The sequence below is a fragment of the Archocentrus centrarchus genome, chromosome 4, assembly GCF_007364275.1.
Source record: "Archocentrus centrarchus isolate MPI-CPG fArcCen1 chromosome 4, fArcCen1, whole genome shotgun sequence".
Lineage (NCBI taxonomy): Eukaryota > Metazoa > Chordata > Actinopteri > Cichliformes > Cichlidae > Archocentrus > Archocentrus centrarchus.
Genome location: NC_044349.1, coordinates 8012263 through 8135384, shown reverse-complemented (window position 1 = coordinate 8135384; position 123122 = coordinate 8012263). Strand labels below are relative to the sequence as shown.

Below are 123122 nucleotides of genomic sequence, written 5' to 3'. Positions count from 1 at the left end.
CTACCACGAGTGCTACCACTTACCCCTCCTTTCTTTAGAGTTTTGCTCACATTCACAAAGTAAGACTGCTGATCCTTATTTTTTTTTAAGCCTTTTTCTTTATACTGAATATCTAATTATATAATTTGGCCATACCCATTTCATTGTGGCTAGTTTTCAGCCCTACTTGGAATAATTTGTTAAATGATGCAAAATGGAAAGTGTTAAAGTGCCAATCTCACATTTGAATAATGGGACCTATATTCAGCCTCTGGCTGTCTTTTTTTTTTTTTTTTTTGGCAAGTGGAGGCCGGGGGGAATGTCACGTCTTCCTCTTGATTAAATGCCTTGGCATCACAGCACAACACTGCACACTGTTAAGCCCTATAGACTCTGCCTAAGCAAACCCTGACAGCACTATTAAGTCAAAAATCATGGCAGTTTCAGAGTGATTTGATCGCCTTAGTGCATCGTTTCCTTCTGACCGTGTTAGATTGGTGGGGTTCGGCATGTCTCCTGTTAGAATGTCATTAAAATGGAAAAGTACATTTGAAATTGTTTTATTTTAATTTCTTTTTCATTCAGATGACATTTGCTAAACCTATAACCCTGGTAGACTTTGATCCTTACTGTCTTTTGCCAAGTAGCTTTATAATTTTTTTCATTTATTTTTTTGAACATTTGAAAATCACAGTGAAATGGCAGTATCAGCATCTTGGGGAGGTTCAGTTATGAGATGAACTCCATGAAGTCCTTTAGAAATTCAGTTGGAAGGCTCCAAAGTGGGTGTGGTTTAGCAGATATCGCAGGAGGCAAAAAACTGTAATGAAAGGAATAAGTAAACTTGAAGCTATATTAGTTGAAAATTTTGTTTGCACACTGGGGCAGGGTGGGGTTATGTGATGGGCACAATCAAAATTCATATTAATGGTTGTTTTGTGCGTACAACCAGAGTCAAGAAAAGATTGATATAATTTTTTTTGTTTTTTTGGCAAATCCTGTGAGATAACAGAAGAGTTAACAGTTTTACATGAAGCAGCTTGAAAACTGTTTCATGGTGTCCTTAAGGCCGACCGCAGCTGGCCATAAACGGCTTCATCGCTCTCTCGTGCTGCGCTCTGCTGAGGAGAGAACATAGTGTTTTTACAAGAAATGGGGCCTCTCACGGTGCATGCAGAAAGACATTTGGACAGTGTAGTATGAAACCTGGCATGTCAGTGGGAAACAGTCTGCACTTTGCCGCTTCAGCTGCTGATTGTATAGAAAAGCCAAATTTGTGTTCTGTTCTGATGTGGCGCGCACACACGTGTGTCATATTATTGCAGCATTGATGGCTAGAATGTATTCAGTGGTTAACATTGACTTCCCATCTTTTTTCATCATGTTTTCTATTTCTCTAAAGTGGGATGCAGTGCCACTAAACACACAGCAGGTTATCAGCACAGAACGCATCCCTTTGTTTTCCCCACGTGCCAAATCAGACATCGCTGATGTCTGCAATAGCTAATGCTTGAACAGCATCATGCAGTGAGGCATATTATACACTTTTAAAATTTCCAAAAAAAAAAAAAAAAAAAGGAGGGAAAAAAGCTGGGGTATGCACTTAAAGAAAAACTCTAGTTCTCAATGCCTTTTTGTCCAGAAGGACTGTGTAAGAAGAAAGTTAGCCTAGTATGCATGTTTCTCGAGCAGCATAACCAGTATGTATGTAAGATGTACATTTTGAAGCAGCATTAAGTAGTATGTATGTACAGTTACAGTCTAACCTCTTTTTCTATGGTAGGCTTCATGTGTAGTGTTATCTTTAATACCCATGTACCCTCCAAACAAAGTGTGTCTGTGTGCGCCCTTTTCTGTACAGGTTGCAGAGCTTCATTGGCAGGCTCCAATGAAAACCCCACACTATGTATGTATGAACATGTTCCATGTGTCTGTGTGTTATGACACTAGCGGTGATGGTGTCTTTAAATGTTTTATAAATCATTTTCTCTTTCTGTCTCTACTGGCTGGTTTGTGCCAGAGAAGAAAAACAAATATAAAAAATGCTGAAGTTTTTTTTTTGCATCTTTTGCAAGGAAGCATAAACGAGGGTAAACTTGGGAACTTTTTTTTTTTTTTTCTTTTCCCATATATTGGTTGTTTTACTTGAAATGTCCTGAATCGAAACCACAGGTGTATTTTGTTGTTTGGTTTAGAGCTGAGGTGTAGGGGTGCCGTGCGAGTGCGTGTCTGTGTGTTGTACTGTATGTAAGCACCGATGGCTGAAGCATTGTGTACAGGCTGCAGTGAATGTTATTGATGCCGCAGAAATGCATTTCCGACTTCTTCTTGAACTAATGAAGGATTGAAGTTGTGCTTGCATTCAAATATCTAAGATCAGGTGCCAGCTTTGATGTCACAGAATTTAACGTCCATCTCCTGCTGTAAGCGAAAATTTGCGCGTTGTGTTTGAGTATGCTCGTTTGAAACTCCTCCGAGTTGTGCAGTATCTCTGCAGTAACTGTTGCACTAGTATTTCCTCCCTGAAGCGAAGGCTTTAATGGCACCTAAGCTTCATTTTCTCCCTTTTTAACTTTCACACGGCTCAACACAGGCTCAGATTTACAAATCCTGTTATCACAGCATCACCGATTTGTCTCATTTTGTTACAGTTTGTATGGATGGGCGATCCGCAGGAGACTGTCACAGAGATGCATTACTGTTGCAAACTGTGGACATAATAAAACAAACACCAAGCAAATGTAGTTCAAGTCAGTGCAATATCCATACAACAAATGGTATCTTTGTGAAGATTTTAGTGTTCTGCTTATGATCTAAGGGTTTCTCTGTTCCTGCTCCTATTTGTTCACCTGGTGGTCAGGTGTTCATGTTATCGTGTCCACCTTTTCTAGATGTATGGGCCCTGATATTTAGAGGTAAAGCAACAGATCTTCAGCGGTCTTTCTCTCTCACAGTGAACGGAACAGATATGGAGGGTTTTGAACTCTTAGAGTTGCAGGAAAATAAAAGATGTGACAAATTAATTCAATTATTGATCATTTGTATTCAACTTGGAGGTTTGGAAGTGTCTCAGATTCACACATATTGACTAAATGCTCTGTGGTTTCATGTAATGTTTTTTGTATGCAGTACTAATATATTTCCATAACATACCATGTTGTCAGAACTCTAGCCTATACTATGAATGAATGTACACCGGGCCAATGTATTGTTTCTCACAGCCTACCTGCATGAGATTGGGTGAAGCTGAATACTCTTCTTGCTGCATTTTGTTTTGTTTTGTTTTGTTTTTTTTAAATAATGTATTCTATAGGCAGCCATACAGACATTTATAAATGAATGCCTTAAGTTTGCTAGTTTCTAGGACAGGTTTGCCCTCACAGTAACCTGCGTTTTTATTTATAAATGTATGTTGGTTTTTTTTGGCTCACTGGTCACAGAGTAAAGGTTTGTACCCTGACTGACTGACTGGTCATCTGAGTGTTCTGTGAAGATGTACAAATAAATTTGTTAAAGATTGACCCGGCTGTGTTTGCTCTGGCGCTGCCCTACCTTTTGCAAATTTTCCACCAAATTTCTTTATTTTAAGCTTGAATGTGTAAGCATTTATATTCACACATGAAACAGCACACAACAGACTTTTTTTTTCCCCCCTTTTATGAAATTCCTCTTTTTTTTTTAAATTTTAACTCTTTCACATTGATTCCAAACAAACATCCCTTTCTTTAGCCATTAAAAGTTTTTTCTTAACTCAGTTTTCTGACGTCTTTTGACACCCAAACAAACTGCTTTCCCTTCCATTTATTTTTTGTGTTATTTTAACTTATACTGAGATTTTATTAACCAAACCCATCTGTTAATATTTAAAATTTATTTATTTAAAATCTGGATAATCCTAGAAGATGATGATCATCCCAGAATTGACACTGAGTATGACTAGTGGGGTTTTTTTTGTTATGAATCTGGCTCCCTTGAGAAAACATTTATGACAGCAGGTCTGTATCGCTGAAGGCTCCATCTGCTGGGGGCTGAGGGGAGGCTGCCTCTACAGTTGCTTTGGTAGGAGCTGTAGGAGGTTTGAAAGGTTTCCAGGGCTTGGATGGGCAGTGGAAGGGGTGGTCGTGTGAAACTGACGGTGTGGCAGTCGTGGTGTCCTCCTCGGATGACGCTTCTTTGGCCGTGACTGCGGGAGGGTTTTCCAAGGGTGGAGATGAAGTTACCGGGCTGGTTTTGACTTCATACAGGAAGTTCCTGAGAGGAGACCAGCCAGGAGGACGGCGCCTGGCGAATCCCTGAAGGAAAAAACAAGCGATTTATAAGATGTTCTCATGAATGAGTGGATCTTCCTCACAGGTGAACTTTTAATGCTTTGGAGTTGACCTCTAACTTCTATATATAAACACACAATGATGTGCAAAAGTCCCTCATTTCTTTTTATTTTGCTTCCAAGGAGCCAGACTTTGTCATTTTTAGAGTCTTGAGCAACAGTTCTCCAGGCTTTCTGAAGATCTTTCAAAGTTTTTCTTTGGACATTGGCTGCTTTTTCACTCAGTTTCAGTCCAGTCCATGTACCTGACCCTTTTTTGTTTTGTTTTTGTTAACACTGACCTACGACCCATTCAAGCATTTAAAAAAAGGCTCCTAACTCAAGGGGTGAACCACTGTTGTGTCTACACGACAGCAATTAACTAATTAAAATGCCAACGATAACAGTTTGACAGACATAAAATAATGTTTTTACACCACTGAGGTTATTCCTAAAGAGCTATTGGCCCAAAACTTGCCATATTTTGGCAGGGTGTGCAGTCTGTCCTTAAAGACATTTGAGAAAATTGGATAAGCGGACAAACAAACAAAGTGGTAGGCCTAAAATAATTATCTTCAGCAGGTGAACTGAAGAAAGGCATGCCTTAAAAAAAAATAGGGAAAAAAACACCAAAGGCTGGAGAGATACATGTGGCCTTTCAGTTGATCCATCTGCTGTTCATTGAAGCCTTATCAGAAACGGTCTCAGTGGCTGGCAAGAAGCCATTCTTAAGGAAGGGAAATGGGCTGAGGTATGCCAAATTACAACTGGACTGAAAATCAGTGGCAGGTCTGATGGAGTGATGGATTCAAATTTGAAATTTTTGGTTCAAATTATCAACAGAGGAGATCGGGAGAGAGGAACAGCAATGAGTGTCTACAGCCATCTGTAAAAAGGCTCTGTTGTAATTTGGGGCTGCATTTCAGCCAGTGGTGTTGCAGATCTTGTCAAAATTGATGGAATTACGGATGCAGAAAAGATTTTGATCCACCATGCAATACCATCTGAAAAGCATCTGACTGGCAAAAGCTTCATTTCTCAGCATGACAATGATCCTAAACACACTGCCAACGCAGTCAAAGAATAGATAGAAAAACACACAGTGGAACACTATCAGTCATGGATTGGCCTCCACACAGCCTGGACCTCAGCATTATTAAAACAATGTGGGATCAACTTAAAAGAGTACAAAACAAAAGGCAGCCAACATCCAAAGAAGAGCTTTCAATATCCTTCAAGAAGCCTGGAGAACTATTCCTGAAGACTACTTAACAAAATGACAAGAAGGCTGCCTCAGAGAGTTCAGGTTGTGCTGAAGAATAAAGGTGGTCGTACTAAATATTAAGTTTCGAGTTTGTTAGACTCATACTAACTCTGTTTTTGTCTTATACACTGTATTTTCATGTATGTTTGCACATGTTTTAATAAATCACTGCACCTATTTGCCAAATGATGGTGGCTCAAGACATTTGCACGGTACTGTAACCAACTGGGGGTAAAGTTGCAACAAAATACATTTCTGTCAAATGGTATTTTGCATATGACTAATAATATGTGGTAATATTTTGGCTTTTGTTTGGTACAGGCTGAAACCATTCATTTAATATATAGGCTGTATTTATTTAAAAATATAAAGTCAAAATGTTTTATGGTGAAATTTCTCTGTCTTTCCAATACAATATTTATGAGCTTTAAAGGCTGAGTTCTCAAACTATGAGCCATAACATGTAACTGTGAGCATTAGTCCATTATTATGTAGGGATTAGGGTGATGTTAAAAGCAAAGCATGAGTTTGGTATTGATTTAATTTCTGTTCTGCTCGTGTTTGGTTATTATGTGAGAAGAGGGTCTTACAGTGGGCGGCATTGGACCTGCTGCACACTCTATGTGGGCCTGTGGCGGCTCATGTCTCCAAGGTGCTACATCCACTGTTGAGTTACAGTTAGCAAACTCCTGCAAATGCATAAAACGCACAATGAGAACCACGGTGTTGTTTCTGACGTGATTTGGGTGTCGGCTTCACGTTTACCAGATTCTCTTCATCGGGGACGCACAGCTCGTTGAGGTCTGTGTGGTCAGCCTTGGAGCAGATGGTCTTCTTCATGTCAAAGGTCAGCTTGTATCTGAAACCTGCAACCACCTACAGAAATATACATGTCATGTAAAGAAATTTAAAAAAAAAAAGAAAGAGAGATGAGATGAGATTTTTTTTTCAACTTATCCTCCCCATTTTCTCTCACTTCATGCCACCTGTTGTACCTGTCTGGTGGCATGGCCAATTTCATGCAGACTGAACAGGTGAGTAGAGTCAGACATGGAGTTATACTTGGAGATGGAGGCAAAGAGGGGGGACTTAAGGTCCTCTGAGTTCTCACTGATGGTCTCTGGGCAGCCCAAACAGGATGCTTTCTCCGAAAAGACGTGACTTTCTACAGAGGAGAAATGTCATTATAAAGTAAAGCCACAGCAAAGCATCAGCTCATATTCCAATAACTGCTCAAGATGTGCTAAGGATAGATGCATGAACCAATCTTACGTAAATATATAACTAAAGGTCGGTTAAAGCTTTCAAAAATTGCAGCTGCCTTTGAGTGTTTTTTTTAATCTAGTAAATTATTTAAAGAAAGCCACAGCTCCAATCTCCCTGTGGATGTGTTTAGAGCAACACAAGATGGTCTCAATGTACATGATGGAACAGAAAAATAGTCCCAAATAGTCTGTAATACAAATAGACCTGTGTGAGAAAATATACTATAATATTGCTTTTGTAATCTGATGGTCATGGTGCACTGGGAGTAAAATGAAAATGTTGTATTTCGGTAGATAAGTTTATCATGTGGAAATCTTTCTTTTTCTTTTTTCTTTTTTTTTAGAAATAATAATAGAAGTTCTGACAGATTTATAAAACCTGAGCTGCTAAAATGAGCTCACACACACACACAGTTTCCTGCACTCGGTCAGGTGGGATGAAGTTTCTCAGTTGTAAGATCTTTGATCTCACAAAGCCTCTAAAAGGCGTCTCAGGGGCCTGATGGTTAAGACGCCAGAGTGGAAACTGCCAACCAGGTGGGCACCGCCTATAATGCAGTTTTGAGATCCCTTTCCAGGTGATTCATCCACTACTCACACCTTGACACGACACGAGACCTTAATAGCTCACATTATGGCGGGATGGGGTAATGTCTCATAAAGTATTCACACCTTGGCCACTGTGACAGTAATGACCTATGCCTTGATTCACACCTTGGTTTATGTGATCCTCACTGACTCACATCATCATCATCACCATCACCATCAACTTACTTAAGTTCTGATCCAGACAACCAATTTGTCTAGTTTACAGAAGGACTAGTAGGTACATTTAAAGTGCTTGTATTAGCATGTTTGTCTGTGTGTCAGTCCCATGACAGGACCTGTCCAGGTTGCACCCTGTTTCTTGCCCAGCGTCAGCTCGGATATGCTCCAGCGCTCCCACGTCCCATGTGGTCGGATAATCGAGTAACAAATTGTATGGACAGATTACTGACGCTGATGTTGTCTTGCCTGATTGTATCATATTAATGTTCTATTAATTTAATCGTTATTCAATTGTATCATTAAAGAAAGAAAAAGCTGCTGATGCTGCCTGCTTACTTAACCTAGCTTAAGTTTTAATTCTTTACAGCCACATCCCGCATGAAGCAAGCAAACTCAGCTTTAATGTACAAATACATTTTACAACCCGAGCCTTAAAAAGTTGCTAAACATTCTGCAGTAAAACACAGAATCTGTTTACTGAATGCCTACATCTGAATGATTAGGCAAACAGATTAAAGTCTAGACTGTGTCACTGCCTTTTATAAGTTAATATTGTGCTTGCAGATAGTGTTGATATGTTGCCCAATCAGCCTCCCCTCTGTTTCCCCAGCACCTGCCAATGCACATTTTCCTTGGTAACTCACTGTTAGGTCACTGTACTCTGATAAACAGAGTAATGCTTGAAGAATTTTGGACATTATTGATTTCAGTATTGATTTCAGTTCATTACTGTAAGGACAGTGTTTATGGCCAAGTCCTTACATGACAAGAGACATCAATAAGTATTTAAAAAGCCACCCGTATTCACAGAGGTCCCAGGCTGGAAAGGTTTTTGAAATAATCCTTCTCAGTGGGAGCACTGTGAGAGAATCTTCACTTTTTTTTTTACTGCAAATTAAATTTTGGACTATTTTCTTTAGCAAGATGAAAAATAGCTTTTTAAAAAGGCTTTTGAAAATTTTTATCTGCTTGTTTAGCCACCCATCCCCTCACTCACCAATCTGGCAGTCCACCTGTTTAGTATCGGCCTCTGTCTCTGACATTTGGACTGTGGCGTTGCATGAAATCGGATTCTGGAGAAACACAACAGACCGGGCAAGAGCTTTGTGTTTATCAAAACAATTGACAGAGAGTTTATTTAAATATTTTTTTTTACCATGAGTGCCTGGACAGTAGTTGAATGGGTGGAGGACCTGCATGAACAACTTGCTTTATTTTCATTATTCTTACCTTGCTTTCAACAAGCAAATAGTCACAGTCTGTCCAGGGTTTACTGCTCCCTGCTGGACAGTCACTCCTCCTGGTGGTGAACTCCAGTGAATACACCGAGTCTGAGCCGTTCTCTGACTGGACACACACACACACACACACACACACACACACACACACACACACACACACACACACACAATGTGCACCAGAAGTCAAAGTGTCACAGCATGTTTTGCTTGAATTTCTTGGTAATCATCCCAGAGCTTTGGTTACTCTCATTTCATCACCTTTCCAGCTCTGAATGTGGAGACTTTTAAGGTTCAGTTTTAGCTTAATTCAATAAACTATCTCATCCACACTTATTCGTGCATTCATCTGACAAGTAGCAGCTTGTATAAAGATAGAGAATAAGCCTATAAAAATCTCACATTAAGAGGAGCACTGATGAACTGTTTCAGTATATTATTCCTCGTGGTAACAGATCGGTCTGCACTCACTGTACCTTGCTGGCTTTCAGTGTCTGAAAGAGGGCCAGATTATATCCAGTGGTCAGCCTCTCATTGAACTTGTGCACAGCACTGTGGACAGCTTTCTCCACAGATGGGTCGTCACAGAAGATCAGGACGCCAGACTGGACCTCCCCTGCCTCCTGGATGAAAGGAAGGAAGAAAGGATCTGCTAGGGTTGGAATAATGACCCACAGAGTGATTTGTTGGATTTTTTGGGGGGTGGTGGGGCTATAAATACCAATAGTTTTATCTCTACAAGTACTTTTAAAAGGAATTTAGCTGAGAGCATTTATGTTTCTGCCATTTTATGCTTCTTTTTTTTCTGCAAACCACCCAGTAAAAAATGCTAACATGTACTGTACTTTACTTTACTCGTGTATTTGCAGACAAAAGTTATCCTTTAACTAAAACTCCGCGTGCAGGACTTTTCAGGTTAATACTTTTACTACAAAAATCTCTATGTTTACTGTCTTCTGTATGTATGCAGCAATTTAAAAAAAAATAAAAATAAAAATCTTACAGGAAAAAAAATCAGCTGTTTCCTTCGTTTATCTCCAAGCAGTGTCTGAAAGTATTCATATCAGACTTTCTTTCAGCAGAAACAACCTTCACCAATAAGCCACAGTGGTGAAAGGACAAAAACAGGAGTCACAGCTGCTCTGAGTCTGTGATAACTGAAGGTGAACCAGTCTGAGCACAGATTTCTGCCCTGGACAATAACTGCTGGGCAGCAAAAGCAAAGAAAAGAAACCGTCTTCTAGACCGGTAAGAAAATCAATCAGAAACTTTAAAGGTGTAGAGCACTTATCCTCGAAGGAAATGACACTCATGCTTTGATGTGAGCCCCACTGCAAACTTAGCAGTTCTATTTTAATAGTTTTAGCTTATAATAATTAAAAGTACTTAAAGTTTTAAATGCAAGATCATTGTTCATTTTGCTGTGCAAAATAATCTTTTATTGAGTAAATGATCTGATCACCCCTGAGCAGCCTTATTCATCTCTTCTAGGTTTAACCAGCTTTTAGTTACGGTTTCTGATAGCCTCTCCTTACCTGTCCAGACACTGAGCTGTAGAGGCACAGCAGGCCCACCACACACAGCCCCACTCCGCTCCTCATCTTCTGATTCTGCTGGATGTTTGGCTCTGTTCTGCTATGAGACATAAAAGAGACAAATCTCACACACCACCAAACACTTTCAGTCTCAGTGAACCAAACTGGGGCTGAAATGACCTCCCAACCCTGATAACTTTTGGAGCAATCTAAAGATGCCTGTTACTGCATAAAAAATGTACATGCTCACAGTCTGCATGCTACAAATTCTTTTCTATAAAAAAACAGCTGCTTACAGTTTCTGAAGGTTGAGGCCTGCTGTCGATCCTGCTGAGCTCGAAAAGGGAATGCTCGACTCTTCTCCACACTGGGATGGACGACTGTGTGAAGTTCTCCTGAAACTGTGGGTGGGAATCCTCAGAAAGACGATGACACACACATGGATACATGCACAGGGGACAGGAGGGCACACACACACACACACACACACACACACACACAAAATAATGCTCAGAAAGCTCAGTCGGGTAAAGGAAAGTAAATGTTTGCTTGATTGTTTGCCCTCCTCCTGTTGAGTCAATACAACAGTCAGTGTCTGAGAGATAAAGAGAGGAAGAAAACTGTTGATGATATGTAACTCCTCACATTAAGCTTAGAGACAGTGACACAGACTAACACATTAACACACATTAAGCCTGTCTGTAGGGTAGTAGAAATATCTCCACTCTAAGAGTTTAGGGGCCTGTTTGCACGTGTGTGTGTGTGTGTGTGTGTGTGTGTGTGTGTTGTGTCTGTGTTTGACTGGTACTTTGCCCCTGTCGACCTTTATCCTGAGCCGCACTGATTTCCCCACAGCTCATCTGTGAAACAGGGTGAAATGTGCTCAGATGTTGCACTCTGTGGACATCACAGTCAGAGTGTTTTATTTCTCTTTAGGCAGCTTACAGGGATACAATAAGTTCACCAAGTGCATCGAGGCCAACATAGCTGATGACAGATGACAGCGTCAGAGTTTTCATGTCCTGTCTCTGGCTGCTCGTCTGCTCTGTTACACTGACTTACGAACCATTCATGTTACATTCATGATACAAAGTAACATATTACAGTGCTGTAGATTTTAAAGACTGCTTAAAAATATGGAAATCAGTTGATAATGTAAAAATACACAGCAGATTTACAAGAGCGCACTCCCGCCCTCTTGTGGTTATGAATCAAAATTACAGCTGCACTCATCCTGGAGACAGAATATTAAAGTCCTCTTAGAGCGGGGACATCAGACTCATTTTACATGGTGGGACACATGCAGCCCACTTTGAGCTTAAGGGGGCCAGACCAGTGAAACTCCCCTTTTTGTCAGTATAAAGAAGTTTAACTACACATTGAATCACTGAGATGTCTTAATATAAGAAAAAGATGTTCATGCACTGGCTCCAGTTTGAATAGGAAATAGTTTAGAGAATATGCCCTTTTTTTAGTCTATATTTTTGCTGTAGCAGGAAAAGCAAAGGTGTAACTGATACCATTAAAATCTGTTCTTGTATTGTGCAGTCTGCTTCATTGGGACACTTGCTGAAACTGAAATATCATTAATAAAACTGGCTTTGTGTGTGCTTCCGATGCCACAAGAGGTCAGAATATCTGCTGCGCAGCAGGTCCTCTTCCTCTCTGTTTTTGTCTAAGAATCAATGTTAAGAATCTGTGCCCAAGTTTAAACCTTATTGACAGTCAAGTGACCGAGTGGGATTATTTATGAGCCCAGCTGGATATTTACGTGTGCTGCTCGGGTATTCTTAATCATAAAAATGTGTCGTCTATATAAATAAGAATTATTCTTGTACTAAAGGGTAAAAATCACACATTATTCAAACATGTCAGTGTTTACTTTAAGTGTGATAGCTGCTGCATTATGTTGTCCTTCATATGATTATTTCATATGATCACCTCTTCATTTGGTGTTTCTCTCTCAGATGAACCACCAAAGAGGCTTATAAACCACAAACGCAGCAGCAGGAGTTCCAGCCCTGCAGGCCCAGTTAGACTCCTGTGGGTTAGAAAGGCAAACTGTTGTTTATGAGGAACATTGATGACTCCTGGATGGAAACGGGATTTTCCTGGACAGGAAACAGGAAGTCAGCGAGTGTGAAGAAGCTTAACGCCCAGTATCTACCTGTAGCCTGTTGCTGCTGCTGGAAGGAAAATAAAATATGCAGTTCATGGGTTAGAAGCTTTACCTGCAGTTTTAGCAGCTGCATTCTTCCTCTGAGCTCAAAGGTTACAGTGACAGCGACTGCACAGAGCATTTTTGTCTCATCACTCCAAAACATTACAGCCGTAAACACACCTAAAACTCCTGCAGAGGAATTCATCAGGTTGGGAAATTCTTTTTCAATATTCAGCTACGGGTCGGGAAGCTTAGAGTGATTAGCTCAGTCAATTTGGTTAATCAGTAGAAATATAAAGCACAGAAACACATCTCTTTGTCAATATTATTGTATTTTTGAACTGGTAATTTGATACAAGAGGACTTCTGAAAATGTGGGTACAGGTTCTATTTTCTGACCACACAGTTTATCCATTAACTGAAGGAATAACCGGTGGATTTATTGACAGTGAAAACAATAATAAGCTTCAAATTATAACTAGTGAGAACATATACACTGTGGGCTGTGGTTGAATAAAAATAAAAAGGCAGTTAAATTACTGCCCTTTGTGTCCTGTAAGTGTGGATTATTAAATAACCAAAATCAAGAAATCTTGAAGCAAAGTGCATTTCTTGAAATAACCAAAGGGAATCTTTTGCCAGGTCCTGCTGTTTGAGTATCTGATGACTGGGGAGGATAGAATTAGTAGGAAGAACATTTGGCCCCATGTGAGATATTTTCTGGTGTCAGTCTGGTGAGGCAGTTCCAGCAGAAAATCAGCCTACACCGAGTGCACGTCATCTGGTCACATCCTCCGTCCTTCTGCAGCATAAAACACAACAAATATATCAGCAAATTCAGTCAGAAACTCTCTGAACTGCTCTGCGCTCATGAGTTTGTGTGATGAATGCGCACCTCTATTTTGCTGAAGCAGTCAGGACAACACTTGCTATTGTTCGCAATCCAGTCATCACTCAGATTTTTTTCCACAATGGCCACCAGCAAATTGCAGCCATATCTGTTCTCCAGCAGGCGCTTCCTCTCCTTGCTGCCACTGACGTAGTCATCCCAGAGAGCCTTCATCCCCTCTAAGTGACACGTACACAATGCAGAGCATTAACTTAGACCAAACGCATATCTGAAACAGTGCAAAACAAACATCCAGTTAACTCCAGTAGTCTCAAACTATCAATGCCATTTGCTAAAATACTTACATTTTTTGTCTGCTGTTTATTAATTTCATTGTTATAACTCTAGAACACTGTAACATTCATCATAGTCATCTGCTAAAAAGTGACCTTACTCCTCCACAAAGGCTGATGCATTTGACACTGACAAGAGACTTAATAGTAGGACATCTCCATGTTGCTTCTTGTTTATTTTGTATTTGTTTATGTGTACAAATACATAATACCATCCATCCATCCACTTATCCGGGACGGGGTCGCAGGGGCAGAAGCCTAAGGAAAGATGCCCAGGACCCACAAGAAACAAGTCCGACTTATTGCCAGCAATACGGACCAAGCTCTCGCTGTAGCTGTACAGGGACTGACTGGCCCACAGCAATGGGCCAGACACCCCATACTCCTGCAGCACCTCCCACAGGATACCCCAAGGGAGGTGGTTGAATGCCTTCTCCAAGTCCACAAAATGCATGTAGACTGGATGGGCAAACTCCTGTGCACACTTGAATATCCTCGAGAGGATAAAGAGCTGGTCCAACGTTCTGCGACCAGGACGAAAACCACACTGTTCCTCTTGAATCTGAGGTTCGACTAACGGATGGACCCTCTTTTCCAGCACCCTGGCATAGACCTTACCGGAGAGGTTGAGGAGTGTGATCCCTCAATAGTTGGAGCACACCCTCCAGTCTCCCCTCTCAAAGATGGGGACTACCACCCCGGTCTGCCAATCCAGTGGCACCGCCCCAGATCTCCATGCGATGTTGCAGAGGTGTGTCAACCAAGACAGCCCTACAACATCCAGAGCCTTCAGGAACTCAGGGCGAATCTCATCCGCCCCAGGGACCCTGCCACCAAGGAGTTGTTTAACCACCTCAGTTACCTCACCCTCGGTGATGGTCAAGTCATCTCCCTCGTCCCCATACTCTGCTTCCGCTACAGAAAGCATCTCAGTGGGATTAAGGAGGTCCTTGATGTATTCATTCCAGTGCCTGACTACAGCCTCAGCTGAAGTTAGCAGCACCCCACCCACACTATAAACCGTGTGAGTAGAACACCGCTTTCCCATCCTGAGTCGCCTGACAGTTTGCCACAATCGCTTCAAGGCCTTCCGAAAGTCTTTTCCATGGCCTTAACAAACTCCTCCCACACCCGAGTTTTTGCTTTGGACACCACCTGAGCCGCGTTCTACTCGGCCTGCCGTTACCCTTCACCTGCCTCACAGGCTAACGAAGCCTGTTAGGACTCTTGATGGCTCCCTTCACCTCTGGTGACCACCATCTGGTTCGGGTGTTACCACCACGACAGGCACCAACCACCTTGCAGCCACAGCTCTGAGCAGCAGCCTCAACAATGGAGGTGCTGAACATGGTCCATTTGGACTCTATGTCCTCAGCCTCCCTCGAAATGCTGGCGAAGCTCTGCCGAAGGTGGAAGCTGAACATCTCGCAGACTGGAGCCTCTGCCAAGTGTTCCCTCACAATACGTTAAAGTGAGCCAGATCAATCCAGCATCCTCCCCCGCCACCTGATCCAACTCACCACTGGACAACATAGCTCCTGGGATCACTGGGACACACAAGTCCCTCCACCACGATAAGGTGGCGATTCACAGAGGAGTATGTGATGTCATTTTTTTAAAAAAGCATAGAATTTACCAGTTTTAAAAACATCTTTGGATTCTGAATAAATACAAAAATACTCATTTAGTAACAAACAAACAAACAGAGTATATCTGTGTACCTTGTGACTGTGGCAGGTCTATTATAAATCTTTCAGCGTATTTTTTCTTGGTCTCACACTTTCCGGTTCCATGGTAGGTCTTTCTGCAGGAGACACAGAAGGCAAAGCTGCACACAGAGCAAAGTGCTGCCTTGCTGGACTTTTCCAAAATCACAGCAGAACCGCAGGAACTCCGAGGACAGTACACCACATCTGAGAGACACGAGCAGAAACTCTTTCATGAACCCGAAGTGAAAAGCAATTACATTTTTATGAAGCTAAAGATGTTCTTTCTGCCTGGTCTGTCACAGAAATGCAATATATTCATTCCAATCAATGTATGAAAGCTTAACTACACACTCGGTTTAACAGCAACAGAAAGGGTAACGCACCAGACATGCAGTCCAGAGTGGCCTGTAGAAGGAGACGGTCATAGCGGCTGAACAGCTCCTCCCCTACCAGACTCTGCACCTACCAAACAGAACAGTATGGTATTAATGTTTATACATCCATACAATAAATTGCACATCAGAAAATAAAAATATGTCTTTTATTTTTTGAATCAAGTATTTCCCATTCAGTACATATTACACCACATCTGCAGTGGTGAAAACTAACTTGATTCTTTTTTTATTTCTCTCCTCGTCTCCTCTGTCCTCAATCCTCCTGCCTATGAGTCATAAATCAATCTCAGTATGCATGTTGAAGGATGTGTCAGTTCTTAAAATGCATGCAGAAGACAGATGAGAGAGGACAGTTGTGAAAGGAGCTATAGTTGAGGATGCACAAATGTATCCTTTTTGTTTTTACTTTCAGTGTGTAAAAGAGATGGGGAGCACAGCTGGAATATATAAACCATGGCACAAGGAGGGCTCTAAAGTGATATCACTCCATTCAACCACAGGTCTTTTTAACAGCTTATAAAATGTGTTGCAGCATTAGGTAAAAGTATGAGACACTACAGTTATTGAAATGATTCTGCAGATTAAACCACCTGCTGCATAAAATACCTAAAAAGACAGGTGACAACTGTACCTGTGCAGGTGTAGGGGCCCCAGTGCAATCTGCCTGAGGACATGTGACACCCCGGACGTTCCCCTCTGTGATCTGAACCTTACAGAACTCACTGAGACAGGCCCGGCAGAAGATGTGGCCACACCCAGACAGCTGCACGCACTCCGACCCGAGCCAGCCCATAAAACAAACCCCACAGTCAAAGACGGTGGTGGCAAACACTTTCTTTTTCTGACCCGCATCATAGATCAAAATCTGTGACAGGAGAGTCTGTGAGGGAGTTAAAAAGAGACCAGAGAGGGTTTGTTCTTCATTCTGAGGTGAATCTCTGGGGTGGACCGGCAGAGAAGCAGCTCCCTGTTCACTTGGATCTTGCAGGCCTGAGGAAGTAGAGGGAAGCAACAATGAGCGTGAAACATCTCCTTCATTTAAGGCATCTTCCTGACCACTTTGATCCAACTGAGAAAATGGGAGAGGCTCAAATTTCTCTGCAGCTGAAGAGAGATCATCCTGGGAATCAGCCTCAAACTCTGAGGTTTGGAGGGCTGTCACATCTGGAGTGTGTGCAGTTTGATCTGGGAGTGTAGCCTCTGGAGAAGGAGGTTTTTGATAATCTGAGGTTAGATCACTCTGGTTCTGCTGACAGTTCAGATTATTTTGGTCCTCTGTGTCGGAGTCTAAAGCCAAAGCTCCCTGAGAGTCTGTGCTGCTCCCATCAGAAGGATTCTCCTGAACTTCCAAGGATGGTACAGAGAGGTCTGCTTCTGAATTTGGAGTGAGCTGATCATTCTTTGGTTCTGAGGGTTCAGCATCTTGTTTGTCCTGGTTATAATGCAGGGTGCTGCGTTCATCAGGAGGAAGCTCCAGCTTACTGTGGATGTTTAGGAAGTTCAGAGCGTCTTCTCTGAGAAACTGGACCCAGGAGAACAGCACCACAGCGCCCCCAGTGGCTTCATAGAGATCAGTGAGGTGCGCACCCAGCGCAGCCAACTGTGGAACAAAAAAAGGGAAAAATACATTGATGTCGTCTTTGCTGAGGCTCTGCAGTGTCCTGTGAATCTCTCACACACTGACAGGCTGCACATGTGACCAACAATGATTTAACTGAGTCACTTTCTTCTGCTGAGTACCTGTGTGTGAGTCAGCCAGCTGCAAGTGAGGGTGAAGGAGGGAGGGGAGGAGGATGGGTAGTCCTCAGGAAGTTCAAAGGTCAGAAGCAGAGGTGGAAGGAAAGAAATATCATACTGCCTCAGACTTTCACCTTAGGAAGAAAAACAAGAGATGACAAGCTGACCAATATATATATTATATATATATTAATGCACCAATGATTTACCCTCGCTGAGAACCACACTGAAGTCGACAGGAAGCTCAACGGACACTCGGATTTCTCCGGCAGACTCGGACACATCCCGAACAAACTCGTCCGCATCAAAGATACTCTGGAGGGCGAGCAGCTCGTCTTCCTGCTCCTCCGAGTCCGCAGTCATACCTCCACCTCCTCCTCGCTGAGGTCTCGCCGTTCGGTGGCTCGGAGTTACGCCAGCCTGTTCCTGGTCCCTGTTTGTCCCTCCCTCTCCTGACTCACCTGTGCACCAACCTCACCCTACTGTAGACCTACTGCTAATGCAAAACAGGTCAAACAGGTCATTCACCAAGTGCCATTATAGCCTTGACGCGCCTTTCTTTGCGCAAAAATTCCATATTATGTTGTTGTGTATTCATGAATGATATATGCAAACAGCAATAAGAATTTTGACATTTATTGAACTTATTTACTGTGTCAAGTACAAAATGACTGGTAAAAGTAAAATACCTATGAAGTTAATATAACATATCAGACCATTTAACACCACTATCCAAATTACTTCTTTTGCTACATTTAAGAGGGAAATAATTATTAAACAGGAAAAATGATTTTCTGATTAAAGATCTGACACTGAAAAACAAAAAAAAAATCTTAAGAATTACAACAGATGAGAATAATCTTTGTTGGTTTGTGAACTTGTAATTTACTGGTTTTGTATAAACTTTTTGAGGCACAAAGAGGTACATTTATTTAATATTTCACATACATACATTAGAGAAAAAAAAATTATTCAAAACATGTGGATAGGCAGAGGTTAGCGGTGAAGGTCCTGGCAGTCCCCAGTTATCAAAACCTCCTTTAGGGCCGTGGAATGTGACTCCCTGGTGAAGAAGGAAGTGAAGGGATACAGGCTAGATATAGTCAGGCTGACCTCATTGCACAAGCACAGGGTCTCCTGGAGAGGAGCCACACCTAGTTCCACTCTTGAGTTGCCATCACTGGACGAGAGGGCTGCTTCCCTGTGCCTTTGTGTCAGGGAATGGCTCTTGGCTGTTGTTTGTGCCTATGCACCAAATATTATTTCAGTGTAACAAGGCCTTGCTTTAGGTGGGTGGGCAGCTGGAAGTCTTGCATTTGGGGACTCCATTGGCCTGCTGGGGGACTTCAGCACTCACATGCGCAATAACACTGAGGGGTGTTTGGGAGGAAAGGCCTGCCTGATCTGAACTCAAGTAGTGTGCTGTTATTGGATTCCAGTGCTAATCACAGTTTGTCCATAATAAACAGTATGTTTGAGCATAATTGCGTCCAAATGTGCACTTGATATAAGGAGACCATAGGTCACAGGTCAGTCATCAATTTTATAATTGCATCATCCAGTCTGCAGCTGCATGTCTTTGATGCCCAGGTAAAAAGAGGAGCTGAGCTGTTGACTGATCACCACCTGGTGGTGAGTTGGATTGGGTGGTGGTGGAGGGTGCTAAATGGTCTGGCCTATAGTAGAATGTATAGTGAGGTTGCACTGGGAGATCTAGCAGAGGAGATCTTTAACCTCCAGCAAAACTCCAACAGCATTCCAAGGAAGACTAGGGTCACTGAGTCAAAGTGGAACAATGTTCTGCACCTTCATTACTGAGACAGCTGTATGGAGCTGCAGCCATGAGCTGCAACCCCTGAACAAGATGATGGGAAGGGAGCCATCAAGCTGAAGAAAGATCCCTACTGAGTTTGGTTAGCTTGTGGTACTCATGAAGCAGCTGACAGCTACTGGAAGGCCAAGCAGAGTGTGGTTCTTGCAGTGACTGAAGCAAAAACTCAAGTGTAAGAAATACTTTGAGGTTCTCCTCAGTCCTACTGACACACCTTCTGTAAAGGAGTCTGGGGTACAGGTCTACAGTGGGAGGGCCTTTAGGGCAGATTTAGGAGTAACAAGTCAGTTTCTGTCCTGGCTGTGAAACTCTGGATGGGTAAAAAAGATGCTCCGGATTCCCCCCACCCCGTTTGTCCTGAGGATGGTGCTAAAGGAAAGATGATTAGCTAAGCAATTACAGTAAAATGTTAAAGGTAATTTTTTTTTTTTTTCTTATAGAAAGTGGCTCCATAGTGAAATGGTTTACACATCTGCCTAACATGTGAAAGTTCCCCAGTTTGAGGCTGGGAGAAGACACAAATCCTTGAGAGTACTGCATCAGGAAGGGAATCTGGTGTAAAAATCTGCCAACTCACATTCAGTATACGAACCCATCTGCTGCAGTAAACCCTCGTGATGCTAGCTTCAGTGACAGTGAGGTGATCTTTTTAATACTTAAAGAAAGCATAACTAGAACTGGTAAAAACCTTTGATAAAATATAGCACTTGTTTCCAATGGATTCAGCCATTTAGTGTCTGCATTATTTCTATGGCAATAGCACAAGTCAGTTATAACATTAATGTTATACTGTATTATAGTTATACTGCCATGTTATACTGCAATCTGACAGCTATAAATATGAAAAATATTATGGCACAAATGGTATTAGCACTAGTCAACCACATCCAGTGAGGTGATCTAAGATAAGAACTTTGTTAAATTAGGTGGACAATGTTAAATATTACAAAATATGAATTTTAGTATCCATCAGTTGTAGCTGTAGTTTTCTTTCAGCTTGACGTTGCTCTCCAAGTCTTTCTCTGTCGTGCTCAAGAGCTTTAGTTCTCTTTCGGATTTGAACTTGACGGTCGAGGGTCTGGGGGTTGTCTTGGATTTCAAGATAGCAGACAAGGGCCTGGTGCTTCTTTGTGGTTTCAACGCAGCACTCTTCTGGCTGCAGCCAGCGGATGCTAGAAGGCGAGAAACAAAGTATTTACACGATCTACTGATCCAAATTGAAATCAGTATTTCACAAACTCTCTATGACATCAGTTGTTCTCTAAACATTATTTTATCATTTAGATAACTGATTCACATAATCAGAGCACAATATGGCACTCTGTAATCAAATATTTTAGATCTGGTGTTGTTCCAACTGTTGGGAGAAGAGGCTCTGATTCCCACCTGACACCCTGACACACTCTTTCTTGTGTCTTTCTTCCCAAGAGTTGAGTTTGCAGGTCCTGGAGCAGTAGAAGACCTTGTGGCAGCGCCCACACGGGGTCAGACTGACGGACGCAGAGCGACTGCAGTGATAGCAGAACTTTAACACGGCTTTCCTAAGAACAGATTTGCACAAAAAGAGGCAAAAATAAGTTCCCACAAGCTGTCTTTAGATGAAGTAAAAATTTAAATAACAGAATAGAAAAAAGAAAATAGTGAGGTACCTTACTGTAGATGAATGTGAGTGTATGTGTACCTGAGGTCTCCTGTTTCCTCTTGTAGGCTTTTGCTACTGGGAAGGGGTTTGTTAGAGGAAATGCCTCCTGTCATTCATACAGTACACACACACACACACACACACTATAATTTAGAGCCATATTCAATAGTGAAAACACAAGTGTTTTACACAGAGTATCCAATGGTAGCTGTTCTTTCTAAATTACCAGTTCCCCTCTGAACAGCAGCCTGCCTCAGCAGATCTTCCATTGTGCTCAGCAGTTTTCGCCGTGCTTTGAATATTTCTCTCTCCCGAATGCTCAGAGCATGGAAAGGCGTGTTAGCAATATATGAATCCTAAACAGGAACGTACACACAAACAGAAGTAATAATAATAAAAAATACATGAATAAAAAAAGCATTCTGATTCAGCCCGTGTACCCCAGCATGGCCCTCCATGATAAATGTAAAATACTGGATGAACTAGTCACGTGCAGCACTATCAATACCTACAGCTGACAGTTTAAATTTACTAAAACGTTAGTTTTCCAGTAATTCACATCAAATGCATACAAAGTATGTATGGCTGGCGTGTTACCTGTTTGAAGGAGTAGTGTGCATAATCGACTGCAGTTCCCACAACGTCGCACACTGTCACTGGCATCAAGATGTCAGCACCAGCTTTAGCTAATGTGTCCAACTAAACCAAACACACAAACAGCACTGCGGTTAGGAGATTTAATTTCTTTGAAAACTGTTATGTTGAAACATATTAAGTGAGTTTCATAAAAACAACTCATTTGAAGTGATTAAGAACAGTTATTGCTGAGCTTTGATTTCCACACAAAAAGATGCAAACAGAAAATTGAGAAAGTAGTTTAAAAAAAACAGCATACTAAAAGTCAGCTGCTAAACAAACTGACTGCATGCGCTCTTTAGCGGGATGAAATGCCTTTCATAAGGATGAATAGCCCCAATTTGACAAAGCGTTTCATCTTCATTACGCTTATGTGTGTTTGTGTGGGTACCAGCTTAATTTTGTCGCCAACTAAATGGTAGTTGATGTTGGCGAGGGCACAAAGCGCGCTGCCCACCCTCCAGCCCAGGGGTATGTTGGGATCCGCACCTCCATTTAACAGCTGCTCCACCGCCTAAACAAAGAAAAGGAACATGATGGGACAAAAAGGCGTCTGGCTCTTGTGTGCATGTGTAAATCTGTGCGTACAGAGAGGTCGTACCATATCATTGCCACTTGCTATAGCTAAGGAGAGAGGTGAGTGGCCACTCCAGAGGAGGTCTGTGCTGGCTCTGTGGGAGAGCAAGATGGTGACCACTTTACTGGCATTCTGGGAGAAAAAATAATAAAGTTTTGCTTTTTTTTTTTTTTTTTTTTAGATGGATTGTAATTTTTTTCTATCAGGTCTCTGTATTTTGCTTTGATGTAGCAGCAAACTAATCATTAAACAAATTTATTCTGCATGTTTCTGAAAAAAAGAGTCGTGCTGCTCAGAGTCAAAAACAATCAGATCCTTAAAACCACAAACTCTGCATTTTCTTTGGAACACAAAAGAGTCAGTAAATGAGTCAGTTCTCATGTCATGTAGCATCATGTTTCATATGAGTGATGCTGTGTTTGTCTGTGACTGTAAGCACGCTGACCCTGTAGTCACTTTCTCTTTGGCAGGCCACATGCAGGGCGGTTCGGCCTCCTTCTTTGAGATGTTGGCTGGTGTTCAGCATTTCAGCTGCCTTCATGAAAATCTGTAACAGACACAGGTTTTTCTATCAGATCAACTAACACAGATGCATTTACTACTAAGGACTCTGAAACACACACACACACACACCCTGTCTGGTTCATAGATCTCGTCCTGGTCGCACGCCTGTACGTCTGGGTCGGTGATGGCGTGCAGCAGCAGCTCTGTGATTCTGGGACCTGCTGGACCTGGCAGTGCTGCAGCTACATGCAGGGGATACAGGCCTTTCTTCTATAAAAAGGAACAGATGTTCAGGTGAGTTTAACGTAGGTGCTCTCATTTTATTTTTATTTTTTTGCTTTCTGTTTACGGATTTTTGCTCTTTTGTGTCTGTACATATGTGAATTGCTACCTCTGGTGGAAGGTGGATATCAGTGCGAGCTCCACACAGCAGCAGTTTCCGCACAGCCTCGGTGTCAGCTGCCATAATGGCTAAAAACAGGACAGGCATGGGGACCCTGGCTGCATTGGGATCAGCTCCACGGTCCAATAACAGTTTGAGGGTGTCCAAACGAGCTCGGTGCCTGCTCAGATGGGAAACAAATGAAGCTTACTTATATGGACGGTGAAATATAACATCAGAGCGATCACACTAGAAGCAGCTTGAAAAAAAAGAAAAAGAAAGGCCAGAGAGAAAAGGACTGACTCTATTTTCATGGCAGCCATTTTGCGTACGGTCTCCTGCGTGTCACAGTGCCGAGAGATCCCCGTGCGACTCAGAGCTTCAGCTGAGCGCTGCATCACTTCGTCTGTGACTTGGATGTTGTAGCTGCTGAGTGAACAGGCAGACTCAAAGGGCTGTTTCAGGGTCATATCTCTGTCTTTGCCCTGATGCCGACAAACACATTAACAAATGTGAGTAAACTCATCAAACCACTTACAGTAAAAACATCACACATGGATTCCTTCTGCTACCTTAGCTCGAGCTTCCTTCCACTGCACAGTGCCCAGTTCAATGTGGCCATCCAGCACTTGAACCGAGCGCTCTACATCAGACACGTCCTCACTTCCTCTCTCCTCTTCCCCCTCTGTATCTTCCACATTTTCCTCATCCTCCTCCCTCTCCTCTTCCAGGTAATCTTTTCTTAACTCTTCGCTCTTGACTAGCTCACCATGTTCGTCTTTCCTTTTCCCCCCTTTAAATTCTCTTTCTGTACCTTCCACCTCACTTTCTCCACATTCCCCTCTCTGATCACATCTGCTCTCTGTCTGCCTTTGACTCCCATTGCTCCTCACTCTTCCCATCTCCTCAGAGTGTCTGTCGTCTCCTTTCTCTTTTCTCTCCTCCTCCTGTAGGTGTTCAGTGTTTGCAGGAATATCGGGTTCATCCAGGCCGAGGCACTGCTCGGAGATTAGTTCACTGTCACTGGATGATTCACTGCTGTGAAGTGAAATGTATTCTGCTAGTTTTTCTACTCTCCTGAAAACAGTAGAAATAAATACACCAGGATTTAACCAATAAATTCATAATCAGTTTTTTGCTTTGGCTTCACTGTGGAATGCGTGTGAATATAAGAGAGAAGTGACATTAGCTACAATCCTACTGGTCAGAGAGGTTGTTAATTAACGATGTGTCCACACTGAGGTCGACTTCGCTAATCGGGGAACCGTTTCCACTTGGAGACCTCAAAACCTGCTGAGTCAGTGGAGAACAAGAAATTTGTGGGTAAAAAGTCAGAAGATCTGTGAGAGAACCATAGATATCTGAAACAAATTGAATTTTTGATAAAAACCCAAAGTCTCGTGGTGACTCATGCTGGATCTTACTTGAGTTTTGACAGGTGGTTCAGCCTGAGTCATGTGCAGAGACCGAAAAGGATAGTAGAGGACGTGACACACAGCCAGGGGAGACACGCCTTCACAGTTCAGCTTGTCAATATCAGCACCCATATCCAACAACAGATGGATCACATCATTATGGCAGTTTACCTGGCAGAACCAGAACATGAAGCACTCAGAGAAACTACATGAGACTTTAACCAAAGTTTAAGTGCTAAAATCTTTTATTTTGCTGCATCTGTTAACTGTCACTGTTCAGAGTTTGTCTAGTTATGCAAAATGAATTGTGTTACTGTAGCAGCAATCAGAGCAGTGTGTCCATGGGAATCTGCTACATCAGGGTGGACCAAACCAGTCTGGAGGATCTGTGATACAGTGCGCAGGTCTCCTTTGGAGGAGTGATGGATCAGCAGTTCTGAACTGACTTCTAAAGGCCCTTTAGGACCAAAACCCTCCCTATTCATAGAGAGAATGGCCTCCACGTCCCAGCTCACATTTTCAGCCTGCAGCCTGAGAGACAAACACATACAATAACACAAATATATGCATACAATACTGGACACTTGCAGTCCTGACTGCCTGTGTTTGGAGCCTATGCTTAAGCCTGACCTGTGTTTCTGTATGTGAGCCTGCATGCGGGCCTGTAATGGCAGTGTGGACAGAGGGTCCCTCTCATAGCCTTGGTGTGGATGCGTGTCTGGCTCCCACAGCTCGCCATAAAAATGTCGGTCCAACTCTCTTCTTCGGCCAGGGGGGAGCGGCAAGTGGTCGCCATCTGTCGAGTAACTCTCCATGCCGGGCGGAAGGATGAAAGTTTCATCTGGCAGCAGATCTCTGTCTGCGTCCACCTGAAGGGGATGAAGTGTTAACCGGTCTGTATCACATTAACTCAGAGCTCATGCAGTTATTCATTAAAGATGTACTTTACCTCAGAGTCTGTCCTCGTTTGTTTCTGTAGACCACTAGAGAGAAACTGAGGCTAGGCAGGGAAAGGTACATTTATGGTAAGTTTAGACATATGCAGTGAAATATTAATCATACATTTTTCTTCTGTAAACACCACCTGTGTTACAGGTGTGAAAGTAAGTGACATACCATTAAGTATTGCTCCCATTTCTGGGCTGTTCACCTGTTGATAACACAGCAGTCAGCATTTACCTGAGTCAAGGAATTTTCAGTGACTGATGGATCCACACAGGCAGCATATTCAGGAAAGTTCTTCAGGCTAAATCCCTCTTCCAAAGGGGTACAGAGCCTTAGCAGGCGCTCCCTGAGCCACAGGCCCACATCCTGTCGCCCATCTGGATGTTTGAGCACACCTGGACCAAACCTCTGGTCAGCATGGTACAAGCCCTGAAAGGAGGGGAGAGATTAATTGTTTCCTGATGCATCTATGATCTAAATAACTGATCTGCTTACCTGAAAGGTGGCTCCATCAGGAAACACTTGCTGACCATATCCTTCCTTTCTGTTGAGGTAGAACTTGCCACTGAACTTGTGGCCTGTGGGCCAGCAGTACAGTCCATCTCCATGCCTGTAGTCTTTGTAGAAAGAGCCCTCATAGTACTACACAAAACAAAACAACCGACCTGTTTATTTAAGCGATTTCAGTCATTTACATCTTGAAAGCTAAGCCGGAATAAATGCTCTTGTGAAATATTTTACCTAACTCTTAAACCTTTACCTCTCCGTTTGCCCAGCTGTACCGTCCTTTGCCGTGTTTGAAGCCGTTCACAAACTCTCCCTCATACCTGGAGCCGTCGGGCCACTCCTGAACACCGAGCCCTTCACATATCTCCTTCCCGAACCGAGCACCTCCGCGGCCGTTGCCTTGTGTGTCTGACTCCGGTGTGGTAACCGGCTGCGCACCTCCTCGACCCGCCGCTGCACCTGTGCAGGTAGTCGACAGCATTTTAACCGGGGCGTTTTCTGTCTGAATATAACTCGAGCCCACCTGAGTGCAGCAGCAACTCATGTACTGTTAGCAGTACTCTGAATACTGTTTGTTTGTTTGGAGGAGAGAACTTCCGCTCTCACGGGTCAGATTTGTGTTTTAACTTTCCCCGTACGCAGCTGGTTGACATGACAACAGCAGAACCCCTGCAGGTGGAGGAGCGGTTCTCTCAATTTCACGCATGCGCAAGTGAAGAAGAAGACGTAAAAAGACTATAGTGTGTTGTTATATTATTTAGTTGCATTTTTGTAAAAAATAAATAAATAAATAAGTGAAAATTTTAAAAAAGCAAATAAGTGATTGAGTAATATTACGCAATTTTATAAATCAATACAATTTTAACTTTTAGTTTTTATGGAACATCATTGTTGCTGTCTTGTTCGCTAAGGGTTGTGGGGTTGACTGCTGTAAGGAAGAAAGATTGCCTCATACCGACCTGGACTTAAGTAAAAAAAAAAAAAAAAAAAAAAATTAAAGGCCTGTGATTTCTTTTATTATGTCAGTGTCAAATGTATTTATATAGCAACCAGAGTGGACCAAAGTGCTTCACAGGCAACCAAAAAATACCATACATAGAAGACAAAACAAAAAACAAACAAACAATTATATTTAACTTTTATTATTTCACGATTAGGACTCAGATTGTCCTGCATTGATTTGCACACACCCAAATCAAATGGCTGAATTACCTCCTCAGTATGCAGTCAAGTTCTCCAGAGTCTTAATTTAGAACAGGCCTGTACATGCTAATTTATATATTTTTGTCCATTTCACAAGTGTTCCCTTTTGCTACCAATAAAAACAATAAAGAGTATTTTAGCTATGTTACTTGTTCAAATTTAGTTATGTTATTTGGTTCCTTGTGTTTTGCTTATTATTTTACCTTCCCTATGACTTTTGTGTATGTTTAGTCTGTCATTTAAGTTTTGTATTATTGCCTATCTTTTAGTATTTTCTGACTGGGTTTATCATGTGCTTATTTTTACTTTTACTACTTTTACTGTAACTTTAAGCCTTTTAGCTCTTATTATTTTTGAGTCTTATAGTTTAGTATTTATTAAGAGTTTGTTATTTGATGTCACTGAGTTGTTCTTCCTTGGTTTTTGGTTCATTGTTTTAGCCTCCCCAGCATCTTTTCTTCTGTGAGCTTTTTGGTCTGTGTTTATTTAGTTCCTCTGTGTTTTCAGAGGCTTTTATTGTTCATTTCAGTTTTACCTGTGTGAGTTTTAATTGTGTATTTTCTTGTATTATGTTTTTGAGTCAGTTTAAATTCAATTAAATTCATTCATGTTCCTGCATTACAGTTTCAGCAATGATGTTGCTCATTTCCTGTTTTATTTTGATGGTTATTTGTCAGGTGTGTCTTATGATTAGTCTCACTTCCTCCCGTAACTTTCCTTGACTGTCATCACCTGTTTCTTGTTACCCTGCTGTTTCTACTCCTTCTAGTTCAGTGATTCTCAAATCCAGGCCTCGTGGCCCAGTGTCCTGCAGGTTTTAGATGTGTCCCTGATCCAACACACCCAAATCAAATGGCTGAATTACCTCCTCAGTATGCAGTCAAGTTCTCCAGAGTCCTGCTAATGACTTCTATATTTGATTCAGGTGTGTTGGATACGGGACATCTAAAACCTGCAGGACACTGGGCCATGAGGCCTGGATTTGAGAATCACTGCTCTAGTTAGTCCTCAGTGTGTTTCTCTTTCATTTTTTCCTCATGGTGTCATAATGTGTACTGTGTCTGTCTTGGTTTAATTGTTGGTTATTGTCTAATGTCTTATTTAGATTCCAATTTAGTCACTATGCAGCTTGCTCAACAATAGTTTTTAATAATAAAGGTTGCCAAGCTTGTCTTAGACTGAAGGCAGTATGGGATTATCATGACAGAATGAAACAAAATACAGAACTTTCTTCAAGAAGCCTGGAGAACTATTTCTTAAGACTGAAGAAATTACAAGAAAGCTGCCAAGTTCAGGCAGTGTAATCTACTCTCCTCTGAATTTGCTTTCTCCAGTTCAGGGCCAGGATTCTGCTCTGTAGCAGTAATCCTCATGGAATTCACTGGACTCAATGAGGAGTTTGGCCTTTTAAAGCCTGTCTTTTATTCCTAAATGGAGGATCTGTCCATTATTTATAAGGGGGGGCTAATTAACTACAGCTGCTTCCTATTGCCACCTATTGGCCTTAAGGCAGACTGGCCAATAAAGCAGAAAACCTGACTACATAAATATTAATGGGAATCATTGTTAGAGAAAAGTTATCCATGTTCAGTGTAAGTGATTCAGGGAAGCAGCTCCACCCTGTGAGTGTGCTGACCCTTTTCCTATGCCTAGGCTGTATATTGCATATACATGCATATGTGTGCAGCAATTGTTGGTCTTCATTTGACTCATCACACATGTAGTACATATCAGACACAGCACAACATGCGGAGCAGGGACTAGAAAGCACATGGGGAGCGACTGGGGGGGTTAAGGGCCTTGCTCAAAGGCACAGTGGTGCTAATGAGAGTGGGAACAGGCAGTGGCACTTCATCCTCCCCACCTCAATTTTCCATGCCAGTCCGAGGGTTCTCTGAAGCCTTCCCAGATTGTTTCAGACCAGATGGTATCACAGACACAATAATTCTCATATTAAAAGAATCTCTGCTCTGTTGATCCATTTCTCTCTTAATCTGTGCCTGGGATTAGTTGTTTCTTTTGATTTAAACTAGACCAACAATATTTCCCCCCAAACTTGTTGAATAAAAACAGAATGTAAAGATTTGTATATCATTTAAACCCCTTACTTCATTGAACTAAGTACAAATATTACATTTAGTGACAGCAGCATGCTTACCATACTAATGTCTTCCTTTAAAATCACTCATGTTTAGAAACCGAGCACCTGCTGCAGTTTTGAGAGTGAAACGTTCATGTAGGAGTTTAATTGTTCACAGCTGCTGAGTGATCTTTGTCATCCATTTTCAGTGGGTTTCAAGTTTGCATGAGTGTTTTTTTTTTCTGCATCTTCATTAGTCAGCTAACAATTCAAAAACATTTACTGAAAATACTACTTAACCAAATGATGAAGAAGAGGGAACCTTAATTATGGCTTGTCTACGACACTGTACACTCTATCTGCAGAGTTTTGTTTCAGGTGCACAAAGCGTGCTTTGCATTAAATTATGCACAGAGACTACATCGACTCTTCTTTGGCTTTGAAGGTGTTTTTAATATTATTTTTGTTATGTGGTATGTTGTATATCTGCTGGCTTGTAAGTACAATAAGCTCATTAAAAATGCAAATTATCATTCACAATGTGAACTGCATTTGTTTAACTATGCCCATTGTTTGCAATAACTCTACATGAAACTTTACATGAAAACCTGTGTCTTTAATGGGTGCCAGGTGCCACAGTTTCTGTTATAAAGATTAATGTGTCAGAGGTGTCAGTGCTAAGTGTCACTTCATTTCCCTTGCATGCTTTACTTAGGTGTTAGGAGGTGTTCAACAATTTCACAAGTAGCTGTCAAAGCGCAGCTGCTGCACTTCTGATCTGGTGGTGCTACGCTGCTCTTCTGTTTTGTAATTATGATGCTAAGAGGCCAAAGTGGTGGATGGTGTCTTTTCTTCCTGGCTGCTGTCTTTAAAGGTAAGTTTGATAATATTTGAATGAGGTCCTACCTTCCACAAATAGCTGACCTTAAACTCATTTGACCTTTTTTTTTTTTTTTGTAGTACCTCAACAACCAATGTGCTTCAGTATTTTCACCTTGCAGCATCGACTGTTATGCTCTCACTCTAATTTCACTTCTGTTTAAACAATAATATTTCTTTATAAGAGTGCTATAGTGTATAATGTGGTTAAATGTCATATGAGCCTGCATTGGTTTCCTCTCCACACAGTGGTCTTTAGTTGTCCCAAGGATGTCATGCTTCTCACTCTGTGGTTTCAGCAAAAAAGAGTGTTATGAATGTAAGCAAAAAGCACTTCACATGCTGCATGCATTGAAACCACCAGCAAGGAAAATTTACCTTGTAAAATTAAGCTGTGTAAGAAAAAGAACTTATGTCACAGAGCGGAGAAAACGTTCAATAATTCAACAGCTTTCAAGTTGCTGTTTTATTGTCTGCCATTGTGAGATGACTTTACTTTTTTACTGTGGACAAACTCATTAAAACAGGCCCCCCACTAACATGTCTTCACAATGAATGAAGACCCAAAATGTTAGAGTATTTATTCTGAAACATAATTTATTTCTCATTTCACATTTAGCTTGATTAGCAAAGTGCCAGCTACTTCACAGTGGCTCCAAAGCCCCTAGCTGCACTGTCTCATTTAGTGAGGCTACACATTTTCTTTTTAATAAGAATTTGCAGCACTCGGTTGGAAAACAAGACTTATTTACAGCCTTTCACACCACAGGTTGTGACATTCTGACAGATTATTGAGGTCTCTGGTTTTCATTTTAAGTGTTTTCAGTCCGATTGCCACAGTTGTGTAAAAAATTAAACACCTCACCAGTCTGCTCTAACAAACATTTGTGAAAGAGTGGGCTGTTCTCAAGAGGCACTCTGAATTTGAGTGTGGTAGTACAATAGGATGCCAGCGTTGCAAGAAGTCAGTTTATGAAATTTCTTCTCTCGTAGATAATCCATGATCAACTGTAAGTATTATTGCAAAGTGGAAACATTTAGCAGCAGCATCAAGTCAGTCATTGAATGGCTGACCACAGGCTCACTGAGTGCTGAGACGTGCAGTGGGTAAAAGTTTCCAACACTGACTCAATAACTGCAGAGCTCTAAACCACCTCTTGCATTAAGATCAGCAGAAAAGCTATGCATATGCATGTGGATATTTATGGTATGGGTTTACTTTTGTCCATTTAGTGCACATGCCACCCTCTGCTGCTCTTGTATGTGGAGTCCCTGAAGGCTCAATCCATTGGACCAAAGGTTCTAACACGTGTCCACCACCAGAACAATTCCAGTGAAATTCAATATTTCATTAAATTAATATAAAGCCCTACATAAACAGGCTCCTGCATATATAGCAGACCTGCTGAGCAGTCGGCAGTTAATTTGATTGCTGAGTTATTAATCTCTGGCTTTCTTCCACAGCATGTCTTTTGTCCTGTCTCCCTCCTCTCACCCCCGACCAGTGATGGCAGATGGCTGCCCCTCCCTGAGCCTGGTTCTGCCAGAGTTTTTTTTCTTCCCACTGTTGCCAAGTCCTTCCTCATCATCTGAGTGTTGGTGTTTTCTCTGTATTATTGTAGGGCAGGGGTAACCAACTCCAGGCCTCGAGAGCTGGTGACCTCCAGGTTTTAGATGTCTCTGCTTCAACACACCTGAGTCAAATATAGAAGTCATTAGCAGGACTCTGGAGAACTTTTTTTTTTTTTTTATTAGCCTGTCATGTCTGGCATCTTTCACAATCGGAATGATGATCCGAATGCACTGATGTACCAAACATATTTGCTTTGACAAGAACAGCTCTATATGTTTCCTATAGGCTCTTCTTGTTAATGTTTGCAATTTTATTTTTATTTATTTATCTTTTTATTTAGTTATTCATGCCAAGTCTGACAGGCAACAAGGAAGGGGCAAGAACAAGAGGTGGGGGGGGAGAGGAAGAAAGGAGATAGAGAGAAAAAAAATAAATAAAAGGGGTTGATATACTCACACACACACACACATCCATACACACACCCATATGCACCCACATATACACACATACACACACACAAGTTTATTGTTTGTAGTAATGTGTGTGTATGCGCCTTTGTCATGCAATGTATTCGATAATGAGGGCGAGAAACTGCAACCATGCCCCCCGCGATCCAGAGGCAGATAGGGAAGGACCCAGGGGACCCAGGCCATCCACAGCACAGGAGCTCAGAAGACTTGGGGCCACACATCCCGATGGCAACCGCGTACACTCCCCAGAAGAGGAAGGAGGGAGGCTACAGACGGAACCCCCACAATCCAGGGGCTAGAGTCCAGAGAGCCAGAGGCGACGGGCAGCCCACCCCCCCCGGCAGGCCGGCACCCCCAGCACGAGCCAGGCATGCGGCCCCCGAGGCCCCAAGCGCCCGAGAGCAGCCCGACACCCGGCAGAGCCCCCCCACGCGCCAAAGAGGCCCAAGCCACCCCCAGGCCACGGCCGCCAAGGGAGCAGGCCAAAGACCATGCCGAGACATCCGGCCACACACCCCGGGACCCACGGGCACCCACACCCCAGGGGCGGCAGTGACGACCAGTGGGGAGCAGCGTGGAGCGGTAGGGAGGGGTAACTCCCACCCTCCGTGTCCCACAGGTGCCAAGGCTTGGCAAGCCACCAACCCAGGCCCAGCTGTCCACACACACACACTCTCACAAGCACGCACGTACACACACACACACACACACGTACCAGTCATTCCCTCATGTACACACACGGACTCTGGAGAACTTGACTGCATACTGAGGAGGTAATTCAGCCATTTGATTCAGGTGTGTTGGATCAGGAACACATCTAAAACCTGTAGGACACTCGATGCCTGGAGTTGAATACCCCTGTTGTAGGGTCTTTACCTTTAAATATAAAGCACCTTGTTGCTATTTGGTGCTATATAAATAAAATTTAATTGAATCAGGGTATTTCAGCTGTTCTAGACTCTTATTTTTTTTTTTAATTTTTTTTTTTTTAAATACAGAGGCAACCATGCTTTTGCTGTTGTAGGCTCCGGAAGCCTTTCTGAACCTCAGAGGTCGTCTCAGTTTTAAATAGCTGCTGAAAAATAATTTTTTCATAGGTTAGCCTTTCCTCAATATTTGCTCTCACCGTGTGTGTGTGCGTGCGTGTGCGTGCACGTAAGTATATATGTACAGTATGAGTGAATTGCTGCTTGCGTGTTTCATGTACGGCATATCCACTTCTCTAATGTAAGTTTTATCTAAACAGTGAAGGACTTTGTAACTGTGTGTAAAATGTGCCATACAAATAGTTTTTTTTTTTTTTTTTTTTTTTTTTTATGACAAAGGATATCAACTGAGGCTCATCCAGCAATATTACTTAATTTTATATCCATGACTTTTAGAAGGGTCTTGTATTAAAATCCATGCTACATTGTGCTCTAATAGGTCCTGTTAAAGATTGAAGTTATGTTTAATCAAAAGAGTGCAGCCACTGACAGATGAGCTGGCTGGGACCATTACAAATAACACGAGTGCTGGACTGTCTCTGGTTCTCTGGGCATATAAATAAGTAGCAGCGTGGACTCGAGTTGATGGGAGTTTGTAAGGCATTTAGTATAGTGGACCCATTGCATTTTTCCCCAACAGATTAATTTGGCCATAGTTTAATCTGAGTATGCACTTACAAAGCAGAACCCTTTTCCATGATTTTACTACAAAGCAGAGGTAATTTTGTTTTTTGTTTTTTTTTGTTTTGTTTTTTTTCTTCCAAACAATAGACCACTTTATGTAATTTATATGGATAAGAAGGAAGTGACAGGTCTCATCCTCTACCAGGTGTCCACCTCCACATCAGTGACGGCTCCAGCCAGCCTGCTTTGGACTCTGAGCTGCCCTCTAACACTCAGCTCTACCAGCCGATCCTGCAGCCTTCAGAGGCCACTCCTCAAACAGGTACACACAAACTTGACACCAGATTTAATCCATATGTACATATTATCAAAAGCACCAGTTTTTACAGCAGAAAGATAGATGTTGAGGTAATGGCACCAGCAGTAGTGGGATAAAGAAGCTGCAGTAACATAATGTATTAAAAACAGGCTGAAATGATTGCTCACTGCTGTCATGCTCATTGATTTCATAATTGGAAGGTTATGAAGTGAAGGCAAGTTTAATATTTTATTGTCCATGCTGGGATCATTTAAAAAGTCTGAGTGGTGTTTGTGATGCAATAAATGGAAGCACTAAAGTTTAGTTGTCATTTTAGTATTTCTTATAATTTTTATTGTGATTTCTTAACTATTTCATGATGATTAATGATGTCTTCAAAAACAGAAGGAATGCCATCATGTTATTTGTGCCTATATTTCATGAGTGTATAAAACAGATGACATGCATTATGTTAATTTTGCAGACTACTGCTCACAGAGAATAACTGCAGATGTGACGGCTGATAAAGAATAAAGTTTTTTTTTTTTTTTTTTTTTTATTTATTATGGGTGTAGGAAACTACATGTACAAAGACCATGCAGGGAAACCCTGCATCAGAATTACCATGGGAGCAGAATACATTGTCATCGAAAAGGTGTGTTTGCATCATTGTTGTTAATGGTATCCTCCTCTTCTTTCTGCTTTTCAGCATTTTTTTTTTGCAAAAAGCGTTTGTATCAGCATGTCAGATTTTACATGGAGTGATCCAGATGTGACCCAGCCCAGAAGGAAACATTTGTCTGTCTTTGTGTAGATTTAGTGCAGATCAAATGTGGACTTGAGCCTTTATTTTTCTCCTGCTGAAATCAGAAAACCTGGTATTTCAGCCTGGACCCATCCAGAGTGACGATCAGTGGTCACTGTGGAAATGAAGAAGCTCTAATCTCTCTCACACTGCCGGACAATGCTGCCAGTCTGCAGTTCAAATTCAAAAAGGTACAACATGCATTCACTTCTGGGTGAGTTCAACATGTTATCCTGGTGTCTGCTGTGGCTACTCTCCTTTACATTATAGTAAGCTTTACTCAGTCCGGGTCTGACTTGTCTATATGCGATGTGTTAGCCTTGTAATAATCTGAACTTTCTAGGCCATAATCTGTCGCTTGTTCATGTCTCACATTTGTGTTATTTATAGATATTTATACATATGTGCAGAGGCAGAATAAAAAAATACTCAGATACCACATGATGGGAATTTTAGATGGAAATTTTTTCTTTATTTTTTATGCTGTCTTTTCCTCTTTATGGGGGGAAATAAATCAGGAAATATAAATTAAGAATTCCAGGTTCACATCAAGTCATGCTGTAATGTTTCTTTGTTTCTGAATCGGCTCCAATTTCAGTATTTTTGCCCCCAGGAAAAAAACTTTTTCTACGTCACCGAGATGACTGCTTATTTGTCTCCTGTGCCTGTCTGCAAAGATTGTTCCAGTAAGAGCAGAAGAAGATGATGCAGCATACAGTTGATGTCTGATCTAGAGGGATGCCCTGCAAACATTGAAACTCTTGCCTTACGTCCTCTTCCCAACAGATAAGAATTACTCGGGTTTGTTGGCCGATGAAAAGCTTTTCAAAACGGCTAACGGCCAAAGCTTCACGTGCAAGTCTGAGAATCTGCTTCTGATGTCATCTGAGCTGAGGATCAAGCTGGTTCCTGTGCAGATGCAGGCCTTCAGCCTGCCCCAAGGGCAGTACGGGACAGGTGAGTAGCTGTCACAACAAGAAATGAGAGTGGGAAAACAAACTCATATTTGCAACCCAAAATTAGGTTTTAGATTTTGCTCACACAGTTAAAATAGATTGCACTTCTTAAATGCAGTGGCCACAAAGGACAAACCACCCTCAGGTCAAAGGAGTCAGCTTCCTTCAAGTAACACATTCATGTTAGTTCAAACATTCGAGTTAGATTAAGTTTCATATTTTTGAGAATGAGAGTTCTGGTATGATTTTTGACTTTGTGATAATGCATCCCATTAGATGGTTTAATCTGAGTGAGAATCTACTGCAGAGCAGTGAGTCTCCCTGACATTGTGCACACAGATATAAGCAGTGGACCTGCTGAAAAACAGAAAAGCATACTAAACTGTATACGTTCTAGGAAAGCATGCATTTTAGCAAGTTGTCCATATGTCAGAGGTAAATTCTGCTCTGCTTCTTTCCATTGTTCAGAGGTGGAGTGTTGGGCTGATTATAACATGAAAATAATTCCCATCATCAGCGTTGCCGCCGTGGTGTGTCTCACCCTGATCATCGCGCTCAGCTTCCTGGTGATCCGAGATCGCCGCAGAGTGGGATATGAACGGCTGTGAGCTCGATGTGAAACTGGAAGGGGATTTAATCCATCTCACTATTTCTCATGGTCCTTCTCATAACTTGCATGTCTTTTTGTCACACATACCTCTGTTAATAACACAAGCTGTTTGTCTGAGATTCACACTGTTGATAAAGAAAATATTTTAAAATGAAATTTTAAAAAAATCTTTCTTTACTTTCACTGATGTCTTGTGGTGTTAATTGCTGCATATTTTTGCTGCATATTCAAGAGTTTTGTTAAATAAAATAAGATTGCTAGTGTAATGAGTATTGAAGAGTATCTATAAACGTGATAAACTATACAAACGGCAGGGCTAGTGCAGAATAAGGTGTCATTAGTAACTATTTGTCATGCTTTTTAACCTTAAGACTAACAACTGTGATAATGATTTCATTATATTGAATTGTAGTGTACGAAAGTCGAATAAAACTGAAATGAAAAATCAAGATGAAAATTAAAGGATTAACCAGCTGTCAGAGAAACGCTGCCATCTGCTGACTACGTTTGTCAACTGCAGCTTCTTCACCGCCTCTACATCCTTCGGTCTTATTGGCTGTCGCCTCTACGAGTCCTTGGAGAGGTCAAAAATGATAAAGAAATTCACTGGCGCGTGGCTATGCTTTTGAGGCAGAGATATACAGTTTAACAGTCCACATTTCGCTTGTTGGTTTATCCAGGTCAGCACCAAGTCCTTTTCCAGGAACTCACTCAGCCTGTCAGCTACCCTTTGCAGCAGGTAGCTATGGCTGCAGTTATTTTAAGTTTCCCAACTCTGCAGGGCCTGAGGATATTCACACAGTGAGTACATGAAAACACTAAATGGCTGTTATGTTTAAAGATAGGCTTCGACTTCTAACTCGTTCGGCCACATATAAACATTTTGTGCGAGCTAGAAGATAAAAGTGGAGCAAGGTTAAACATGTAGCAGACTGACAGCTAGCGTAGCTAATGGTGCTAGCACAATATGCATTGCCATTTGCGGGCGTAGCCTCGGGTACTGTTCAATTAAACTAAGCTAGGTCTTTGCTTTATTGTTACCGTGATGTGCTTTTTCATAATAAAGGCCTGGTGCCACAGCAGTGTGTTGATTTAGCATCCGCCTTTAACATCGGTTTAGTAATGAGTGGTACTAAAGCAGCTGTTTCCTGCTCTCCACAGGAAACTGTCATGGACCACAAGAGGCGTGAGGCTTGCTTCGGGAGGTGAGTAAATGTATAAAACTTCCAAAAGACTGAATACCCATGAAGAGTGATGTGGAAAGTCCAAAAATCACAGCCACTCCAGAGAAAAGCAACAAGCAGGACATTTCAGGAGCAGGGAGCTGAGGCTGTTCAGCATGTTTGTTCCAGCTCTATACACTGTGCATCCCTCACCTTTACCCAGTTGTGGTTGGTTGGAGCAATGCTAGCTGTCTTTTCCAGGGACGAGGAGGATAGAAAAGGTGCTGATTGCTAATCGAGGAGAGATTGCCTGCCGTGTGATGCGTACAGCCAAAAAGATGGGCGTGCACTCTGTGGCGGTGTACAGTGATGCAGACAGACACTCCATGCACGTAGCCATGGTGAGACACTGGATCCTTTTACCTCATAAGAAGTTGTTGACAGTTCCCTGAAGAGGACTTGATTACTAAAATAAGACATCTTGTGTGTTCTTTGTTATTTTTGTAGGCAGATGAAGCCTACCACATTGGCCCTGCACCCTCCCAGCAGAGTTACCTCTCAATGGAGAAAGTTTTGGAAGTGGCCAAGAAATCTGGATCACATGTGAGGAATTTTTTTTAAATTATAGTCTTCAGCCTTTAGCCACTTATGTCTATTTTCAGTGTTGCAACAGTTTTTTAAAATTCTGCTTATGTTCTAATTACATTTTTTTATGTATTGGTTGTGCAGGCGGTCCATCCTGGCTATGGCTTTTTGTCAGAAAACACAGAGTTTGCTGAGGCATGTAAACAGGAAGGAATCATCTTCATTGGGCCTCCCTCCTCTGCCATCAGAGACATGGGCATTAAAAGGTCTCTTAGTCATTAAAGTATTTGTCTCATATTTTTAGTTCTATTCTTGTGAAGACTTGGTCTTTTTTCTGTGACCCAAATTTATATGAAAGAGAAATAAACTGTTGTCTTTCATTTTTTTTTCCCAGCACATCCAAGCATATCATGTCAGCTGCTGGCGTGCCAATTATAGGCGGCTACCATGGCGAGGACCAATCAAATGAGAACCTGCAGGCAGAGGCTGCCCGGATTGGATACCCTGTGATGATCAAAGCAGTTCGTGGAGGAGGAGGAAAGGTGAGAGGACATGTGAAAAGCCCCCAAAATTGTGCGTAGCATCAGTTCAGGCAGGCTGTGAAGTCCAGCACAAGTCCAATCCTGGCAGATCAGCTGATGGCTCAGCTGATATGCAGCTACATACAGATTGATATTAAGCTATGCCGCTCACAACTGCTCAAGCTGCAAGCTGCTTTGCAACCCATCACCACCCCAACTCCTCCTTAATCAGTGTCTCATCAGTTATCGTTGCCTCAGGCTTTCCACTGATGCACAGGGAAGTGAGGGGACCATCCAGAACAGAGTTATGCTGCTAAATATAAATTGCTGTAGATAAAAATATCCTGACTGAAATATCTTTAAAATTTTGCAGGGCATGCGTATCGCACGCTCAGACTCTGACTTCTTGGAGCAGTTGGAGTCAGCGCGCCGAGAAGCTAGAAAATCCTTCAATGATGATGTCATGCTGATTGAGAAATTTGTAGAGGACCCCAGGTAACACATTAACTATTAACCAGGTGGCATTCAGCAACAAAGTGTGGCCACAATGTTGAGTTCTTTTTGCAACAGAGAGATTAGTTTATCATATTTCTATCTATATTCTATCTGTCTTCTGCAGGCACGTGGAGGTTCAGGTGTTTGGGGACATGCATGGCAATGCTGTGTATCTGTTTGAGAGGGACTGCAGTGTCCAAAGGAGACATCAGAAGATCATAGAGGAAGCACCAGGGGTGAGTGAGCAATGATGCTTTAACAAATTTTCTTTTGCAAATTTGGATCAACACATCAAACTAATATGATCCTGAGGTCAAACCTCATGGTATGTTGAGCAATTTCTGGAAAAATCCTTTTTTCTTATTTAGAGTTAAATTAATAGCTTGTGTGGCACTGAAAATGTCTTAAATTACCTTTTCAGTCGCACATACTCTGTAGTACCAGCAGCCGTAGTTATCAAACTATTGTCATAGTGAATAAGGCCATCTTAAAAGCACAAATGTACATTAAATAAATTTTCACAGCTCTTTGTATTGGAAAAGGTCATTGTTTCAATGCCAGAGTAAGAATGCATGAGGAGGATTTGGAGCAATAGTGTGAAACTGGATGCGAGTGCTATGATCAGTTGAACATGTTTCTGGCTTGTGTTGCATCTTTCGACTGGATTTTTTTTTTTTTTTAGCCTGGAATAAGCCCCGAGGTCCGGAGAAAACTTGGAGAAGCAGCAGTTAGAGCAGCCAAGGCTGTCAACTATGTTGGTGCAGGTAAGATACTCACCTGCACTCGTCTCACCAGAGTAATGTAGACTCAAAATACAGTAGTTTCTGCACAAACAAAAACCTGATTCTCACAGCAGGAAGGAAAAGGGATATTACTTTGTTTGTCTTACTGTGCAGGTACAGTGGAGTTCATTATGGATGCCGAGCACAACTTCTACTTCATGGAGATGAACACCAGGCTGCAGGTGGAGCATCCTGTCTCTGAGATGATAACCGGAACTGACCTGGTGGAGTGGCAGCTCAGGGTGAGGAGAGAGGGAGGGAAAGCTGTTCGTACAAGAATATGTTTTTGAGGTTTACTGACAAAAAATAGATTAAATTTTTTGTGAAACTCTCTTCCAGGTGGCAGCAGGGGAGCGCCTGCCTCTCCTTCAGGATGACATAATTTTAAGGGGGCACTCTTTTGAGGCTCGTATCTATGCTGAGGACCCAAATAATGACTTCCTTCCAGGGGCGGGACCTCTGCTGCATCTCTCCACTCCCCCACCAGACCAACACACACGTATAGAGACTGGAGTCAGAGAAGGTAGGGAATGGACAGTTTTTTTTGTGTATCAATGCTCAGTGGTTAAGGGGCAGATTTACTGTTTGCACCAGTGCAAAACTCTTTTGATGTAACCCCCCCCCCCCCCCAAAAAAAAAAAAAACCCCAAAAACTGCTGTTGGAATTTACTAAAAGAGGTGGCAAGTTTGAAATATGCCATCGTTTAACTCTGAAAGAAAATATACCTTGTTCTATACCTGATATAGCTGTGGTAGTTGCTGTTAGAGATATTAGTTTTTATTCTAAGGGTAGATGTTATCGTACTGATGGTGGATGGCTCAGTTCTCTAATTGTGGTGCCAAAGCTTTGGCTCTGTCCCGTAGGGAATCGCTGCTGAGCCCCACATATTTTTAATCCACAACACTTTTGTAGCAGAGCAAAATTTACGGTGAAGCATTGGAGTTTGTTTTTTTTGTTTTTTTTACTTACTTACAGGGAGCTGAGAGGTTTGAAGTGTTTCAGAGAGATCCGTCCCTAATTAAAACTGCAGAGAGCACAAATTAGGAACAGATTTGTTCCTTTAAATTTCTGTTAGTCATTGGCAATATTTTCCAGCAAGCAGTGTTTCCAGATCATGCAATAGTGTTAAAAATATTTTGATTTTATTTTGTGTCCCTCCACATATCTCACAGAGGTCAGGTTTATACGGCAGGCTTGTTTATAATAAAGCACCTCCTTTCTAATTTCATAAATCCTGTGCTCCACCTGAGCTGTTGGATTTTCGATGCCACTGCTGAAGAGAAACGCATGCAGGAAAACTGCTTAGAGCGTACTATTATTTTTGTTTTTGTTTTTATACCACTAATCAGTACTGCTCTTGGTAGATTCGTTGGTCATTATTGAAGCAAACTGGCTGCGTCTGTGAACTTGCATATTATCAGGTCACCCACAGGACTTTCCACTCGCGGCCTTACACTAATTTGCCCCTTTTAGTAAATCTGTCCCTACAGGATGTGTCCCATTTGCACATTCCTGTCATTGTGCAAGTCTCAGGATGGCTGATGATGCGTGAATGTTCTGTGGTAGACACATAGCAAGCAAGCACAGGAACAAGTGTGTTGGGAGCAAGATACAAAGTTAAATTTTGGGAGCGTTCTGTCTGTGTTTGGTTGCAGGCGATGAGGTCTCAGCACATTATGACCCAATGATTGCCAAGCTGGTGGTGTGGGGAGAGGACCGATCTGCTGCCTTAAAAAAACTGCGGTATTCTTTACGACAGTACAATGTAAGATATAAATACACACTCAGATGAGGCTTATAAACACAGGATTCACTGAACCTAAAGCCACTGTGTGTGTATGACCTGATGTAAATGATGAACACTTGAAACTGTTTGTTGGTTCTAATGTTGTTTGCCTCCTGTCTGTCCTGTGTTCTGTTGTGTCCTCAGATAGTAGGACTAAACACCAACATAGATTTTTTGCTCAGTCTTTCGGGCCACCCGGAGTTTGAGGCTGGAAATGTGAGCACCAGCTTCATCCCTCAGCACTACGCTGACCTCTTCCCCACTCCCAAAGCACCTTCGGGGGCAACAATCTGCCAAGCAGCCCTAGGACTGGTGCTGCAGGAGAGGATCCACACACGGGGATTCACCCAGAGCTCCACTGGTGAGGGGACAGAGATAATATTTTTTTGGATCAGGACAAATTGAAGCTGATAAACAAAGTCTTATGTGTCTGTTTTTCCAGATCCTTTCTCCCCATTTGGCTCTAGCAGTGGCTGGAGAAACAACATCCTGTTCAACAGAAATGTGACACTACAGCTGGGAGACAAAAGTAAGTGACAGCCGTACTGTGACCAGATAGCTAGTGTCCAGGAAGGAAGGACACTAATGGGCAATAACTGGCAATTTCAAACCAATTTCTGATGAGATAAAATTATGAATTTCTGAGATTTTATATGTTAAAGGTCAAAGGTAAACCTTACTATGTGCCTGTTCTGCAGACATCCTTTTCTAAGTCAGGAACAGAAAAAAAGATTGACCAGATTTTACTTTTGCTTCAATATGAAACTGGTGACATTAATCTGTGATAGCCCAACTGATGAATTCCTTCAAAGATCTGTACATATATTATGAGTCTAGACAGAAATGCAGTGTGACTAGCTAGCAGCCTCTACAAGGCTTTCCTGGATCTCTGGTTACTTCGGTTTATTAGAAACATGACTTGACTGGCATTAAATGTCATTTTTCTCATGTCAGCATTAGTTTAAGGTTGAAATATGGAGTTAGATGCCTCAATAAATATTTGATTTCACCTTAGCTATAATTGCTAACTGGAGACAGTTGTGGATTAACAGAAAAGCCTGCACATGCAGTAGTGGTATATGAATACATGGGGAGTAAAGAAGAAAGGCTCAGTTAATCATGGGAATCCCCCAGCAGGCTAAGCCTATAACAGCACAACTAAGGGGGGGTTTAGGGTCACCTGATCCAGCCCTAACTATAAGCTTTATCAAAACAGGAACGTTTTGAGTCTAATTTTAAAAGTAGAGGGTGTCGGTCTCCCGAATCCAGACTGGTTCCACAGCAGAAGGGCCTGACAGTTGAAGGCTCTGCCTCCCATTCTACTTTTAGAAACCAGGAACCACAAGTAATAGAAATATAATTTCTTCTGTTCTTCTTCTTCTTCTTCAAAAAAGCCATGTAATAAGGAACCACAATTGTCCAGCCTAGAAGTACGAAATGAAGTGTTATGAATTAGTCTTTCAGGATCACTGTCAGCAAATGAAAGAAAGCAGTCCTACATATTTGTTTAATGTGTGCATTGAGATCAAAATGACTCCCAAGATTGATGACAGTGTTACTGGATACCAGGGTAATACCATCTGGTATTATCTGGTTAGACACCATATTTTGTAGGGCTGAGTACTCAGTTTTGTCTAAATTTAGGAGAAGAAAATTAGAGGTCCTCCAGGCCTTTATGTCTTTAAGACATTCCTACAGTTTAATTGTTTTATTATATGGTTTCTCATATAAATATAGCTGGGTGTCATCTGCGCACATTTTCATCGGCAATGAAAATGTGTGCAGTGTTTCCTGACTGACATTTACGTGTAAGGAAGACTGCTTGTGTACATGGAAAAAAAGTTGAATTTATCAGATAGATGCAATTTAAACCAGTGCAGTATTTCCTTTAATACCAACAGCGTGTTCTAGTCTCTGTAGCAAAATGTTGTGCTCAGACGCAGAGGTCTAACAGCACAAGCACAGAAACCAGTCCACTGTCAGAGGTGATGAGATCATTCATAACCTTCACTAGTGCTGTTTCTGTACTGTGATGAACTCTAAGTTCTGACTGAAACTCTTCAAATAAACAGTTCTTCTGCAAATGATCACACAGGTGGATCACATATTTGTATACATACACACCCTCTACACCTCATGTTAATGTGCAGTCGATAGAGCAGTACATGGATAACCTTGGTGGTGTCTTCAGGTTATGTATTTTATTAGTGGACTGGTTTTGAATGCTTTAAATGTGGAGAATGAGAGGAAGGGATTAAATTAGCTGAAGAAATGGTAAAATGTGTTCATTTTAATTTGCAGTCGAGTACAGTTGGAGCCGAGTCATAATCTGATTTAATGATTATTTAAATAATTAAATTAAAACTAGTCTGGTCTGTGACACGTTATTAAAGAACTTGTATTCATTATTCAGTGTTTCTATTAAAAATGCCACTGAAAAACTAAAAATAAGTCCCTGAGCTGCTGCTCTGTCTGTACAACAGCCGTGCTTTATTTAAACTCGAGACTTTGTTTTAGGTTCTTTTTTTTGCCCCCAGTCTTTCCTGTCTCTAACCCAAACTGTTTTTGAAAGCATTTCCTCTTGTTTTTAATCTCTAGAAGTTGATGTGGTCATCTTGTATAACCAGGATGGAAGCTACAGTATGCAGGTGAGCTGAGATAGTTAACCTTTTTGTACAAATTCTCTGTTTTGTTTTGTTCCAGTAAAAGCAAGGATCTCCAAATTCTTAAATACAGTAGGGGGCGCCAGTGCTTGAACTAATGTAGGTGTACAGGAGTCTGGAAATGTTAGTAGAAGCAGCAGGATGACGGCTGCTCATATCTGCTTGGGTAGTATAACTGGAGGAGAAGCTGTGTTGTTCGAGCTTCCCACAAATGTTTCACATCTGCTTTCTTTTAGATTGGTGAGGAGGCTTATCGTGTCACAGGGGAGGTGGAGACGGAAGGCGGAGCTTCGTTCCTGCACTGCACTGTCAATGGAGTCAAGTCCCGCCCCAAACTTGTGATCCTGGACAACACAGTGCACCTGTTCTCCACTGTATGCATCTGTCCTCGACCTAATTATTAAATGACGTGCACAGTACGCAGATTTGCATTTTGCATATTCCTCAAAACCAGCGAACCCAAAGTTCTCATCTCCTGTTGTTTGCACAGTATTTTATATGCAAAGATCTTTGTTTGGTAATTGATGGCTATTTTTTATGTTGATGGAACTGAAAACCTGGAATCAGAAAATAAGTGTCAAAAATGGCAAAGAAATGTTCCCTTCACCTGTCACTGCACTGAACTGTCTCTGTTTCCTCTCCCAAGCTTTTGTCATCTGTTACATCTGCTGACTGGAGACGAAAACTCAACGTCTGACATCAGGGGAAATTAAAAACCTGTTTCAATCCTCTCACCTCAGCTGTCTGCAATCTGTCACTTCACTCTCTGATGTCTTTACCTATTTTCTGCAGGAGGGAAGCTCTGAGGTGTCTGTTCCTGTGCCGAAGTATCGGGCTGGTGTTAGCGGCTCTGGAGCTCAGGGTGGAGCCGTGGCCCCCATGACTGGAACTATAGAGAAGGTGACTTTGACCATCTTTCATTTCTGTCACGCGTAAAGAATATACCTGTTTTTCCAGTTTAAATGCAGTCACGGTCAGTCTCAGCTAAAGTGCTTTTGTAGGTAATTTTAGACTTTACAAACAGATATTACACTATGAATGTCTCGATGCTAAACTGGTATGGCAGAAGATGTCCTAAAAGGTTAAAATTACACACAAAGTGCAGATGAAAAACACCGTAACACGCGGCACAACTCTTTTGTTTTTCAGCTTTATTTTCTGTATCTGAACATATAAAAACACATAAATTACAGGCCTCTTTTTTTTGTTTGTTTATATTAGTAACTCGGGGTCCACGTAATGGAGCCTGAGGCCACAAGCTCAGTTTGACATTTTAGATAAGATCGATGGCGCTGGCATGGCTGTGAGGATAAATGTTAAGCTACAGGCAGCAGGTGGTTAGACGAGTCTGTCAAAGAGCCTGGCACCTTCTAATACTGAAAATCTCACCTGCATCCACTGTACGAGTGCTTTTCAGGCGGCCAGTGCGATGTGCCTGAGTCAACCATACGTGGCATATCCCATTATGACGACATGCAGAGCAAAATGTAAAAAAAAATAAAATGAAACGGGGTTTTAAGAGCGTTTTCTTAAATATGAGCATCCACATTGTAACAGTGTGTAAACATATAAAAGAGGAAATGAGAATTATAATTAGTCCCTTATGTCTGAAACACTGAAACTACTGATATTAAAAATAACTGGGAAAAAAAATGCAATTTTTTGCCTCCACTTTGTCTATTTATGTAAACGGAGGCAAGTTTGAGTGTATTGTTTACCTCAAACCTTCTTGCAGCCAGAGTAATGAGACCAGAGGAGATGCAATATGAGCTGAAAAGGATTTCAGAAAGAAAATCTCAGCAATCCAAGCAAGAAGTAATAAAGACATGCATTTCTCCTGCTTTCTTTTTGAGTGGCATTATTGGGTTGGTTTTATCATTTTTGAGATGAACAGAGGCTGAACAAGCTGCTGTTTTGTGTTCAGGTGCTGGTGAAGGCCGGAGATAAGGTGACTGTGGGAGACCCGCTGATGGTCATGATTGCCATGAAGATGGAGGTGAGGGATTGATGCTGCCACTGCTCCTCAGATTAACACACACACACTGCTCGGTTTCTGATGACATTGCCCCTCGTTTCATCTCCACAGCACACGATCCGGGCTCCCAAGTCAGGTGTGATCAAAAAGGTTTTCTTCAGCGAGGGCTCTCAGGCCAACCGCCACGCTGCTCTGGTGGAACTGGTGGAGGAGGAGGAAGAAGTGGGAGAGGGGAGCAGCCAGTAAAACACATCAAACCCACAGTCACACTGAGAGGTAGGAGAGGGCTAGCATGCGTTAGGCTAGAGGGAAAGTGAGTCAGTCTGAGTGAGTTTTGGCCTCCTGCATGTAAGAGAGTCAGGATTTAAATCATCTGTTTGGAAATGAGTTTAGGGTCAGTCTGAGACAGACGTGGCAGTCATGTGTACTTGGATGCTTTTACACAACAGCCAAAAGACACAACCAGCAACTGAACACTAGCACTTCTGTCACGTACAGCTACCCTTTTACTCAGCAGTTTTTGCCTTTATGTCAGCATTTCTCAAACTTTCGGGGGGTGCAGAGCCACCACAGTCGGGTGTGGATGACGATCGGGGGAAAAGTGCAGTGAGTTTGATTTACGTAGTCGCTTCTCCCTTCTCTGTTTTGTGTTCATTTCAGAACTGTAGTCTCTCCTTTCTGTGTTGGTTAAACAGTGAGGGAATCCTATCCTTTAAATCAAGTACTGTCTGAATTATGTTGTTATAGAAAGAACAGTTACTGAAGAAAGTAGCACAAAGTAATCAATTATAAATGATTATTAAACAATATCTGTTCATTTACCTCAAATGTCTTTGCTGGGAATTTTTCCTGTTCTTGAAATGTAATTAAAAAGAAAACTAATGCATGAGGGTGGGGAGGTTTGAGGCACGGACTAGGGGTTGTTGACTAAAGTCACCACTGCAGAGCCGGGGGTAAGATGCTGCAGCACAGAAGGGAAAAACTTGCAGGTGGACCGGCTGAGAGCCCCTCTGTAATATGGAGACAAAGGCAGCGGCAGGCAACTGTTAGTGAAGCTTTAACACGTTTGCCTCAGAGTACAGCTTGTGGGCCAGTAGCTTACCTGTTTTGCTTCTCCTGATTGTGATAAGAAAAGAATGCCCTACTGCAGCGATGAGTGAGACTGAGGGAGCGTTTCTCTTTCATTTCTGCTCTTGTATTCTGGCCTTCACAGCAGATTAAACCCTCCCAACTTTGACGAGTTCAGCTCATGTCAAGACATATTAAGAGCTTTCTCAAACTCCTCTGAGGAGACTCGTTCCAAGCAACAACTTAAAAAGGTGCTGCGTTTTTCCTGCACTGTCATCAAGCACTGGCACTCAGTCACCAAAAATGTGAAAAGCTGCTGCTCCTCAAGTTAGACTTCATTGATCAAAGGCTCTTTAGGTGAGTTTGGGCTTTTAAGGGAGGGGTGAAAGAGCATCACTGTGCAGGAAAGGAGTGCACTGGGTTTATAACTCAAGACAAAGCAAGTGCATTCGTGTTACAACAAATGCAACCCCCCCCCCCCCCCCCCTTTTTATTTTTTTATTTTGATGTTTTCATGATCATTGGAAGCTAAATTGTAATTGATAATAAAAATAAAATTACATTAATTGCCCAGCCCCCCCACACACACACAAAAAAAAGGTCAATCACACAACCTTGATTGATTGCCACAGAATTATAATTACTTTGTCTGTCTGGCTTACATAAAACCCAAGAGCTTTCTTAAAATGTTTAGCTTTTTTTTTTTTTTTTTTTTAATAAATCTGCCCATTCTATTCTTCTAGACTGACTCCAAACTCTCCATTATTCACAATTAAAATACCTCTCCACAATACATCCTGTGATAACAAGAAGCAGCCTCATCTGCAGCGTTTCTGCGACCAGATGTGGCTCTGAGTTCAAAATAACCCTTAAAGGATGAAATGTCGGTCAGAGAGATTTCAGTGGAGTGATCTGCCGCACAGTATGAAGTGGACTCTTTTCTGTGGATCACTGTCTTCTTACCAACCAGTGTGCTTTGAGGCCTTGTAGACTAAAACTGTCAGTGTAAACACTTGTTTTATTTCCTGGATTGTTTGTAGGTGTAAAATAATAAACTAGTTAAATACTGTAATAAATGTGTTTTGAAGTATAAACAGTCCTGCGCCTGTGTTTGAAAATGGGTTGGGAATTTTGAGTATTTATGTCTGTCATGTCCTGGCACACCCACACCACCCCAGAGCTCAGAGGTGGTCTGATCAGTGTGACTAATGGAAACAGTTGCGTGTCTGTGCCGAGCTCTAAATGCTGTGTGGCAGGATGGGGGAAAATGCCCACTACACTGAGGATCTTAACTTTGTCCACCCTGAATGTGACTCGAGGTTCATGCTCAGTGAACATCGTTCCCCTGGCACTGAAAGCATCTGAGAGGGTCTGCATGCACCTGTTTTTACAGGTGCAGGTGCTGCAGCACTCCTCTCTCACTGTCCCCATTTAAAATGTTTAACAGACTTCTGGTAAGTGTGTTAAACACAGAGCAGCCGGAAACTTGAAGGCATTTGTATTCATGTGTAACCACTAAAGGAAATGGCACAAAGTAGTCATGAACCTATTTCCTGGCTTCATACAGTAGAAACCATTTTAGCCACTGTGACGTCACACATTGATTTTTGGAGCAATGCCGGTGCTTGTTTTTGAAGCGAGAAATTACCTTATATGGACGATAGGGTAGAGTACTACATTGTCAAGTAACCTAGTTAGCTTGATTAGAGAACAAAATTTATAAATTGTACAATGCAACCGAGACACACGCACACACACGCAGGCTAATTAGTGCCCCAGACTAGAATTTCACTCACCAAAGCTGAAGCAGACTTCTGAGATGGTCTGTACCACACAGCAAGACGTATTAGTCAGATAACAGCACAAACACCAAAGAGTGCCAGTTTAATGACTCATAGCAGCTCAGGCTTAGCAGACACTAAACTGGGACACCTGTCAATCAATAGGACCACCACACTCCTGTTATCCATGTGGGGAAAAAAAAAAAATTGAGCCGGTTGTAAAAAATGTCATGAGGAGGGGGAAACTCTCCATAGAGGCCAAAAGTCTCCATGCTCCTGTTTAACTGTTAATACTTCTTTCAAGCTCTCCTAGCTCCCCAAGAGGCTTTAACTTGTCCCAGACTGCCACTGTAAATAAGGATGTGCTCTTAATGACTTGCCTGGTTAAATGTTTACGTCGACTCACTGTGCCATCTTGTGGTACAGACTGGTATTACACACCACTATAACTCAGCCCTAGTTCAGCTTCAGTTGATATCTCTGCACACCTTACATAATGCATTTAAAAATAGCTAACTTGAACTTACAATAAGTCCCTTCGAAACACTTTCCTTTTAGTCTGAATCAAAAATGAAAATCATACTGTAAAGATCAGTGAAGCTAGAGGTAGTGTAGCTTACTAGGATGTGACATGGGGAACCGAATAGAGTAAATGGGAAGTTGCACTTAACCATCTGATTTTCAGCCCTGACAAATAATTTTTAGGGCTGGAGCACTTTACATTATTACTGAAACCAATAAAAACTGCTGCCACATTTTCCTTTTCATGGATCTTCAGGTTTGTAAGTGTCCACAGCTATCTGCTGCATGCAGATTCTTAACTGTTTTCTCTCCCTCACTAATTACATAGAGCTTTCCCCATTGTTTATCAGTGGTAAGCTGCTCCACTGGTCTTTGGTCAGTTTAGTGTCCAACTTCCCACCACTGTTTGTGAATGAATGGACTCCACAGACCTGGTTCTTAAAAATGTATTTATTTTTCGTAAATAGAACAGCATCTTCAGCTATAAGACAGATTTACAGACAGGAGGACAGACATACAGCATCAGATATTGGTCAACAGAATGAGTGATGTTTAGTAGTGCTCCGGTGCAGAATGATTGCTGAGAGGAGGGAAGAAACATGACTTCAGCAAACTGAGCTTAGACATGAGTCCTGGTATCCTTCTGATGGACGCCGAGTCAGAGCACAATCTGCATCACCACGCTGATGGCTGACATTTCAATCTGAACTTGCTCTCTTAGCTGATTTGATCAAAGGAATCGTAATTTGATTCAAATTTGCAAACTCTTACTTTGAAAAGGACCTTGGCACTGATGTCATTTGCCTCCAGCTCAAAACTTACTTTTCTACTTAAAAGATTTAATTTGATCTTTACTACCAATTTCCACTGAGGATGGACACAGATGATGTAACCGGTGGTTTAATAATGACCAGTATTTCTGAAAGCACTTGTGGACTCTTAATAAGGTCTCCAATTAAAACGTGCCTCTGATGGACATTGTGAAGATCACTGGGGCTCGAGGCGTGATGAAATATTAAATCACTGTTCTGAATTATGTGACTGAGTAATCTTTCTGCTTCTAGAAATACCCCGGAGGCCTCGTATCTGAACTCTGCTGCTCGCTCGCTCGTAACGGAGCTCTGGTGACGTCAGTGCTGCAGCGCTGTATGGGATCTGGTCCGTGTGTTCACACAAGCTCTTTTCACGGCTGTTTGAAACCCGGGGGGGGGGGGGGGGGGGGGGGGGGGGGAGAACAGCTGTGATAAAGATCACTTTGGTCCCACACGTCAGAGTGAATTACATTAGCTGAAAAGTGATTTTCCTGGGTGATGGTTGTTTGAGTATGGAGTGTAACTTTCTAGCCATTATATATATATTTTTTGTTTTAGTCAAATGGAGCCAGTTATGTAATTACCTTTCTTAGTTTGAAAAGAGGCTATTTTTGCATCAGGTAACTGCTACCTATAACATGTGACAGGGTGTTTGTATTATTTTGTCTTTTTGGGATACGATTGGTCTCCACATTGAACACAAGGGGGCATCAGAACTGCACTAACACTGCAGGTGTTTTGGGCCCTGTATCACTTGCCTTTGGTCAGGAAGGACTCCTCTTTCTTCGTCTGCCATCTGCTCTGAAATATCTCACAAACTCAGCAGTGCCGGTGCCCCCAAAACGCTAACAAACACCGAGCTCAGTGGTCGCTCTGTTATCTGGGTCGATGTGGTGTCAGAGGAAAACACGATGTCAATGATGACATCACCTGACCTTTTAGCAGAGTCACATCGTGACAATGACTATTATTGCTTCACAGGAATGTGCAGGTGCAACTTGAACAAAATGAACCACATGGCCGGCTCAGCTCGCTGTATGCAAAGCAGCTTCAATGGTTTTCCCGACATTAGAGGCGGCAGCAGGTTCACACTCTGTTCATGTCTGTCTTAAAACAGTCATGTGCCAGTATGTGCACTGAAAGATTTTGCAAGTTCTGATACACACTGACTGAGATCCCCCCACTGAGGTATTGTATTGACATGAGATTTGGGGGAGGGGGAATGTGAGCCTTCAGCTTGAACTGAACACATGTCATAAAGGAAGTGCTGTGGAGCTGGAAAGATGTGGAGGGTCCAAGAAAAGATGCCGCTGAGCTGCACTGTGCTGGGCTGCAGCCTCTTTAAAAATCAGGTTCAGGATCTTTCAGTTTCTTTTTAAAAAGGTGTTAAAGGGGTAGTGCTGGATTCAACAGCCACATAAATTTGAGTCTAAAAACTAGCCACAGATGAGTCACAGTTAAACACCACAGAGGCAGGGATATCCTGACTTCAAGTGGCTCCTACATTTCCCATAATGCAACGTACTTGCATCTTGTCCTCCCTGTTACAATCATCTTTCTAGCTCCACGCTCAGAGATCATGACAAGTTTTCTGTTATATCAAAATCAAGATTAACACAACACACGCAATGGAATACTACAACTGTGTTGACAGACCTCTGACAGATAAACTTCATAGTCTAATGAATACTAATATAAAACTGCAAGAAGTTATAGTTTCCTTTATCCATGTAGAACTCAGGGGTGCATCAAGGTAGATATTTTATTAGCAGATATGAGGTCATTTCCTGTGTAAATATGGAGGAGTGCGCAGTGTGATGGCAATCTAACTGAAACATCCTTTTGGCCCTTTTAAGTATCTGATATCACACCAACATCCGGCTTGCACAGACACTGATATGTTAGAAACGTTTAACAGAGTAAAAGTGCGGCGATAACAACAGACAGACACTCCCACTGTCAGTCGCATCTGTGTGAACAGAAAGAAACAAAGCGTGCCGTACCCAAATAGCACATCTCTGTCAGAGACCACCCGGACTTGATTTTCCTGAAAAAACAAAAACTCGAAACATTCTCCTCATTGCAGCTTTTTGTTTTCCTTTTTGGGTGAACCGAACATCAAACAGATCTGACCTGCAGCCAGCAAGTGGCTGCTGAGACTGTTCAAGTGTGTACAACAGCTATATGACGTACTGTACCTCCTTCAACCCACAGAGAAAAACAAACACACACACACACACACACACACACACTTCCAACAGCAGGTGGAAGCAAAAAAAAAAACCCCAATGTAACAGCAAAAAAAATGTGATTCGAATGATTTCAGAGATGAAGGGTGACAATGACTTTTCCCAAAAACATAAAACCAACAAAATAAATTTTTGATATGCGATTTGTGCAAATGCTCTGCTTTTCCTTTCTTCTGTCCTCAAAAGTGAACTATATCTGAACTTAGACACATTCTGCTGTCTGGTTCGACGTGCATCAGCCATGATGTGGAAAAGCATCTCATCATCACAGCCTCACTGAAAGAGCATCAAATTGGACTTATTTTCAGGCAACTGATATGGATGAGTCTACATCCATTTGCCTTAAAATACTGCCAGACCATTGTAGGCTTTAATGCTGAGATGCTTTTGGTCATCTGGCTGGTCGAGAAAAGGCATTCAAGGGGAACAAATTTAGCAAGCAGCTCAAACAGCGTCGGTTTGCAGTACCTCCAGTTATCTCAAAATGTATGGCTTTTTAAAACATCGGGCCTCTTTTAGAGCGATGCACCGGGCGACACAGAGGCCTGAACAGACGACAAAGCAGCACGGACAACAGCAAGTCTCCTTTAACAATATAAGCTTCTGTACAGTCAGGCACAAAAAAATAAACACTTTTCCTTTTAAACTCCAGTCGGAATCCTTTGGTCTTTGGTACCATGGTAGAGATGAAGCTTCATTTTCTGGATGCTACAGGACTGCGGGTGGTCGGACCATCAGTCTGAATTAGATGTTTTTGTAGCAGTTCATGGAAACATCGGGATGTAGAGCCACCTCATAATGCAGCCCGATTTTGGCGAGCTTCAGACTCGGTGCTACGTGGATGATCCTGGTTTGCTGTTGACTTGCCAAACATTCGCTGCAATGCTTTGAACGATGCCTGGCATTAACTAAGACTTGCAACAAAAAGTGTAGTCAGTCAGGAATCTCCATTTTGCTTCTGCTCAAACTTCGAGGTCTGTTTTTCATTGTTCATGTTCCTAAAAACAGTGAATTTATGGAGGAGGTTTTCTAGTTTACAGCTCAGACACAAACTGGATCTTCCAACATAAATGTAGCTCCATGGATGGCTCACACCACATTCCATTTCCTTCAGTGTTTCCGCTCCCATCTGATGTTCCTCTCAGCAGCGACTCAAATGAGTTCTTTGGATCCTTATCCCATTTGTAGCTGCGGTGCATCCTGCTGAGAATTAATTGAGTTTAAAATGAAGTTGTTTCTATAATGGTGGCTGAGGTTGCGGGGGTGTGATTATGACTCATAATGGAGTGGTGGCTCTCCCCCAGCTCCCTGTGCTACAGTCAGTGGCTCTGGGAGTCAGCAGTGGGTGGCCTCGATGGGCGACAGCGTCAGGATGCTGCGATCGTTGGAGTACAAGTTCTCTGTGTCGCTCCAAGACCTGAAAACAGGCAGCAGGGTGAGTGACGATTAGCAGGCTGATGCAGTGTGTTTCTCTTTGTGTGTGTGTGTGTGTGTGTGTGTGTGTGTGTGTGGGGTGTAGGGAAGAGTGAGGCTGAGCTGTCACTAGCTTACACTGCTGTCCAAAGGTTGGTGGTTACAATCTACACAACCAGGCTGGAAGAAGCAGAGGAAGAGTGAGTGATGGATGAGTGAGGAGTTAGTAATGAGTGTGATGGTGTTAGGGATGAGTATCAAAAATCTCTCCTCAATAACTTGCACTAATGCCCGGAGAGCATCTGCCATCTGCATGGCATCTGCTAACAGGAGTGTAGATATTTGAAAACTGTACTCTTCATGGACCTGCAACTGTTTTTCCCCTTTTGAGGAGCTGAGGTGAGATTTGAGACACTCAACTCATGAATAGAATCATAAAGTGAAATAAAACTATCATGAACAAGCATCAGCACCATTCTTGCATCATTTATCGGCTCCAAAATAACCATCAGCATTCAAAACATACAAGGGTTGGTCTTCATATCTTTAGTGCTGAACATAAACGCATAGAGTGCCTAATGATTTATGATATGACTGAGGTGCAGTCATATTATTAGCTTAGCGAGCTGGGTCTCCTTTGGAAATGTCTAACACAGACAAATCTTTCACAGTCTCCTCCATTTGGTTAATGCAGGACAAGAAAAACATGGACACAACAATCAAAGTCACAGCTTGCCACAGTTTGAAACACCTTTAAAAGGTCACAACAAACCAACCTCCAACGTGCTGACTCGCATCAAAGCTGAACCAGAGTTCAACGATCAGAGCTACCTCAAAGCTTGAGCAAAGAGCAGCCGAGAGACTGCAGCTCAGCATCCACTGACTTCAAACAGCACCTCCAGTCTGGCTACTACATCTGATCCTCATATGATGGCAGGAGGGATGTCAGAAATGTGTGCACAGCTTTCACAGAATAATATGTTTTGTACTTGAAAATATGACAAGAGGAGAACCATCTAAACTTCTGATTTCTGCCCCCCCCCAACCACCCAAAAAAAAAAAAAATGTTAGCTGCTCCACTCAGAATGAATCTCTCGACCTTTAATTTAATGCCAAAATGAAGACAACTGTTTTAAGACCTGATAAACAGGGGGAAAAAAAAAAAAAAAAAAAAAAAACAGGAGCCACCAAGTGACTTTAAATAGACTCATGACTCAAATGGAGGTTTGACTGGAGGCCCTCTCACATGCTGCATCACTGGCTCGGCTGTCTACCAGGGCTTGGGGGGGTTAAACTAAAACATCTCAGTGCTAAAACCATCTTTGCTCCCCGGGTCATGATGAACTATAAGCACGTTAGCACCCAAAACAGTTTCTGAGATAAGCCGGTGGCAACGTGAACCCAGGAAGAGAAAAGAACAAGCAGATTTCTGACAAGACAAAGCTCACAGGGGACGTTAAAAGTACATGAATAATTAATCTGGAAGGTCGAACAACATTATGCAGATTTCAGACACAGAAGGACAAAGACAGACACAGTGAGGACAGAAAAGAGACAAGTGCAGGAGGGGGGAGAGTATGTGTGAGGGGGCACAGATACAGACACATTTAATTGTTTACAAAATACCAAAGGCAACAGCAGCCCTCATGCAACAAGACACAATCTGGGCATTCTTGTTTTGTAGCTAGTTCCTGTAATTTAAACCTACAGAGACAATAACTCCACCCAAGTAGAACACTATCGCTCATAAAACAGGTGCACCCTCAAGGTTGGCCTCTTCTCAGAAGCACAGTAAGGCTTCAGGATCCAATAGAAAAAGTTTGGAGGAAGTAGCAGAAAGAAAAAGACGACTGAGACTACACTTCCCAGCAGCCTCTCTGGTTTCTTTGTGATCCCCTCGTTCTAGGAGAAGGACAGCAGCTGAATCTACACCCAAATTGTTTAAGTTATAATGTGTTCAGTTAGAAAAACAAAGATGTCTGAAGTATTAATTAAGATTTCCGAGGTGCAACAAATTAGGCTGAAAGATTTTAAGTTTATTAAAGAAATAGTCACACAAGCTCTCCTAAGAATTACTACCCTGCACGTGGCTTAATTTATACAACTGAATAAAAGTCTTCTTCTGCTTAAGAAGTCTTTTTGTAAATGCCGGCGTTACTGACTTGCATTTCCTTTTTTTGCAGGTCAAAGTTCTCAGAAAAATTTGATTAACATTTGAATGGAGACACAACTGCCCGGCTGTGACAGTGACACACGGCTATCTATCTTCTTTATCGTTTTAAAAAAAATAAATAAATAAATCTGAATCCAGCATCCTGTTTCAGCTTTGTCACCCTGATTCAATATTTAAAACTGTGGCCAACCTCCAAACGCTGCAACAACAGGCAGAGTAAAACAGCCAGCTATAACTGGGCTTCCAATAAATACAAGATAAATGGTTCATGTATTATATAAGTACTACATATGCTTGTTATATGTCCCTTCCAGTCATTAAGCATAGAATACAGGAATGGGTGGATATATTCCCTTTCCTCTATGGCAGTATCCTAGCATTAAGGCCAAATATTAGCTGAGTCTCACTACTTGTTTGAGCATTCTTTGCAGCTTCCTGCTTTATGCCCTCACACCCAAAAGGTGAAGAAGAGGGAACGCTCTGTGGTAAGCAGAGGGTGGGTGAGGTGGGGTGAGGAGAGAATAGAGGCAAAAAGGGTGGGAGGAAAGTAAACCTGCAGAATCAGCTACAAGTCTGTTACTTGACTTTGTTTTTTCTATTTGCAGTATAAAGCACAGCTACGCAAAGCATTTTCTAGATCTTCATTGTTTATAGTTTGGCGAGTACAAACTGGCTGCCGTTTCCTTACTTGGAAGAATCCAATTAATTGGTTTATGCCAAGGTCAGAAAACAAAAATCAATCAATCCCAGAGGAAGAAATTCATCTAAATTGAATCATGCATTTAGTGGCAATTTCTCCCTGAAGCTAAAGGGCTTCGGTGAAACGACCCCGACATCAGCTTAGAACACTTCATGGTAGATAATACATCCACACAGCTGAGGAAGTAATGAAGGGTATAAATATTAAAGCACGGGACCAAATTTATGATCTCACCGGCCGAATCAAAGTTTAACAGGATCATTTGATGCCAAACTCGGGATTATTGATTGAGAGGTGTTTCTGCAGCCAGGCACAATGCTCAAAAACATAAAAACAACTTTTTCAGATCTGACACTGTCATTTAAAGGGAGACCAGTGAATCCCTTATTTGCCCCGTATGCTGTCATGACCTTTACACACACACACAGTTATGAATGAACAAACATGCGTGCTCACACTATCTAACTCGGCGCAATCGATACTGAGGGTCCCAAGCTGTTTTTAAAAGTAGTGATTGCTCAGCAGAGAAGGCCGATCAGGTCAATAAATCAATGACCCCACAGAGTCACTGCAGGGGTTCGAGTGAAAAGACAAGTTAAACTGCAGATTGGGCAGAGCAATAAACTGTGAACTCTGCTTGCCAGTCTTTAAAGCTGCACTAGGCCCAAAAAAAAAAAAGAAAGGGCCTGTGAGAGAATTAAACTGTTTCATCATTTTTGTGTCACAAAGTGAACCTGTAGCTTTGAAGAAATCTGCATGACTGCTCATTTAAACTGACATATTTCATCATCACTGCAGCAAAGGCCTTACATTGCAGTTACTGCTCACTGTCTTTCTTACAGCTTCCCACTTAAATGTTTCTGACAGCTCCTAAATCTCAGAAACATGTAAATCCATGTTAGGATTTGGAAAAGCTAACCACTGTCTGGTCTCAGCTCATGTGGAGTAGCCATCCAATGAGAAAGAAAAAATAGGACCCATTAGAGAATACAAGACCTAAGGCTAACCAGTCAACTTTTATATAGTGTTTGGGCCATCTGTTAAAGTGCATCACAAAATTCCTTGAAACACTCCCACTGGATTTAAAGGGAGTATTATAGAAGAAGAGACAGACAAGATAGAACAGATCATAGCATGTGGTTAGGACACAGACACATGGATTAACAGACAGACACAGCCTCAAGTACGGGGCACACAAGACACAGACAGAGTCATTCAGTGACAGTATATCGCAGACACAGAGCGCTGAAAAGACCCTAATAAAAAATACTGTGACCCAAATTGTCCATTAGACTGCCAAACATTCACACCTGCATGCTTCGGAGACAGCACAGAATCTGAATTATAAGGTGTACTGATGCATTTCAGTGGATATGAGGTTAAGCACACCTTTCTGTCTGGTTAATCAAAATGTTCAGACTCCAGACTCTCCCAACACGGACTTTGATGGAAATGAGAAAGTCGTAATAGTGCAGTCCGTGATGGCTTGATCCACAAATCTTCAGCCTCTAACTCATCCTTTGGCAGCTGTCCCAAAGTCCTGCTAAGATTCAGCCTAAAACCACCCTCTAGGGACACCTGGAGCCCAGCTTTCCCACCACTGTACACTCAAAGTACTACAAATCTGAACAAGACTTACAGTAGAGCTGTGGTCACATTACGGGCTATAACAGTTGGGATTGCAGCCCAAATTTTTGACACCAAGAGATGCTGAGGGTTCATGAGGATTCATAATCACTGTTTCTTGAGATTGCTGTCCTCCCCACCTGTTGCTGCGGCTGGATGGGTGGCAATTGTTGGCGCTGGCCTTGCAGTGTCCAGTCATTTGCTCCAGGAGGCGGGCCAGGCGGGAACAGCCGCTCTGCCCATGTTGGTAGCAGCACAGGGATTCCACGCAGCTGAGGTTCTGCGCCTGGGAGGCTGATAGAGACTGGAGGGAGGCAGAGGTGGTGGAAGTGCAGAAACAGAGTGAGAGAAGGTGAATAAAAAGGAGATGAGAGAATGGCAAAGAGAGAAAGAGAAATCACACAAAATAAGAGAGACAACAAAAAAACAAAAGAAAAGAAAAGAAGAGCAAAAGATTTGAGTGGGGAAAGAGAAGAAAAGAGAAAGTAACATTAAAACCAAAACAGTTCAGGATGGTTGTTATGATAAGACTGGAAGATGACATTTTGCATGCTGCCACAGCAACAGTGATGTGGAGGGGAAAACAAAACAAAACATGCTACACTGGGGACTGAAATGTTCTAAATACTTAAAAACAACAACAACAACAAAAAACTAAGCACAGACATCATTTGTAGTTTAAAAAAAAAGAAACCACAAAACTTAAACGTTCTAACTTAAAAATGATCCGCAGTATATTTTTAGGTGATATTAAAGCAGAGCAAGTATCTTTGGCCAATATCAAATGTTAAGTTTCTGCAGTGGCTCTATTGTAGGTTTCTGATTGTAGCTGGGCATCTTACATAATGCAGGGTGTCTAACATCTGCAGCAAAGCAAAATTACTCAGATTTTTTTTCCCCTCTTGTGCACCTCAGCAGGGGATTTTCCTCCACAGACACCAGAACCTGTGGCATTAGACTACGATTACAAAGCGATCATTCAAGGAAACACGAGCTGTCTCTTTGTTGCAGAGCCTCAAAGGCTCAGCTCGGGTCTTTCTATCAGGCTGTCAGGTCTGTGATGGATCACTCAGCATCCACATAAACTTTCAGCATAAACTAATCATGAACCAGGCCCAGCTCATCAGATTCACAAGCTCATTTTTCTGTACTTCCTTATGCTCAAAATGGCTCTTTAGTACTTTATACTAAACAAACTTTTTGCACACGACATGTTTTGGGATACAAAAAAATTAAATAGCCTCCCACTGTGGGGCCAAAAATCAGTTAAGTCTGTTGATCTGATGGAGCACCTGACAGTGTGTGACGTAGAGAAGAGACAATGAGGGGAAAGTGACAGTGGTGTAAAGTTACACTCATGCAGCTGGCATTGTGTATCCTACTTTTGTGCCACACGATGAGACAGAAAAATGACAGATTATCTACTTGAGTGGCCCACCTGCTTCTCATAAGTGTGTTATTATTATTGAGCCTTTTTTCAAGACTAAACATTACTCTGTATTACATGAACACAATTCTATCAACTACACAGGTGCTACTGAGGAAAGCTCTGAAACTCCCAGCTCCAATATCATACAGATACAGTTAGATACTGTGTCATGGCATAGAATCAAGTCTATTGGCAAAGCTTTCTTTTGTACAAAATGGCTTCTGAACATAATCATTTCATGATGCCCCCCCCCCCCATAGAGTAAAAACTTCCTGTCATTTGTGTCTGGATGAGTGACCCACAGATTGGCGGTGTGCTCTCTCTCTTATGGATGTTATGTTTTTCTGCAGCTGAAACTGGATACATGGTTGGCATGAATCCAAACTTCTGCTTCTTAACTGGCGACAGCAAAGCAAAGACATCACGCTGAATATGAATTACCCTGACACTGTCAGGCGCTCCAAGGTTATCCTATAAATGCCTGGTTTTGAGGCTCTGGCCTCATCATATTGTATTGCTTTTTGTCTATGAAAGAAAGGTGTACAAATTTGATACCACCAGGAGACACCACTCCCATTCTAGTAAAGAGAAAAGCTGGGACAACAGAAGAAGCAGCACAGCCACAGCTGTAGCCATGAACAGTATGTACCCTACACTACTGATGGGGAAATATCCTTTCTTAGCTGACAGGACCATATGGGTCTGTCTTTTCATTACCCCTAACATGACTGATTTTGCTTACTCAAACAAATGAACCACTGCATCAACCTGTGGAGAAGCAATGAGTCATCACAGAGCCTGTAAATAAGAAGTGGCCAATTCAGCTTTGTAGAGTTTCCAACCAAATCTTGGGTTCAATGATTTTTTTTTAGCTCTAAAGAAGAGGCAGTCACATAATGCAGAGATTAAAACCAAGGCCAAACAGTATGATTAATAGCTCTCTTGCGAACCTTCTGAGAAATGGATGCCAGAAGTGAAGGCTTTGCCATAAAAAGGCCAAGGCCTCAGTGACAGCTGTACAGATGACATCATCCTCTGGCTGATTTACCACTATATTAATTACAGACTTCAACTAAGTTCTTGCTTTCTGTTCTGTTACTGAGCACAGCATTTTGGTGCTTTACAAGAGCCAGGCAAGTGCACTTCCGCCTGCGTACAATGATGTAATAATCTTGAAGTTTATAGTATAACATGGTGCTCACAAAAATAGCTCACAGAAAGCAAAAGGTTTAAACTGTTAAATTATGGAACCAATGAAAAAAACATCTCAAACTTAAAAAAAGGATTATAGGAGCTGTCAAATTCTTACAAGCAAGCAATGATAAATCACTGAATGAATGAAAACATGGCAAAAACAACATAGTCAGCATGCCAACAGCATTCTCTCTGTTCTTAACTCTGAACCCATACCTGATAAAAAAAACCAGTGAGGGGTGAATTGAGACCGGGTTAGGGAAAGGATGAGTAAAATCATGGTTGGGTAAGGGAGGACAGGGTCAGTCACATCTGGGCAGGGAAGGATGAAGTTAATCATGACTGGCTGGGAAGGCATGGGGTCACTCATATACAAAGTAAGACAGACACACAGGAGACATACAGGAATCCTTTTTTCAGTTACAAGATAAAAGGTCTGTGTGGGGGCAGCTGTGACAAACAGTTATGGGATAATGATCAAGGACTGCAGGTTGTGCAACTGAGTGCAGCTGTGAGGGGTGCACAGGGTTGGTTGGTCCTCAGGTGAAGACATAATGCCCAGGCAGTGATTGTACAAGGGGGGAAATGGGAGTGAAGTACATGTATGGTACTACCTAGGGGAGCATGAGTCTGGGCCGGGGGCAGCAGGGGGAGGATAAGCAGCTAGCAGGTGCCAATTGTCCTCCCCTGGGCTCCGCTGGGCTTTAACAGGGTCATATTCTGGGCCGACTGAACCCTCACCCTCTTCCATCTGAAGGACACAAGATGCTTACAGTGAGCCCCACTAGCTAGTCAGTCAACCACATGGACTGTTGGCTGAGCATCAAGAAAGCAACAAACCAGATGCACTGCAAAACATATCGATCTTGTTTAGTCTCACATTCCATCTTTATTGAAACATGATTAGATAAGTGGTCATTTTATTAGTTGTGGAATTTTTCTAAATATGCTTCAATTAATATTTATTCTTGTTTTGATTTAATTTTCATTTAATATAGATCAGCATTTGTCTTGTACAGTTAACAAAAAAAATTATAGGCACAGGAGACATGTTTTCCAGTGCTGCTTATTTGTAACTACAGGACTACTTAGTCAGTATGCAAGCGATCAGTCAACGAGTCAGTCCAGGCTGCACTGTAGGGGGCCAGTTAATTGGGGGAATTTCTGACCCTCACTCTACAGTGTACTCTACACTGTATGTAATACACTTCTACATACACAGAGGCCAAATCAATGCTGGTCTCCTTTTTAAAGCCCTTCACAAGTGACCTCAACATAGAGCTGACAGTTTTTGCCTTACAAAGCAAATAAGACCAGCTGCCTCCTGCTTTTGGTCCAATTCCCCTGCCGCAAATTTAAAAATCACATTTTAATTAGGACCGCACGATAATCACAAAACATGAGTTGAGAAGAGGTCTTTCAGAAAATGTAAAGGGTTTGATGAGGGCACTAGAGGAGGGCTTCCACTTCCTACAAAAGCAAAGACAACTGAACGCAGTAGCTAAACAGCCGGTAGGTTTGGAAACGGCTGTGAAACTAGGCAACAAATGAGCAGGAAGAAGCTACATGCATATGACATATGTCTCGAGGGAAACACAGATAAAAGCAAATCTATTAGAATCCAAACCAATTAACCTGCTGCTGAATCTATCAGAGCTGCAGAGTAGGCAAACAACAGTAAACCCAAGAGAGCCCTCTAGGTTCTTTTGCGATTACGTCCATCTAATCTAATTAGGAAAAAAAAAGATCCTGAATAGTACCGGAATTATCTCAACAGAGCTGAACACGCTGCATTATACAGCACATTAAGATGAATATACCCCTAAGATTTTGAATGCAGAAATTCCAACAAATCACTCAAACTGAGCAAATCTGTTTTGCATAATGTGCTCAGCACCCTCACCTCTGCAAATCAATTGTTGGTTTCTGCTCATTTAGTTTCTGGGATGAGACAAGCTTTATCTACATAAAAGTAGCCTGAAATACATTCAGATAATACTTTATTATGTACACCTAGCTAAAACTAGAAATACGAAAGGCACGCAATTAATCCTGCTGTCATGGATGGCACATTTAGTTGCTGCTGCAACTGTTTCAGGAAAATTGATTGAAATTTATTTTATTTTATTTTTCAGGCTGTTTTTGTGATACAGACGTATTGCCTGTTTTCATCAGTGAGGACTGACAAAAAAACCCCAAATTGCCGTAATACAATCCAACCGCCCCAGTAACTACAGCCTGCAACCTAACCATAAAGTTGAATCAGGTTTAAAATACAATTTACTGAATATATTAGATGCCATTTACTTTGATAGTGTATAAACCAGTGCTATAAATCACTGTAAATAGCAAATACAGCCTTAGGCCCCCCCAAACCTTGGACCCATACAAATTAGCATGCTTTAAAAACATGCAGGGAAGCAATATACAATCAAATTAGCATATATAATAGCAACAATAATAAAAATATACATGAACTCTATATCTCTCATAAAGATTTGTTCACCTTGGGCAGTTTGAAATAATTAAAAACATGACATTTGTTCATGTTCACTCATTAAGATAAAACTGTCCTAGATCAAGGACTCATTTGGCTCTTGGTCCTTTTTTGGTTTTATCAAAGAGAGCTCATGCTATTGTTAGCATTTTCCTTACAGGCTTTTTATACTGACATCGGCTATGACAGGACAAGATCTCAAATTCATCAATCAAAAATATGTGCAAGAACACAGCAGTTCTTCATGTTCCTAAGACAGCAACATGCTGCTGTACAAAGCGGTCTAAACCAGTTCAAGAATCTGTCATGCAGCTGTGGGAGGGTCACGATCTTGTTCTGAGGAGCTGCTGAAACCATGCAGGTAAATAACTCCGAGGTGAGGAGGGTATCTCAGTGCCCAGGTTTTAGGGCTTTTAATTGTGCATACATCAAGAAGAAGACCATGCTATATAGATATAGGGGTGGATTGATGGGCAGCACCATGCGTCTGATTTATATGTCACTTTGGCATGTGAGTGGCATTTCAGACTGTGGTCGTGTGACAGGACCATTTGCTGATGGCCAGGAGGCGGGTCTGACCAGCTGCACTGATGGAGAATGGCAATCAGAGCTAGGCTTTTTAAATGATCACCCCCAACACATTTGTTCTCTCGTTACGAGCGCTGGGGGAAGAGTCAAAATTCTGCGACAAGTCTATGAGACTTCACCGGTGATTTGGCATTCATTCATTCTCCCTCATTCATTTATCCATTTGCTCATGCAGTGGGTGGTGAGGTAATGATAGCAGCATGCTGTGACAGGCAGGAGTGGAAAGAGGTCTCAGAACATATTCTCTACATCAGCTTCTCACTAAAGTGCAACACATGCAGTAGCTGAAAAGCTTGATATCACATTCTTCTGCATGATCTCCAACCCTACATGGCACCCAAAACACGTTTACATAGTCCCACATCCCAGTCACAGAGAATGCTGATTGGCTTGTCCAGGGCATGCAGTTACAGACACGAAACAAAAGCTCTTTCTCCAAAACTAACAGTACACAGCTCTACAGTTAGAGTACTGTCAGTGTTAGAAAAATGTCCCAATAAAGTCCAGACCTGGTAAAAAGAACATTTGAGTTTTGTATAAATGATCCTAAACAGGAGTGCTTATTCCATAAAGCAATATTTCTACTTTCTAGAGGCTTTTTTTGTAGTGTTCTGTATACATGAGATTTTTTACTGATTTCATCAATAATCTATTACTACATCTACTACATCAGTGTATTTTTGGCCAAACACAGGTAATACAAAGAAAGGTACATGTCATGCTTTTATGTCAATGTCATACAATATCAGAAAATCTAAGAACAGCTCCTTAAAAAGGGTAAGAATTACAAAGCAGAGCAACTCAGTACTGATGGCCATATAAATACAGATTTATGAATACAGATGGATCACAAGATATACCAGAACAAGAATATTGCATTTGAATAAAGCACTCCTTTTTTTCATTATTCTGAATTTGCTTTTGGATGCATTTTAAGCCCAGGGCTGAATCACTCAAATCCTCTACCTAATTTTGCCCAGCTGGCTCTTGGCTCTGGACAAAGGCTGCAGAGCGATGAAGTCATCACCTATCGCCACACGGTTGGAATACATCTACACCAGGAGAGTGCAGACAGAGGATAGGATGAAGACACACAGAGAGGTTAGAAATCAACGTCTCTCTCTCTCACACACTCTCACACACACAAGGACAAAGGTTAGAGCAGAAAATACAAACTCCATGTAGGACTGAACAAATTTCAAAGGAGAAGGGTCTAAACTAAAACACAAGCAGTCTCCAGCTGGACAAATCAATGCAGTAACAGTGTGGGCCTTCTGAAAGGTGACCATGCACAGTGTGGAGTTGGTCTGTGTGTGTGTGTGTCTGTGATCAAAGGAGACTCATGCAATGTGTGTATAAACACATGCTTCCTGTGCTGGGAAGTTGGTTACTTATGGCCACAGAGACCCATTTAAACAACGTGACAGGCAGAACCTTTTCTCCTCCGTGCCTCCCTTACATTTTCACTATCCGTGGCATTTTAGTTTATTTCTTCCCTCCAGGCTCTTTTCATATAGCAGGAACTTTAATTTCCGTTTTTGCGACACAAGTAGGAATATGCATTAAATCTAATGCTTGACACATAAGAAAGTTTAACTACTGGAAAGTGTTTGGCCTTTCCATGCCATTTTATTCATTCTGAGCCTGGGCCTGCAGACCGCACAGGAAACCCAAAGCATCAGAAAGAGTTTTTAATTGCTTACATAGATTTGGTTATAAACTAGCTATATTCACCAATCGGTCGAGTTGAGGCATGCATCCATGTCTGTTGTGACTTCACCTTTAAAATATAAAATGAGTTTTTATTAATTTTATCCAAATACTTGTGTACCAGAATCCCAGTGGAAAACTTAGGCCAACCTCTAAGAAATTCCTTTACAGCAGTCCTGAGATCTTGGATATGGTGCTGGAGACATATGCTAACTCCTCTGCCAGTTTTTGTGGAGTGATTAATTTCTTTCTGACTTATTCAGAAAATCTGTTATCTATATATACACAAGGGAAAGCACAAAAAGAAACAGAAGCTGAACATCTGTTGTTCTCAGTAACTACAGTAGAATCGAAACAATAAGTACAAAATAGATAACTCCATTTAAACCCCTGCATATTTAAAGTAAAACCATCACAACCAAAAGGTTAATCCTGATCCAGCGGAGTGTGTCATCTTCACAGAGGCTCCCAGGCAACAACCTGTAAATGACTTGCCATCACACATTCCCACTTTAGCGCTCCTGCACCTCCTCCCCTCATTACCTGACTCTTCTGTGTGCTGGTAGGCTGCAGGTGTCTGTAAAAGACCTTCTTCACCACATCCGGAAAGAGGCAAGTTATGATGATGATGATAATGGCAAACCATGCCGAACCGCTGGACAGCAGCTGCACAAAGACGAAGTACATGTCCTGGGTGTGCAGGAATGGCCTGAGGAGAGGGGAGTGGAAAGGAGCTTAGAAACCATCTACAAACCAGTTTGTCCAAAAGTAACAGTAACATTTGATTAGACTTAAAAAAAACAAAACAACCCGGGAACAGAGGTGGGCGGCCAGCCTTGACTCACTCGTCCCTGTTCGCTATAAATTCAGGTCTTACTGGCAGTTGGAAGTCATGCTCTTAGAGTAATTTTATTATTTCCTGACACCAGAGTTTAACGACCGGTGCAGATGTCAGACTACAAATATCCATTATGGTCCAATATTATCAGCATGGCTCCTACAAGTCTGAGTTGACTGGCCTGGGTAACGTGGTCAAGACTGATCTGTACAATTCAGCACACTACCAGAAAATGGAAGGAAAAAATAAATAAAAAATAAAAATTGCTCTTCCCCTCCAGAACCTCAGCACCATGGTAGAAACAAGTACTATGTAAATAAGTTAAAAAAGTTAAAACATTCTGCAGTACATTTTTCATGTTCAGCTTCTGACACAAAATAAAGATTTAAATCAAAAAACAACCTTCTGCCTTCACTCAGGAGTAAAAAGGAACTTTTAAGCTTGACAGAAATAGTGATTTTATTTATATCGTTATATATCTATATGAAAAAAATTATTGCAATAAGACTTTTTTCCATAATTGCCCAGCCCTACCTCACACACACACAAAACAAGAACTTGTCAGGAAGGTTTTCTTACCAGATGATGCCTCCATAGAAGAGCGAGAAGATGAAATAGAAGGCAATTGAGCCCCATGTCACAAAATGGTTCATCCACGTCCAAAAATGAGTCTCTAACGCGAGCTGTCATTACACACATTCAGGAGGGGGAGGAAAAGAAAGATGGGTGTAAAACATGGATACAGGGACAGGCAGTGCATCAATAAACTACAGCAATGTTCCTCCCTGCTGTAAGAGAGACCTTGAGGTGACAACTGATAAATTATCTTCTCTAATTAATGGCCACTGACATCATCCTCATCACAACATCTTTCATTACTGGGACTTTGACGATACAAATGTGTCCCTCTGGAACTGTATGCTTTACTCCACTTTTGGCTAGTGCAAACAGTAGCCATCATCCTAAAGCGGAAAGAAAAGACTCAAAAAGTCAAAATGTACTGCTGATATACTTTAGTGTCAGCTTATTCTGAGTTCTTACATGCTAGCAAACAACCAGCTAAGCTGAAGCAAAACAACCGCTGCACCTAACATGAAGACATCATTGAATACTTTTCGTTTTGTTTTCAGCAGGTAGCATACATATAAGTTTGGTTGGAAGTGACTGCTATAATACAAACCAAACACTCACAACTCTGACTGCACGAAAGCATCAAATGTAACCATGAGTGCCATAAACATTAAAAGATGTTTCAAATACTTATAATTAGAACAAATACAGTAGTTGTTTGTTAGAGCATAACATTTGATGTGATTTACCTTTAATGTGACAGTGATGACCATGACAGTAAAGACTAGGGTTCCAAAAGTCCAGTTCCCAAACATCTATAAAAAAAACAGACATACTGCAGTTAATAATAATAACAAAAAATGCTATTTCTAATGTAATTTGTCACATCCTTAAAAGAGTTAATTACCAGAGTGAAACAGAAGCTTTGCATAAATGTACAGACTTGCTTAGTGGCAGTATATTTGATATAAATGTTTGCCTCTGTATAAGGAACTTTGATACCCTGAGCCTACTGCTCTTATACCCTTGGATGAGCTTTAGTCTAGACACGTGGAGCAAAGAGACAAGATCACCATGTCTGTGGCCTTGGTTAACAAGTTCTTTTGGTGTTATGGTGCCCAAAATGAGACCTCAGCCTCCAACTGTGTGACTACCATCAGTAGCTCCACTGTTCTACTTATAGGTTGAGAGCTGCGGGACACATTGTTTTGTTGCCAGCCAATTCAGGACCCTGCTGGAGTCTGAACATTCAAGGCTAACAGTTACACACAGGGGAGCAAAAACCATTTCTGAACCCATGACAGGAACAGAGCTCAAGTTTGTGCTTGTTAATTTCACAATTATCATGTTTTTAACTAAAATCTTTTATAAACTCTGTCCCCTTATTAATAAAATTATTTGTCTTTTAAACAGTAACCACCTTTCAATCAACTAGTGGCAGCACAAGTGACACTTAGATAAACCTTACATGTCATCCAGGTTTGCCATAATCAGCAGAGGCTTAGGTTCTGATTACAGCTAGTCACATATTTCTTAGTAGTTGAGGCTTTAAAACTAACCTACAACACATATACTATAATATCATATACTTGAAGTGTTTGTGCTGCATAGTTATAGATAATGATTAATCTATGAGTGAATTTCTGTGGGCTGTTACAGTCAGCCACCATGTGCCTCTACTCACTTTGGTGTTTGCGCGTGCGCACACACACACACACACACCAAAAAAAAAAATCTATGTTGAGTCAGCATATTTAAAGACGGCACTCAAAATTAGCTCATCTGTAAATACTATAGAGAGTAGGTATTTAAATTCATGCTCTTCAACAGCATCATTACTAATAATTTATTATTTAAAAAAAAAAAATCTTCCTGGGAGTCCTCCCATTAACTCCCTAAGGAGACATGCATTCATCTGTAGAGCAGACTCTTACCAGCTGCCTGTTAGCTCGCAAGATCTGAAGACATGCACAGCGTGAAGGCAAAAGGGAAAAGGCGTAATCAACAAAGGACAGAAGAAGAAGACAACTGAGAGAGAGTGCAATAAAAGTGAGTGTTTTCGGAAATACCAAAAAGAGAGAAAGATGGTGAGAGATGCAGCTGGAGAGAAAAGGGAAGATTAGTTAAGCTTTAAAACAAAAAGAATGAGAAAAAGATAAGAAAAGTGCAAGATCAAGTGAAGAAGTGAGTGCAAAAATACCAGCAGATAAACAGTCAGTAGCAACAACACATCATAAAACACACACAAACACAAACGGCTACTCTGTAGCATTTGTTTGATACTTTTTTTAACTAACATTTTCCTGATATCGCTATCATACAAACACACACCTGTCCATTGCCCATAAGCGTGGTGTCCTCTCCCATCAGAATGTAGGATCCAAAGAAGAAAACAAAGGCGTGACAGAAACCCAACACAGTCCAGTACAAAAAGGTCCGGAAAGACAGCAGAGAGTTCTTGCTAATATCCCTGCAGAATATAAATAAGGTTTTTTTATTCCTAAGAGCATTCACTGGATCAAAGAAAAGTTGCGTATTTCAATGTGATGAATAAATAAATACTTTGCAATTTAGTGATTCAAAAAAATATTAAACAACTTATGTAACAAACAGCATCCAGATGCCAACAGCTAATTTAAAATGTTACATAAAATTCCAATTAACAGTCTCTGTTAAAAACAAAAACAAAAAACTGCGTACGTAGACAGTGACACAGTGACTATAACAGAAAAAAGTAGTGTTCACCTAGAGATGACACATAATCTCACCTGTACAACCCAGGTTTGTTCTGCAATACATGCGGATGGACCAGCTGTTCAAACAGACTGTACACAAGGATGGGCAGCGAGGTGAAGCAGATGTTGTACAGTGTCAGATAAACACTGTCGTACAGAGTCTAGGTTGGACAGAGACAGCATTTCACTCATCATTGATCTATTAACTACAGATGATAGCCACAACTTTAAAGATAAAGGTAAAGAATGAACACGAACACACTCTGTACAAGGGTGAGGCATGTAATAGACTGGTTATAATGTGGCCTCCCACTAAACACTGTATACAGGTTAATAATATTTTAGGACTAGCTTCCCCAATCATGTTCCATAAATATTTGAAATGACAGAGTCAATAAACTTCTATCAGTTTATTAATTTTAAAGCCTATAACTGGTATTAAATTAAAAATTAAACTGTATATTACACTGACTTACTGCAAGATACATTGAAAACAACAACAAAAAAACAAACTGTTCCCTACTTAAGTATGCACTCAATGCAATACTCTGATAAAATGGGCTGAAAGACTGTGGAACATCAGAACCAGGAACAAAACAACAATAACATTAAAAAAACAGAGAGAGAGACTTACTTGTTGTGAAAACAAACAGAAGAACTGGTATAAAAACTGGGGCGTGATAAAACACACATTCTAGAAAAGACAGAGTGAAGGAAAGAAACATTAAAAATATTGCAGTGAGAGGAGACATCGCTGAATACACTCCTGTTTATGCCACAGTCACACTAGGGGAAACAGTCGGAGACCGCGGCACAACCAAAATGATTGTACTGAATGGGGTCAAGCTGGCAATTGCATGCAATCTGTTGGCAATAATATGGCAATTAACTGTAATAAATCGGTAAAAATCACAAATCTACTGTCATCTATATACACATTATCTACTTACATTTAGAGAACAACCAGAACTGAAACAGAACTGAAACAGAAATTGCTAAACAAAAAGTGACATAGTTTACTGCATGATTTACTGCAAAATGACAGATGCCTAGCAATCTTGTTTTTATATAGGAATATTACCAAAATACAACCAGTTGCCAACCAATTGACAACTAGTTGAGTCGAGCCCCCTTTTGGAAAGAGATCTATCAGTGACAAATTGCACTCTTTGGTGCAGACTGAGATTGACTGCAACATGTTGAGAATCTATTAGGGGGCGGAGTCTGGAGATGGGCTGCCTGGAAACCTGTGCAATTGCTTTGCAATCAAAAGTGGTTGCCGCAAATACATGCAATCCATTGCTGAATGCAAAAAAATTCAATGCAATCACCAGGAAACCAGCAACTCGACCTAGTCACAAGGAGATTTTTGTCCCATTTTTCCTCTAGTGTGACTGAGCCATTACAGCTGATGTAAAAAGTCTCTTTCAATAGTTTAGAGTGTAAAAGGATGCATGGTTTTCAAGAGGTAGGTGTAAAAGGGAGATTTTAATGTGCAAAAATATAGCTGATATTTGGGGGCAGGAAAGCTTGTAAGGACAAAAAAACAAATGTTAAGGATGCCAGATCTTACCTTGTAGAAAAAGTACTGTACAAGCGTAGCTATTCGAATGTAGTAGAAGTGCCCATGGACCAGCAGGAGTTTGGCCAGGAACTTGAACCTGGCAATTGCATAGTCGCTATTTCTCACAGCCTGACGACCCTCCTTCCCCATGATACCTAGAGATACATAGACACAAACATATTGCAGATGACACCGCAGGACACAAATACAGTGGCATTTGAGACAATATAGTCTGTATGCATGTAAGCTGGGTGTTTACCTATGCCCACATGGGCTTCCTGTATCATACTGACATCATTGGCTCCATCCCCAATGGCTAAGGTGATGGGTTTTTCTGGAGATGTCTTTAAAAGACGCACCACCTAGACAGAACAAAGTAACAATGACATCTAGGATGAGCTTAAAAAAAAGCTTGAAGAGACAAAAACATTTCACAAATAATTCAAAATGCCAACAATACCTTAGCTTTCTGCAGTGGGGCCATGCGACAACACAGCACAGCTGAACAGTTTTTACACACTTCCATAAAGAGCTTCTCATGTTCCCTCAATGCTAAAGACAGACTGGCTCCATCTACAACCAGCCCATGCTGTATGACGTGATCTTCCTTTAACCTGTGAACAAATGGAGAGAAAGAGTTCAAAAAGAATACAGTATGAGGACATGAAATGAAGTACTACTACATTATTTCCTTGATATGGAGAACCCCTGAAGGCCTACGCACATTTAAATGTAACGATGGTATAATATCAGAGAATATCAGTGTTTTAAAAGCAGACACCCCCTACCTTCTAGCCAGTCTGCGGAGCTGCTCAGCACACTCATTATCAGAGTGCTGTTGTAGGAGCTCCAAGATGTTCATGGTTCTGTGGAAGTGGCCACATGACAGGCTTACACTGACTGCCGTCTCATGTTTGTCCCCCGTCAACACCCATACTTTGATTCCTGCTAGCCGCAAAGCCTCAATGGTTTCCTGGACCTTGTCTTGAAGTCTGGGGATACAAAGAAGATAGAACATATACCATATACTTAGATCTGTTCTTAGGTAGCACAGGCAACTTGTGGGTAACATGATCCAACTGGCAGGCTGTGGTCTGAATGTGGTCAAGGCTTTAGCCAAGTGTGATGTTAAACTACAGTGTTTATAACTGAATACATCTACTGAAGTGTTAGTAAGAACCGGTAAGGAAAGAGGGTCACTGCATTATTACTCCTAAGATTAAAAGATAGCTGATATGATCTAATATTTTCATGTCAATCAGCATCATAGTTTTCATATTACACTGAGAATGGAGGGAACTGTTAGTCTTCCATAACAGAATAGATTCTTTGATTGTGAACATGCGTGCCCCAGGAGGAACTCATTTCAGATACAGAAACAGAGCAGCGGACTAAAGGGAGAGTGAGCAGTGATAAAGTGGGAGATGCAAGAAGCTTATGTGAGGAGCAGATGGTGAGTGGATGAAAACACATATCAACATTCATTTCCAGAGAGGCTCAATGAGGTGACGTCTTCTTCTCCCTGCTGACTATTTATTGTTTGTTGGAAATTTTCCCCACTGTGTTTGCCTGTTTTACCCACGTGTTTCATTTTTGTAATGCCCCATGGTTTCTTTTTTTGGAACTGTTTTAGACAACCAAAAGTCCACAGTCAAAGAAACGTAGATAAATAAAACAATGCCAAGCTAACAAAAAACAAAAAAGATTGATTCACGGTGTAAAATGAACGATTGTACAACCAAAACGCCAATGATATAGTACTTAATCTGGATAATGATCAATTATAATTCACATTTTATTGCAATATCTGAAGTACAGAGTATATGTTATATGTTTGGTAGTCAGTGGCTGGCGGTACTGCACAAACTAATGAGAATTAAAATCCACTGAGAAGTCAGGGAGGCTTGCAAACAGTCATATTCAGGACAACTCAATCTCTTTTCACTAAAATCTGACCGATACTCTAGGAGGCACAGTGATTCTTGTGAAAATGAAAAAATGCATGTAAAGCTACCCTGAGTACAAAATGGGTGAAGACCTGTTAGGTGATCACTGTGTGCAAGTTTCACTAAAACCTGACCAACACTAAGGAAATAGTGATGGATGGCTGGCTGGCTGGTTGGATGGCTGGCTGGCTGGATGGCCGATGCCTTGCCATGGGATAAGCCCATTGGTCTTTCAGCTGAATGAGCTAAAAATTCTTGATCTTATCCAATAGCTGCTCAAATATTTGGATCTTGGATCAACAAGGTGGATGAACAAATTGTCAGACCGAAATTGCCAACCATAAAACAATAAATCCAAAAGCCTGTGTGGCACAGCAAGCAGTAAATCATTAAACTACTCCAGTACAATGCACCATCACATGACATACTGTTGTTAAAGCTAACCATCTGGAAATAGTACATCAGCGGTCAGTTGTTTAAATGGCTCTAATTTAATGTCGATAACTAACATTTTTCAAAAGTGAACAACGTTTACATTAAAACCAGCTTAATACAACAAACCTATTAATTAACTTAGATTATATGCACAAGTGTTCATAAATGCAAGCAAACCACAACTAGTACTTTTTCTATTAATAATTTCCTAACTAAAAGATTTCTTCTTGATTTGAAAGAATATATGCTTTCATTTATAAGCAGGTGATTGTTTCACTCAAAATTTCATCTCCTAATAGTAACACCAGAGTCCACGTAGCTTAATATAAAGCCATCAGCACAGATGTTTACTTCTTCTACCTAGACTGTAGATTATTACTCTGAGTTCAATACAGACACCAAAATTATAACATGTGTGTTATTAGTTCAGCCAGACTGTGTGTGTCCTTAATTGTGATTTTGATGTGGATTGGAAGATTACACTTTATCAATGCAGAAATCCTGCTAATTCCACAAAACCTTTTCTTTCTGCATCGATTAGCACGGGTTATGAATGCGATGAGAATATCAATATATTCCAATTTATATTTATATAGTTTTCATACTTGTCCTCTACTCCGGTTGCTCCCAGGAGCTGCAAGTCTCTCTCAATGTAGTTGAAGGCTTCCTGCAGTCTCTCCTCCCTCTGCTGCAGCGCGGTGCGGGCACTGTTTAGTTGCCTGTCCACATTGATGTACTCCTCCGGACTGAAATGGCGGCATGCTACCACCAGGGTCCGCAAACCTTTCTACAATCAAATTAGGAGAATGGGCAGCAGGAGGAGAATAAATAAAACAGGTGAAAAAACAAAATAAAAGTTTAGAAAAATGATTACATACAGGGAAGAAGAAAATAATCAAGAAAAAGGTTGATAAAACAATGAAGTGCAAAATGAGAGATGGTAAGGTTAAATGCCAGGAAGATCAAGAAAATAATGATAAGAGAATGATGGAAAGAAATGAATCCAGGAGGCAAAAGAAAGCAAAAAGAGAGAAAGAAGAGAAAAACAAATGATTAAAGCTTGGCTCTAAATCACAGAGCCAGCCTGAGGGGCAGATGACCACAAATCAACCCACCGACTCCTGAGTACTGACGTATGATGACACGATGTGGGGGCCGGATGTGTGTGTGTGTGTGTGTGTGTGTGCACGCGCGCATTTTTCTATGTGTGTGGCTACTGTATTGAAGAATTTACAATCTAATGGGAACAGAGAGCCACAGAGCCAAAAATAATCACTGTAACACTGGAAAATGTCAGGCCTATACACACAGACACAAATCTGAGGAAATAAAAATCAAAATACAAATATTTAAAGGTTTCTTTTGAAGTTCAAGGGTCATTTTTTTTCTTAAGTGACAGATGTAGTGTGTCAAGTTTAGCCAGTGTGTCTCAAACGTCTAACCACATTTAATATGAGAAGATTAATACTGATAATCACATTACCTCTAAAGAGGTAAGTCCTTTGTATCATATTAAATAATACATGTGCAGCTGATGTGTGTAGAGAAGATGCTGACATTAGTCCTTTGACTTCAATGGTCCAAAATTGTAATGCGATACCAAAATGATAAATTTGAAGTAAAAAGTGTGCTAAAGATGTGTTAATGTGAGCTGTGCACTGATATGTATTATGACTGAGAGCAAACGTCTGTGGAATTTTTTTTTTTTTTTGGGGGGGGGGGGGGGGGGGGGGGGTCTTACCAAGGCAAATTCATCAACGTGCAGTCTCGTCTTTTCAATCTCACCACTAGTCGTGAAAGGCAAAATGGCAGACTCTGCACCCTTGGTGAACAGCACTTTACCTCCTTGAAAAGCACGACAGCAAGAAGAACATATAATAAAGTGTGCTCATTATTAATGGTTAAATTAATTAAGAACGTGATATTATTACCTGAGGGAGTTTGTAGTATGACACTCATCCTCCTGCGGTTAGGATCAAACTCTAATACATGGAGGAGTTTATACCTGAGAGACCAAACAAAGACATGTCACTTTGTATTGCTGAAATCACTGGACAGACAGACAAACAAACACGCGTTAGTTACTCGTTTTAAACAGGGAGGATTTATTTTTGCTGCTATGAGAACATGGAATACCGCTAAGTGTTGCCCTGAGATTAGGGGGAAAAACATTATGAGTTTAATATCTGAACTACTGTTAGAACAAGGTTTCATAAAGCTGACATACTTTTCAGACTTGCCAAATGTTTTGATTTCCATCGTATCTCCATTGCTGCCAGTGAAGGCCACTCCAATCCTGAGGAAAGAAAACAAAACAGCACTTATCATTTTCAAGCCCTTAAAACATCTTAAAAACAACTATCTTTGATCTTTAAATATTGAGAGAATCCAATTTAGAATTTTAATTTTAGCTTTTTAACTTTACCTCAGGGCACTGAATCAATAAATAATTCAGTCAGTTATAAAATAACTAATCAGTCATGCAAACTGTTTTTCACATGTTCAAACGTATTTCAACAAAATGTACAATTTGTCTCTGTACTTATAATAAAGTGAATTTCACGTCTAAATGTTTGCATTCTGTCTTTATTTGAATTTTACACAGCATTTATAAACCTCTTTTTTAAACTGGGTTGTAACCTTCAAAGCACTTAAGAATCTCTGGACTTCCAGTTTCATTGGAGGTTCTTGGAAATAGAATCCAGAATCAATGGGACCCTACAACGTACCTTAAGGTGCAAATTATAATCTATACTGGACAAGGAGACAGCTGCTGAAAACAGGGAGTCATTAAGTCATTAATTTATCCACTCAATTAATTTATCACTATTTCCTTGTGGATCTAGAGGAGGTGTTTCACTTCCAGCTTCTTTAGTTACCCTATAAGAAAGCAGTGAAGTAGAATCTGCTCACAGTCCTTTCATAAGTTTACCCTTTCAGGACATATTCCCACAGTGGTCAGCTTGAAGGTTTTTGAACCACTTCTTAGATATTGAATGGAAGTCTGGGTCGTATTATTGCGACACTAAAAGGAACAAGTGGTCAGCAGCCCAACTTCTGCAGTGTTTTATTTTCCCAATATCCCTTTGCAGCTGACACAATCAATACAGCAGGAAGAATTTAACAAGGATTCCGTACTTTTGCATTTGTGTAACGTGTTTGTAATCCTGCTTTAGACTACAAGTCACATCAATACATTCATAAAATACTTTATTCTGAGCATTTTATCTACCTCACATCCAATTCAGACTCACCAATTAACCTAACATGCATATCTGTGGTATCTGGAGGAAATTTCCCGAAAGATAACCCGAAAGCTGGAGAGGGAATGGCGTCTCACTAAATTAGAAGATGCTCATTTAGCCTGGAAAAAGAGTTTGTTGCTCTATAAAAAATACCTCCGTAAAGCTAGGACATCTTACTACTCATCATTAATTGAAGAAAATAAGAACAACCCCAGGTTTCTTTTCAGCACTGTAGCCAGGCTGACAAAGAGTCAGAGCTCTGTAGAGCCGAGTATTCCTTTCACTTTAACTAGTAGTGACTTCATGGATTTCTTTACAAATAAAATTTTAGACATTAGAGAAAAAAATATTCATAACCATCTCAAAGATTATTCTTCATGTTCGGCTGCTTTCAGCACTGCTGGTATTTGTTTAGACTCTTTTGCTCCAGTTGATCTTTCAGAGTTAACTTCAATAGTTACTTCCTCCAAACCAGCAACATGTTTGTTAGATCCCATTCCTACTAGACTGTTCAAAGAAGTCTTTCCAATTATTGATGCTTCAATCTTAAAAATGATCAATCTGTCTTTATTAGTTGGCTATGTACAACAGACCTTCAAGGTGGCTGTAATTAAACCTCTACTTAAAAAGCCATCACGTGACCCAGCTGTCTTAGCTAATTATAGGCCAATCTCCAACCTTCCTTTTCTCTCAAAGATTCTTGAAAGAGTAGTTGTAAAACAGCTAACTGATCATCTGCAGAGGAACGGTTTATTTGAAGAGTTTCAGTCAGGTTTCAGAATTCATCACAGTACAGAAACAGCATTAGTGAAGGTTACAAATGATCTTCTTACAGCCTCTGACAGTGGACTCATCTCTGTACTTGTCCTGTTGGACCTCAGTGCAGCTTTTGATACTGTTGACCATAACATTTTATTACAGAGATTAGAGCTTGCTATAGGTATTAAAGGTACTGCACTGCAGTGGTTTGAATCATATTTATCTAATAGACTCCAATTTGTTCATGTAAATGGGGAGTCTTCTTCAGAATCAGAATCAGAATCAGAAACTTTATTGTCATTGTACACAGAAGTTGCACAACGAAATTTAAAATGCATTCCTTTCTAGGTGCCTCAGACAATAAATAATAAAATAATAAAAATATGAGTGATAAAAATGATTACTAAAAACACACTAAGGTTAATTATGGAGTTCCACAGGGTTCTGTGCTAGGACCAATTTTATTTACATTATACATGCTTCCCTTAGGCAGTATTATTAGAAAGCACTGCATCAATTTTCATTGTTATGCAGATGATACTCAGCTTTACCTATCAATGAAGCCAGATGACACACATCAATTAGTTAAACTGCAGGAATGTCTTAAAGATATTAAGGCCTGGATGACCTCTAATTTCCTGCTTCTAAATTCAGATAAAACTGAAATTCTTGTTCTTGGCCCCACAAATCTTAGAAACATGGTGTCTAACCAGATACTTACTCTGGATGGCATTACTTTGGCCTCCAGTAACACTGTGAGAAATCTTGGAGTCATTTTTGACCAGGATATGTCCTTCAAGTCAAGTCAAGTCAAGTTTATTTATAAAGCACATTTAAAACAACGACGTTGACCAAAGTGCTGTACAAGATCTGTAACCCCAAGGACTATACTAAATAAAAATAAAAATATATAAATAAATAAATAAAATAATAAAATAAAAATAAATAAATAAAAACATTAAGAACAATAAATAACATAAGAAAATTAAAAATTAAAACGTTTAAAACAAGTACCATAAAATACCATAAAACAATCATCTAAAAGGAGGTAGCACTGCAGCCAAATGCCAAGGAAAAGAAATGTGTTTTTAATAGAGATTTAAATGTGTGTATCGTCTGAGCTGTGCGGATATGGAGAGGTAGATCGTTCCATAGCTTTGGTGCTGCTGCTGCAAAAGCTCGATCACCTCTCTGTTTTAGTCTAGTTTTAGGCCTCTGTAAGAGCAGCTGGTTCGATGACCTCAGAGCTCTTACAGGGGTGTGACAGTGAAGCAGCTCAGACAGATACAAAGGTGCCAGTTCAATGCACATATTAAACAGATATGCAGGACCGCTTTTTTGCATTTGCGCAATATTTCTAAAATTAGAAACATCCTTTCTCAGAGTGATGCTGAAAAGCTCATTCATGCATTTATTATTTCTAGGGTGGACTATTGTAATTCATTATTATCAGGCTGTCCTAAAAGCTCTCTGAAAAGCCTTCAGCTGATCCAAAATGCTGCAGCTAGAGTACTGACAGGGACTAGAAAGAGAGAGCATATTTCTCCCATATTGGCTTCTCTTCATTGGCTCCCTGTTAAATCTAGAATAGAATTTAAAATTCTTCTCCTCACATACAAGGTCTTGAATAATCAGGCACCATCTTATCTCAAAGACCTCATAGTACCATATCACCCCAATAGAGCACTTCGCTCTCAGACTGCTGGCTTACTTGTGGTTCCTAGGATACTTAAGAGTAGAATGGGAGGCAGAGCCTTCAGCTTTCAGGCGCCTCTTCTGTGGAACCAGCTTCCAGCTTGGATTCGGGAGACAGACACCCTCTCTATTTTTAAGATTAGGCTTAAAACTTTCCTTTATGATAAAGCTTATAGCTAGGGCTGGATCAGGTGACCCTGAACCATCCCTTAGTTATGCTGCTATAGGCGTAGTCTGCTGGGGGGTTCACATAATGCACTGTTTCTTTTCATTCATCTTATTTACTTTGTTTATACTCCACTCTGCATTTAATCATTAATTGATATTAATCTCTGGCTCTCTTCCACAGCATGTCTTTCTCTCCCCTCAGCCCAACCGGTCGCGGCAGATGACTGCCCCTCCCTGAGCCTGGTTCTGCTGGAGGTTTCTTCCTGTTAAAAGGGAGTTTTTCCTTTCCACTGTCGCCAAGTGCTGCTCATAGGGGGTCGTTTTGACTGTTGGGTTTTCTCTGTATTATTGTAGGGTCTTTACCCACAATACAAAGCGCCTTGAGGCGACAGTTTGTTGTGATTTGGCGCTATATGAATTGAATTGAATTGAAATGAAATGAAATGAAAATCACACAGGCCCAATGAAACTCCACACAAAAAGCCCCAGCTGGGGTTTGAACCAGATACCTTCTTGCTGTAAGGTGCCAGTGAATCCTTATCTTAGTTGAGAGCTTTAAGAAGTTTTGTTGTGGTGTTACTGGGGCCCCACCACACAGAAAATGAAATAGACTAGAATTTACACATTTCCTGGGTTGCAACCTGTGCAGTCTTGTGAAACCACCAGCTTAAATGTGTAACATCATAACGCTTTACTTTGCACACCAATTTCAACTTGTGAATCTGAAACTTGCAGAAGAGGATACTCAAGTGTTTCCTTACCTTTTTGTTGCCTCTACTAAAGCTTTCTCATCTGGTGAAGAGGCGTAGTACTCCATGTGATTGGAAGAGAACCCATTCACATGGGAGAATGGGTCTCCTCCCCCAACCAGGCAGTCTGACTGGTCATAACTGATCTGAACTGTGTGACATAGTGACACTGCCTTGAGAAATAACAGTTCTTCACCCGTCTGGAAAGTGAGAACAGTGAAAGATAAGACACCAATTTGGATTTTCTGCTAACTAAAATTTTTAAGTAAACTTGTTCAGACAGTTGCGTCTTTTTGATTGATAGATACACACACACACACACACACACGTAAAAAAGTGTTTGCAAGTATATATATATATATATATATATATATATATATATATATATATATATGTTTGTGTGTGTGTTTGTGTGCTACCAGGGGAGGTGTAGAACCATCTGGTGACTCGTCTGTCATTCCCTCAGGTACCAGTTTGCCATTAACTTCCCGGTACTTGGTTCCATTAATTGAACACTCACGGAACTGCATTTCGTTCTCTGTTAGTGTACCCGTCTTATCAGTAAACACATATTCCACCTAAAAAAACAGGAACACACAGACGTACACAGGTTCACCAACCATTAAGTCAGCATAGTGATATGTTGCTTACTGAATTTGCAAACATAAACTTAAATCACCCATTTGAACTGCTGTGTTCAAATAGGTTCATATTTCTAATAATTACTAAAAATACATCATGTTCCATACATGATTTGTCTAAAACGGAAATATTTTTGGCAGTATAGTATATGGCACTTTTATATACACCACTCAAGTATAACATGATGCCCTGACTCATTGAGGCATGGACTCCTGAAGGTGTGCTGTGGTATCTGTCAGTTGTGAGGTGGGGCCTCCATGGATTGGACCTGTTTGTCCAGCACAGATGCTTCAGTGGATTGAGATCTGGGGAATTTGGAGGCCAAGTCAACACCTCAAACTCATTGGTGTGCTCCTTAATTCATTCCTGAACCATTTTTGCTTTGTGTCAGGGGACATTATCCTGCTGAAAGAGGCCACAGCCATCAGGGAATACTGTTTCCAGGAAAGAGTGTAACATGGTCTGTAACAATGCTTAGATAGGTGGTACGCGTAAAAGTAACATGGATGGCAGGACCCAAGGTTTCACAGAAGAACATTGTTCCAAGCATTACACTTCTCCCCTGGCTTGCCTTCTTCCCATAGCGCATCCTGGTGCCAGGTGTTCCCCAGGTATGCGACGCACCCGGCCATCCATGTGATGTAAAAGAAAATGTCATTCATCAGACCAGGCCACCTTCTTCCATTGTTCCGTGGTCCAGTTCTGATGGTCACCTGCCCATTGTCGGCCCTTATGGCAGTTGACAGGGGTCAGCATGGACAGCCTGACTGGTTTGTAGCTATGCAGCCCCCATACATAACAAACTGTGATGCACTGTGTATTCTGACACCTTTCTATCAGAACTAGCATGAACTTTTCTAGCAGTTTGAGCTCCAGTAGCTTGTCTGTTGGAGTGGACTACATGGGCGTGCCTTTGCTCCCCATGTGCATTGTTGAGTCTTGGCCACCCGTGACCCTGTGACTGGTTCACCACTGTTCCTTCCTTGGACCACTTTTGATAGACACTGACCACTGCAGAGCAGGAACACCCCACAAGAGTTGCATTTTTGAGATGCTCTGACCCAGTCATCTAGAAATCATAATTTGGCCCTAGTCAAGCTTGCTCAAATCCTTACGCTGCCCATTTTTCCTGCTTCTAACACATTAACTTTGAGGACAAAATGTTCACTTGCTCCCTAATATATCATATAACAGTGTTATTCACTTCACCTGTCAGGCCCTTTTCCCACTGACTGGGTGCCAGTGCCAGTGTTTGAAACATTCAGCGTTTTTTATACTGCGAACGCACTCGGTGCTTGGCTGAATAAGGGGTTCAACTCCGGCACCGCAAGCTAGCTGGTCTGGAACCAATAATGTGTGACGAAAGCGGCAGAAGGACATGACTGCCATCTCAACATAAAGTTTTCTACCGCTATTTCACTGGATGGTGTGTATTACGTGAGAAAAGTGATGCGATTTTCACGGCTGTGAATTAGGTTGGGCCCTAAGGCTGAACTTGATGCTTTGTATCACAGATAAAAGGACGCAAACAGCGTGTTCTCCCACGTTTGTGCACTTCGGCTTCCGTGTCTAGATGAGGAAGCCGAAGGTATCAGCGGTCATAATGTTATACCTGATGGCTGTGTAATACTGAAACACAGATTATACAGGAGATATCCATGTATTGTTCACTGTGTGCAATTGTAAGTAAATGTTTATTCCTCTTTCATACCTGTCCCAACTCCTCATTGAGGTCAGAGGTATTGACCTGAGCTTTCTGGTCACTTTCCTCATGGTAAAGGTCCAAATCCCAGCCAATAAAAAAGGAGCCCAGGAACTTTTGCATCTCCACCGTAACGTAGAGTGAGATGGGGATGATGAAGTTATAGAGGACCAGAAAAGCCAAAAAGTCTGAGATGAACTTCAAGATCTGAAAGAACATGAAAGATTTTTTTTAATTAGGGGACAAGTTTTTTGAATGGTAGGAAGTCATCCCAATGTCAGTAAATTTACATAGATGTAAATAGTTTGCATTGTTGCAAACAACAGAAATTTGAAAATGTAAAGTGGATGAAAGAATCATTACACACAAACACACACACACACACACACACACACACACACACACACACACACACACACAAAACAAGCAATGCATGAGCCTTATGTGAGCTTGGACTAAGTTGCTAATTAAAATAATTATAATTAACATTTACTTAGACATAACCATGTCTGAAATAGACACAGGAAGAACTCACAGAAACATGTTTAATGTAATTCTACAAATATCAGTTTAGTGCTGACGTGGATATTGTAATCTTTAGGCTTTAAATTTGAAGAGTTCAGACTTTACAGGAGCGCTGATTATTACTTCCTGGTTGCGCTTTCTGTGCCTCTGTAGGAACTGGGATGATTGTGATATTTTTTTTAATCTCTTGCTGTCTCAGTACATAGGGGCTGCAGTTCTCTCTGACTGATTAGTGTTGGCAGGTTGGCTGATAGGCTGGCAGACTGGCCCAGTGACAGGCATTTTCTTTCTCTTGCCTTGTCACAAAATCTAGAAACACTAACTCCAGTCTGTAGTTCTGTGTTTGTGTGGGTACTGTACATACATGTCAATTCAACCTCTTAATTTATATCTGCACTGGAGAGAATAAGCCTATTATGTTGTTACGGGAATCAAAACATGAAGGAAAGTGCAGGGTCCACATGCAAAAAGAGTGAAGAAAGTAGAATGCCAACTAAAATCTCAGCTCATCTAATCTCTGGGGCTGATAGCCTGCACTCTTCTCAAAAACAGATCAATAAGAATGCATTCCTCTGATCCTGAAAGCAAAAACAGACTAACCGGACTGCTGTTTCTCTCTGCTTCTGTCTTTTGGTTGTAGAAAGGTTCGTCCCATTTGTCCTCAGCCTGCCAGGCATACTTTAGGATGGTGCTGAGAATCGCCTCGGACAGCAGGATTATCAGGTAGATGATTAGGAAGGTATTCATGGACCTGGCATAGTGAAATATTGGGAAATATTAAGTTGAAGACGTCATTAGGCATATATTAAAAAGCAGTATTTTGCTTAATCTGAGAAGCAACAAAAGTTGCTTACTTCTCTACAGCAGAGCGTTTCTGGGACTTGCATTTATAGTTGAGTGCCATCTTGGACTCCATGCCTGTATAAACAGCCACGCCTGCAACAGCACAAGAGGTAAAGGTCCATTAAAATTTGCATTGTAAGAAAAAGAGAATTCTCAATCTGCCTCCCTTTTGTGTGAAGTTGGGTTGCTGAATTATTTCTTCATTCCTTTAATTGTGACTCACCAAAAATTTCTTTGGTGTTTTTCAACCTGGCCCCTCGAAGCAGCAAATTCTCTGGACCTAGTGGTCTAATACAAACAACAGTAATATATTACATAATAATCTTAGCCACATGATACAGGTTGCACATCTTACAATGAATACATATTTTGCATAGTAGTAATTTCCATTTACTTTCATATTTACTCAGCCCACTTGTGTTTAAATATTTGAAATATTACCATTTATACACATAAACTTCTTTTATGCTCTTTTATAAGTCATATAGACATGTTTTCATGTGTTAGAATATCCTTATATCCTTAGCTCTAGTGCTTAATCACAGTCTTATGAGGGTGTAGTCATTCAGCAGTTCTTCTGGCTAACAATTACTAATTTAACAAATATCCACTAAATATAGTTGAAAATCATCTTACCTAACTATCTCCTCCCCATGCTGAGTCACCATCATACGACCAACAAATCTGGAGAAAAGGAGGGAGAAAAAAAGCAAAACAAAATAACAGTTAAGTGGACTGATTAAGTGACAGGATACTATGTTCACAGAGAGTAAAAGGAAAAGTCATGCGAACACAGAAAATCTGAGACTTACATACACTGTGATTACCAAATTACTTAAAAACCTGTGTTTATATTTTTAGTTATCCACCATTCTCTGACATATTTTTAATTAATCGGATTAGTGCCTCTGCAGCCTGAGGTAGCTTTGTGACTCGGAGAGCACTTAGAGAAATGACTAACAGAAAAACCACAGAAAGCTGACATTTAGCAATTACTTTCAATATTGGTTGGACCATCTGTTGAGCCAGTGCGTGAATGAATGAATATATATATATATATATATATATATATATTCCACATCAAATGTGATGTTGGACCTATAACACTGCATGAATATACTGCACATTCATGCATGTCACAAATAGCATAGCAATTTACAATAAGCTTATAATTGACAAATGCAGTTATTGTCCCCACCCTCTGAATGAATACTGAAGTTTTCATCCCTGTGTTTAGAGTTCAGTTGTAGTCCTGTAATTCTAGCAAGATACATTCTTCAAGTTCAGCATTTAACCCTTGGGCAATTTTTGAGCTACTTATCAAATAGGATATCACATTTAAAATCTTTTGTGGTGCAATGCGTATCCCTCTCTAACAGTCAAAGGAAATTTGGCAATAATTCCCCCTTTAGTTTCGCAAACAGACAGGAAGGCTACTATCATAACGGGATTTTTAAGAGGGTGTAACAGCATAAAACACACCCCAAGCTGGTGCGCCTCTCCTGATACTTTAATTTTATTGTCAATTCTTCCTCAGATTTACATTTCCCTCCAAAAGTATTGGAACAGTGAGATCAGTCCCTTCATTTTTGCTGTAGACTGAAAACATTCAGGTTTGACAAAGAAAAGTGAGACAAAGTTTAAAAGTATTGGAATATGTGACTGACAGGTGTGTTTTGTTGCCCAAGTGGGTCCTGTTAGATTGATTATTCAAACAAGAAATAATGCTGAATGTCTGCACTCAGTGTCAGATTTGGGTTTTGCCTGTCCATTTATAGTTGGAGGAGTAACAACATGAAAACCAGAGAGCTGTCTATGGGTGAAACACAAGGAACTGTGAAGCTGAGAGAAGATGGAAAAATCAATTAGAGCCACTGCACAAATGCCACGTTTCCACTAGTACCTACTCAGCACGGCACGACTCGACATGGTGTGTAGGCTTTTTCTATTAGGTCAAAGGCTTGATGCAGTTATTGCAAGCAAAGGATTTGGAACTAAATATTAAGTTTTCTTCACTTTAACCTATTTTAAGTTTCTGTTCCAATACTTTTGCTCACAAGAAAAATTGGTGGGTTCAGACAAAAGGTGCCATCTTCTGAATTATGTATCAGCTCCAGATGTAATTATCAGGAAATAAAAACTGAAATGTTAATCTCTTGTCTCCTTGATATTTTTTTTTAATGTCAAACCTGCCCTTGCACCATTTCTATTTTTTACCTTTGCACCTGCAGGTATAGAAAGAAATCTTGTTTTTGTATTTAACCGTATACCTCCAAACGTGCCAAATGTGACACAGCGTACTTAAAAAGTGCCGCCGTTCGCAGCAAATACCATAATCCCCCTATATGGCTGTGAAGCGCAATTTCTGGGCTTTCAGGAACCGTTTGAATTTTTCCGATAGGACAAATGGTCACGAAGTTACGGTAAAAAAGCCAGCTGATCAAAAATCCTTTGATCAGCCAACACCACGCTGATACGCTGTCTTAATCAGCTGTTCGCCGCTATTAAGGGCAAGTAACCGGCGCCTCAGCAGCGATCGCCTGGCGTTAAAGGGTTAAGGGATTTTATTTTAAGCATTTGAAAAGCATTTTTTTTTAATATATTACATAACACAGTTGTTCCTTCAGCTTGGCACACCTTAAGCTTTTTTTAATATGATTTAATGGGAGTAGTAACTATTCTAAAGACATATTGCGTGAATCCACACATTATGTGCTTAGATGCGTTCATCTTGAAGGGTGTGTACACTGAATTGACAATTACCTGTACAGGTCAGCTTCTGGTTGCTGACACTCCACCACAGCCTGCAAAGCCTCCAGCTGGGAGACTGACTGACAGACGGATGTCTCTGGCACAGAGTAATGGGTCTACAAAAAACAAAACAAACATATACATAACACTTAATGGTAGAGGGGAAGCAAGGGAACTCATGAACAAATTTAGCTTTTCCACCCAGCACACGCTGAAAGCCGGGATCAGTAATATGACAGATACACACAAGTTCCAACTAAGCTCAGTTTTCTAACAAATGAAAAAAGGAATTCCTATATTATATTCCTATGTAAAATGTTTCCATAAAGTTGCTTATAAATGAGGCTCAGTGAGGAAATCTCCATCCATAGGGCTTTAATATGCAGACCATTAGCCTTACGATCTCCAACTATCAGCGATATCATCAACTTTCTCTTCCTGTACATCACTGCTATCACTAGTGAGACCACTCATTTATGCCTCAGACTATACAGCTATTTTCTACCATTTGTGTCATATTTTCCTGGGAAGGTCTCAGAGTTTAACCTTGTATGAATGGCAACTTGTCTGCAAATGACAGCTTAAATTCAAGACTTTTTATGTAAATAGTCAAATTTAAGATCAAACTTGCAACAGAAATATGCACAAAGTGTCATCTCAAAAGGAACAATAAGGCAAAATTATACTATTTGCTTGAGCTGCTTCAAAGGGAGGAGGGTGAAAATAGCTGCTGAAAAACATTTAAGAACCTGTTTAGCAGCATGACTCATATTACTCACAGACCTTAAGGTTGGTCTCTCCATCAAGACTGGCTGTGGTAACGTGACAGGTGCCATCTGGACGATCTGACGACAGTAACACCAGGTCAGCTGGGAACGTTTCATCTTTAGCCACTCGAACTATGTCTCCCACCTAGACGAACAGAAGCAGACAGGCTAGGTTTATTCAGGTTTTTCACCAGATTTCAGTTAGACTGTCAAAGAATCTTATATACTCATATACTGTGCTGTTTGAGTTAAAAATAATAATAATGCACATTTACAAAATGTTATATATTCCTATAAATGTTCATTTGTACAGATATGAAAAGAGTAATTGCACTCAGGTGCAGACCAAAACAACCACACTAATACCCTTTGGAGGATGTGATCTCAGCCCGGTTCCAAACAAACTCCAGAGCAGTTCCTGTACGGTAAGAATGTGATCTGACCTCAATCTGACTCAACTACCAAGTGTGTGATGCAAGAGCTACATGCCTTCCTGTAGCCATGTATGCTTTGCATTCTGGGACGTGGCAGAGTACCATAGTCATGCAGAGTAGTTTTGTTTGAAATACTACCCAGTGAAATGCAAATGTTAGAGTACATTCTCCACATTATCCACTATTCCAGAACACACCACCTTCCTCCCATATTTACTTTTCTGTACTGAACATTCTCACTTGGTTTGTGAAGTATTTTAGATCACTGGGATGCACGCGCGCGCGCACACACACACACACACACACACACACACACACACACACACACACACACACACACACACACACACACACACACACACACACACACACACACACACACACACACACACACACACACACAGACTTAAAATACTTATTTAGAATAGATATGTCAATACTGGATTTTTTTCCCCTCACTAAAGCTTAATCCAGTATTGACCAGACTCTAGACAATACACTTGCCTACATGAATCTTGGATTACCATTTGTTTTTGTTTTTTTTCACTGTTATTTTTTGAATAATAAAAAACTTGCTGAACACTGGATCTATTACTGAGCTTTTATTGGAAGCTTTGCAGTTAAATGTTGTCTATGAGTAGCTCTGCATGGACTCAGAGGGCAATTAACTCTGAAACGTCACATAACCTTTAAGCTTTTGTATTAAATTAAGCAATTTCACTCCTATTAGCAGCTAGTTTCCTGGCTATGACTCAATGCGTAAGAAAAAAAGAAAACCTCAAGAGGTTTATTTACTGTTTAAGTGAAGCACACATTTAGGCAACAATGTCTCAAGTGCTGAGTCCAGACATATAAGTCTGTGTCTCTGTGGCATTAGATAAGATCAGGCCAACCCATAATCATCAGACAACCACCATTACCAGACAAGCACAGTTTTACAATGACCAGCACAGTGCACAGTGCTTATGGAACAAATGCTGCAGCTATTAATATGAATCAAACAACAGAATCACACGTCACTGTTTCAGGGTTTGTTTTAATCACGAACAGTCCGGTGAGTGAACATGTGACCTACAGTACCATGTGAAATTAAGAAATCAAGTGAATTTTTAAACTTTATTTGGCAGATACCAGTGAGATACAGGCTGGGATATATTGGCCTGAAACAAGCATGTGGCACTTGTAGGCACATGTGTTACTGGAAAAAAATACACCATTCACATTCCTGACACATTTTTACTTAACACTGCATATGCTTAGTTTTCTTTTAAACATTATGTGTGAATGTCCTTTCGCTGACATTACATCTTTCTATATACTGTGCAGGTTTAAAGATATGGCACTAGGACTTTATCAGCTAGGCTAAAGTTAGTTACAGTGCTGCTCTTATATATTTTAGATATAAAATATACTGATTCTGTTGGACGAAAGAAAGCCTCTCTGAGGTGCTATACCTGGAACGACTAATTTCCTTCTCTTCGTGATCTTACCCTGATATTCTTGGATCTCGTCTGGACCAGACTTCCACTGCGAACCACAAACACTGGAGCCCCATTCACCTCATTGTCGGCTTTGTGTCTCAGCCAATCCTCATAGCCCTATGAAGGACAATCAGTTACATACTGTAAATGGCTGCTTGTTAATATAATCTCATTGAATGACAAGGTTGTGTAGTGCTGGCACTACTAGACATTGATCAACTGATGTGGCCACCAGTTTTACAAGTTATTCTAAACAATTTCTTTTTTTAATGTCAAGTAGAGTTTCAAATGTTCTCAATCAATACACTTCAAATGAATTTTGATAAAATCTGTAAAATAAATAAATAAATAAAAGCTGTGACTTTGAATTCTGACTAGAAATAAACAATGAGTAAGACGATGCATCTATGTTCCCATTTTCATGAGGAAGAGGAAGCTACTATGTGCTTGTAGTCTCACCTGTTTTATGGCAGTTACTGTGATCACAAAGAAGAGAGGCAGACCGCTGGTTACTGGGGAAGTTGGTGTGTCTATCATTAACTTTAAAAAAAAAAAAATACAAAAGAAAGATCAGAGATGCTGCCAAATTAGAAATGCACTATTAAGAAAAAGGACAATAAAAATGGGTGTGAGCTCTGCAACAAGAAGCAAACTTGAAAAATAAACAGAGAGAAGTAGTGGCTGTCATGTCAAAACAGGAAACCCCTATAACTTCCTTCAAAGGTCAGCTGTCAGATCAGAACAGATCTCTCACACACAGTTGTATTACTGTTTTAATAAGAAGCTTTCATTGGGCTAATAGATTCCCTCACAACTAAATGCAGCACTTTAAAGTGTGTCAGAAATTGAAGACCAAGATAAAAATGCCCTTGCTTTTCATGAACATCCTAAAACTCAAATTAGTTCTCACAAAATAGTTGTAAAAGCACAGACTGGACCATTAACAGTCAGCATTTTTGCTGACTGTTTTATATTTTAGTTTATATATATATATATAAACTAAAACAAAACGCTATAGCACAACACGAGACAAAGTCCACATTATTTTCTTTCACTACCCAGGCTGTGGTGCAAAATGTTCTAGTGCTATTGAGCAGTGCTTTTATGAGCAGATATTAGTTTTGGATTAGGGTTTTCCATTCAGGTTTCTGGCAACTGGTTCACACTGTTACACTGATCTACAGGCAGATATAATCGGCCAACCCCCACCCCCACCCACAAAAACCCCAAACAAACAAACAAACAAACTCAAAGCAATCCTCAAGTAAACAGAAGAAGAAAGCAACATGAATGTAAACAATACAGCTTCAACCAAAAAAAAGGAAAGAAAAAAAAAAAGCAGCTCGGCAAATGTTTCATGTGAGGAAAATGTGCAGCACTTGTTAGGTTTCAATCATAACCACAAAGGGTTTAGATAAGCTACACTGAATGTAAAGTGAAACTTTGTTCAAAAAGAAAGCGCCTCAGGGAAAAGATCAAAGATATCTGAACACTGTAACAAACAGTAACTACAAATGGTTAAACTAACAGAAGAATTCACTAAACATAATCTAGAAATCCATCTAAGGCAATCTTTAAATGGTCAAATTGGCCATCTTAGAAAATGTCACGCTCACAATGCCAGGATGAAAAGAGGCCCCTCTTTCAGTGATTTGAATCTAAGCTGACTTCAGCCTCACTGACAAGTTGAGTGGGTGAAATAGACGGAGTCAAGTCGATTGCTTTGGCTTCACTAAACAGTCCCAAATAAATCAGAAGGCTAAAAATTTGAAAGCCAAATCCTACTTCAGCATAGGATGACTGATGCATAGTGAAGGCCTAATGCTTAGGGCTGGCTGTAAAGACACACATATTACTAAATGAGTGGGTGTACTGTTTTAATACAAAGGCAGACCCGTCTCTGCTCTGGTACCTAGAAGTCGATGAGTCACTCACTGCTTGGAAGCACAAACACACACACAAGCACAAGGACGGACATTTGTATTAAGAGCAGGAAAGGAGTCTAGGAGGGCTCATATTCATTTATGTGTCATTACCTGTACAAGGAAGATAATGAGGAAGTAGAAGTTTGCTATCCTTCTGAACTGCTCAAACAGATTCTTGGGGACAAAATTCCAAATTGTATACTGAAAGAGAAAGAAAAGGTTTACTGGGACAGAACAATGGCTAAGGGAAGTTCTTTTCTACAGAATATAAGAGTTGGTATTGCATTTCAAATATATAGATGACACATATGAGATGGTAAGACAAGCCTATTACCCACTAGTAGTGGGTAGCAACCTACTGTAGAAACTGCTCAGTAGAGCTGAAAACTGTCATAGTTATACTTAGCATATTTAGGACCTTACATAAATACAGAAATATAGATAAATAATAATCTGATTACCCCTGTAAAAGGATTGATTCTAAGGATCTTTTTGAAAATGTTGTCTATGTCTAGGGTGTTCACTGGTATTTCCAAATTGGAGCCTGTGATAAAGTAGTTCAGCCAGCTGTGCTGAGTAAAAGTGTTCTCCTCACTGGTTGCTCTCTGTAATTTACTCAATAAATCTGCTGTTTAAATCTTTCTCTTACCTCATTAAGGTACAGTTAGGTCCATAAGTTTTAAGAGAATGACAGTTTTTGTAGTTTCGCCTCTGTACCCCACAACAGTGGATTTTAAATCAAACAATTAAGATGTGATTCAAGTACAGACTTTCAGCTTTAATTCAACAAGGTTAACAAAAACTACTGTATTAACTGTTTAGGGATTGCAGTCATTTTTATACATAGCCTCAAATTTTCAGAGGTTCAAAAGTAATTGGCCAAACTAGCATTATTTTAAATGTAAAGATTTTTTTAAATAATTGGAAGAAAATCCTTTGCAGTCAGTGACTGAAGTCTAGACCCCATCACTAAATGTTAAGATGCTCTGCCAGGCCTTTACTGCAGCCACCATCATTTGCTGCTTGTTTATGAGTCTTTTGGCATTCAGTTTTGTCTTCAGTAACTGAAAAGCAAGCTCTGGGTTAAGGTCAAGTGACTGATTTGGCCATTTAAGAATATCCCAGTTCTCTGCCTTGAGAAACTCTTGGGTTACTTTGTAAGGTTTCTGTCATACTGTCAAGCGTTGTCTCATCAGTTTTGAAGCATTTAGTTAAATCTGAGTAGAGAGTATAGTGCTGTACACTTCACAGTTCACCCTGCTACTTCTATCAGCAGTCACATCATCAATAAACACTAGTGGCCCCACTGGCAGCCATACATGGCCATACCATACCATTGCTTCAAACATGTCTGACAGACAACGTAGCTGGGCTGGGCAATATATCAAGTTTTTAAGAAATAGATATATTTTTATACACGATGTAAGATGATACAATATCATTTATATCGATATAGTCTATGTCACGTTACAATCATGCTTGTAGATCCACCAGTTCACCTTTCTCTTCTCCCAATGTGTTTCTGCACAACTTCACACTGCCCCGCCTCTCTCCCTAACTACTTCACCCATAACTCATGCGAAGCAACAGCATGGCAGTGCTGCCAACTTAGCGACTTTGTCACTAGATTTAGTGGCTTTTCAGACACCCCAGAGACTTTTTTTCCAAAAAGCAACTAGCGACAAATTTAGCAACTTTTTCCAGTGACATCGGCGACTTTTGGAAAGTTTTGGAAACCTGAAATCCTCTGCTGTCCCCGTGTTTTGTATTCGTAAAGCCTTTGTACTGCATCCGTTCGTACGCTTTGGCATCGCTCGGATGCCCAAGAGTACCTGGCTGCAGGCAAGAGGGCACCGCCATACTGCAACTCCATAGCTGAAGTTAGTTTGTAGCCTAAGTTGCATGACCTTAATAGCAGAAGTGGGTCTTTTTCGTGTGTTCATGATGCAGCCAGCGGATACGTAGACGCCGCATTGATGCTACTTTCCCACCGCCGAGGAACCGGTTCGTGTGCCAGTGCCCGTGCTGTTCCCAATGAACCGGCGAAACGCTGAAGAACGTGCCCGCGTTCCCACCGCGTTTCTGTGAACTGCTCCTTTACGTATTAGCGTGGGCGGGTCCTCGTCTGGACACGGAAGCCGAAGCGCACAAACGTGGGAGAACACGCTCCCCTTTCTTGTGCTGCAAATATGTTTTAGGGTCCAAACCAAACCACTTCAGCATCTGTGTGCAGCACAGAGGTAAACACAGACAGCGATTAGAGCAAGACGACAAGTACGCACGCACTTTGTGTCCTTTTATCTGTGATATGAACTGATACAAAGCAGCAAGTTCAGCCTTAGAGCGCAACCTAATTCACAGCCGTGAAAATCGCTTCGCTTTTCTCACGTAATACACATGTAATATGGTAGAAAACTTGATGTTGAGACAGCAGAGTCACGCCCTTCTGCCACTTTCGTCACGCGTTCTTGGTTCCAGACCAGCTAGTTTGCGGGGCCGGAATTGAACCCGTTTTTCGCCCGACACCGAGTGCTTCGGCGGTGGAAAACCCGCCTAACGGTTCAAATTACGGCACAGGCTCGGAACCCTGTTGGTGGGAAAGAGGCCTGAGTGGGTGGGCCGTTGCTGTGATACATCAGCGCATACATTCAGTTTGTTTACATGTTTTGTTATTTTCACTGAGTACTAGATGTACAGGAGTACACACAGGAGGAAGCACTTTGGTGAAGTCTTCTTCACTGCAGACTGGCTTTTTAAAGATATAAGTCAGCCTTTTGCTATTTTTGCTCTGTATCTTTTCTGTTAACATTTTAATAGCACAGCTGTGAGTGTTCTGTTATGGAGGAAAAAAAGCATTAATTTATTTGAAAAGCATTATTATTTAAATATGTCAATATTTATTTATTTATTTTTGTGCAATTTCTCATGTACATATACAGCTGAATGCTAATAAAAGTGCCTGTGTGACACTTGGGTCACATAGCTTTGACTTGTTTATACCTTTTGGGAAGAAAAAATATTGAGATATATATAGTATATCGCCATTCAGCTAATAAAATATTGAGATATTATTTTTGGTCTATATCGCCCAGCCCTACAATGTAGTATGCTTTAGATCATGAGTCACTTCTCTCCTTCTCCACACTTTCCTCTTCCCATCATTCCGGTAAGTTAATCTTGGTTTCACCCGTCCAAAGAATTTTTTCAGAACTGTACAGGTCCTTTTAGAAGTTTTCTGGTAAAGTTCAATCTGGCCTTCCTGTTCCTGAGTGTATCCAGTGCTGTGTACCTTGTTGTAAACCCTCTGTATTTCCATTCATGAAAGGATCTCTTGATCATAGCCTCTGGCAGTGATATGCCTACGTCCTTGAGAAAGTTCCCAACTTGGCAAGATGCTGTGAAGCAGTTTTCATTAACCAAGGAAAGAGTTTGTGATCATCTATTTAGTTGCTTTTCCTTTGGTGTACAAAGGAAAAGTATTAAAATCCAAAATCATATGGACCTAACTGTATGAGTACACATGAACTGCAGAATTAACCGTTCTCAAAAATCAACTTAAAATCAGTTCCTGACTAATGCAGGTGCTTTAACCCACCTGTCAATCATTTAATCTACCACCTAATCAATGACAGTCGTGACTGTTGGAGGCAGGCCCTAGCCCCTTTCCTTTGTTATCCTTTCATCCAGCCAGTGCTCCAACTGACCTACTTATCCTCTCACCAACACAAAAGTTTTCTGTCTGTGCTAATCCTGTTATCAACAAATCATGCTTTAAGCTTATCGCTTTCCTACCACACCAGAGGACCAGACTAATGTATTTAGCACTGGTCAATACTGGTGTCAGAAACCGGGCTGTGAGTTTAGAGTTTCTCTAAGTGACACTTTTTCTGTAGCCGTAGTTGTCACAGCAAAATGTTACTGCTGCACCTGTGACACAGAATTTAAGATCATAATTGTGACATATGTAAATAAACTAAAAAGTAGATAGACACGAAAGCACTTTCATATCATTGTTTTACAAAAACAATAAACCACATCAAAAATGGTCAATCATGACAGGCTGCCCCATTCAGTGATCCAATATGAAATCCTAAAATGGTAACAGTGTGGAAAACGCCAGTAAAGGCTTAATCAAACTTTAGTACCTTGGATGAGATGATTCTGTTGTCAGCAAAGCGTTGTGGTACGTAGTGGCCATGCTCAGGGAAACGGTTTGCTACATACACTGTCCTGGTATCACTCTGATGAGGAGGGTCAAAGCCCTGAGGGAGAAAAAAAAACAGAAACGTGGAAAGAAGGTTAAGAGAGAGAAAGGAAATAACAGGTTACTTACACAACTCTCATTACATGCCTTAATCAGCCATCAGTTTTTTAAACCCCCTAAGTCTTACGCGTGTCTACTACCCAAGCTATTTAACAAAGTTATGCAGTGTTGCTGGGACAAAGTGCTGATAAAGGCAAACTTTTGGGTTTCTATCAGTTCATTCAGTGAATGGTTGAATTTCTTACTTTCAACATTTTTTCCCAGCAAAAAAAATCAAGTAGTTTGGAAAAGTGTGAAATGTAGTGTCATCTTTTTTAATTGGACTACTCAAAATTAAAATATCCAGAGATCAATACCACATTAAGTATTAAAACTGCTGTCAAAGTGAGTGCAATATTACGGCCTTATTCTAAAGCAAGTTATTTAATATTGTTGGCCCTGCACAAAAGTGTGATATATCACTGTAAGTCTACACCACACTAAAGTCCACCTGGAGCAACATTTTGTGCTTCTATTCATTGTAATTTCAGTCACCGTATAGTTGGGAGGGTAGAGTGATTTCTCTGTGGGCTTTTATTTTGTCGAGAGCAGCAGAGCTCAGTTTGGGGTTTGATGGATTTTACAGTGAGATACAGTAAGAGAAACAATACTAGACACATCTGGAGAAAACCAACACCTATCACAACAGCGAACCTCCATGTTTTGGACATCGAGGTAGTGGACAACTACAAAGTTCTGAATGTTCACCTCAACAGTAAACTGGACTGGTAAGATAACACTTGAGCTCTGTACAAAAAGGGCAAAAGTTACATCTATCTGCTGGGCAGGCTGAGGTCTTTGGGGTGTGCAGGACATTACTGAAGATCTTTTATGACATGGTGATGGCCTCTACAGTCTTTTATGCAGTTGTCTGCTGGGGAGGTGGCAGCATGGAGAGGGACAGGAAAGGACTCAAACTGGTAAAGAGGGCCAAATCTGTCCTGGCCAGTGCCCTAGACTCCACAGAGGAGGTGGGTGAGAGGAGGATATTAGCCAAGCTAATGTCTGTTATGGACAACACCTCTCACCCCACCACATGAGACTGTGGAGGCCCTGAGCAGGAGACTGTTACAGCTGCGGTGCTGGACGGAGCGCTATCGTAGGTCCTTCATCTTGACAGCTGTCAGACTAACAACATGCACACATGATAAACACGTGTGTGTATTCTATCATTCCATTTATCCATCCATCCATCCATTTTTTTCCACTGGTTGGGGGGGCAAGAGGCAGAGTACACCCTGGACAGGCCGCTAGTCTGTTGTAGGGCTAACACAGAGGGCCAAAACAACCATTCGCTCTCACATTCACACCTATGGGCAATTACCATTTAACCTAACCATGTATGTCCTTGGACTGTGGGAGGAAGTACCCAGAGAGAACCCACACAGAAAGATCCTGGCCACATGGTAGATTTGACTGCTGTGAGGAAACAGTGCTAATCACCATGCCACTGTGCTGTCCATTGTACTTTATGTACATATTTTAAAAAATAAAGTCACATCTCTCCTAGTGTATTTTACTGTATATAGTAACAATGCATAGTAAAAAAAAAGTATTAATTATTAATTAATTATTAATTCTGCTTTTTTAGCATTTTATTTGTACATTTTTCTTATTTATTTTTTCCATTTTTATTTTTCTAATATATTGCTAATTCACTTTTTCTTCCTGTGCTGCTGTAACAAGTAAATTTTCCTAGTGTGGGATTAAAAAAAAGTCTAAAGTCTACACTACTTTTACATAATGTAAATGCAGATGTCATGAGGGAGAATATGGTAATATGGCATTTCTTGCTACACAATGACTATGTTTCCATTTAAATGCAAATTTAAAGCCAGCAGCATGAAACATAAAGTTGGTAAAAATTCCAGCAATTTCATGATAATGTGTTAAATCTTCTTCTAGACAAAGTTAGAAAATACTGCATGTTTATGAAAGTAAACCAACTTTACAGGCACGGAATGTAACTTGAATACGATGGACACAGAACATGTGGTAAGGCATGACAAATGCAAAATGTGAAAAGAGGTGCACCCCTGCTTCTTTATGTACATTAATAAATCATATTATACACTCACTGGCCACTTCATTAGTTATGCCTTGGTAGAACTAGGCTCAACCCACTTTTGTCCTCAGAACTGCCTTAGTTCTTCATGGCACAGATTCAGCAAGGTGCTGGAAACATTCCTCAGAGGTTTTGGTCTATATTGACATGATGGCATCACACAGCAGCAGCAGCAGATTTGTCAGCTCCATATCCATGATGTTAATTCCTGTTCCTCCACATTCCAAAGATGCTCTGTTGGAGATCTACTGACTTTTGAGTCCATTTGAGTACAGTGAACTCATTGTCATGTTCAAGAAACCAGTCTTAGATGATTTGAGCTTTGTGACATGGCACATTATCCTGCTGGATTCATCCAAGATGGGTACACTGTGGTCATACAAAGATGGACATGGTAGGCAACAATATTCAGGTAGGCTGTGGCATTTACGTAATGGCAATTTGATAATAAAGGGTTCAAAGCAAGCTAAGAAAATATCCCCCATACCATTACACCATCACTAGCAGTCTGAACTGTTGATACAAGGCAGGACAGATCCATGTTTTCATGTTTATGACAAATGCTGCAGCAGAAATCAAAGCTCAGATCAGGCAACATTTTTCTGACTGTTCAATTTGATGACCCCCGTGTGAACTGTAGCCTCAGTTCCCTGTTCTTAGGTCAGGAGGAGGAACCCAGTATGGTCTTCTGTTCCTGTAGCCCATCTGCTTCAGGGTTTGCCGTGACGTACATTCAGAGATTCTCTTCTGCATACCTTGGTTGTAATAAGCAGTTATTTGAGTAACTGTTGCCTTCCTAAGAGACTGGAGCAGTCTAGCCAGTCTCCTCTGACCTGGCATCAACAAGGCATTTTTGCCCAGAGAATGGCCACTAACTGGATATCTTCTCTTTTTCTAACTAGTCTCTAAACCCTGGAGATGGCTGTTTTGGAAAGTCCTGGTAAATCAGCTGCTTCTGAAGTACACCAACAACCATAACATTTTCAAAGTCACGTAAGTCACTAGGGCTGCAACTATTGATTATTTTAGTAATCGAGTATTCTAGTTATTAATTCGCAGATTTTAACATATTTCAGCAGTCTGTTTTTAATATTTCTATTCACTTGTTCAAAATGTGGCCTTTGCTTTCCTTATCCAAGTCAGTCTGGCCCCTTAAAAAAAAAAAAGAAAAATGTTGCCCACCCCTTATTAAGAGGCACCACCACAACTGTGATTTTTCTGCCAACACTGTAGTGCTGTGTTTGGACTGTCCACTTGTCCTCTCGCTGTTTGCTATACAGAGCAGAGGATATGATCAGACAGCTGTTGATACATTTCAGACACAGTGTTGTAACAATGCAACAGAATGATGTGCCAGATATTCAAAATTATCTCTGTTGCATAAAAAAAACAAACAAACAAACAAAAAAACTACAAGACATCTGCATTTGAGGTCATGTTCCAATTGCAATCGCTCTACATTTTTTCCCCAACACAAATATATTCTGTTCCTAAATACTTTGGTTGCATTGTATGTTATTAAATAACCTTTCATGTGCTACTTGCAGATGATTCTCATTTGAAGCATTCCATTTCTTTTCAAAGCAGCAGTTGTAAAAGGTCACTTATAACCATTTCATAAACATGCTACTTAAAATGTATCACTAATATAGTTACATTCATAATGAGCAATTAAAATCTCCAACATATCCTGGGCAGGTCTTTTAGTGGCACTAGACCCTCAACAGGTAAGAAAATAGCACCAAAGATGAATGAGACGCACTTTTCATTAAGCGACATTTCTAACATTTCCTGGTGCTGTCTTGTCTGACATGCCCCACCCAACTGCTGTACTAAGAAGATTAGAATAAGTGTTTTGAATCATTCGCAAATGGCATGTGACATAATCCACACACCCAAATCCACACACCGAGGAACACATCCAAGCCACGTCACTACACTCCCACACGTTTCACTTCTGTTCTGGGACACGTAAACTATCAGTGCCTGTCTTTCAAACTCGCCCATTCTCACCATCTTCTTCCCATCTGATTGTTGTAAAAATTAAGGCAGCACACGGAGTTCAATGACAGAACATCTGTTAACCTTTAGCTCATTAACTTTTTTCACCTCAAAAAACACACAGTATACTTTACTTACTTCTTTAACCTTTGGAATTTATGAGATGAACTGGCATAAAATCAATGATCCATTTGTGATAAGAATATATTTAGGATTCTTCATTTATGATGAGCTACCATTTGCTCACAGCTTTAAAAAACAAACAAACAAAAAAAAGGGCGATGTGATCTTTCTCTCTCATTTTCTGCATTTACATTTAGTGACGCATTGATCAGTCAACCAGTGACAGAATTTTCACAGCAACTTTAAATAACAATTGTTTAACGGTTACATGCAGCTACTCCAAGATGATCTACACAGCAAAGTTTGCATTGTTTAAAGTACATATAGAAGCTGAACGCAGCACTGTAGTAAAACCATGGCCAATTGGGGTTTTGGAGAAGTAATTACAGAGTTCCACTCACACACACACACATTATCTTAGCAGGGTTGTAGCTAGCGGCTGATCACCCGGCACTGTGCCGGGCTGAGGTACTGTCGCACCGGGCTGAGAACTGTCTATTTCCCAACGGCTTGGCAAGTGGTTGCTGGAGAGGAGATTGTTGTCTGTTGACAGGTGAAACTAATAGCAGATTGCTGATATTGCCTGTCGTTTGCACGGAAGACACCAACCTGTCGTTAATAACTAGCTGAGCAGTAGCAAAACTTGAAAAAGTTTGACACAAACTGGAATATGGAGACTGCTCACCTTCAAAGTAAACACTGAACCTTCTAAAACATGTTGGCTGCAGCAGTAAAGCACAACCTTTACTTTGAAGGTCAATGTTCACCGTTTCCACTTTGTTTTGTACTTTTCACAGCTTCAACTACCACTCAGACTTTGCAGACAATATGGTGCCTTCCATGAAAACTACAGGCAACCATGGCTAGTCTCCAAAGCAATCACAAGGAGGCCTTTTGGTGCAGCACCATATACCTTTGTGAACAATTTCACCTTGCAACTGCTACTAGCAACTTCCAGCTAGCTCCAACAGCATTTCATTCAGGACAAAAAGATGTCTTGGATTGTAATGAAAAATATTCAGAGGCGAGAAAAGTTTGAAGTGGACATCAAACCACTACACTACATAAAGGCTACTTTACACCATAGAGCCCTACTCAAAAAAACAAAACAAAAAGTCCATAAGGCTGGATTTAGGAAATATGTATTTGAAGTTTTTAGAGCATGTGTAGTGCCATCTTGTGCCAGTACAGAACATCATTAGGTTGGTTGGTTGCCACTAGTTGTCATGGTCCCTTGGTCTAGGACCCAGGGTTTTGTAATGTCTTATTGTAGTTACTGGTTTGTTTATTTGTTTGTATTTATATTCCTGTATGTTTTGGCTTTTGTTTAGTTCATAGATGCTGTTTATATTATATGAGCCCCTGTGTGTTCCTGCCTCCCTTGTGTTTCTGTGTCTGGTTTTGTCTCTATTTCTGTGTCCTGTCCCCATGGTTGTCTGGTTCCCCCATTTAGTTGTGTCAAGTTTCTCTTGTCTTTCAAGTCAGTCCTATTCCTTTGTGTCTCTTGTGCTAAGTCAGTCCCACCTCTGTGTCAAGTTCGTATGGCTTAGTTCTGGTTTGTCTGGTTACTGTGTTATTATATTTCCTCAGTGTGCCTCCCTCCCTGTGTTGTCAAGTCTGTTTGTTTCCTTTGTTACTTTCGGTTTTACTTTGCCAGTTCTTTCTATCGTGTACTTTGTATTCAGTTTAGCTTCCCTTGTCTGGTTAGTTAGATTCAGTTCACCTGTCCTCCCCTGCTGCCTCCACTCTTCCTGATTGTGTATATATATTGTCTGTGACCTCTGTTCTTGGTCGTGTTCTTGTCCTCTCATGCTGTGTGTCCAAGTTTCCCTGACAAGTGTATCTGTGGCTCCTGTCCAACCCTATGTATGTTTTGTATATTTTCCCTGTGTGATCCAGCAATAGAACTGCATTTAAGTTCAGTCCTGTCTTCCGAGTCCTGCACTGGCATCTTATCCCTTCCCACCACACAGCTGATCCTTGACACTAATAGACTTACATTAGTTTACGTTAGCCAACTAGTGACCGAATGGTAAATGGACTGGTACTTATATAGCGCTTTTCTACTCTATTCTAGTTTATACAACATGCCTCATTCACACTCCATTTATACAAGCACTTGCTTTCTATCTAACATTCACATCCCGACAAATGCAACTTGGGGTTCAATATCTTGCCCAAGGATACTTAAATGCACCAACAGATTAGCAGATGACTTGCTCTACCTCCTGAGCTACAGCCACCCTCCCCCAAAACCGATAACTCAGTGAAAAACGAGGAAACTAAAATTAAAAAGCAGACTGAGGGAATCACTTTCATTCTGTCCTGGGCTGCAGCAATGAGTTTTATGTTTTTAAAAAACAAAAACAAGAATATACTGTTCACTTTCATTCTGTCTCTTAAGCAGTAAGTGGTTCATTGCTGGCTAGCTACACTCAGTGGGTAAATGCAGCTATTAGCTGTAATGTTTGAGTCTGTCAAGCACTTTATAAATGAGGACTGCGTGAAGGAGAGTCTGTTCATGTCAGATGCACCGGTGGTCCACTGGACCAACAAGCTGAAGTCAATGCCGCCCCCTCTGTTTAATTTTTCCTTGTCAGATCAGGTGTAGAAACTGAACAGTGCAATCAACTGACAGAGCACATGCCCACCAGATGCAATCAGTTCCAAACATATCAGGTTATCACATATCCATCACAACAAACATAAAAAAGTTTCTTCCCAAAGCATGATCTGGAATCCTGATATTCATCAGCATGTCCACAGGCAATAAAAATTTCCTTGTTGCACTCTCCTTCACTTACATTTGAGCTTCACTTTTTCTCACTTCTAGTATGAAGTAATCCACTCAGTGAGATTATTTAAGATAAAAATTTCTAAACCAAAACAAGAAAATAAGGTTTCCAAAAAGTGTGGCATTTCTTCCTCAGAGGAACCTGTGTTTTTGTTTTTTGGTCCATCGCACACATCAATCTATTTTACCGATGGATGTTAGGATTCCCGATCGTGCTTCGGTAAGAAACTTAGTTATGTTTGTGGCGTAATCATCTTTCATATTCTTCATTCGTAATCCTGTTATATTGTAAACTGGTTGGATGTTCGTGTGAAACAAAACTATTTTATTGCATACTATAGTACAATATAGGTTGGTGGCTCAATCTCTGGCTGCTCCAGTGTGCACGCCAAAGTATCCTTGGGCAAGATAGTCCGGTGTGTTCATCGGAGTGAATATTAGATACAGAGCACTTAGACATAGAAAATGCTTGTATGGATGTCTGTGAATGGGTGAATGATAGATGATTTATAAAGTGCTTTGAGTGCTCATGTAGAGTAGAAAAGCACTTTATAAGAACCAGTCCATGTACCATTTACCATCTGATAGACATCTGCTCTGTCAGCTGATTGCACTGTTCGGTCTGTGCACTCGACCCGATGAGGTAAAATCAAACACAGAGGGGGCAGCATCGATTTCAGCTTGTCAGTCTGGTGGACCACCAGTTTTCCAGTGAGTTATCAGTACTGTCACTAGTTAGCTAACATAAACTAAAGTAAGTCTATAAGCGGCAACCGCCTAACCAACCCAGTGATGTCATGTTCTGTACTGGCACAAGATGGTGCTACACATGCTAAATCCAGCTTCACAGACAGTGTTAAATCTAGGAGTTTTTAAGAGCAGGGCTTCAAGATATAAATGAACCTTTATACATGTAGTCCACTACATGCAGTTTCAAGTCCACTTTAACGATTAAATTAAGCCCTGCGGGTGTTTGTTCAACTAAATTTCATCATTTACTGCATAAGTGGTCTACAATTTTAAATAGACCTACACACTGAAAAATGCAGTGCGTGTATTGCAACCTATCTAGTTTCACCAGCATACTGACCCAGTCAGTCATGACAAACAACAGCTTGCTATGAATTCTTAACCAGGAAAATACAGCCAAAAAAGGAAGTTCTCTCAAATTTCAAGTAAATGAATGAGCTCTGGTTCCTCTCAGAGCTACTGAGCAAAATGCACCACACTGCCACTGTTTGTTAACACTTGGCTGCTCAATGGTTCTCTTCAGACAGATGCATTTAAACAGACATTACATGTAAGTCTGTTTAAACTCCAAAGAACATGAAATAGACTTGCAGATGGTGAGGAGCCACAAAGTAACTTTTGTAAGCCAAAAAAATCCCCACATTCAGCAGAGCAACTGATGAGTTACTGAAACTGATCAATTCTTACAGCCAGCTTATGGCAATTATGTACTTTAACAATGCAAACATCAGGCTTAACACACCTTTACACAACTGCTGTAAGAAATCCACACAACAGTTGTTGGATATTTCTGCATGTCTGTATTCTTATTTGCCTCTCAGTTTTTCAGGCAGGTGAGAAAATTTTAGCACTACACTACACCAATCTAGCATTTAAGCTGGTTGATCATTAATATCTTAGTGCACACTAACTTTAGTTAGCATAACTGCTGGCTGAATACACAAACTTGTGTAGCTCTAACAAAGATGTTGCCACGTAAAAGTTTAGAGAAGAACCTCACTCTGTAATGCTGCAAGTACAGCACTACAGTTTTAACATGATTGTGCTTCAGATCTATGCTTAAGCTAATGATACTTCATAGTCAAACAGGTTAAAGAGTTTTTGGATCAACCTGTTTTTGCCAATTTATCAGTTATGTGCTATATTGTCCCAAACAGACTGCATGTAATTGCAGACTTCACCCTATTCAGTTACAAACTGACGCTGACTGACACTATTGCTATAGCCATTTCATAACCATCTTGAAACACCAATGTCACTTTGAAGACTGGAATTGACTGTGCAATAATTCGGGTAGCTTCCCATGTTTTGATATACTAGATTTATTTATTCATTCATTTACATACCGGATGCCCTTCGTGATGTAACCTCAAAGAGAGCTGTGCCTTGAACTGGGCAGCTTTTGCTTGTTAGGCAAATGTGTAAACCATAACACTTTGGAGCCACAGACTTACACAAAACTCATAAGTACATCTCTCATTGCAATCAAAGCAGCACTCATAATCATCATCTACATCTGAGTGTACAGCGTATTAAGGCTGGAACAAAAACACTTTCATTGCTGAATAATCTGTATGTTGATTTCTTGATAAAATGATTGCTTGTGTTGTCAATAAAATGTTGCAAAATAATGAAATAGAATTATTTTACCCAACTAACAGTCCAAAGACCAAAGATATTTTGTACTTTTGTTTATAATAAATAAAAACATCAAATGTTGACATTTGGCAGTCAGCACAAAAATGTACTTGGCATTTGTGCTTAAAAATGACTCATTCTATGCTAATTCAATTCCCAAGGTAGCTGCCCATGCATTTTGTGGATCTCCTAATATTGCAGCTTTACTGTATAATATTACAGACTACTGCTGCGCAGCAGCAAGTTTATCTAATGCAGTCTATGTAGACATTTGTATAATAGATATAACATGAAGATGCTGACTTATTTTAAGATTAAAATATTCCTAAACAGTTGGAATGGTGTGGCTAGTTTGAGAACCAGCAGTAACAATAAGCCAAATATCTAACGTGATGTCTAGAGTGAAAGGTGCAGTAATTTATGACATTTTAGTTCTACAGTACAAATGTCTGAAAACAGCTTGCTAATCTGAGTGGATGGATACGAGTCACAGTTGAGTTAGAGAAAAACTTGAAAAGTTTCAGACTGCTTGTCTGGGATTCTGAGTCTAGCAGCTAGAAAGGCTTTTACTAAAAAATGGTTGAGCTCCAAAAATGAATGAGTGGTATTACATTAGCTATGGAATTTTTAATATGAAGCAAATTACTTTCTCTAATAGACTGCAGACAAGACAAATTCAATAGAATGTGGGAAAAATACTAGTATGGCAACCAGACTTTGTATAACCATATGTACTACCTATATCATTGTTTATGTTCCTCTGTAAAGCCCCCCCCCCCCCCCCCCCCTTTTTGTTTGTTGGTTGCATTATAATTTTACTTGCTTATGTTTGTAGAATAAAAATTTGGAAAAATAAAAAATTGTTTAAAAAGAAGAAAAGTTTCAGACCATACCAATGTGCATGAGGAAAATGTTTTAATAAATTAACTTATATTGCATGTTTTCACACAGAACTTTTAAGCAGTCCACATTTTCCATAACCTAAAGACAAATAAATATTATAGCACTGAAAATAAAGATAAAATTAGGCTTATATGTAAAAACCATATATTTTTGGTTTGGTTATTTTTAGTCCAATGACTGTGCCCCCATCAATTTGAAGGCTGACAGGTAATTAGTCACCACGTAAAGCCTACAAGTCCCACAATGCCTTGGGGAATTACTGCACTGAATAATGGCAGCAAAACACAACCAAGGGTCATATTATAGGCCAAGTGGCATTTAATCAAATACGATGAGCTAACTGGAAATGTAAAAAAGGCAGTGAGGTGGCTGTATAAAGAAAAAAGCACCAAAGACTGAGGAACTGCAACAGCACAAAAGGTGAGGAGTAAACAGTATGTAGTCGTGTACTGTGGGTACTGCTTTTGAACGTATGGCTGATGACAGCAGCAATAATAAAATAACTGCAGACATGACAAACTGACGAACAACATGCAACGCAGAACATCATAATAGCCAGAGCAGAGCTACAGAGGGAGGAATGCTATTTTATCATGGGTGACATAAGATAGTTAATCAGGATGTTTTATTGCTGTATGTCAGTGGATTATTATTAGGGCTGCTGCAGCAATATCCAGGAAAGAGCCTGGATGAGACTGTAAAAAGATAGTAAACTCCCATTTGCTCAATGGGCTACAGATGCATAGTACAGAGATATTTTCCCCCCTTTGGTCATTTGCCTTCTTGAGAGTTCCTCTATTTTTCTAAATTACATCATGATTAATGCGGCCTAGTAAGGCAGGGGCAATTCATTAAAACCTTCTTTCACGGTGCACTTAAGCTATATCCAGAAATCCCACATGAAGGCTTGTGCCAATGTGCTTTATGAAAACAAATGTTTACAATATTTTTCAGCAATAACATATAGACTGCAATCTGTGATTCTCCATGAAGATATCTAGAGAACTCAAAGAGTTCAAAGTTCCTGCTTGCAAACTAATATGTCAAAGACTTTCCCTGTTTACTACTGTTGCTTGTGCATTAATTTTGGTTTGTTTTGTAGTGTAAACGAAGCAAGACTGACAATGGAAATCTGTCACGCTGACAATTAAAACTATCCCTCTTCCCCCTCCCCCTTTCCATGCCACCAGAAAGAGCTGATAAATACCAGTGAACAAACATCTCTGTTTTACCTTCCCACTGATATTTAGGTCAGACAAATGCCCCTCAACAAACTTTTTCATTAGGCCAGCTGTATTAAGATGCATTTTAATTACACTTTTAATTAAGCAGGCAGGCCAATTAGATGGGGATGGGTCAATTGGGTTGAGCTATCTTAAATTAAGAGGAGGCTATGTACCATTTCTAAATGGACCCAAATTCTCTATGGTCCTCTTAATCTCTAAAAGTAAAAGGGAAACATTTTAAACAGATAAGCTTGCAGCCCAGCATATATGACTCAAATAATTTAATAAGTGTCACTTTAACTTAACCCCAACTACAGGAGAGTGCAATGAGCAGGAGGGGGGGGGGGGGTGTCAAAACCACCCCAACGCTGATTAAACACATGGTGACAACCACAATTTACGTGTGGCTAATCTCATGATCTGCAGTCAGTCATTCATTCACATGGGTCTCTCAGCACCAGTCAACACTCTCATTTACCCATCACTGAACGCGCTTCTCATCCTAACACTGCTTTAACAAACAGAAATGACCACATAAACCTTATCATTACAGTCACAAGCACCGGGTCAGTGCAGCTTTTGTCAACCATAACTCGAACCTCAGTTTATCTTCCGTGCTCCGGACTCACTGCCAAAACGGATCACCATTGTGTCGCCTGCCAATGCGTCATGACAGTGATGTTTGTAGCCAAACAACAGGTGATTACAGCAGAAACAGGATGTTCTCTAAGCACGCGTGACCAATCAAAATCAGTTAAATTTTGAACCGTTCATAATGAACGCAGGGAACAACAGCGGACCGAACCAAAGGTCTTCCCAAAGTTAAAGCAAGAAACGCTAACGTCAATTATTACCCTAGAGTGCTGAGACTTACATCTTACCCAGCTCGTTTAAAGATAGTATATTTGACCTCAAAACAAACACACGAGAGCGTATTTAAAAATAATATAAAATAATAATAAAAAACCCAACTCAATCGAAGCTAAAGTAGTGCGTTAACGCTGGATAAAATCGAGCCAGCAACGCTTTTTAACTTTGCCAAGTTTGACGTTGTTAGCCAGCTAGCTAGTGTTAAGGTAGTTAACTCTCAGGTGCATTTTGTAACGGAAGCCATCCGGCAGTTGCTAAAATGCCCTCAAACTTCGAAACAAGCTCACCTCTCAAGCTCAAATTTAAACTCAACCAGTGTCTGCAGATGAAGGTCTAAACTCTAATTACTGAAAGCTAGCAGAGAAGGTAACTGTTAGCTAACATAACCTACACCTGGCTGTCATCAAGCGGGGACAGGCACTGTTTTGAACACATCAGCAACAGCTAATTGGCTAGGTTAGCTTGCTCTCTGAATAAAGTTTATTCTGCTTTCCGCGGGCAAAGCCTTGCATTGCGTTAGGAGACTGGCTGCTGTGGCGAACTACTAAGAGGACAGCGGTATGTATGGAGAAGGCAGAAGCGGTGTTTTTTTGTCTTGTTTTTTTTTTTACCAGCTGCTGTCGTATCCACCGAAGCATCCTTGTAGAATACCGTCCAAGTAGCCAGCGCAGTCGCTAGCCCAGCGCTAGCAACTAGCTACTCCAACAAAACCGTCCCGAAACATAAATATTTCCCCCGAGAGGCAAACCTTCGGTCGCATTACGCGACACGTTCATACGGCGCAACTGTACAAAAAGATGCATCCAATCTTTCCCATTCCCCGGTAATGTCAGGCAAAAATTCTCTTTTTTTTCTTTTTTCTTTTTTTTTAAAAAAAAAAGTGACAGACGGCTGGCCACGGAGTCCCAGCGAGCAGCGCTTCTACATCTCTGCTCTGCCACGATCACTTTCCCTCTGCCAGCAGCCTCAGCTCTGTGCAGACACTGCTCTCTGGCTGCTCTACGGCGGCCTTTGAACGCCCCCTGCCTGTCTGTATTTACATACATAGATGGATGGATAGATATTTTTCCATACTATGCTGGATAGCCCAGAATGTATAAAGTTTATGAAATGCATGTCAATTTCTGTGGTGCTATTAAACTGAACATCTCACCACAATGCAAACTGTTCCTGTACACACCTACCAGGGGTCATACAAAGCTCTCCAGTTCTTTCTTTTAAAAGCTGGCAAATACTGGCTTAGACTTGGAAATGTTGTGGAAGTAGGTCTGTTTCAGATATCTTAATGTTTTAGCTATCTTAATAAAAGAATATGTTTCTCATTTCCTGAGGTAAGTCCTAACTGTACAAGAGCTGGAAAAAATAGTCCTTTATCTTTTATCTCTTTCCTCTAAACCTGCTCTCCAGTTCAGTTGTTCCAGATTTCTACTTGTAAGGCATCTCACATAAAGTGAGGTCATCTTAGTGTGTCTCTCTCCCTGTGATGAATCCACTCCTTTTCCCTCCCATCTTGCATACTTGGCTGCATCCCAGTCAGTCGATAATGTATAGAGAGCAAATGATACCGCACGTGGACATTTGAGAATTTAAGTCTCTGTAAGTTTTTGGTTGCTCTGTTCTCTTTGTATATGATCAAAAGTGCTGACATGATATTTCCATCAATGAAGAGTGAAGAAGAGCAAATGGCATGTGATAATGATCCTGTGTAATCAATGTGTTCCAGCAACTATATTTGGAGCAGAACAGCTGCAGCTGCCCAAGCATTTCTGCTCAATTTCTGGCCTCCCGTCAAAGGGAAAGACACACATGTATTTGCATGCTTTTGCATCATACCCAACACCCTCACCTTTGCTCCTTAAGTGGCTAGAGTGAGTTTACTGTCTACAGCATACAGTAAATCTGACTCCTGTTGGACTTTCATGCTGGAAGTATTAAGGAAAAAAAAAACAGTGAAGCTAAGCCAAAAGCTACCAATATGTATTTATCCCAGATTAAGACTGCTTTAAGTCAAGTCAGCAACATGCAAAAGTGACTCCGTGTGCAACGTCTTGCCTTCAAGGCCCCATCATCTATCACACACAATAACTAGTGGCACGAGCACTATTGTGTTTTCTCTTTCTTCTCTACAGCCAGTAAAAACAGAAATGTCACATCTTAAAAGAACAGATTCACTCTGTAAATCCTGTGGATAATCTGCTATCTGTTTGCGTTTGTATGCGAGCCCGGAGCTCAGTGTTTCTACCCATGTGACTGTGAGGGAAATCTCTTGTTTACATTGGCTTACATAACGCCACTGCAGCAGCAACATCTGGGAGCTCCTACCTGACAGCTGGACTGGAAACAGTATGTCAGTTTTTAATGTGAGAGGCTGGCAGGGCCATGTTATTTAAGCTGTTAAGATGAAAACCTTACATTTCTAAAATGTGACTCAGAAATTCTTTTCCCAATTAATCTGCAGTGACCCTAGGTTGCAAGACAACTAAAATAGTGATTTCTAGTATGAATCAGGCCAAGCTCACTCCAATCCTTATTTTAATTTTAATACTTTGGTTCATAATAATAATTTGCTTTCTGCAAAATGTCTTGTATTAGTATTTAAACCTTTATAGTCTGCTCATGTATTGTGGTCACACACAACTACTGGCAGTTGAAATGTGTGTGTTATGCCTGAGACAGGAGATGACTGTCCGGTGATCCATACTGGCCTCAGTGTCTGTCATAGAAATGAATGGCAAGGCACCAGACAATGCTTGGCTGCCTGCCCGGCTTTGTATTGAATTCAGCTTATACTGCAATCCTAAGTGCTTGTCACACAGTACTGTGGTCTAACAGGTTAATATTATTCACCATGCTGCACTGTTAAAGGTAGAAGTCACTTTCCTGCATGTGTGGCTTGCAGACAGTTGGATCATACATGAAAAGCAAATACTACATTATTTCTTTCTTAAAAGTAGCAGTGTGAAGGAAAAATGTACCACAGAAGTGCAGTATGGGAGTAAACAGCTGTTTTCCAGCTGTGCTTAAGGGTATGAAGAGAGGTACTGAGGCCTTCAAAATGCATTTAATCAATCAACTAAAATCGAATATAAAACAAAACTAAAAAGACTGTTGTGTAAACTGTATGAAACACAGGTGTTTTCCCTCTGGATTTGCCTCGCATTTGTGTGAGGCAGTTGTTGCTTCTTGGCACGTCCAAATGGTGCCCATCAGTTCCTTTTATAAACAATTTGAGGCAATGGGAGCCTCCTTTCCTTTCCTTTCCTTTCCTTTCCTTGTCAGTGTATATGACAGTATTAAACTGAGTTAATTCATCAGGCCTGTTTAACCATGCCATGGATGATCCTCTTGGTAAATACACCAGAGCTAAGTGGCTTTCAATCATTACCACAAAGTATCCCTAGCAGTACTAATAGGCTTAGGACAAGTTCTCGTTCTCAGCTGAGACTTTCCGCTCTCCAAGTAATGCTTACTTGCTCAGGCTTCGGTCACCACTTTATATGCATGTATATTAGCCTCTGTCTTGTTGTGTTAGCATGAATAAATGTCTCACTGTTAGGAAAAATGAAAAATGGACTCAGGGGAGTCCACCGTTGGTCATTCTGGCTCTTAGGGAGATAGAAAACTAATGGATTGGCTTTTAAAGTGGATAGCTGAATCAATACCAAATGGCCATTAGTCTTGAAAATATAAATAAATAAATAAAAAATTGCTTTCAAATCAGAATGAGTATTAAAAGCATTAAAAAAAGGAAGTGGTTTAGTATAGTTTTTTAGATGCTGAACACTAGTCCTCCAGAGAGGCAGTGGTGGGTGAAAAAAGTTATTGCTGAGTTAATATTGTATTGATGGTAAATGAAAATTCATGAGCGCTTTTACAGTTTACCAAAGGAAAGGCTGTGCTCTAGAACTAATATGTGGTGTGAGACGCCCTCTTGAGGACAAATGGAGGTGTTGCAAATTTAAAATAATTCAGTAAAATTCAAAACAGACACTGCAGTTTTTCTGAATTGGCAAAGCTCTAGCTCCCATTCTCTCAACCAGATTCTCAATTTTCTGAGCTAATTTATTGAATCATTCGCTCTTTGGGCAAAACTTTGAACCGCTCTCACTCACTGAAAGACATTTTTTCCACAGTGACACACTTGTGATGCATAATGGAAACCGCAGGAGGCGGAAATTAAACCCACCTACGGCACAGATGTCTTTTCTTAAACACAGCAACTCAAAATTGCTCACACATGGGCACTGGTGTAATTTAACTGATATATACCTGAGAAGATCATAAGATCAAGATCCAGAGGATTAGTATAGGTCTCATACTAGGATTTTATTTTCATGAAAATTTATTCTTTTTAAATTTTCTTATAAATGCACTTTACTTATAACTATGTTAAATGTGAAAATGGCAACGTCCATAAGTAAATTATAGTATGAGATATATAAGTCTCATGAGCTATACAGTGTATATAAATTGTGAAAAACTATAATCCTGCATTTGCATGTCTGTGTGTGAAACTGGCTGAATCACTCCAGTTTTGCTCTTTTCTCTCTGTGCTTGCTCTCTAAGTATGTGTGTGATACCAGGTGGGTGGTATTGGGTTTCCTAAATAGCTACTAGTTCCTCACCTAACACCCTGACCTCCTTAGTTTGTGACCCGGAGACATGGGGAGTTTACTCTTTATGCACTTCTCTGGACCTGGTCATGGATGACAAACTGTGTGTGTTTGTGTGTGTGTGTGTGTTAAATGGATCACCACTGAATGAACCTAAGTCTTCATAAATAATCCAGACAGAGAATCAGGGGTTTTCCTTTCAGTGAGAAGGATCAGAAGAGCCAGAAACGAGCAGTGTTGTTTTTCTCATTAATTAAAACTAGAAAAAAGCAGGGACAGTGATAAAGATAAAATATTAGATACAGAGTTTTGTACCATTAAGGAAAATACAATTTTAAAGTATAGGTGTTATGGTAGGTTCAGTACAGAGCGACATCTAGCCCTCAAATGAGGGAAAGGTTGCTCTCAAGAAGACGATGAGCTTTTTGTCTGCTAAGTCTGTTTTTTTCTTTGCCTAATAACAAAGATAACCTGAGCAAATACAAAATATACTTTTTAAATGACTATTTCATTTATTAAGAGAAAACAGCTATCCAAACCTACCTGGCCCTACGTGAGAAAGTAATTACCGCCCTTGTTAAATCATGAATTAAGTGTGATTAACTACATTTTTTGGGAGTTCAGTTTCATTAGCCACACCCAGGCCTGGTTACTGCCAGACCTGTTGAATCAAGAACTCACTTAAACAGAACCTGTCTGACAAAGACGCAACGTTTGTTGCAAAAGCAAACAAAACCTGTCAACTTCTTATTAAAAAAAAAGACATTGTGTCTTTTGCTTTTTCTGTGTGTAGAGCAAAGGAGTTTGCAGCAGTTATGTCATGACATAAACAAAAAGGTAATAAAAGAGCTAGATATAAAGAAATAACAGTCTCGAGTGCCATATCAAGGCCTGAGTAAGTATCTCCACAAGCCTCCCTTATTGTCTGGGGTATATATTAGTCAGGCTTGCAATTATCTGCCTTCTAGCTGCATGCTGGACTCAAGAACAGTGTGTGTGGGGAGCGTGATGAAAGTGTGTGAACCAATGCTTCTAATTACAAAATATATAGATGATATCTACAACCACAGAGTGGTTCAGATTTGGTTGTATTGTATGTATATTAGCTATAGCCCCATTCATGAATTATCCCATAGATGACAAGCACTCACTCTGGTTTAATTAATTACTGAGTTTCTGACCCTCCTTTCCCTCCCCCCCACGCCTATTCTCCTTCACCTCTTCCTTCTCCTCATCTTCCAGCATTCACCTCTAGTTCTATCTCCTCTTCCTCCCTGTCCAGTACTGCAATATTTATAGTCTGCAAGCTCTGACTTTCAGGTGAGCCTGTTTTTCTAAAAGTGTTTTCACATTCTTTGGTGCAGAAAGGCAACAGGATTGCAATTTCCACACTGAATGCACATCCTGACTGTTACATTCTCTTTGTATATTGATAACACTCTTTTTGCAAAACTGCAAATGCAGCTCACTTCTGAAAACACTAACTCCTATCCTCTGAACCAAATTCTCAATGTTCTATCCGGTTTGTTGAATTATTCATTGAAAAAAATACACTCACTGGCTACTTTATTAGGCGCACCTGTTCAACTGCTCATTAATGCAGACACCTAATCAGCCATGGCATGGACACGCGGCAGCAACTCAATGCATTTAGGCATATAGGCATTTTCAAGATGACCTGCTGAACTTCAAACAGAGCATCAGAATGGGGAAGAAAGGTGACTTTGAACTTTTTTTTTGATGGGCTGGTTCTGAATATTTCAGAAACTGCTAATCTACCGGGATTTACCCACAAAACCTTCTCTGGGGTTTACAGAGAATGGTCAGGAAATGAGAAAATCCGGTTCTCTGGGTGAAAATGCTTTGTTGATGCCAGAGGTGAGAGGAGAACAGCCAGACTGCTTCAACACCACAGCCTACCTGAGTATTGTTGCTGACCATGTCCACCCCTTTATGACCACAGTGTACCCATCTTCTGATGTCACAAAGCTCAGATCATCTCAAGCTGGTTTCTTGAACATGACAGTAAGGTCACTGTACTTGAATGACCTCCACAGTCTCCAGATCGCAATCCAATAGAACACTTTTGGGATGTGGTGGGACGGGAGATTTGCATCATGGACGCGCAGCTGATGCTATCATGTGACTATGGATCAAAATCTCAGAGAAAAGTTGAATCTGTGTCAGGAAGAATTAAAGCAGTTCTGAGGGCAAAAGGGGGTTCAAGCAAGGTGTAACTAATAAAGCAGCTGGCGACTGTACAGCATCTAGACCAGTTCAGAGTACACGGCCAGCAAGGGTGAGTTGAAGGTGGATGCCAACATTGAATGGAAACAATATGAGAGGCAGAGGATGAAGAGCAAGATCACAACATGTATATTATATGAAATTTGAGCAGCTGTTAGACTACTTCATTTTGTAAATGAAATGAGAGCCCATATGAAAATAAAAAGAGGAAACAAATAATTTGAGACTTACATGTCTCATATTATGGTTTATTTATTAATTACCGTTCCTCCTTTCGCATTTTTCTCACACAACGTAATGTTTACTCGACATTTACTTCATATACTGTATTTATGGTGGATGAGAAAAATATGAATCTGACCACTTTTAACTTCATATTTTCTAGAACTTGAGTTTCATGTCCTGAACACTGGAGTTTATAATTATTTGAGGTAGTGCGTAGTGAAAGCTCAGTACTTAAGTTGTTCTTATTTTTGAAAACATCTGTTTAGAGCGCTGAGAAAAGCGTGGGAGGTCGTGCAAATGTATATTAGTAGTTGTGAAAAATCTGCAACCCACCTTTTATAGAACTATACACGTTGGCCTCTACTATGCTGTCTTCCCCTTCCTTCCTCTTCTACTGTATGCTGACGCAAGAAACTACTTGTAAACAGGCCGATAAAAAAAAGAAACAGGGGTGAGAACTAGAGTATGAGAGATGATAGGTGAGTTCAGCGCAGAGGACCTGCTGTCAGAGAATAATCTGAATAGAGCAACTGATGTGTTACAGTTAGTCCTGGAGCAATATTACAGCATTTTCAGCTTTCCTTCTCAAGTTTACTCCCCTGCAACACGTTTACATGCAATCACACGAGAACCTCGGAGATATCACATGATTGTTGGTGATGCAGTCTCGAGATGCCATGTGGCAGCTGCTGCAGTGCAACCACCCACAGAGCAGCTAAACTGTTCAGTATCTCATGTCACAAGGTTCTCACTCTTGTGTGAGATGGTGAAGGCTGGTATGTGTGCGGGAAGTTGCTGTGTGTACATTTTTCTGTTTTTCGATCTGCTTCATTTCTACCAAGACAAGCAGCTGCTTGAAAATGCAAACTCCTCGCCCCTCCATCATTCTGACAAACACACACTTTCAGAGAGGTTTGGTTAAGGGGAGTTATGCGTGACATCCTTTCTGTGAGGTTAGTTAACTCAAACTTCAGACAAACACAAATAGGGCAGATGAGTACAAATAAATTTGCATGTGCATAGCTTGATGTGATTTCATTTCCACATATGTACCAAAATGCTTGAATACAGAGCCGTGTTCCCCATTTGGCCTAATAAAAAACAGCTAATTTACTTGAAAGCTGTTATTCTTAACTTTAGAGGTTTCAGAAGAGTCTTTAAAGAGCTTTTAAGTAACAAAATCAATACATTAAAAATCTATTTAAATGAAATTTTTCGTTGCTAAAGTTAAGGCTAAACAACTGTACTCTATTTCGCCCTCTGGTGTTTTGCTCTTGGAAGTCTCAACTTGAGGCCTCTTCTTTTTTTTTGTTGTTGCTACAGAAGGAAGAGTTACACTCCCATCTTTCTCATTAAAAAAAAAGCCCACCAACTGAAAATGACCTACAAGCAGAGCAGGAAGTCTTGGAGGAGAGGCTCTGGTGAAAGAACCTGCATGCAGAAAGGTTTCGGAAATTAACTGTGATAAAAGCACCTGTGTCAACAACACGTGCACTCTCTTCTCTGTGAGGTGTGTGTGTTTTGTATTAAGTAACCGTGGTAACCCCGCAGCTCAAATCATATGTCTGTCTGTGTAAATGCATTGTGTGTGTGTTTAACGTCACTATGGAAACATTTGACCCTGGTGACCTTGGCCTTTCGGGGGCCCCTATCTGATACCTCTCTCTGTCTCGTTCTCCTTCCCTCTCCTGGCTACCCAGGTAGAGGCAGCTGGTTTGGACGGGTGTGTCTACATGCGTTCAGACACGCTCAGCGGCGTGGTTTGTTTTAGCAGATGGCCAGCTTAGCGATAAGTCCTTTCTACTTAAGAAGATAAAGCACCACAAATATTCTAGCACATGAGAAACGTCCTAGAGAAGAATTATATAGCTTTGTTGACATAGTGATCAGGCAGTATCATAGGCAGTGCTCCATATCACACTGTTAATTAGAGCATATTACTCCATAGGATGATTAATAAAGAATGGGTTATGGTTATTATGGTCAAGTGGATGCAATATTACTTAAGATATATGTGTGTGTGAGTGCATTTTTAGATGATTCATTTTCTCAAAGTTGGTCATATGTCTTGTACTATAAATAAAACAAAAAAGTGAAAATTTCCTTTATTGAATTATATCATCAACATGCCAAAGCTGATATGCGCACAGTGCAATGTGAAGCAGCCATTCCCATACAGTGCAGAAATACTGCAGTGCAGTTATGTAGAAAGAAACCATTTTTCTTTTAACAAAGTGATGATCTTTCTGACTGTTGAAGTTTGGAGCACTTTGGCCATTGTTCCAGAAGTAAGAGTAAAACACGTGTGTGTGTGTGTGTGTGAGATGCAGTGGCTAGCCAAGTTACAGGTGTGCATGTATGTGTAAATGTTATCAGGAGAACCTCCGGCTGAACTCTCAGTGGATTGTTGCACAGACAGTGGGTGAGTGTACGAGTGTGTATTTGTAAAGGACTTAGCCAACATCAGAGTCATCAATCATACCTGTTGACTGAGACTTGGAGCATTTTCTTTTCCCATCCTTATCACATTGTGGATTTTATCAGTGAATAACAATATTAATACAATAATACAAAGTGTTGAACTTCAGCCACAGCATACCCCCTCCATAGACACACCCTGGATATTTAACATCCTCTCTGCCTTACAGGCCTTTGCACCCTCCATCCTTGAGGCAGTAAATCTGTCTGTCCATCAGCGATTATGAGCCTTCTAATAGTTCGCTCTGTTTAAATGACAGGCCTTTCATCTGTCTGCTCTCTCCAGCTACATGACTTTAATGGCCCTGACATCATGTAAGCCGCAGCAGCTGGCTGTTAGGAACATGAGTGCTTGTAGGTGTGCGCACAAATGAACAGGGAGTTGTTGGTACCTGCATGGTGGTGCAGCTCTAATCCATGTTTGTTCTGCTCCAGCACCAGGAGAGAATGTCCAACACACAAGCACACTTAGGGCACACCTGCAGCCTGACACACACGCACACACACACACACACACTGGGCCCTGCTTCTCCAGTCATACTGTGCAAAAAGTAGAAGTAGTTAACACATCCTGTTTGTGCAGTTGTTATTTTATCATCAGAGGCAGTGATTAGTATCTTCAAGAGACCTGCTTTTATGTAGCTCAGTCCCAGCCAGCAATTGTGTTAGCATTGCTAACTTATATGCACTAAACTTATGTGAAACTGTAACTTTGCTTTTTTAATCAAAAGTAATAGTGTAATCTAAATATGTTGATTTCGATTCTTAGCTATTTTTTAAGCTATCCAAATCTTATGTTGTTTAAGCATGTTACAGTTATCATAATACATGGAATATATGTATACAAAACATTTATTTTACCTTGTTGGAACATCTTGTCCAGTTGAGTTGCTGCCATGTGTCTATGCCATGGCTGGTTAAGTGTCTGCATTAATGAGCAGTTGAACAGGTGTACCTAATAAAGTAACCGGTGAGTGTATTTTTTTCAAGTGAATAATTCAACAAATCGGAAAATCAATTCAGGAGCCAATTACTCAGATGTGTGGGTCATGTCATGTTATTTATGAGGAGAATCTAAAATTCTCCAGCAAGAGAACATAAAAACATCAGTTTCAGACAAAAAGTGCCGCCTCTGTCTCAGTGCACTGCTTTCGCCCTAACATACACAGCTGTTAAAGTCTGACTCTAATGTCTGGTAATTGCGACATGCATACCAGTCAGTCAGTAGGCTAATCTAAAAGAGTGGCAGACAAGGGGTGGTGGGGGGGACCACCAGCATAGTTACCAATTCTATCTAAAACAGTGTGTTTGAGTGAGCTGTTATCGCTCCACACCTTTGATATGAGACTGAGTTTGAGCTCAAGTGGAAAGATTTGCACAGTTCGTTTCACAACTTCTCTTATCTGCACTGACTGAAGTAATGCCTGATACTACCATTACTGCTGCTACTGTGTGTATATGTCTATGTGTGTGCGTGTCTGCGAGAGAATGTCAGACCGTGCACACAATCATGGGGCGGTTTTTATGCGACTGAAAAAGCTACTACTGCTCCTGCAGTAATATTGCATTTTTTTGCAAGTTTTATAGGTATGCACACAACATCCTGATTTGGTTTGTTTGTAGAGTCGGAGCACATGATAAGACTTGAGGGGACAATGATAACATTTTGAGTGGGGAGCTAACATGGAAAAAAAAAAAAAATCAAATCCAGGTGTTGAGGTCATATGTATTTCAAAGTGATGTCTGCACAGTTTAGCACCCTGAGAGTTAAAATAACCATATTTGGAAGTCAGGGCAAAGGATACAAAAAGCCAAAAGGTTAATGTTTAAATACGTCTTCTTCACTGACTTTAAAAAGCTTCCAAAAGTTCAAACTCATTTGCAACCATTATGGAATATTGTTGATAGATCTGACCTAACACATGGTGTGAATTGGGATGCTTTTAAATGAAGCTGCTTTTCACAAACACAATATGTTATGCCTCAAATTTCAATTAGTATGCCAACAACTGTTATCCATCCTTTAGCTTTAGTAAACTGACTTTTAATTCAACAGTTTCATTTTTTAAAAACTAAAACAGTGCAACACAGTTGAATTACCAGTTTTTAACTAACAAAATGACTCATTTGAAACCAGTTCCTTTAGAACTTAAGTGGGAAGGACTTTGCACACATACTTATATAAAATTTTGAATGACTATTTAGGTAGAAATAGGGGATGAAAGGAGAAATGCAGCAATCAGGTGCTCACTCTTTTCTCTTTGCTACATATGGAGTCAGGTGTGGGTTTGGAGGAAGACAAACCGGCATGTTTATCTGAAGCCTCTATCAGGCACAGACCAAACATGTGCCTTACCTGCTTTTCCCTCTTCCCCTTCTGTCCCTCTTTTTACCCCCATATCTTTTCTTCTGAAGAGGCAGCATGCCGCTAAGCACCCACAGCTGTCAATAACAAAGCAGGAAAGCAAGGAGGACAGGGCTTTCTGAAAAGTGTATGTATATAAATGAGTGTGTGTGTGTGTGTGAGGGCTGCTTCAGAAAAGTCTTTCATTATTAAATACCACATCATCTTCACTTTGTTTGCAGTGATTAATTGAGTGCATGTGTGGTGTGCAAGGTGTGCGGGGGGTGCCTGGTTAAAAAGGATGTGTTTGCTAACCTTATAAACCTCAGTAAATAAGGTTATAATGTATTCAAGTATAAGTTTTAACCTATTTTCTCTTCCATTCACATATTCTATTCTTTTACTTTACCAGCATTACTGTCAGTTGTTAAAGAGGCTGGAATCTTTAACTGCTTACGCATACAAGCAAAATGAGAACTTACTGATACAGTTTAATGTGTGGAGCGTATAATCAATTTACTGTACCACCCCAGGCTCCAGCAGTTCTCTTTCCCCCCACTAGATGGTGATAGATACTTAGCAATAAGCACCAAGCAGGCCAGTTTTATGATAAGAACTGCAGTGGTGTTAACTTTGCTGTTTTGCCATTGTGGCTTCTTAACTGGTCTGGATGTTTGAAATGATGCAAAATGAAGCATCTTTGTGTCTGGTTAGTGGTCAAGCACAAACATGTATGTGTACACACACACACACACCTGAATGAATGAATGAATGAATGAATGAATGAATGAATGAATGAATGAATGAAGTTTTATTGCCATGTGGGTGAACAAGTTCACACATTGGAAATTGCAGTTACAGAACACCATCCAAGAATACACAAACACAACACACATAGGGGGATATGTGTCCTCGGGTCATGCAGCCGACTTGCAGCGCTACCTTTGGCAGGAGGAGAAAACAACACATCATGGGGAAGTTAGGTTAAAAAAAAAAAAGTCATCTGGTACAGTGCTCAAAAGAGCACTATACCAGGGTCCAAAAAAAAACACCTTAGCAAAGCATTTGCACATGTAAAGCAAGGACAGCGGCGGTAGGTGAGGTCAGGTCAGGAGGGGATGTCTTTGTAACATTGTTGGGACACCTGACCAGAACAAGCATTGTGGGAGCTGACCTTTCTGGTGGTTGTACAGCGCTGAAAATCACCATAAAATATTCAATTGAATTACCTTATGTGCTTCAAATGATCTAAATAGAAGCTGTTGTATTAGCAGTACAACACAGTATTGTCTATTTATTTCTTAGGTTGAAATTAAGAAGATTTTCTAAATGAGAGAATTAGATCAGAATAAATATGCCACAGTTCAAAAGTTTTATTTGAACATTAATCAAAACATATTTTTGTAAATTTCTTCAAGTAATACATCCAAAGAAAGTATCAAACAGAAACAGTCACTGGCATATTTTTAAATATGAGGCTTTCAGTTCTATATGAATGTATTAAAAATCTCTTTGGTTTTGCCGTTGGTTGGACAAGAAGCACAAAAGGTCCCATTCTCCAAAAACCTTTTTCTGACACTGAAAAGATGAAATCTGAAGTATAATTAAAAAAAAAAAAATAATGAAAGTAACCGTTAGTTGCAGCCCTTGCATTACTAACAGTACTGATTTTGAGCTTTTCTGAACATTTTAACACTCCCTTCACAGCGTACGAACACTGCTGCAATGATTTACCTTGAAATTACAAACAACAATGACAAAGATGATCTGTGAAATCATCCATCATCATCAAGGATGGAGATGTCCAAGCACCAAGCTCTTTTTCTGGTCATCTGGCCACGTCACCTCTGTCGGTAATATCAGAACAATCCTCACCTGTTTCATGAATATGTTCGTCTCCAGTTTGGGTGGAGTCAAAAAAGTTAATCTGGTTGGTCATCTTTAGAAAAGAAAAAAATTATTAAAGTCGGCAAACCAACTACATTTGCTATGTGGACATTACAGATGTGCATTATCAACAGAAATATTAAATGCCTACATATATCTTATCTACAGTATATCAGAAAATTCAGTTCAATTCAGTTTTATTTTTATAGGGCCAAATCACAACAAACAGTCACCTCAAGGCGCTTTATATTGTAGGTAAAGACCCTATACAATAATTACAGAGAAAACCCAACAGTCAAAACAACCCCCCTTGAGCAATCATTTGGCGACTGGGAAGGAAAAACTTCCTTTTCCTTTTAACAGGAAGAAACCTCTTGCAGAACCAGGCTCAGAGAGGGGCAGTCATCTGCCATGACATGTTGGGGCTGAGGGGGAGAAAGACAGAAAAAAAGAAATGCTATGATAGACAGCCAGAGATTATTAATAATAAATGCAGAGTGGTGTATAAACAGAGTAAAAAGAGGTGAATGAAAAGAAGCATCATGGAACCCCCCCAGCAGCCTAGGCCAGGGGTCGGAAACCTTTAATACAGAAAGAACCATTTGAACCCAGTTTCCATGGAAAAGAAAACACTGACAGCCACAAATACTAGCGGAAGCCAGTAGCCGCTACCGCGAGTGACGCAT

At 40.7% G+C, this 123122-nt stretch overlaps 6 protein-coding genes across 15 annotated transcripts; 2 read left to right on the top strand and 4 right to left on the bottom strand.

Moving 5' to 3' along the window:
* Positions 1–3655: 3655 nt before the first annotated feature.
* On the bottom strand, positions 3656–10813 carry kng1 (kininogen 1). Of its 2 annotated transcripts, none has more exons than XM_030726960.1 (9): positions 10652–10813; positions 10356–10455; positions 9297–9443; positions 8813–8929; positions 8580–8655; positions 6545–6714; positions 6315–6425; positions 6140–6238; positions 3656–4271 (listed from the first exon to the last, which is right to left on the bottom strand). In XM_030726960.1, exons 2-9 carry the CDS (start codon positions 10419–10421, stop codon positions 3963–3965), a joined length of 1095 nt encoding a protein of 364 aa, XP_030582820.1. In that variant the 5' UTR covers positions 10422–10455; positions 10652–10813; the 3' UTR covers positions 3656–3962. The 2 variants fall into 2 exon arrangements, with proteins under 2 accessions (XP_030582820.1, XP_030582821.1); XM_030726961.1 differs by having other exon boundaries at positions 10356–10452; positions 10652–10804.
* A 2060-nt stretch (positions 10814–12873) lies between these two features.
* Positions 12874–17948, bottom strand: LOC115779332 (E3 ubiquitin-protein ligase RNF14-like). Its single transcript, XM_030727937.1, has 7 exons — positions 17749–17948; positions 17543–17673; positions 16434–17402; positions 15791–15869; positions 15420–15611; positions 13412–13584; positions 12874–13318 (listed from the first exon to the last, which is right to left on the bottom strand). The coding sequence occupies exons 1-7, from the start codon at positions 17900–17902 to the stop codon at positions 13199–13201; spliced, it is 1818 nt and encodes a 605-aa protein (XP_030583797.1). The 5' UTR covers positions 17903–17948; the 3' UTR covers positions 12874–13198.
* A 447-nt stretch (positions 17949–18395) lies between these two features.
* On the bottom strand, positions 18396–26637 carry ankmy1 (ankyrin repeat and MYND domain containing 1). 4 transcript variants are annotated; one of them, XM_030727639.1, is made up of 20 exons: positions 26232–26637; positions 25967–26113; positions 25706–25900; positions 25476–25526; positions 25157–25395; positions 24841–25057; positions 24536–24697; positions 24313–24404; positions 23684–24188; positions 23415–23596; positions 23121–23292; positions 22859–22999; positions 22671–22772; positions 22250–22357; positions 22040–22162; positions 21610–21711; positions 21239–21368; positions 21052–21118; positions 20757–20911; positions 18396–20542 (listed from the first exon to the last, which is right to left on the bottom strand). In XM_030727639.1, exons 1-20 carry the CDS (start codon positions 26520–26522, stop codon positions 20340–20342), a joined length of 3384 nt encoding a protein of 1127 aa, XP_030583499.1. In that variant the 5' UTR covers positions 26523–26637; the 3' UTR covers positions 18396–20339. The 4 variants fall into 4 exon arrangements, with proteins under 4 accessions (XP_030583499.1, XP_030583501.1, XP_030583500.1 ...); XM_030727641.1 differs by having other exon boundaries at positions 20340–20542; positions 23684–24149; XM_030727640.1 differs by having other exon boundaries at positions 20340–20542; positions 24313–24401.
* Positions 26638–29960: 3323 nt separating this feature from the next.
* Positions 29961–36582, top strand: lamp3 (lysosomal associated membrane protein 3). 3 transcript variants are annotated; one of them, XM_030727924.1, is made up of 7 exons: positions 29961–30135; positions 33999–34115; positions 34667–34746; positions 34962–35087; positions 35510–35582; positions 35683–35853; positions 36321–36582. In XM_030727924.1, exons 1-7 carry the CDS (start codon positions 30075–30077, stop codon positions 36458–36460), a joined length of 768 nt encoding a protein of 255 aa, XP_030583784.1. In that variant the 5' UTR covers positions 29961–30074; the 3' UTR covers positions 36461–36582. The 3 variants fall into 3 exon arrangements, with proteins under 3 accessions (XP_030583784.1, XP_030583783.1, XP_030583785.1); XM_030727923.1 differs by having other exon boundaries at positions 34661–34746; XM_030727925.1 differs by having other exon boundaries at positions 34661–34746; positions 36370–36514.
* Positions 36583–37000: 418 nt separating this feature from the next.
* mccc1 (methylcrotonyl-CoA carboxylase subunit) lies at positions 37001–48572 on the top strand. Of its 3 annotated transcripts, XM_030727921.1 has the most exons (20): positions 37001–37263; positions 37624–37667; positions 37887–38026; positions 38133–38228; positions 38355–38476; positions 38605–38752; positions 39105–39226; positions 39351–39462; positions 39909–39990; positions 40123–40250; positions 40348–40531; positions 41665–41774; positions 41940–42156; positions 42238–42324; positions 44394–44443; positions 44695–44832; positions 45251–45358; positions 46383–46454; positions 46545–46709; positions 48245–48572. In XM_030727921.1, the coding sequence occupies exons 1-19, from the start codon at positions 37208–37210 to the stop codon at positions 46677–46679; spliced, it is 2151 nt and encodes a 716-aa protein (XP_030583781.1). In that variant the 5' UTR covers positions 37001–37207; the 3' UTR covers positions 46680–46709; positions 48245–48572. The 3 variants fall into 3 exon arrangements, with proteins under 3 accessions (XP_030583781.1, XP_030583782.1, XP_030583780.1); XM_030727922.1 differs by having other exon boundaries at positions 37001–37201; positions 46545–48572; XM_030727920.1 differs by having other exon boundaries at positions 46545–48572.
* Positions 48573–51012: 2440 nt separating this feature from the next.
* atp11b (ATPase phospholipid transporting 11B) lies at positions 51013–109605 on the bottom strand. Of its 2 annotated transcripts, none has more exons than XM_030726975.1 (30): positions 109254–109605; positions 96115–96231; positions 92081–92170; positions 90504–90584; positions 90054–90161; positions 88146–88274; positions 87375–87478; positions 85248–85295; positions 84835–84899; positions 84623–84704; positions 84369–84519; positions 83253–83450; positions 81319–81477; positions 80912–81099; positions 76511–76579; positions 76215–76288; positions 76025–76128; positions 74889–75070; positions 72691–72894; positions 72363–72516; positions 72162–72264; positions 71912–72057; positions 70973–71032; positions 70372–70499; positions 69935–70073; positions 68353–68418; positions 67613–67716; positions 66739–66904; positions 58918–59081; positions 51013–54282 (listed from the first exon to the last, which is right to left on the bottom strand). In XM_030726975.1, the coding sequence occupies exons 1-30, from the start codon at positions 109278–109280 to the stop codon at positions 54201–54203; spliced, it is 3492 nt and encodes a 1163-aa protein (XP_030582835.1). In that variant the 5' UTR covers positions 109281–109605; the 3' UTR covers positions 51013–54200. The 2 variants fall into 2 exon arrangements, with proteins under 2 accessions (XP_030582835.1, XP_030582836.1); XM_030726976.1 differs by lacking the exon at positions 109254–109605 and adding an exon at positions 108372–108500.
* Positions 109606–123122: the final 13517 nt, after the last annotated feature.

Coding starts and splice junctions, on each gene's coding strand:
- LOC115779332 (XM_030727937.1), bottom strand. CDS start 17,902: ATGACTGCGGACTCGGAGGAGCAGGAAGACGAGCTGCTCGCCCTCCAG. Junction 15,870..16,433: donor GGGCCCCTACACCTGCACAG/GTACAGTTGTCA, acceptor TCTGTTTGGTAG/GTGCAGAGTCTGGTAGGGGA. Junction 13,585..15,419: donor AGACCTGCCACAGTCACAAG/GTACACAGATAT, acceptor CGTGTCACTTAG/AGGGGATGAAGGCTCTCTGG.
- kng1 (XM_030726960.1), bottom strand. CDS start 10,421: ATGAGGAGCGGAGTGGGGCTGTGTGTGGTGGGCCTGCTGTGCCTCTAC. Junction 9,444..10,355: donor ACAGCTCAGTGTCTGGACAG/GTAAGGAGAGGC, acceptor CCTTTCATCCAG/GAGGCAGGGGAGGTCCAGTC. Junction 6,426..6,544: donor TTGGCCATGCCACCAGACAG/GTACAACAGGTG, acceptor ATATTTCTGTAG/GTGGTTGCAGGTTTCAGATA.
- mccc1 (XM_030727921.1), top strand. CDS start 37,208: ATGGCTGCAGTTATTTTAAGTTTCCCAACTCTGCAGGGCCTGAGGATA. Junction 37,264..37,623: donor GGCCTGAGGATATTCACACA/GTGAGTACATGA, acceptor TGCTCTCCACAG/GAAACTGTCATGGACCACAA. Junction 39,463..39,908: donor TCATAGAGGAAGCACCAGGG/GTGAGTGAGCAA, acceptor TTTTTTTTTTAG/CCTGGAATAAGCCCCGAGGT.
- atp11b (XM_030726975.1), bottom strand. CDS start 109,280: ATGCTTCGGTGGATACGACAGCAGCTG. Junction 72,058..72,161: donor GGAAGCCCATGTGGGCATAG/GTAAACACCCAG, acceptor ATGTATCTCTAG/GTATCATGGGGAAGGAGGGT. Junction 70,074..70,371: donor AACAAACCTGGGTTGTACAG/GTGAGATTATGT, acceptor TATATTCTGCAG/GGATATTAGCAAGAACTCTC.
- ankmy1 (XM_030727639.1), bottom strand. CDS start 26,522: ATGAGTTGCTGCTGCACTCAGGTGGGCTCGAGTTATATTCAGACAGAA. Junction 26,114..26,231: donor ACAGCTGGGCAAACGGAGAG/GTAAAGGTTTAA, acceptor TGTTTTGTGTAG/TACTATGAGGGCTCTTTCTA. Junction 23,000..23,120: donor ATATCCACCTTCCACCAGAG/GTAGCAATTCAC, acceptor TCCTTTTTATAG/AAGAAAGGCCTGTATCCCCT.
- lamp3 (XM_030727923.1), top strand. CDS start 30,075: ATGATGCTAAGAGGCCAAAGTGGTGGATGGTGTCTTTTCTTCCTGGCT. Junction 35,583..35,682: donor TGTCTGCAAAGATTGTTCCA/GTAAGAGCAGAA, acceptor TCTTCCCAACAG/ATAAGAATTACTCGGGTTTG. Junction 35,854..36,320: donor CCAAGGGCAGTACGGGACAG/GTGAGTAGCTGT, acceptor TCCATTGTTCAG/AGGTGGAGTGTTGGGCTGAT.